The 133,582-nt window shown below is 38.1% G+C and overlaps 3 protein-coding genes across 7 annotated transcripts; 1 reads left to right on the top strand and 2 right to left on the bottom strand.

Annotated features, from left to right (window-relative positions):
* The first annotated feature begins 48,535 nt into the window (after window positions 1-48,535).
* On the top strand, window positions 48,536-64,673 carry LOC137029686 (5-hydroxytryptamine receptor 3C). Its single transcript, XM_067399335.1, has 13 exons — window positions 48,536-48,679; window positions 50,705-50,915; window positions 51,924-52,106; window positions 52,833-53,048; window positions 55,266-55,432; window positions 55,520-55,564; window positions 55,651-55,760; window positions 58,094-58,263; window positions 60,484-60,644; window positions 60,807-61,017; window positions 62,402-62,665; window positions 63,336-63,341; window positions 63,516-64,673. The coding sequence occupies exons 1-13, from the start codon at window positions 48,536-48,538 to the stop codon at window positions 63,740-63,742; spliced, it is 2,115 nt and encodes a 704-aa protein (XP_067255436.1). The 3' UTR covers window positions 63,743-64,673.
* On the bottom strand, window positions 60,892-95,536 carry rubcn (rubicon autophagy regulator). 4 transcript variants are annotated; one of them, XM_067395809.1, is made up of 22 exons: window positions 95,401-95,536; window positions 93,928-94,081; window positions 92,712-92,795; window positions 92,469-92,628; window positions 92,273-92,379; window positions 88,570-88,744; window positions 87,978-88,358; window positions 86,575-86,670; window positions 83,405-83,520; window positions 83,118-83,316; window positions 80,983-81,087; window positions 79,617-79,691; window positions 78,181-78,238; window positions 77,159-77,291; window positions 74,463-74,608; window positions 74,313-74,377; window positions 73,987-74,225; window positions 73,110-73,171; window positions 72,868-73,021; window positions 67,300-67,393; window positions 66,024-66,184; window positions 60,892-61,037 (listed from the first exon to the last, which is right to left on the bottom strand). In XM_067395809.1, exons 1-21 carry the CDS (start codon window positions 95,436-95,438, stop codon window positions 66,036-66,038), a joined length of 2,790 nt encoding a protein of 929 aa, XP_067251910.1. In that variant the 5' UTR covers window positions 95,439-95,536; the 3' UTR covers window positions 60,892-61,037; window positions 66,024-66,035. The 4 variants fall into 4 exon arrangements, with proteins under 4 accessions (XP_067251910.1, XP_067251909.1, XP_067251908.1 ...); XM_067395808.1 differs by lacking the exon at window positions 60,892-61,037 and adding an exon at window positions 64,825-65,764; XM_067395807.1 differs by lacking the exon at window positions 60,892-61,037 and having other exon boundaries at window positions 64,825-66,184.
* Window positions 95,537-98,108: 2,572 nt separating this feature from the next.
* Window positions 98,109-130,201, bottom strand: tsc22d2 (TSC22 domain family 2). 2 transcript variants are annotated; one of them, XM_067395805.1, is made up of 4 exons: window positions 127,982-130,201; window positions 119,305-119,367; window positions 100,445-100,496; window positions 98,109-99,827 (listed from the first exon to the last, which is right to left on the bottom strand). In XM_067395805.1, exons 1-4 carry the CDS (start codon window positions 129,595-129,597, stop codon window positions 99,555-99,557), a joined length of 2,004 nt encoding a protein of 667 aa, XP_067251906.1. In that variant the 5' UTR covers window positions 129,598-130,201; the 3' UTR covers window positions 98,109-99,554. The 2 variants fall into 2 exon arrangements, with proteins under 2 accessions (XP_067251906.1, XP_067251907.1); XM_067395806.1 differs by lacking the exon at window positions 119,305-119,367 and having other exon boundaries at window positions 98,110-99,827.
* Window positions 130,202-133,582: the final 3,381 nt, after the last annotated feature.

The raw sequence follows: 133,582 nt of genomic DNA, 5'->3' as shown, positions 1-133,582 counted from the left end.
ACCTATTATGTTTATCTTTACAACAACGGCAAAGTAGAAGATCGGCTGCCAGTCCATGTGGTCAGCTCCTGCAACCTAGACATCTACACCTTTCCATTTGACATTCAAAACTGCACCTACACATTTTCCTCATACACACACACAAGTAAGTAATAACTTTTTTAGGCTGTCAATTAACTTATCTAATTATGATTAATAACATGCTAACATTTGGTTCTGAATTAAGAAAAGAAAACCAAATATATGAAATTTGTGTGGATGACAGTCAACAGAATATTAAACTCTATAAAAAGTGCTCTTGGCATCTCGCTCACAAAAGAAATGATTTCTCAAAATGTTGCATCCACTGTAATTGATGCAAATTAATTTCTCTCTCTACAGGTAGAGATGTTCAGATATTATTTTCAGAACCAGCAGAGGCCACGTTTCAAAAATCTCTACAATACATGCAGACTAAAGGGGAGTGGCAACTGACTGACATAATCGGCAGAAAATCAGCCAACACATCATTCTTTAGTTTGAACGGATTGGACAGCTGGGATGAACTTGTTTACAATGTTTGTGTTACCTTCCATTCCTAAATATTGTAGTTGATAAGCATTGTTATAGCAAGAAAATGCTTTTTTTGTAGTAAGATTAAGTGATGGTAAGTTCATGGTTAGTTCAGAATTTTTTATTTGAATGAAGTATTTTCTTTGATTTTTGTTTTGTTTATTGTTCTATTGGTTTTCACATATTAGATTGTCCTAAAGCGCAGACCAACTCTATATGTGGTGAACCTCCTGATCCCCAGCTACTGCCTGATTACTGTAGATCTGTTCAGTTTCCTCCTGCCTCCTCAAAATATGGATCGTTCTGCCTTCAAAATGACTCTTATCCTGGGCTACACCGTCTTCCTTCTCCTCATGAATGATCTGCTTCCTGTTACAGGAGACACCATCCCTCTAATAAGTCTGTTATCACTGTATATAAACAGCAGGGTCCAAAAGTCTTGAGTCCACTTGTGATATGTTTCAGTATTGCATTTAATTCTAATAGAAACTTTTTTTTACAAATTATATTTTTATTATAATTTTACGCTTCTGTCACGTTGTTACAGATCCCTTGTTTCCCTGGATTCCATTTCCCAGTATCCTCCTGTTCTCCACACCTGCACTCACTTCCCTCGTCAGCTCCTCATCGTCACTCATCACCTGCACCTGGACTCTATTGTCAGCACTCCCCATATATTGCACTCACTCCCTTCACTCCTCGTCCGTTCTCTGTTTATGTTACCGTATGTTGGATGTACTCTGCCTTTGTGTTCATTAAAGTATTGTTTGATTGTGGAAATCCGTATCAGCCTCATCTCTACACCAGCATCCGTAACAGAAGAACGGACCTAAACTTGGGATTTCCACAGAGAAAAAAAAATGGAGACTTTCCCCAGCTCCCTGGATCCAGCTCCTCCATCGCCTCTCACCCTAACAGCCAGCGAACGCATTATCGGGCTCCTGCAGGTAGGACGTTCGCTGGAGAGGTATGTGGAGGAGTTCGTTGAGCTTGCTTACTTGTCTAACTGGCCCGACGCTCAGTTGATCTCCCTGTTTTTGGATGGATTGGATGACGACACTATCCGTTTTGATGAACCTGTTTTTTGTTTCTCCTTAAGCGATACTATCAATTTAATTTTGTGGTTGAATGGCTCCAAATTCTTGGTAGAAGAGGTTCAGGATCAGTGTTGTCGTCCGGTCCATCCAGAAACACGGTTGGCCGGGCCAGCTAGTCAACCTCCGGCTTCCTCCGCATACCCCTCCAGTAAACTCCCTGCCTGCCCCATGCTGGACCCATATTCTGCTACTGGGCCCAGTAAGCGGAGGAGGAGGAAGAAAGCGGCTCCAGTATCTCCAGAGCCCGCTCCAGTGTCTCCAGAACCAGCTCCAGTGTCTCCAGAGCCCGCTCCAGTATCTCCAGAGCCCGCTCTAGTATCTCCAGAGCCCGCTCCAGTATCTCCAGAGCCCGCTCCAGTATCTCCAGAGCCCGCTCCAGTATCTCCAGAGCCCGCTCCAGTATCTCCAGAGCCAGCTCCAGTATCTCCAGAGCCAGCTCCAGTATCTCCAGAGCCAGCTCCAGTATCTCCAGAGCCAGCTCCAGTCCCCACAGAGCCAGCTCCAGTGCCTGTGGGGATTTTAATTGTATTTGAGGGGATGAAATGGCCCTCAACCCCAGTCTCCTCTGAGCCAAGTTCTCCAGTCTCCTCCGAGCCAAGTTCTCCAGTCTCCTCCGAGCCAAGTTCTCCAGTCTCCTCCGAGCCAAGTTCTCCAGTCTCCTCCGAGCCAAGTTCTCCAGTCTCCTCCGAGCCAAGTTCTCCAGTCTCCTCCGAGCCAAGTTCTCCAGTCTCCTCCGAGCAAGCAGCGCCAGTCTCCGCCGAGCAAGCAGCGCCAGTCTCCGCCGAGCAAGCAGCGCCAGTCTCCGCCGAGCAAAGTTCTCCAGTCTCCGCCGCCGAGCAAAGTTCTCCAGTCTCCGCCGCCGAGCAAAGTTCTCCAGTCTCCGCCGCCGAGCAAAGTTCTCCAGTCTCCGCCGCCGAGCAAAGTTCTCCAGTCTCCGCCGCCGAGCAAAGTTCTCCAGTCTCCGCCGCCGAGCAAAGTTCTCCAGTCTCCGCCGCCGAGCAAAGTTCTCCAGTCTCCGCCGCCGAGCAAAGTTCTCCAGTCTCCGACGCCTACGAGCCCTCAGCTCCAGCCGCCGCCTACGAGCCCTCAGCTCCAGCCGCCGCCGCCGCTCCAGCCGCCGCCGCCGAGCCAGCCGCTCCAGCCGTCGCCGCCGAGCCAGCCGCCGCCGCCGAGCCAGCCGCTCCAGCCGCCGCCGCCGAGCCAGCCGCTCCAGCCGCTCCAGCCGCCGCCGCCGCCGAGCCAACTGCTCCTATGAACTGTGTTTTTGAAACCTCCAGCCCAAAGACTGTTTCCCCTCCCTGCCTCCCTCTCCCGCCTCCCTCCATATGTCTCAGCACTGAACCTTCACCTCAAGCCCCCTCGCCCAGATCTCCACCTCGGACCTCTGGGCGATTACCTTCACCCCGGCTCCAACCTCCCTCTGCTCCACCGTTGTCCAGCAGTCCACCAGTGTCACCAGTCTCCATCCTGCCCCCGTTCACACCTTGTTCCTTCGTCGGCCTGCCCTCACTTCTGGACTGCACTCCTCCGTCTTCCCTCCGTCACTCCGTCCCTCAGCTCCAGTTGGCCTCCTCACTCTCCCCAGTGTTCACTTTGTTGTATGTCGTCTGTCTTACACTGCGGCCTTCTGGAGCACCGGCTGCGCTTCGGTCGGCGGAACCGCTGGTTCCGCCATCTCCCGCCGGTCCTTCAGCGCCGCCTGGGCACTACGGCATGAAGCCTTCGGTCCCTGACCCGCCATGGCGGCCTGCTGCACCTGACCCGCCATGTCTGCCCGCTGCACCTGACCCGCCATGTCTTCCCGCTGCATGTCTGCCCGCTGCACCTGACCCGCCATGGCTGCCCGCTACACCTGACCCGCCATGGCTGCCTTCAGCCCCTGACCCGCCATGGCTGCCCACGGCTCCTGACCCGCCATGGTTTTTGGACCTGCCCTGGAGACCTCCACTCCAGTTTACTCCTCCCCCTGCTCCGGTTTGAGGTCTCCAGGGCGCCCGCCCCCCTCCCGGTTGTTACATCTACGGCGCGAGGACGCGCCTACCGGGAGGGGGAGGTACTGTTACAGATCCCTTGTTTCCCTGGACTCCATTTCCCAGTATCCTCCTGTTCTCCACACCTGCACTCACTTCCCTCGTCAGCTCCTCATCGTCACTCATCACCTGCACCTGGACTCTATTGTCAGCACTCCCCATATATTGCACTCACTCCCTTCACTCCTCGTCCGTTCTCTGTTTATGTTACCGTATGTTGGATGTACTCTGCCTTTGTGTTCATTAAAGTATTGTTTGATTGTGGAAATCCGTATCAGCCTCATCTCTACACCAGCATCCGTAACACACGTATGGTTGCAGCAGATTAAAATAAAAGGGATTTGAGTGCAGCAGTCTTTATTTAACAGAAACTTAAAGGAAAATGTCTCGGGTTATGTATGTAATCCTGGTTCCCTGAATAGGGAACGAGACACTGCGTCGGATTGCGTCTTGAAGCACCTGTTTAAACTGTCCAATAGCGTGATGGAACGTCATAGGCAGGTGACGTCAAAGACCAGGAAACTATAAAGCATACCCAGAACAAAGAACGTCTCGGGTTACGTCTGTAACCCTGGTTCCCTGAATAAGGGAACGAGACGCTGCGTAAGCGCTTTGGGAACGCCTCTGCGTGTTACGTCTTGAAGCACTCGTGAAATCGAACCAATAGTGTGACGGGACGTCAGAGCGTGTGACGTCACGGACCAGGAAACTATAAAGCACCCTTGAGAACAAAGAACGCCAGCTTCTGAAATAGGGATGAAGCAGACGCTCACAGGCGTGCTGGGAGTATAGCTAAGCTACGCAGCATCTCGTTCCCTTATTCAGGGAACCAGGGTTACAGACGTAACCCGAGACGTTCCGTTTCATGGGAACATCGACGCTGCGTAAGCGCTTTGGGAACGCTATCCCAACTAGGCCATAAGACCAAATGCATGTCTGTTATCTTTCAGGACGACAGTACTGAGGACCCTGGAGTGGAGCCCAAGTCAAGGTTATAGAACCTAATAAAGGTATGCTGAGACGACCACCCAGCAGCCTCACATATGTCATTGAGGGGGACCCCCAACATCAAAGCCTTTGAGGCAGCCATACCCCTGGTGGAATGTGCCCGGACAGCCAACGGAGAAGGCTGCCCAGAGGACTCATAGGCAAGCGAGATGGCCTCGATCACCCACTTACTCATTCTCTGCTTGGACGCCGGACCTCCTTTGTTAGGAGATTCGTAACATACAAATAATTGTTCAGATTTTCGCCACAGGGCAGCTCTGTGGACATAAGCGTCTAAAGCCCTCACTGGGCAGAGCAGATTTAGTTTTTCCTGATCCGCATTTGCAAAAGGTGGAGGACAAAAGGCCTGCAGCACAATCGGCCCCGGGACACTTGTAGGGACCTTGGGAATATACCCAGGTCTAGGATGCAGAAAAGCCTTGACCCTTCAGGCGCAAAGTCTAGACATGACGGAGCAACGGAAAGTGCTTGTAAATCTCCAATTCTTTTGAGAGATGTTATGGCCAGAAGAAATATGGTTTTCAAAGTGAGAAACTTCTCAGACACTTCTTCCAAAGGTTCAAAGGGAGCCGCAGCCAACCCTTCCAACACAATGGCTAGGTCCCAGGACGGAGTTTTTGTGCGTACCACAGGCCTCAGCCTCTGAGTACCACGGAGAAAACGTATGACTAAAGGGTTTCTACCCACAGAAACGCCTTCTATTTTAGCGTGATAAGCAGAAATCGCTGCAATATATACCTTCAATGTAGAAGGGGTTAAACCATCAGAGAATTTTTCTTGGAGAAATTGCAGTACATGACTGATGGAAGAGTGGAACGGATCCACCTGTAATCGGCTACACCAAGTAGCAAACAGCTTCCACTTATACGCATAAAGTTTTCTCGTGGATGGAGCTCTGGAGTGGAGAATGGTCTCTACAACCTCAGTTGAGAGACCGGATTCTATGAGGGGGTGGATGAGTCAAAGAATACCACAACAGGCAATGAGACGTCTCTTTCGAGGCAAACAAGTCGACTTCTGCGCGACCGAAATTCTTCCATATCAGCTCCACCACCTCGGGGTGGAGCCTCCATTCCCCGGGCCTCGGCCCCTGCCTCGACAGGATGTCTGCCCCCACATTTTGATGTCCCGGGATATGAGCTGCTCTCAGAGAGAGAAATTTTTCCTGGGACCATAGGAGGATCTGATGTGATAATTTGCACAGCTGGCGAGACCTCAGACCCCCCTGATGGTTGATATAGGAGACCACTGACATGTTGTCTGTACGAACTAACACATGATGGCCCCTTAGGTCTGGGAGGAAGTATTTGAGTGCTCGAAATACCGCCATCATCTCCAGCCGATTTATATGCCAGGAACGATGATGGTCCCCCCAAAGACCCTGAGCTGGGCGACCACTCATGATCGCTCCCCAGCCTGTGAGAGACGCATCCGTCGTTAGCATTTTGCGACGACAAGGAGCCCCCAGCACAGGACCTTGGGACAGAAACCAGGGTTTCTTCCACACTGCCAAGGCACGAAGGCACCGCCGCGTGACCTTGATTGTGCGAAAAGGATTTCCCCTCGGAGAAAACCCCTGGTTCTGAGCCACCACTGTAACGGTCTCATGTGCAGCCGACCAACAGGTATCACGTTGGAGGCGGCTGCCATCAGACCTAACAGTTTCTGAAACTGTTTTACAGTGAGTGACTGGCCTAATTTCACCCCTTTCACGGTTGAGAGAATAGAATTCACCCGGGCAGGAGACAGATGTGCCTGCATCGTCGTGGAATTCCAAACCACCCCTAGATAGCTGGTAGTTTGAGCTGGAAGAAGCACACTCTTCTTGGTATTGAGTCTCAACCCTAACCTTCTCATGTGTGACAGAACTACATCTCGATGTTGAGCTGCCTTTTGCTCTGATTGAGCCAGAATCAACCAATCGTCGATATAATTCAGCACGCGGATGCCCTGGAGTCTCAGCGGAGCCAAAGCCGCATCCACGCACTTTGTGAAGGTGCGGGGTGAAAGAGATAGGCCAAACGGAAGAACCTTGTATTGGTAAGCTTCGCCCCCGAAAGCGAACCTGAGGAACTTCCAATGTGAAGGATGGATTGACACATGAAAGTACGCGTCTTTCAGATCTATTGTCACGAACCAGTCCTCGGACCTGATCTGTGTAGTGATCTGTCTGAGTGTAAGCATCTTGAACTTGAGCTTTTGTACTGAGCGATTTAACATGCGTAAATCTAGAATAGGACGCAACCCTCCATCCTTCTTCGGAACTATGAAGTAGCGGCTGTAAAACCCTGACTGTTTGCCGGGAGGAGGAACCCTCTCTATAGCTCCTTTTTGCAAAAGTGTCATAACTTCTTGTTCCATGACCAGAGACTGCTGGGGGCCCACCACTGTAGGGAGGACCCCGTTGAACTGGGGCGGGCGAGACCCGAATTGTATTTTGTAACCCTTTTCTATCATCTGCAGTACCCAATGAGAAATATTGGGAAGACGTTTCCATTCTTCCAAAAATTCTACTAAGGGAACCAACCTCTCGAGGCTGGTCTCTGGTGTTTTTTGAGCACTTGGCTCGACGCTCTGGAGCGGCGCGCCGGCAGGAAGAAGTCGAATCAAGCGCTTACCGGCCTCCTCAGAGGGTCGGTGGGGACCGCTGCGCCCCGTAACGCACGAGACGGCGGGGTTGGCAGAACGGCCCCCTGAGGGCGCCGAAGAGGGGTTAGTATTATAGATTTTAATTTTACAAGACCCTCTCCGGAGGGGGCTGCCCTCAGAAGTCCTGAACCCCTGGCGTCAGGACTTCTTCGAAGCCTTCCTAGCGATAATGACAGTCCGCAGATCTGTCTTACCCCTGGAAGGCTTCGCTTGCGTTGCTCTCCCCGGTCCCCAAGATCTTTGCAGGGGAGCACGGGTGGCAACACTTTGTTTTTGTTGCACTCTATGCGCAGTCGAGGAGCTTGTAGACGGCCGAGGCTGCTCCCGCTCAGCAATCTCGGCAGAGCGGCGAGGGAGGAACTTTTGGAAGGCCGCCGACTGTCTTTTTGCCTCCTGGAACCTCTCGACGACAGATGTAACCGAGTCGCCGAAGAGGCCCAGGGGAGACACAGGTGCATCTAGAAGCACAGACTTATCTTTTTTTCGCTCTTTTATGTCTGACAGATTGAGCCATAAATGTCTCTCCGTGGCCACCAGGGCTGCCATAGAGCGGCCTATTGATTTCGCCGTCTCCTTGGTGGCCCGGAGAGATAAGTCGGTAGCCTTCCTGAGCTCTTGGATCGCATCAAAAGACGCCTCGCCACTCTCGTCTATCTCCCCCAGCAGGTCGGCTTGATATGCCTGGAGGATGGCCATAGTGTGGAGACATGCGGCCGCCTGACCTGCTGAGGCATAAGCCCTGCCCACCAGCGCTGATGTTGTACGCAGGGGTCTGGTGGGCAAAGTCGGGTATTTTAGGGACGATGCCGTCTCAGGCGAGAGATAGCTCGCGAGCGTCTCCTCGACCTGAGGCATCGCCCCATAACCGTGCTCTGTACCTCCTACTATATTACTATATAGAGTGGTTTGTGGATTGTAAACACGAAATTGTGCTGGCTTATGCCACGATCTCGACACCTCAGTGTGGAGATCGTGGAAAAACGGCAATCCCCGGGGCTGAGGCTGTGATCGGGCGGGGAGAAAGCGCTCATCCAGTTTGCTTTTTGTTTGCGCTTCTGATCTTTCTTCTGGCCATTCTATTTTTAACTTTGCCACCGCCCGAGTCACAACATCTAAAAGCTCCTCATGAGCTGGAGATGAGGATGGCGGGTCCTCATCTCCAGCCCCGACGCTCGCTACATCCACCTCCTCGGAGCTGGATAAGAGAAGCGCCGGTGCAGGTGCCTCTACCCTGGAGGAAGAAACCGCAGCGCGTGCTTCCACAGCCAGGGGAGAGACACTGGGTCTGGCGGGTGAAGGCTGAGATAGGGCAGGACCCGTCTCTAGCCCCTACGCCAGATCCATCTGTGAACCCCAGGACTGAAGCCGCCGCTGTGCCTCGGCAGCAGCGGGACCCGAGCCCTGGGGAACACTCGCCGTGGCGTCCTCTTTTTTATCAAAGAACGCGCGGCGTGATCGGAGTACACGGAGCGTTAGCTTTTCACAATGTACACAGACAGCTCCCTCGAGAGCTGCCTGTGCATGCTCCACTCCCAAACAAGCAACGCACATCTCGTGTGTATCCCCGCCCGAGATGAAGCGAGGGCAGGGATGAACACACTTAACAAACTGTTGCTTGCTTGAACTCGCCATTTGTGTCTTAATATATATATATGTATGTATATATGTGCTTTGGTGAACTAAAATTCTCTTGTCCTCGGACAAAGAGATATTTTGTTTGCTGTGTAAATATAAAGGGACAGACAACACCAAATAAGACACACGATAACACAGAGCGCTGCTGAAGACTTCAGAAGCTGGCGTTCTTTGTTCTCAAGGGTGCTTTATAGTTTCCTGGTCCGTGACGTCACCCGCTCTGATGTCCCGTCACACTATTGGTTCGATTTCACGAGTGCTTCAAGACGTAACACGCAGAGGCGTTCCCAAAGCGCTTACGCAGCGTCGATGTTCCCATGAAAGGGAACGCTAGCTTCTGATTGGATGAAGCAAAGCGCTCTCAGGCATGCTGGGAGTATGGCAGGGTGACACAGCATCTCGTTCCCTATTCAGGGAACCAGGGTTACATACGTAACCTGAGACGTTCCCTTTCATGGGAACTCCAACTGCGTCGGAACGCGGTGGGAATGCAATACCCACTACGCCATAGTCTTAAATGCCTGAGTGTATCAAGACAAGAGTACAGAAGACCCCGGAGTGGAGCCAAGATTTAGGTTATAAATCCTAATAAAGGTGTGAGGTGAAGACCACTCTGCTGCATTGCAAATATCCTGCAGGGAGACTTCAGAAACCAAAGCTTTAGAAGCAGCCATACACCTGATAGAATGAGCTCAGTGCAGGGAACGCCAAAGGAGAAGGCTGTCCGGAAGACTCATAAGCAAGTGAGATGGCCTCAACCACCCACTTGCTCATTCTCTGCTTAGATGCGGGACACCCTCTTCTTGGTGACCCGTAACAAACAAACAGTTGATCCGTTTTACACCACAGGGCAGCTCTGTGGACATAAGCATCTAAAGCCCGAACTGGGCAGAGCATGTGACAGGAGGTCTTGTCTGACTGGAATCTCCATATGGGGACCGTCTAGAAGGGACACAAGGGGCCCTATTTTAACGATCTGAAACGCAAGTGTCAAAGCGCGAAGCGCAAGTAACTTTGTGGGCGGGTCTCGGCGCTGTTGCTATTTTCCCGGCGGGATAAATGGCTCTTGCGCCCGGCGCAAATCTAAAATGGGTTGGTCTGAAGTAGCTTCATTATTCATAGGTGTGGTTTGGGCGTAACGTGAAATAAACCAATCAGAGCGTCATCCAACATTCCCTTTAAAAGCAGGTGCACAAGTTCCATTATGGATTGCTATTATTATGGCGTATTTACCAGGCGCACGCCAGGAGCGGTTCACAGCCGAGGAGACTGATGTTCTTGTAAGAGCAGTGAAAGACAGAGAAGTTGTGTTGTATGGGGATGGGAGAAACCCACCCAAAATAGCGTCGGTTAAACAGGCGTGGGAGGAAATAGCCACAATCAGCTGGCAGCTGTTAATATTTTTTTAGTGTAACAATTTATGATTTGCAAAAATAACTGTTGCATCTGTGTAGATTACATGAGCAAAGTGTATGCGCGTTGTGCACGCTATACATTATGGTCAAGCATGCGCACATAAAATAGCATAATGAACAACGCGCAACGCGCCACTGACTTTAGACTAGTTTTTTTCTGGTCAGTGGCGCAATTGTTTAATGGAACAGCAAAATAGCACCAGGGATTGTTTGCGCCGGAACACGCCTCCTTTTTTGCGCTGAACCGCCCAGGGAGCGCAAGTTCATTCACTAGTTTAGCGACGTGCTTCTGTGGAGGGAAAAGCGCGCTTTGCGCGGGAGCAAAATAGAACACGTCTGTACCATAGCATCCAGCCCCAGTGGAGCTGGATGAGTGAGGGAGAACCACAACTGACAATGAGTCGTCTACTGAGATGCAAGTAGGTCTACTTCTGCATGACCAAAGTTTTGCCAAAAGAGCTCCACCACCTCAGGGTGAAGTCTCCACTCCCTAGGCCTCGGCCCCTGCCTCGACAGGATGTCTGCTCCCTGATTCTAGGACCCAGGAATGTAAGCTGCCCTGAGAGAGAGCAACTTCCCCTGGGCCCACAGGAGGATCCGATGGGTCAGCTTGCATAAATGACGTGACCTCAGACCCCCCTGATGGTTGATATAAGAGACCACCGACTTGTTGTCCGTAAGGACCAACACGTGATGGCCCCTCAGGTCTGGGAGGAAGTGTTTGAGAGCTTGAAACACCGCCATCATTTCCAGTCAATTTATGTGCCAGGAAAGTAGATGGTCCTCCCACAGACCCCGGGCTGAGCGACCACTCATGATTGCTCCCCAACCCGTGAGGGAAGCATCCGTCGTTAGCATTATGTGACGACAAGGAGCTCGAAAAACACTGGCCATTGGGACAGGAACCAAGGCTTTTTCCACATGACTAAGGCACAAAGGCATCGCTGCGTGACCTTGATCATGCAAAAAGGATTTCCCCTCGGGGAGAACCCCTTGGTCCTGAGCCACCACTGCAAAGGTTAGGCCACTACAGTAGGCCAAAAGGTATCATCTTGGATGCTGCTGCCGTAAGACCTAACATTCTCTGAAGCTGTTTCACAGTGAGTGACTGGTCTAGTTTTATTGCATTCACAGCTGAGAGAACTGAAGCAATACGGGCAGGCGAAAGCTGAGCCTGCATGTTCTTCGATTCCCACACAACGCCTAGAAAAGTGGTCGTCTGAGATGGAACGAGCACACTCTTTTTGGCGTTGAGCCTGAATCCCAACCTTCTCATATGGGCGAGAACTACATCTCGATGTAGAACCGCCATGCTCTCTGATCGAGCTAGAATTAACCAATCATCGATATAATTTTGTATGCAAATGCCCTGGAGTCTCAGAGGAGCCAGTGCTGCATCCACACACTTCGTGAGGGTGTGGGGAGATAATCCTTGGCCGAATGGAAGAACCCGATATTGGTAAGCTTCACTCCTGAAAGCAAACCTCAGGAACTTCCTGTGTTATGGATGGATAGACACATGGAAGTAAGTGTCCTTCAGATCAATTGTCACAAACCAATCCTCGGACTGGATTTGCGAAACAATCTGTTTGAGTGTAAGCATCATGAATTTTAATTTCTGCACTGTGCGATTCAGAACATGCAGATCCAAGATGGGATGCAGCCCTCCATCCTTCTTTGGAACTATGAAGTAACGCTGTAAAACCCTGACTGCTTGTTGGGTGGGGACACCCGTTCTATAGCCCCTTTTCTCAAGAGAGTCAGAACTTATTGTTCCATATCCAGAGACCGCTCTGGGTTGACTACCGTAGATAGCACCCCGTTGAAGCTGGGCGCCCTCAGCCCGAACTGAATTCTGTAAACCACTTCTACCATACACAGCACCCATTGGGCAGACATTTCCATTCTGCCAGAAAATCTACTAAGGAAACCAGTCTCTCAAGACTGGCCTCTGGTGTTGTTTGTGTGATCAGACCAGTGCCCTGAAATGGCGAACCGGCAGGAAGCAACTGAACTGATCGCTCCATGATCCTCCTCGGAGGATCGCTGGAGGCGTCTGCGCTCTGAAGCACATGAGGTGGCAGGGTTGGCAGAGCGACCTCCTGAGGGCGCTGAAGAGAAACGGGCACCGTATGATGAGGTGAACTTCGTTTCTCCCCAGAGGGGACCACCCTCAGAAGCCCGACACCACTGGCATCAGGACTTCTTCGCCGAAGACTTCCTAGAGATGATGACAGCCCTCAGATCTGCCTTCTTCTCTGGAGCCTTCGGCTACGACCGCCACCCAGACCCCCAACCACCCAGCTTTTGTGGGGGAGCCAGAGTAGTGACGCTGATCTTTTGTTGTGCTCTGGGTGAGGAGCTGGTACTCGGCTAAGGTTGCTCCTGCCCAGCAGCCTCAGAGACTTGAGAGCGGCAGGGAAGAATTTTCTGAAATGCCGCCACTTGTTTCTTTGCCTCCTGAAACCTGTCGGTGACAGTGGTGACAGCATCACTGAACAGGCCAGAAGGCGAAAGAGGGGCATTAAGGAAGAAACTCTTATCTTTTTCCTTAATTCCTGACAAATTAAGCCATAAATTCCTCTCACCTGCCACCAGGGCTGCCATAGAATGGCCGACTGACTTGGCCATCTCCTTAGTGGCCATGAGAGACAGATATGTGGCTCGACGCAGTTCTCTGAGTGCATCAGTAGAAAATACCCCACCCTCATCAATCTCTTTTAGCAGGTCAGCTTGGTATGCTTGCATGATTTACATAGTGTGCAAGCATGCCACGGCTTGACCTGCCGCCAAGTATGCTTTGCCCACCAGCGCTGAAGTTGTCTTTAATGGCTTGGTGGGCAATGTCGGGGATTTTAGCGACGATGCAGCCTCAGGAGAGAGATAGCTCATGAGCTTCTCTACAGCCTTGGGCATCACTGCATAGCCATGGTGTTTCAGCCCCAAAATGTTACTACAGTTGGACATATGGGGGCTGAAAACATGATATGGTCGGGAAAAAATGGCAATCCCCAACGTGGAGGTTGTGATCTGGAAGGAAGAAACCTTTCATCTAAAAGGCTCTTTGATCTATCTTCTTGTTTCTTGGCTGGCCATCAGATGTTTAATTTGGTGACAATACGAGTCACAACCTCCATAAGCCCCTCATAAGCAGGTGTCTGAGGTGGCGAGTCCTCAGAATCGATACTCAGAATGTCTACCTTCTCGGAGCTAGACATCTGAAGTACTGGTGCCTCAACCCGGGGGGAAGAAACCGCAGAGCGTGCTTCCACCTGAGAAAAGGCATTGGACCTGGCAGGTGAGGGCAGAGAAAGGGCAGCACCTGTCTCAAACTCCTCCACCAGATCCATTTGCGAACCCCATGATCTGAGCCATCGCTCTGCCTCGGCAGCAGCGGGACCTGAACCATGAGGAATGCGAGCCAAAGCGCCCTACTCGAAGAGCTCCCGATGGAAGCGGAGAGTTCTAATGTTGAACTTATCGCAATGCTTCCAAGCAACCCCCTCGAGGGCTGCCTGGGCATGCTCCACTCCCAAACATACAACGCAAAGCTCGTGTGTATCCCCACACCTAATGTAGCGAGGGTAGGGAGAAGTACACGGTTTGAATTGTTTGCTCGCCATTTCAGTCATAATATATATATATATATATATATATATATATATATATATATATATATATATATATATATATATATATATTGCAACTTGACAGACAACAATAAATATGACAGAGACAGATACACAGAGAGCTTGCTGAAGACACAGAAGCTAGCTTTCTTTGCTCTGGGTATGCTTTATAGTTTCCTGGTCTGTGACGTCACCCGCCTATGACGTTCCGTCACACTATTGGACAGTTTACACATGTGCTTCACGACGCAATCACGTAGAGGCATTCCCAACGCGTTTTGACGCAGCGGGAGTTCCCATGAAAGGGAACAAAACACTCCCAAGATAACTTTCTTCCAGACACGAACAGGACAACCAACTAAAATGTGATGAGATCGGAAAAAGAATTGTTCTGCATGAACTGAATGCAGAGTTTAAACACCAAACCAATCTAATTAACGAAAATTAACAGGTGTAACTGATGAGCAAACAATGAACAAATCAAAGCAAAGAACTCCAAAACGACTAGAAACAAAGAAAACAGAACTAAACATAGACAAAACCCATAAACAGAAACCAACACTGATAACCATAACAGTGTTATGTAACGTTTCAGATTTTACTCCCCCTTTTTTTTTTTTTTTTTTTTTTTTTTTTTTGAAATCTTAAAACTTTACTTAAATTAAATTTTGAATCACAGACTTTTGGACCCCATTGCACTTTTTTTTATTAAATATATGAAAATAAAAAATGTACATCATATATATATATCATTGGTTTTCAAACTATTCGGGCACCTTTAATCAAATCAAAACATTCAAGTAACAGTTACCAGCCACCATGTTCCATCTAATTTTTTTTAATTATTATTATTATTTATTTACTTTTTAACCCTCATGTTGTGTTAAGATTGCCCTTTTTATTAGAGACCCTACAGACAGCAACAATGTAGGTTATGTGTAAAGATAATATCAATTTTAAAATTAACCTCTTATTTTCCTATTAAAATTTATTTAATTCTAAATTCTACCTTTAAAAAATTCAATATTTACCTTTAAAAAGGTAAATATTGAAGCTTTGGCTGATTTTACCATAAAGTAATCATGCACTTTGCATTTTCATGGTGGTCATTTGAAGCTTATCACGTATCACAAGATTAGTAAAAGTCATGAAGTATCCACCTGATGCTTTCCAGTCTATTAAAATAGTATTGAGGTCATCAAACTAAACATAAGGGAGGCTTAATATTTTAAAGTCCCCCTGTAGTCAATAATTTTATCCCTTAAAACTACTTTTTGATCACCAAAGTGACATATTTAACGCCCGCTGGTACGTTGATGTGATTGGTTACCAGCAATTTCAAAATCTTTAGATCACTGCAGTTCTAAACAGAAAATACTCAGCAATGGTGTTGACTTATGAATTTGCACAAGGTTTGTCTTAAAAGGATAGTTCACCCAAAAATGAAAATTTGATGTTTATCTGCTTACCCCCAGCGCATCCAAGATATAGGTGACTTTGTTTCTTCAGTAAAACACAAATGATGATTTTTAACTCCAACTGTTGCCGTCTGTCAGTCTTATTGTCATGATCACCGTCTGTTCCTGTCAGTTCCTGAACTACATCTCCCATCATCCTCTCTGCCACTCACCTGCACACAATTAACACTAATCACTAATCACCACACCCAGCTGCAGCTCATTACCAGGACTATAAAAGACTCTTACACACATCACCTCACTGCTAGGTCTTGTTTTCCCTGTGTGACATTTCCAAGCGTTGTTATTCTGTTTCCCTGTCTGTTCCGGTTCCTGTTGCTGATCCCTGTCTGGTTCTACAGTTCTGTGATTGTTAGCTGCCTGCCTTTTGACCTCTGCCTGTTCTCTGACTACGATTCTGCCTGTCTCTGATGTTCCTGTTCGCCCCGTTTGACCATGCCTGTACGACCACGCTCAACATTTAATAAAGCTTTGCATGTGGATCTTACTCTGAGTCCCGCCTTCATTACACTTATAATGCTAGTGAATGGGAACATAATAAGAGTCGGAAAAAACTTGCATAGACAAATCCAAATTAAACCCTGCGGCTTGTGACGACACTCATTAAGCGCGAGACATCACTGCGGTTGTCAGAGCGCGATCAAACCTCACTAACCGAGTGCTGAACGCAGTTGGACATAGTGGTGTATTAGAGGTAAAAAAAAAAATATATAAATACTGTTCGGTTTCTCGCACAAACCGATCGTTTCGTGTCTTAGGACATCAATGTGTCGTCACGAGCCGCAGGGTTTAATTTGGATTTGTCTATGTACGTTTTTTCAACTCTTATTGATTGTGTTCCCATTCACTCGCATTATAAGACTGACAGACGGCAACAGTTGGAGTTAAAAATCATCACTTGTGTTCTACTGAAGAAACAAAGTCACCTACATCTTGGATGCGCTGAGGGTAAGCAGATAAACATCAAATTTTAATTTTTGGGTGAACTATCCCTTTAAAGCATATTAAAAACACCAATACACATATAAACAACATTAAAAACTTGATTTTCACCACAGGGAGACTAAATAATTTCTAGTGTCATGTTGTGTACCTTTTGTACAACAGTTTAAGACCCACTGATATATATATACTTATAATAACTTTATTTGAAGGTTGGTTACTTATGTTATTGTCTATCTCTCTCCCCACAGATGTGTTTTTCTCTATGTGTTTAGCACTGATGGTGGCCAGTTTATTGGAGACGATTGTCGTTACTAATATTCTTTGTGGCTCGAGTGACTATCCTCCTCTACCACACTGGGTTAAAGTGTTGTTCCTGCATTACCTGGCACGAATGGTTTGTTTGGGCCAGAAAATCTTTGACCAGAATTCTGCCCCTCAAAGTGAGTCTCATTCCAGCTGAACAACCAGTCAAACATTTTCTGCAAAAAAAAAAAAAAAAAGGAGAAAATAATATTAACCCAGTTGGACAACTGACAGTATATATAATGTGTGCCTCTACAAGAAAAAAAAAAATCTATATATTAAAATAAAATACTCCATATTTCAAATACATTAAAGTCATAAGCTTAAAAAATTGTGCAGCATGTCTATTTTACAAAATACTGATGATGAATATTGTTTACTTACCTATAGATCACATAAATCAAACTATTTCTGCCAACAGAAAACACCAATGACATAATTTCCTGTTCACCTGAGAAAGAAAGAAATCTAATTAGATACCATGAAAAGGGCATTAAAACACCATTAAATTTTGATGAGCAAGAACTGAAGGAACTAAGGATGCTACATGAAGATGTACTCACCATTCGCCAGCATGTTGATAAGCATTTCTCTAGTGATCAGAACAAAAAGGAGTGGATACACCTGGGGGAGGTTATTGATCGATTTCTGTTCGCTTTGTATGTTGTTTTCCTCACAGTCAGCTTTTTCACCATACTAATATTCTGGTTGTACTGGTACAGTTTTGACAAAACAGCATAATGGCCCAGCCAAAACTATACATGTGTAAATGCAGATTAACTGGTTGATCTCTTAAAAGACTGCTCAACTGCATACTCCTCATACTATGTCTTTTGTCATACAGTAGCTTTTCATTTTGATTATGCACAGCATTCGATAGTTGAGCACGCAGGTGAATTATAACATTGTACGCTCTTACCATGGACCATGGTTTACCAAATAAGAAATTTAGCCCACATTAGGTGATGTTCTTTACAATCCAGCCTTTGTACTTAAAATTAATTTAGGCAACAGAAGTATGCTAAGGAAACAGAAGTATGCTACAAATATAGTTAGGAAAAGACAAGACATAAGAGAAAACTTGGTCAATGATGATTATTCTGGTCTTATGATAAATCGCATCTGCATATATGAATCACTATAGTCCTGAAGTAAGACTTAGAGCATATTACTCTAATTGTAAATTAGAAGAATCCTTTAATGTTTTTGTTCTGTTTTAAAAAAGTTCAATCTCATAATTATTTCATTTTGCATCAATAAAGCAATGCTGTGTAAACACAAAAAAAGCATATAGTGGTGGTTCTTTAAGTAGCAAGCTAGATCTGACTCTTTTTTTCTTTTATTTTCTCATTAAACTTCCATTGCAAGCATATGTAAAACCTTGTTTTTACAAACTGAGGAACAAGACAAAATTATTTTCTATACCACTAAACAGCATGCCGCAGAGAACTTGCATGAACTTTCTTAATGCACGGAAACGTACATGTTAGTGTCAATGCAACACTAAGCCAACTAGTTGAGCCTATCATATATAATGAAATGTATCTCTGAGATCCTGACACCTTGCACTTCTGGAGACTCCAGGTAGGTTTTAGTTCTGGAAAATGGTGGCGCTGGAGACTAAAGGGTTCCTGATGCCTATAAAAAAATATGATCAGAAAATCAATGTACCTAATAATTCTGCACACACTGTATTATTGTTCACTTTCTAAATAATAAAAGTATAGCACATCTACTAATTAGGGCTGGGACAATACATTGATTCTCGATTCTGGATACAATGATTCTGGTTCGATTCTGATATTTTCTATCTCTAAGCTTAGTTTTAACAGCAGATGGTGTTGCCTATGGGATCAGATTCCCGCCAATAGTATTGCGGTCACGGATCAAAAAATAATACCACATGTATAACACATGTAAAAATATATAGCACAAACTTAAAAAAAATAATGCAAAATGATCGGAATGGCAAAGAACATGGTCACGGATCAAAATATAATAAGCGTAAATCGAAAAATTAAAAGCACATTTAAAAAACATAACAAGCATGAATCAAAACTTTAAACACATTAAAAATGATATTGCACAAATCTTAAACTTGTGTTTATGCGTTCTTAAAAGTTGTTTTCCTTGCTTTTATTACTTTTTTCTTTCTGCTCTCTTTACATTTTCTGCTTATATTTTACTCTTTTGTGCGCTTGTGCAGTTTTTCTCTTTGCTCTTCTTTCTACGTTCTGCTCTTGCTTTTCCAAATGTTGCAGTTCGAGTTTCATGTAAATTAGGCTGGGCTTAAGCGCCACCATTGGTCCACTAGTTCTAGATTGACAGCTCCTCCTCTAGCCAATCAATCGAAGGGAGGGAGATGACATCACTTCAATGCGACTCATGGCTACTGATGCTCACACTCATACAGGAGAAGATAACAGTTTAATCTGAAACTTTACAAGGACTTTCAATCTGTAAAGTTATCTGAACTATGGACAAATAATTCCTCTTTTTGAGATACTCTTTTTATTGTGCAGTCTACTTATGATTGTTAATCTTTATGTTCATAATATATGGTATTTGGTGTTAAAATATTACTTGGCTCATGGTGCTAATATGCTAAGGCTACTGTAGCTAATATATTTCTTAATTGTTGTTAAACGATCATAGGTAAATTAATTCTAAGACTGAATGTATCATCTCTGCATTGACTACGATAGTGTTACAGAGAAGATAGTTACAGAAACCAGGTGGATTTGATATGCAGTGATTTATTCACACATTTATTGTGTTTAATTACATAACTACATAATTGCACAATACTATAAGATTAATGTTTTAAATAAAAACAAAATTACAGATACAGATATGTAGGTGGCGAAAAGTTCATTCAAACTTCTCGTTCAAATCAGGAATTCATTAATGAAACACTGCTGTGTTGCTCAGAGACTAGCGAAGCTGTTCTGCTGTGACTTTGTTTGATACTCCTTTCATTAAAATAGTGCAAAAACACATTCAAAATTAACTTATAGCTATATTGATTTATACAACAGCTCAATAAACATTTGCAATTGCTCTAATATTGGGGAAAACACTGATGTGAAGGCCATTGCTTAACTTTATAATTTTATAATCTCAGTGTTAAAATGTGATCAAATTCATAAACCAACACCCGTGTCAATGACATACTGTACATGGAAGACAAAATCTATAAATCTGTTTACAGGAAAACAATACATGACAAAATATGCACAGTTTACTATTACGAACAACATACAATGATCTAAACCAGTGGTTCCCAAACTTTTCAGAGTGGAGTACCCCCTGAGACACTTACCATCCTTCTGCGTACCCCCTCTCTTCCACTTAGATTGTAAATTTTCCATTAAGGGACAATATTTGCCCCCTAAATTGACTTTCTAGTGCAGTTTTTGATCTTTATGAATACCTTTACAACAATAATAATGTTTTAAATTAAAAAATGTTCAATTGAGAAATATGCAATGCTAAAAACGTGAAAAGTGATTATTTTAAACACTAAAACCGCCAGTAGATGGCGGTAAGTCACTGTCTTAATGCCTGAGTCATCGAGTCATTCATTCAAAGAAGCAAGTGGCTGTATTTATGAATGAATCATGACTTTCACGAACAATTCATTCAAAGTTGCAGATTCGTTCTCGAAGCACTGCTGTGTTGTAATCCTGCTGTTGTTTTCGTTGCAAAATAGAGCAAATACTGACAATACTGTGAAGAATAACACTTAATATTACCCCTTTGTTTGTTGAACTGTTGTGTGGATATTTGGATTTGCATTCTTGCTCATATAATATTATCAACATTAAAAACAAGAACTCACAAAAGGTAGGCTATGTTTTGTATTGATATTTAAGCCCGTTTTGTGCCAGGCTATTGTTCTTCGTGCTAGTAAGTGCTAAATCTGCAGGTACAGAATGGCAGTATGTTGCGCGTTTTGCTCAGGCTGCAGACTCCGCACGCAACCTATACTGTAGGCTATATGCACCCATATGTGCGCTGCATGTGGAAATGGACTCTGTCAGATTTGACCGCAAAAGATGTGGTATTTTGATTGGATGTCATATGGCATATTGTACCTGTTAGAAAATACATGATCAGTTTTAATGTTATTTTAATGTAGAGAAGAATTAAATGAATGGCAAAATTCTGCATTTTGTTCGCGTAACGTTACCCCCTCTGTCACCTCACGTACCCGTTTGGGAACTACTGATCTAAACAATTGCCATGGCATATCTTACTTTAAATGTAATTCACGAGCAAATATATTAGCCTAGTAAGGTAGGTTTCATATGTTATATTCTCTTGTGCAAAAGACAGGAATAAAAGAGACAAGAAGCAAGCATATTATTATTAATATTATTGTATGAATACTAAAAATATCTAACAGTAACATAACAGGTATAGACGAGCCAGGCACACATAAGAGTGATGTTGTGAGGCTGCTGCATGGTGGACGCTGCGTTTCACGGTGCCAAGTCCAGTGATAGGTGCATTAAAGATTAATATAACAATGATAGATCGTCAGACAGGCACAACTGTGACAGGTTGTCGTTAGGATGGTAAATTTAACAATAAAAGATTGTCCAGGTAGAAGTAGCCTATATACTGGTGACAGGTCGAGTTGCAGGTACATGTATGAAGGTACATATGTACATGTTATAATGTATATATATATACATTATAACAGTGTCCTGCAACAGAAAGAGTTCACCACAGCTCGGAAATTGCCAGCTGTGATGGTTATCTTCTCCTGTATGAGTGTGAGCATCAGTAGCCATGAGTCGCATTGAAGTGATGTCATCTCCCTCCCTTCGATTGATTGGCTAGAGGAGGAGCTGTCAATCTAGAACTAGTGGACCAATGGTGGCGCTTAAGCCCAGCCTAATTTACATGAAACTCGAACTGCAACATTTGGAAAAGCAAGAGCAGAACGTAGAAAGAAGAGCAAAGAGAAAAACTGCACAAGCGCACAAAAGAGCAAAATATAAGCAGAAAATGTAGAGAGCAGAAAGAAAAGAGTAATAAAAGCAAGGAAAACAACTTTTAAGAACGCATAAGCACAAGTTTAAGATTTGTGCAATATCATTTTTAATGTGTTTAAAGTTTTGATTCATGCTTGTTATTTTTTTAAATGTGCTTTTGATTTTTCGATTTACGCTTATTATATTTTGATCCGTGACCATGTTCTTTGCCATTCCGATCATTTTGCATTATTTTTTTAAGTTTGTGCTATATATTTTTACATGTGTTTTTAAATTTGTGATTCACGTTTATTATTTTTTGATCCGTGACTGCAAAACAATTGGCGGGAATCTGACCCCATAGTTGCCAGACGTATGATAATTATCGTATTTGTACGATAATTTTGACCTCTGTACGATGTACGATCAATAATGAAAAAAATCCTATAATGTACGATAATTTCAGTATTTTGTGACACTTAATGATGGTTGTTATAAATCGGCTCATTGATCTAGCTGTGTGGATCCTGATGTCATGATTGTAAGGAGAACGTGAACTTGCACGTCTTCCATCTCATCTCATGTTGTGTCTTCTCGGCCTATCATCGTAGAGAATGACTCTCTCTCTCTCTCTCTCTCTCTCTCTCTCTCTCTCACGAGCACAAGTTAACGTTCCCGCCGCGGCGCTTAGGTCAGATCAGAGCCGTTGATTAGGACTTAAACCACTGTTTCTAAATCTAACCCATGAGCTGTGAGTATCAAGTCACTGAACGATCTCTGATCTCCTGCGACCATATTTAACGGCTCTTGTTCAGATGTTTGTTTCCCACTTACGCGTACGCCTAATTATTTATGCATTGTGGTCATTTGCAGTTCATGTCAAAAAGTTGTTGGTCTTTAGATAAATAGCTGTTTTCTGTACGTTTGACTCGTCATGTCACCTTAATTTATACAGTGCTTTTTACAATGCAGATTGTGTCAAAGTATAGCTTTACAGAGATAGAGGGAACATAATTTTTGGCTGTACAGCGTGATTGTCCAGCTTAAATTAGTTCAGTATTGATTTTTTTTACATTGTGATAATCATTAGTTATTCATTTACCTATACTAAAAAGTCGTGTACGATAATTTTCTTCCAAAGTGGTACACGTATGTGTTATAGCAAAATGAATAAGTTAATCAGATTAACTTGATGTAGCTACATTAACATTACAATAAATTAATCAGTTCATCCTGTGAACACTCAGTATTGATTAATTAGTTCTAAGAAAATTGTATTTTTTATAAAAAAAATAATTCTTTCATAGCATTTTCAACGCTTAGAGCAGGGGTACTCAAGTTCAGAGGCCAAGAGGGCCGCATTTTAACCAAATGAGACGCGAAGGGCCACAAATTATAACTTGGATCGTAAGACTTTTATTTAGGCCTACTTAAGACAATATTTGTAGTTTTACTGTTTATTTACTAAAAGTGCAGTTTTTAAGGCCTGGCTGTTGTTCACTGGCTGATGAGAGTTTGTCCATAAGACGAAAACATTGCACTTTTTTATAGTCTTTTTATACTCCATTGCACCTTTTTAACACTTTTTATAGCACCTATTTATACTCAGAGAATAAATGTTTTATTATTTGTATTATTATTACTACCTACCTTTTAATTTGGTCAGAATCCAAAAATATATATTTTTTTTAATGTTCAATCTCAATTTTATGAATTATCTAACTATAACCAACGTTGTAAACATGATAAATCCGATATTCTCCGTGAGCTCAATGATGTGATGACAGATCTGTAATGGGAGCGCTGCTTGCTTTCTGTTTGTAACACATTGACATTAAGAATAAAAGGTGTGTTTTTCATGCTGCTCGGCAACTTACACACTGCAAAGTTTGAGGAATGTCAACTGCATTTCATCATGGAAAAATAAGGTTACTTTGTTTTTTACTTGCGCGCACAGTCTTGAGCCTTTAGTGGCGTTCACGAACACAAGTGCTCGACACATGCGCACTAGAGAGATTCATGCTTGTCTAGTCTTTTTCGCTCAAATAGTTACAATAAAATCTCTTTGTACTTGTTTAAAATTAGAGTTGCTGACATCTTTTAATCCCCTCAAACGAGCGCTCTTCAACACGGTAGGTGTTTGTTGTTACTCTTGTTCTGTCTTCTCAGTTTCTTTTCAGACTGAAACAACAGCCCGTTTCAGTGCTGACACCTTGTGGACAAACTAAATTAGTGCAAAAACTATTCAATGCGCGCGTTCAAAGTGCCTTCAGTTTATATTGTTCTTTGCGGTTAGAAAAACTGTGCTGCGCGCGTACACTATACGCGTTCTCTGGTGGTGATTACAGCGTCACGTGCACTGTACGCCTACCCTTGTGTACGTGTAAAACAACGAAGTAATATTCACGCTAATTTTGAACGCAAATTATAATAAAAATACATTTATATGTAGCATGATGCGGGCCACAAATGTAATGCTGACGGGCCGGATGTGGCCCGCGGGCCGCCTGTTGAGTACCCCTGGCTTAGAGTGTGTAACAAGATCGAGGTCATTTAAGTGACAGTTATTTGCAGGCAGGGAGTCAGAACCAACATTGTATTTGTGCACAAGTTTTAATAAAGTGCCCCTATTTTGCCTTTTTTTAGGTTCCTAATATTGTTTTGGGAGTCTCCTACAATAGCAAGGTCAAAAAACTACATGCATGCAAGGTCAAAAAACACTTTCATTTTCTCATAAAATGCATTTAATTTCACCTGTTTGTGAACAATTCGTTAGAAGCAGTTCAAAGAATCAGTCTCTCTAAACCCCTCCTTTACGTGAGCCTACACTGCTCTGATTGGTCAGACTGCCTTGATGTTCTTCTCTCCTCATGGTAAACTGAAAGCGTGTGAAGAAGAGGGCCCAGCGAGCTTGTTGAGGATTACGTCTTTTGGCATTATGGAGATACTCCAGGTTTTTATGATCGGTAATAACTGTAAAGGGTTGTTGAGCGCTCTCCAGCCAGTGCCTCCATTTCTCTAATGCCAGCTTGATGGCGAGTAACTCCCAGTTTCCAATGTCATAATACCGCTTCACTGGGGATAGCTTCTGGGAATAGTAAGCGCAAGGGTGCAGTAGAGTAGGCTCTCCGTGATATTGTGAGAGCACTGCTCCCACGCCAGTGGTGGAGGCATCCACCTCAACGATGAAGGGGAGCTCAGGATCGGAATGTGTGAGGATAGGAGCAGTGCAAAAGGCTTGTTTGAGTTTGTCGAATGAGGCTCGAGCTTCTGGAGTCCAGGACAGGGACTTGGGTTTCAACCGGAGCATGCAGGTAAGTGGAGTAGCAAGGATGCTGAAACTCTGGATGATTCGGTGATAGAAGTTTGTGAAGCCAAGAAATCATTGGAGCTCCTTTACCATCTGAGGTTGAGGCCAACTCTGGATGGCTTGGACCTTCCCCTGGTCCATCTGGATGCCATCGGCGCTCAGAATGTGTACCGAGGAACTGGACCACGGGGTGATGAAACTCACATTTCTCGAGCTTGAGGTACAGATGGTATTTCCTGAGCTGTTGTAGGACCTGCATCACGTGGTGGCAATGGTTCTGGGAGAAGATCAGGATGTTGGCCATTGAAAAGTAGCGAACTTACTAGTGGGGTCGTAAATTCCTCCTGCGCACAGATCACCAGGCCTTAACGGTGCTCCTTTTATCCAAAGGAACGGATCGCGCCGGAATCCGCATTGCGCGCTGGGCAGCGCAGTTACTGTGCTTCAATTGTGATGTTATTTACCTGCCTGGAGCTCAAAATAACACAACCAAGAAAGATGCAAACGCGTCTTAATGTTCTTCCTCCTCCCACCACTCGTCAGGATGCTCCTGCGCTTCTTCAGCGAGTGTCTTTGAAAAAAAAGAAAATGAAAGCATACACTGATTCTAGACATGTAGCTCACACTCCCGATGCCTGTGCGCATTCCAACTCATGTTCCGAAAGCACATCCTAGATTTGCCAACCCTCGCCAAATTGTGAAATCAATTGAAACTATAGAATGTCTCCTCTGATAGAAAGTCCAATCTGATAGTTCTCAGAAAATGAAGTGTAACTTAGTGAATACTAATGACACAAAAATGAGACTTATGTCTAAAGAAATGTTGAAATGTCAGGTTTTAAATCATGTAAGTCAAATCAAAAACAAATACTGTATTCTGTTTATGTAATCTGTATGAAAAAAGAGCCATGTCAGACGTCCATGATTCAGCTCATTATCCGCTAATGCAGCCACGCCCACAGAGCGAGCGCTATTCAGACGCAAATTCTGAGGCAATACATGTATACATCGTCGCAATCGTGCATTTATTATCTTCCTGGAATGTCACATGTTATGCCTGTTCTTCATTAGGAGGCATTTGTGGACTAAATGTGCACAGAGACTAACACTAACACAATAAACGAGTGTTTATGACTGTTTGAAATCTGTAATATTTTACTTAGTTTGTCTTTAAAGGCAGCTTACCTGACAGAGTTTCTTGCTGTCTTCACCACATCACACTTCAAAATGGCTCCAGTTTCACTCATTGGCTGGATAGAATATTTGCATATCACGCAGCTCACAAATACGTACAATTTTATGTTAGGTTTACTTAATTTTAACCAAGTTGTATCCATTGCGTATTTCTAAGGGAGGGGCTTTATAGAATCAGGAACTCAACAGAGCATTTTTAGGAGAAGAGAAACAGCAGCGTAGAATTGCTGACTCTCATCATCTCTGCATACTGGACGCGCTTAGAGAGAGAATGCACATTTCTTTCAGATCACATAATCAGAGAGTAGCCTATTTCTTTTTGTTTTGAATTATTTCATTTAAAAGTAGACATTTCAAGCTTTCTATGGATATGTTTCTCATGTTTGTGACTGTGAGGCAAGCAGCGGCTGAGTTTGTTCATTTAGCCCAGTTTGTTCAAGTCACACTCCAGTTCACGTGCAAGTGATCGCGCCCGCGCCTCCATGCCATTATTATATTTTCTGCTATATATGCTTCTTATTTATTAAATCCAGGCAATTGGTTATTGAAATATTGATTAAAATTAAGATACAATTTCTACAAAACAAAACTTAAAGGGATAGTTCACCCAAAAATGAAAATGATCCCACCTCAAGCCATCCTAGGTTAATATGACAATCTTCTTTCAGACCAACACAATCTGAGATATATTTAAAAGTATCCTTAGTCCTCCAAGGTTTATAATGGTTGTGAATGGTAACCCACATTCTGAAGACAGAAAAAATGCATCCATCCTTAAAAAAAGTAGTCCATACGGCTCCAGGGGGTTAATAAAGGCCTTTTGAAGCAAAGGGATGTGTGTTTGTAAGATAAATATCCATATATAAAACTTTATTAATTCAAATATATGAGCTTCCGGCAGACGACAGTACACATGTTGCGCACGTCAATTTGGGCAGAAGAGCAACCTTTGACCCAAACGCAATGATGAACATGGAGGCGAAGAAGAGAGAGCAAAACAAAACACTGGTCACAAATTAGAAGGGGGAGGAGGATTTTGATATAAGAAAAGCTTGAATTTGTTTGAACGGTGAGAGGCGTCTAACCTTATAATACTCCTACATCCTGCGTCATACATCGCGTCAGAGGATTACTCAATTAGAGCTAGTCAACTTGCGCATTCTGCGTGTGGTCGTCTACCGGAAGCTCATTATTCAAATTTATAAAGTTTTATATATGTATATTTTTCTTACAAAAACACATCCCTTCGCTTCAAAAGGCCTTTATTAAGCCCCTGGTGCCATATGGATTACTTTTTTATGGATGGATACATTTTTCTGTCTTCAGAATGTGGGTTATCTTACTCATGCTGTTCACTATTCATAATCAAATAGATACATAAGGCCTATTTAAACATAAATATGAAACTATGTTTTCTTTAATGGCTACCAGTAACTGTACAGTTCTCTGTACAGTACAGAGAAATTTCATGTTGTGAGCAAGAGCGGATCATGAGTTGGATCAAGAATTATTTATTTTTAGACTTATATTTAATATTGGGGGCATCCAAGTTATTTGACATATTGTCACGGGTATTTTGGTTTTGTGTTCACATTTATGATTTCATGTCTTTTATTTTGTGGTTGATTTATGATTCTTGTTTGTGTCATGCTTCCCTTGCTCCACATGTTCTCCCTTAGTCCATGGCCGTTTCTCAATATGCGTACTTGTCTGTACTTGTGTTCTTGTGGACTTGTGAAATGTCATCAGTCGCTGTCCAAGTACTGTTCCAATTCAAAGTTCGCATCTAGCCGAGTTCAGTTCAAATTCCCGGATGTGTTCTTGATCCGCCCCTTTTATCGAGGATGCATCGAGAGGTGATTTGTGCAGACTTGAGACAGCCAGGTATCCCAGAATGCATCTCGCACTAACCAGCAAGCGTCAATAGTAAAGGAGAAACCCCTGCATAATTTAAACATATTACTGTTTTTATGTCATGATATGTAGTTTTAAGAGTTTTTCAGGCGAGAATGTGCTGGTTTAAAGCTCAAATTTGTGGTTTCTTGATAAAGATTGCGCCTTTCTGACAATTTGATCTGACATTGTCGGAGTTGTGAGATCCAGGCGATCACCGGACTCTCAGCGCTCATGTACCCAGCCGAGAGCAGCCTTACCTCGGCTAATCCTTCTGACGTTTGCCGCTGGCTCCATTTTGGCTGAGGGCAACGTGACGTTTCATAACTTTATATGGTTATTTAACTTTTGTATCCTATTAAAGCACTGATTTTGTACGCTTGACTGAATTGTTTGCTTTATTTCTTATTGTATATTCTTACCTTTTATAATGGCTATTATTGATCATTAAAACTGACATAAAACAAATAGAGACATTGTTTTATGTTATAGCCTATTTCATTTTATTACAGTGAAGTTAATCAGAGTATGCACAAATAGTATTACATTTAATATTTTTGAAATATATATGAAAAGAGGCAGGGTTGTTTAATATTTCGTTTTGTTATAAATATATGCACACTGCAGATCACTCGTTGCCCGAGACTATTAGGCTAATATGTTTTTGTTTGTTTTTTAAATAAAACGAAAAGAGGCAGAGTGGTGTTTTATAACAAATTTCGTTTTATTCTTGGCTAAAATATACATAAAGAGAAGCCAGAGAGAGCTGAGTGACGTTATCAAGAACGCTGCCGTTCCATTTGCAGAATCACCGGACTTGTGGTCTCCGGTCCACGGGAGTTCGTTCTCCTGAGTCGAACTTGCTAAGTCCTAACTACCAAGGATGCGAGTCCGAAGTTTGTGAACTTGGTTTTGAGAAACGGCCCATGTGTCATGTTCTGATTGGTTGGTTATACTCATGTGGTTTTCAGTTCTGTTCTGTTATTGGTTCTCTTGTTCCTTGTGTCACTTCCCCATTGGTTGTCCTAGTCATGTGTTCCATCAGTTCTTGTATTTATAGCCATTGTCTTCCCCATGTTCCTTTGTCATGTATTGTTTAATGTAACCTGCTCTTGGTGAGTGTTAGTATCTGTCTTCTGTTCACGTCAAGTCAAGTCACGCCAAGCCAAGCCAAGCCAAGCCAAGCCAAGCCATGCCAAGTTACGTCTTTGTTTTTGTTCCTGTTTATGTTTGTCTTTTGGATTTTTGTCAATAACTGCACTTGGGTTCTAAACTACGCTCGCCTCCAGTGGACTTCCCTCCGTTACACATATTTGATTTTTTTCAAAAGTATGTTTTTTCAGAATTTAGTAGTAGGAAGTTACTGGTCATCCAATTTTTTTATATCAGCTATACATTCCGTTAATTTTGTAAATTGGTAAGTTTCGTCAGGGCGTGAAGAAATATAGAGCTGAGTATCATCAGCGTAACAATGAAAACTAACGCCATGCTTCCTAATGATATCTCCCAAGGGTAGCATGCACAGAGTGAAAAGCAAAGGTCCTAGTACTGAGCCTCGCAGTACTCCATATTGAACTTGTGATCAACATGACCTCTCTTTGTTTACTACTACGAACTGATAATGGTCAGATAAGTATGATTTGAACCATGACAATGTGATTCCATTAATGCCAACATAGCTTTTGAGTCTATTTAAAAGAATATTGTGATCAATAGTGTCAAATGCAGCACTAAGATGTCGTCACTAACCCGGAAAGAAGCTCACTGTAGTTTCTACTAGCTGTTTGTTGTAGTCCTTAAGGCCCCGATATACTTTAAACAAAATCGAAGAATGAACTGACGTGACGACATTTCGAACAAAATCAGGCCGAAACTAAGTTCGTTTGGAGTTTGTTTTGGAAGTTCGAAACAGCTTGCCAAAGCGAACTTTCTTAAAAAATTTGCTTCGGCTAGTAAACACCTTTCGTACTACCATTGGTCCATGACCATTATGTAAGGTAGGTGTGCACTGAGGCTCTGCCTTCTTTCACTTAGAAAATCTTTTCCAGTTCATTTCTCTTCTAGAGTCCGTAGAAGTCAGACGTCCGCGCGTAAAAACATGAACACTGGAAAGCTGCTTAATAGTAGAAAACAAAGTTGAACTTCTGATGAAATGAGACTGACACTGTTTTTCGTGTTTAATACAGTAAAGCTTCTTAATTTTAAGCAATCTATTTTAAAAAGAATTACAGAGCTTGTGCAAACAAACATATCCACGTTGCCATAATAAGATGCTTTTCTTATGCTTTTTTAAAAAATATCCTAAAAATATTTCTCAATTTTGTTGTGTTTCTTTTGTTACTGAGAGGAAAGTGTGAAACATTTTTAGATATCGTCAGATGTTCGATTACAGTATATCACTGCTCGCGTATTTCAAACTTTGTTTTACCCCTAAACAAAGAATGAAAAAGAACTTTGCTTGAAATATATTGGGGCCTTGAAACAGTTAATTCTTTAAAAAAGAAAACTCCCTTTGCATTGAACTTTGAGCCTTGTAACTTTGCAGATGATGTTTATGCTCTAAGAGCAACATTACACACTAACCAAAGTTAAAAAACTGAAATCATGAATAAACAGAGCATTATCTTTAGTTGGTGTGGGTGCTAATTTAGTAATTATTATAGTTATCACTATTAGTGTGAATGGGCTGTTAGTCTACATCTATATTAATCTAGATATATCTGCAAACAGTTTTCATTTTCAAATCACTCTCTATTCACCCTAGCATTTTCTAAAAGTTGTTCATCCACACTGAAATATCTGTAAACTCTTATATCATCTCACAGCATAATGCATAATAAAAGCTTGCTTAGATGATATTGAGACACCAGACATAATCCTCATGCAATTCTTCTGCCACGATCATTTTATTAGCAAAATATCTCACCACTCGATGTGTCCAGGTCGTACTCAAATGCCAGTCCACGTAAGTAAATTTTTGCATGAATGTAATTTGAAGATTGTACTATTTAATATTTGTTTTTAACACTATTATGAAAGTATATAACAGGCACAACATTGCAGGAACAACAATAGATATATACTATATGGGTACAATATGTGACACATGGTTAAACATGCCATCATTTTTGAATACCTCTTTTTTCACAGTCCACACTACAACATAAAAACATTTAAAATTCATCCATTTGGGATAGCGTATTCAAAAAGCTCTATTTTCAATGGACAAAAAACACTGCTGTCTCAGTGTGGACGAAAAGCCAAAACTGCGAAAAAGATAATGAAAAAGAAGAAGAAAGCAAAGAGATCAAAGACAATTTGGTTGTTTGATTTTAATCAAATATTCAGGTTTTACAAATGTCCATCATTTACATAGTCTAAGTGCTATAATCCAATTTTCCACTTTGGTTTGCTTGGTTTGTATGATCCATTAAACCCTTGTGGTCACTGCCTGAGTACAGGAGCTCATGTGAGGTTGTTGTTCCTCTTATGACTCAGTTTTGAGAATTGTTTGCTATTGTTTTTTTGTAAAATTTTATGCCACCTTCACATGCTATTGGAATGACAATAAATACAAGTTTCCTAGTTGAAAATTGGACACGAATGCCCTCTCAAATCGTATTTACTACCGGGATCCACAGGATTCATTTTGATATCCAAAGTTCTGAGTTGGACGGGCCATAAACTTTAAACATGGCAAAGAGCAGAATGATTGTTGCTCTGACTGCTATTCTTTATTATTAGTTTTTTTCCACAACAGCTACATTGCCTTGTCGTTAAAGTAGTGCATATTTACACATATGAATAATCATTTATGTCATGGTTACTGGTCAGTACTCACAAAGTCAAAAGAGATTCAACCGACTTTATTAACTATACAAAATTCTCAGGAGAGCACTGTAAAAAATGCAAACCAAACAATACATTAATGAGAACCGACAGATCTAAACAGGACCATGGGTATAAATACACAGAACGTAACAAGAGAAGCCAAATAGGGTACATTTACACGACAACAATGTAAAAAAAAAAAAAAAGACAAAAAAAAAGTATATTATTTTCTTTGTATAGATGACAACGCGGATCTGTGAAAACAACTAAAAATCCTGTATTATGTATTATTGTAAAGAAAGACTATGCTCCTGTGCACATATTTTACAGAACACTCACTGCTTCATCAAACTAACATCTACATAGCATGGTGAATGTTTTTATGGGTGTCAACGAATGGGACACTAAAATATTTTTCATTTTGGCTTTAATAAGGTTTCCTCAAGAAATAGTCAATAAACCTGGTGTCAATAATTCCTGTTCTTTCTGACAACAAAGCATTTGAATGCGACAAGCTCATAATCATGACTTCAGAAGTAGGAAGCAGGAAATTTCCAATAGCATGTGAATGCAGCATATCATCAACTGTGCTTGTTTTAGCAAGCTAAGCTAATACTAATTGTCCAACTTAAAAGTATGAAGGATAGTATTTTCTGGAGTTAAAAGTATAAAGTATTTTCTGGAGTTGTTCTTGAGTTGTTCATGGTTTATGCCACAGATTTATTTATCATTTTATTTTCAAGAGGCAAGATGGTAATGAAACCGACAACTGATGTTAGCAACATCACTGCATAAATGACACCTCAGACTTTACCCATTGATGTTAATTTTCTAAATAAATAACCCCTTTCGGAATTCATTTTAAAGATTTTTCATTATTAAATTCTGCCATCAAGATTATCTAGAAATTATGATCAAATAAATATTCTACTAAAAATAATCTACTAAAAAATAAAAACTGGAGAGAAAAATATATTTACATTCCATTTTCCATTTTTACACTCCACAAACACGTTTTGGTTTCCCAAAGAACCTTTCTGCAAACAAACCATTTTTTATGTGAAGAACATTTTAATAATCCAAATAACCTTTCTTATCTACTATAAAGAACATTTTGTGGAATGGAAAGTTTCCTTGGATGTTAACTGTTCTTCATGGATCCATCAATGTCAGTAAAGAACACCATTTTTAAGTGTGTACAGTAAACTGTAAGTAGTGGCTTGTTGGTACAGTTGTATTATTTTTGCTAAGTGGTTACAAAGGTTTTTCAAAGTCACATTTTTTAATAGTATATTTAAAATTTGCATCTGTATGCAAGTTCATATATGGGAGCTTGGGAGCATTTATTATGCTATTTCATAAACCTAAAATGTACAGCAATAATATGACTTAGAGGTTGCAATGATTTTGCAACGAATGTTATGAATCTTAATAAGGCTTAAATATCATACTTCCTCATGTTCCTATAGTGAAAAACAGTGTAGAAAGCATGGCTGATTTACTACAGAGTTTTTACTGCATTCTAGCATAACCTGCATAAATGCCCATCAAAACCCAAACTGGTGCAAATTCCAGCCAAGAACCACCCTTGCCAAGACCTTGTCGGCACAACCATCTCACCCATACAGAAAGACAAGAACCTTGATACAACACTAGACATCTGTCATTTTGTCACGGGTTGTGACGTGAGAGACAAAATGCACAAAGATGATAAAGGTAAACAGGCTTTAATAATCCACAGGGTAATACCAACGGTACATCCAACACAACTACACAGAGACAAGAGCCGACAAAGACAAACAAACCAAACTGAAATTAGAGGAGATAATGAGACACACACACCTGAACATAATGGTGAAATCAAATGAATAACCATAACTACTAACGAGCAGGAAAACAAACACAAACAGAGTCCATGCGGTGTGAGAACGCCCCCTACCAGAAGGCATGTCCTCGCGCTGTAACAGAAGAAATCAGGGAGGGACGGAGGGGGCTTTAGAGGTGGTCGAGGCAATGCCATAAGCAAGGAGCCAGGAGATGGTGAAGGGTATACATGCTGACAGAGGAAACTGGAGGAGCCAGGGTGGAGCATTGAGCAGAGGCATGATGGACATTGCCCAGGCCACAGCCAGAACTGTGCTCCCCATGGGGACGGCCAGAGGTGATGAAGCTGGACTAGGAGCCTACGGCGTAGCCAAACGACGTCAAATACCCAGGCGGCCGCAACTGAACTGCAGCAATGACATCCTGCGATGATGGTGTGGGTCTGGAGGTCAGAGCTGGAGCGACCAAGGGCAGTGGCGGAGCCTGAGGGCTGTAGGCTGAGTTGTGGGCTCCTCTTGCCCAGGAAGAGACAGTTCCCACTTCCCAGCTGGCGAGAGGTGGATCGGTGCCACTGAGAGGAGTGGATACAGTGGGACTGGTGGGAGATGGTGACGAGTGGGTGACAGGAATGGCTGAGGGCTGAGAATGAGACTGGAAAATAGTCCAATTGATAAAGGTTAAGTCCTCTATGGTGGTTAGGTGAGGTGATGGGAGAGGGAGGCTGGGTGGGACAGATAATGGGTGCTTCTCAATTCTTATTTGTGCATCCTCGTTTCCTTTCCTTGCTTCCTTTCCTCACGTCTTAGCTCCACCCCTCCAGGATGCGAGGGAAGGACGCAAGGAATAGACGAGAGGACGGAGGAATTGAATCAAGTGAAATGATAAATCCTCGCTCCCTTTAGCGTCACTTCAAAGCGTCACCAGCTACACTCGAGGGATATACCCACATGTTGTTAAAATTTGGTTATTTAAAAAAATATAATAAATATTTATAAAGCAAGATGCCTAGTTGAAATATATGAGATATAAAGTTTATTTCATTTGTAAAAGTAAAGAATATATTTAAATTATTGTGACCGATAAGAAGGGGGAGGAGAATTTATGCGTGCGTCAAGTTACTCGAGGAGAAAGACTTCCACAAAGGATGCACCTGTGTATCCTCGCTCATGACTCCTCAGGAAAGCCTCCTCACTCCTCGTTCCTCGCCTCCTCGCGGTGCAATTAGAGAATTGAGATGTCCTTCAAGATGGCTGAGCTCGATCGTTTTCCAGGTCATAGGATGAAGGACGGAGGAGCGAGGAAAAGCGAGGAGGGATATTGAGAAGAACCCGAAGAGTCTCTTAACTGAAGGTCTGAACTTGGTGCCAGAGTCTCATTCTCAGTGGAAGGAGGGTGGGCGGGGCTCTCCTTTCTCCTCCGATTCCTCAATAGCTCCCTCAGCGATGGATGCCGCAGCCGGCATGTGCACCTTGTCAGACTCATGCATATCAGCCTCAGTGGTAATGTTGGGCTCACACACCCACAATGGTGTGGGCTTGCGTCAGAAAAGGCCTTGACGTCTGCGGTGAACTCAAACAGCTTTATCCCGAACAATGGGTTCTGGCTGGGCACTGGGTTTGGAGTGGGGCTGGTGATGTCGTCAAAGGTGAAGGAAGATCCACAGGATGCCAGCACCCACTCCACAAAGGCAGCAAAGCTCCCTCGAGGAGCCTCCCCGGACAACTGCGCTCATGTAGCGGTGTTGAGTTCATTGCAAAGAAATGTAAAGAGGCAGTCATCTAGTAAGGTGGCATGATGAGCCAGATCCAAGAATTCCTCCAGGTGTTGCTCGAGGGAGCGTTCTCCCTGCTCAAGGCATAGCAGCTTTACAGTAGGGTAGTCCATAATAAACAAAAAGAATCTAAACAAAAGACTGGAGATGAAAGAGGGGAAAAAAACAAACAAACAATTTTTTTTTTAGTTGCACTTTTGGGTTGGGTCTTCTGTCTTGGGTTGTGAGGTAAGAGACAAAATGCACGAAGAATATGTAGTTAAGCAGGCTTTAATAATCCACAGGGAAATACTAATGGTATACATCCAATAACACTACACAGAGACAAGACCCGACAAAGACAAAAACCGAACTAAACTTAAATAGAGGACATAACAAGACACACACACCTGAACATAATGATGGAATCAAATGAATAACCATGACGACTAACAAGGAGCAGGAAACGGTGCAAAACACAAACAGTGTGTGACACATTTGGTCTTTTCATACCAGAAAAGCAGCTCAAATTGTGGTTCAGGCCCCAGTCTGCTCTCATCGTGACAAGCTGGCAAAACAATGTTTATTGGAAATTATGGTTCTTCGGATTTAAAAATAATAATAATAAATAAATAAATAAAGTTTTGATCAAACACATGAATATTGGGATATTTGATATTGTCAAATGGCTATAAAATATTGAGAGAATTTATAAAAATGGATGTGGAAAAAGGCATTGTCCCCCATTCTGGTTATTCTAATTTGTGTAAGCAAATAAGTCATATAAAAAGCAAGTATTTAGGTTATGTTCACTAGCCACTGTGCCATACAAACCTCCACACATGCAAACTGGTAAAGTAAAATCTGCTAAACATTTAGTTGCAGTCCAATTTATTGAGGACCTGATGGCTTTTAACCATCTTCCAAGAAAAGAGGTAAGACTAATAAATGTAATACAATTTCTGTGTTATAAGATTTCATTTTATTTAAATTTGTGTGTATTGCCAAGGGAAATTAATAATTTTTTTATTTTTTTTTTTTTAATTTTTTTTTTACTTTTTGGCTTGTCTTGACCCAGAGCATTTAATTTCCCCATATATCACTAAAAAGTGTTCAGGGAAATTCTAATTTTGTACAGTTTAATATATTGGTAATGTTAAAGAATCTTGGTAATGAGAGTTGAGAGCTTTTGTACAGAGCCCCTAAAGGGACATTGTGGTGAAAAAAAGTATGAGCTAGGAGGGAAAATATATTTTAAAACTTTTGCATTCTCTGGCAAAACATTTGTGCTTCCCTGAGAAACTTTGCATTTGCTAGTAAATCTTTTGAGTTGTTTGCAAGTGAGCGCAAAGTCTCTTGAGGGAAGGCAATATTTTTTCTGAGGAAACATAAAAGTTTTGCAAGCGAATGCAAAGTTTCTCAGGGGAAGGGAAATGTTTTGCAAGTGGACACAAAAGTTTTTAAATATATTTTTTCCTCCCAACTCATGTTTTTTTTTTTCCCATCACCATGCCCTTTAGAGGCTCCGTACATTTGTTTTAATTACTCAGTGACATATATTGTATTTTCATGTATTCATGTTTCATGCAACAGGCTACAATATGGTATACCACTCACACTTGGTTCCAGTGGATCACCAACTGCTTGATTATACAATGTAAGATACATTTCCATACAAATCAATTGTTTCCTTAATCCAATTAAATGACTGATTTTACAGCAAGAACATTTGTGGTGATTTGATAGTAGATTTATAAAAATAAAAAAATTGTAACACTTTATTTTGATGGTCAATTTTAGACTTTCTACGAACTATAAGTAACTTTGCAGCTACGTCAACTAGCAGTCATTGGAGTATTAGTAGACTGTCTGCTTAATATCTTGTAACTATAAGTTATTTTGCAACTACATGTCAACTTATTCTACTAATCGTAACACCTAAATCGTAAAACCTACTCTAACAGTCTACTACAGCCTACTAATACTCTAATGAGAGTTAGTTAGCATGTAGTTGCAACGTTACTTATAGTTAGCAGAATGTCTAAAGTGGAACATTGAAATAAAGTTTATCCAAAAAGATGCATTAATTAACAAACAAACCGCACTGTCCACTGCATAACCAGACCTTTAACGTCTATCTATAGTCTGATTAAATTATATAAAATTTCACATCCTGTATTCAAGTTTTGTTCTTTCAGCTCTATTGCTAGGATCTGTAGAGCCATTAAACTGTTCAGAACCAACAACAAAGTCGCTCCTTAATGCCATGAAAGTGGAAGTCATCAGCTACAGTGAGGCAAGGCCGGTTATAAGTCTGAAAACTTCCACCAACGTCAGTGTGGACTTGACTCTTTATGGCATTTTAGGAGTGGTAAGCTACCTTATGGAAGTCTGCAACTTTTACTTAAAATTTACAAAATTATGACATTATTATAGTACTAATACCACTAAATGTTTACAGAATCCATATAAATTCTCTTTCAGAATGAAAAATCACAGGTGTTGGAAACATATCTGTGGGTGAGGATGGTAAGAGTCAACAAAGACACTGTTTAGACCTGGTATTAACAGCCGGTTTGTGTGATCCAAACACATGTAACAATGCTTAATACATCCAGGCCTGTTCTAACTACTGTATTGCAAGAACACTATTTAAAGAGCAGAATTACTTCTCTTTTGTAGAGGTGGCAGATTGAAGGTTTAAGCTGGGATCCTGATGAGTGTGGAACAAAAAAGATTTCACTACCAAGAGAGAAGATATGGGTTCCAGACATTGTCATTAACGAATTGTAAGTTGCACTAGTAAAATGTAACAGCTTTGACTAGTGACTAGCAAAACAGCAAAAAGTTCATAATTGTACATTTGCAGTGGACATTAATAGGGTAATATATACCCAATATTTTGTATTTGAACTCTAAGTCAATATCTGCTGTGATTTTTGTTACCTTTTGCACTATATTACACCACTATAATTTTATATTATAAATAATTATTATATTACTATTATTTCAGTGCAAAAACCCTGCAAATTGTTTATGAAATTGTTGATCATGATTATGAATGCTGGTTTTCCACTGTGCCATTCATATTTAAGTAATTCTTTCTAGTGTATCATGCCTTCTTTATATGTAAATAAGACTTGTAATATAAAACTCAGTTGTCCCCAGAATGTGTCTGTGAAGTTTCAGGTCAAAATACCCCGCCCCCCCTAGATAATTTATTTGGGTGGGAGAAACACACTGTTTTTGTCTGTGTGTGTCTTTAAATGCAAATGAGCTGCTGCTCTCTGTCCCCTTTCCAGAAGAGCCTTTCCAGCTCTTGCTTCGAATACTACAGCAACAGCAGAACTGGAGAACCCCACACATTTAATAGAATTCCCAAAGATGGATCATTACTAACTGTACATGTTTAAACTTCATATCCTGGGTAGGGTTGCACCAGCCGTTCATGGTAACACTTTAGAATACTGATCCTTCGTTAATGAATAACTACACAAGAACAAATGAGTAATGCATTATTAACACTCTAGTAACTACTATTAACTAACAATAAACTCTGATGAATTAATTAATAAGTAATAGTGCTCAGTTGAAGGTGGTAGTTCACTATTAACTAATCAGTAACTACTGTTCTTTTTACACCTCCCAGAGAACTACTAAGAACTACTATATACATGTTCGTAATTAATGAGAATAATGCATAATGTATAATTAATTATAAAGTGAAGGTGATAGTAACCCATTAGTAATGACTGAAGTATTACCAAATCCTTCAGAAAGAATTAATTATTTATTTGGATCAGTATTCTAAAGTGAAAAACATGATAACTCTCTAGTAACTACTGAAGTCTTTGTAAAGTTTTGATGTTTTTGTAAACATCGAACGTTACTCATCTAGTTATTCATTAATGAAGGATCAGTATTCTAAAGTGTTACCCCGTTCATAAGTTCTTTCCTAAATTGGAATGTAAAGTCCACACTAGAGGCTTAGTAACTACTAGCTTTTTTGTAACTAAGTGTGTACTTTATTCGGTTACACCATTTGTTCAAAAGGCAGAAGTAACTAGAAATAGCTAGTAGGTCGTAAGCTTTCCGTAAAGTAATGCACAGTCGCATAATATGACGTTTACCCTCAATTATCTAAGCAGCCTTCAAATACTTGAGCAGAAGTTGTTGCTGTCAATTTCAGTTTTTCCTTCATTCTAACTTATTTTGCCTCAGGTAACAGTAAAAATACATTTCCATTAACTACGACAATCTTCAATGGATGTTATAAAAGTGTTTTTATATGTAAATAAGATTAAAAAACATTATTTGAAATTAAATTAATAAGGATTAATACATAAATACTGATGGAAATTAATTTGACAAGCACAACATGGACCAATGCACACAGCAGTGCGCTGTTTAGAAATATTTAGTAGTGTGTAAGTTGTAACTTAGTGCCCCTTTATGTCATAACTTGGCTAAGTTGTAAATTACGCACAGCTGGTGCAACTGGCCCAGGAACACGTAAGTGCCACACTTTATTTTGTGAATATTTGCAACCACCTTTGTGAATGTGCTTGTCAGCACACTGTACAGCTAATGTGGCTAAAGTTACCACTGTCTCTGACTGTATTCATAGAGACCAGAGCTATGTCATTAGTTCTTATGTGTTCTGGGTATGAAGTTTGATCATGAACAGTTGGTAGATCCATCTTTTGAGCATCAACTTTTTTTGCAAACCATGCGTTTTACTGACCCTCGTTTGCAAAGCATTCCTGTGGTGAAATGATTTACACAAACATATATACAAATTTAGCTATTTTCTTGGACACATTCTTGGACACTTTATAAATGAAATGAATCCACTGCTCAGATGCCTGTGCCCGGTTGCATAAAGCACCTTAAGTGTAATTTTCCCTTAAGATCGCCCTTATGTTTCCCTTAAACTTAAGGGTGTTGCAGAAAATAACCGTTAAGTGTTACTTAAGGGTTTCTTTAGGCGAAACGTCATAAACCCTTAAGAATTTCCCTTAAGTATATATTTTTCACTTAAGTAATGCGTAAGTGTTGCATAAAGCCCCTTAACCTTCATTTCCCTAAGTATATCGTAAGGTTCGTAAAACTTCACCTTAAGTGTTACACAGAGTGAGCAGGTTCAATCCAAGTCGTATAACGTGCCACGATCGGCCGCTTTATATGATAGACAAATTGTACTTTAGCGGTTTATTCACATAAACATTGATGAAATATAACATCTTATAACATATCTTATATGGTAAACGGAAGCGCAAACGTGCGTGCATCACACGCAAAAACAACCCTCATTGGTTCTTGCGCGCACATTTGAGCTTCCGACACAGCCGTAATCATATGGATGTCTTTCAATAAATGGACATAAATGATGAGAGAATATTAAAAATATCTTTATTTGTTGTCCAAAGATGAATGAAAGTCTTATGGGTTTGGAACGACATGAGGGCGTCAGGGTGAGTGAATGACGGCAGAAATCTCAATTTTGAGTAAACAATCAATTTGAGTTTCTCGTCTCTTTCATATTTGGTTTTCTTTTTTGTTTTCCTTATCCATATTATGTTGTTTTCTGTGAAAACTTACCACGATACGTATTAACAAATAACGTGTCCATGGCAACAGTAGAATTTTTTAACGGCAAAACCTGGGATGCTGTCGTTAAACACTTAACGGTTTCCCTTACCTAAGAGAACAGTTTAAGAGATTATATGCAACACCCTTAAGTCATTCCCTTAGTTAAGGGGAAATCACGCCTTAAGTGTCATACTTAAGGGAAAAACTTAAGGTGCTTTATGCAACCGGGCACTGGAGTTTATTGAGATGATTATGTTAATTATTACTGCCAACAACAGAACATTTGTTTACGTAGCTGAAATATTTTATCACTAGCTGCTCTAGCGAGTATATAAACATGGTGGACCATGTGCGGCTCACTTGGGGTGGGATCTATGTTAATAGAGCAGAGTCCCTCAGCAGTCATGGGTGGGGCCTAAGCATTTGTGACATCACAAAAGCTACAATCTGCAAACAGCTTGTTCTGAGACAATGCTTATGATTTATGGGGATTAAAAAAGAGGAGTGTGTGGATTTTTACCATTGTAGGGTGGTTGTGTACACACTAGGGCTGGACAATAAGACCTAAAATCAAAATCGTGATTAATTGAACATTTTACCTCAATTACAATTAATGAACTATTATTTTGTTTTGTTTTTTTTTTTGTTTTGTTTTTTTTTTGACCCTCATAGTTCAGGGACAAGGTTTGTACTGTAAATATGCTTGACTATTAAAAATGGGAAATTTTTTTAGTTTTCTTAGGTTTTTACAGATTTCTGCAAATTAGCACAGTACCAGTAAATTTATTTGAATTCATTAATGAGAACGAATGCATGTGTGAATTAGCCAAGTCATATCATCTCTCTATTAATTGTGAAGCTGTGGGTTGTAAGTAGTTACTTTAAAAAGTAGAAAAAAAGATGCTATAACATTTGAGTTTCATAGCTACAGTGATACATAACAGGACAGTGTTTCTGCACTCCTCTCTGTGTGCGCAATCTTCACGTGAAGCTACTGTCTGTATGAGTGTGAGGGTTAGAGTTGCATTAGTGCAAGTAGCTCAGTATAATAATACACATCCGGTGGTCTAAAATTGCTTGAATGTCCAAACTGGCAAGCTTTAAAACATAGATTTGACAAAGTTTAGTGAAGACGCAAGTGAAAGTGATCTCACATTGGGGCTCGCCACTCGTCTGTGTGTGTTAACTTGCCGTTTGAGTTAGCTTCCTTGTTGCTTCCATGCTGCTGATTGGATGGGGTGTGACTACACATGCGGTAGTATGTTTTTAAGTATTAACAGGATTAAAAAAATAAATAAATAACCGACATGGGAAAATTACTTCGTTTAAAGGGTCCGAATTTTGGTTTCGATTACTTTTCGATTAATTGTCCAGAAGATTATACAGAAGAGGATTAGGGCCAAGCAATAATAAAAAAATAAAACCATCTCGAGATTAAAGTTGTTAAATTTTGAGAAAAAACTTATTAAATTTTGAGAAAAACTCGTTAAATTTCGAGAAAAAAGTCGAAATAAAATGTTGAGAATAAACTCGTTAAATTACGAGGAAAAACTCGTTAAATTTAAAGAAAAAAGTCAAGATAAAATGTTGAGAATAAACTTGTTAAATTACGAGAAAAAAATAATTACTAAAAAACTAAAGACATTAAATTACGAAAAAAAAGTTGTTAAATTATGAGAACAATTAATGAATTTGTTCTCGTAATTTAACGACTTTTTTCTCATAATTTAATGACTTTATTCTCAACATTTTATCTTGACTTTTTTCTCGAAATTTAACATTTTTCTCATATTTTTAACAAATTTGTTCTCGTAATTTAACAACTTTTTTCTCGCAATTTAATGACTTTATTCTCAACATTTTATCTCGACTTTTTTCTCGAAATTTAACGAGTTTATTCTCAAGTTTTTTCTCATAATTTAATGAATTTATTCTCAACATTTTATCTCAACCTTTTTCTCAAAATTTAACAACTTTAATCTCGAGATGGTTTTATTTTTTTATTATTACTTGGCCCTAATCCTCTTCCGTACAAGTACACACACGGCCAACACACATTTATGTTCAAACACCATGTAAAAGTGAATTTTGCATAATATGTTTCCTTTAAGTCAAACTTAAAAATGCTTGTCAAACACAACATTTCATCAAAAAGAATTTTTGCAAGCTCAGGATTACCAACCTGATCTCATAAAAAAATGTAAATAATTTATGTGGTGGTGATTTCATATAAATTTGTATGATGTGATTTTTATGAAAATTTGCTTTTCTGTCTTTAACCTACTACCCACTGTCATTTTGCAGCATGGATGAAAACAGAGCACCAGAAACATATTACGTCTATGTGACCTCCACTGGTGAAGTGCTCGACGGACGGCCGTTTCACGTGATCAGCTCATGCAAACTTGACATCTACACCTTTCCATTTGATTTTCAAAACTGCTCATATACTTTCAACTCTTACAAACACTCTCGTGAGTGAGCAAAACTGAAAACTGTATATTCCTTGTTTGGCTACATGTGATTACATTTTACCTGTTGGTCTTTTTTCTACAGGTGATGATGTTCAATTATTCTTCTTTCAGCCAGTGGAGCAGATATTCAAGCAGTCTCTTGAAGCAATGACAACTAAAGGAGAGTGGGAGCTGATAGACATGCTGGCTGAAAAACCTTTACAGCTCTATCTGGATGGGGGATGGGATAACCTCATTATTCATGTTGGTGGAATTTCATTTTAAATTTAGGGGTAATTCACTAAGAAAGAATCACAACAGTGATCTAATGTCATGAATTGGCAACCTTTATTTTTGCAACCTTTATGTTTAAGAGTGCATATCTTATTTTCTGCAATAATCCAAAAGCCAAAGGAAAAATCCTATTGAGTGTTTTGTCAAATAAACCAGGGTGATGATAATCTCTGGGATGGTTACAAAAATATGTCATCACTGCAGCTCTCTACAGCTCCGCAGATAGCACTTGGTTTGATGGTTAGTAAACAAGCCAATGATGTCATGTATGATGTCATGCTTGATGTCAGTTTCATCATAAGTGTAACAACACACCAACACAGAGTAGGGAGAAGAATGCAGGAGTGGGAGTTTATTGAAACAAATGGAGGTCAAACAGGTGAGGAATATGTGAGGTAAGTATGCAGGTACGTTAATAGGTCTTTAAAGGGTTAGTTCCCCCCCAAAATGAAAATTCTGTCATTAATTACTCACCCTCATGTCGTTCCAAACCCTAGGGGTGAACTAACTTTAAGAAGTTCAGAAAACTTCTAACGTAACCTCGGTTCCCTTAGATACGGAATGGAGTACTGCGTTGTCTGCCGTTTAGGCAAGACGCAACAGGGAAACTCCTTTTTTTACAGATTCTGAAGCCTTTTTTAACCACACAGTGAAACTGCACAGCTATTGGTTCATGGAGTTTAAGTAAACGAACCAATGACGGCGTGGCAGAGCCGCACAAGCTAATGGCGAAATGGCAAAATGGGCTCGAGCAAAGGTGGACGGCGAGGCCCAGCCGGCCGCCTCACAAATTTCCGTGATGGACACGCCAGTGGACCATGCCGAAGAAGATGCCGTGCACCTCATGGAGTGTGCTCTAACACTTATGGGGCATTCTAGGCCCAAGGAGGAGTAAGCGAGTGCTATAGCATCGACTATCCATCTGGATAATCTGGGCTTCGTGACCGGAAGACCTTTCATATGGCCACCGAAGCAGACAAAGGTTGTTCCGACTTACGAAAAGAGGCAGAATGATTGATGTAAGTCCTCAGGGCCCTGACTGGACAGAGTAGGTTCAACTCCTGATCATCCTGGGAAGGAGGAAGTGCAGAGAGAATAACCATCTGTGCCCTAAAGGATGTGGATAGGACCTTCGGGACATATCCATGTCTTGGTTTCAGGACAACTTTAGAGTCATTAGGCCCGAACTCAAGACAGGAGGGGCTCACGGAGAGCGCCTGTAAATCTCCCACTCGCTTTACCGATGCTAAGGCCTGCAATAAGGCAGTTTTTAGCATTAGAGAACATAAGTCGACAGTCTGGAGTGGTTCAAAGGGAGGGCCTTTAAGGCCTCTGAGAACCAAAGATGTGGAAACCGTGCTTTTAGGAAACGAACAACAAGGTTGTTTCTCCCTATCGACTGCCCTGCTACGGGAACATAGGAGGCCGCTATAGCTGCAGCATAGACTTTAAGGGTAGAGGGAGTACGGCCTCTATCCATTAAGTCCTGAAGGAAAGACAATATCAAGGCAAGGCAAGGCAATTTTATTTGTATAGCACATTTCATACATAATGGTAATTCAAAGTGCTTTACATAAAGAAGAATAATAAAAATAGAACATAAGTGTAAGGCCACGCTAGCACAGGGAGCCCTCGCCTGAGTACTGACTGTGTGCCGCTCCCTCTGCTTCACCAGTCACTTCCTGTTTGGTGGACATTTAAGCATGGCATTTGCCATTGATACTTTGCGAAGTATTGCCAGCCTGCCTGCCTTACCAAGCGTTTTTCCCATTGCCATTGTTTGCCTTCTTGTGTATGATTATTGCCTGTCTACCCTGTTTTCTGCCTTTTGGATTGCCCACTGTCTTGTTGCCTGGATTGGACTGCCTTTCAGTGTATGTACCCCTGCCTGTTTCATGTTACTGATTTACTGTCTGCTGTTTTGGATTTGTTTGCTGTGGATTTCATTAAAACACTGCAGATTGATTCTAACGCCGCCTCAGCGTCCTTACAATAAGGAATAGAAATAGCAGTAAAAACAGATTTTGCTATCTGGATGGATGAGCTAGGAAGTCTTAGGGAGTTTTTTTGTTGTTGTTGTTGTTGTCCGTCAGAGTGGACCTAAACGGATCTATCCATCAGAGCAGATCTGAATGGATGTTCCTCACATGACAGGACTGCTACCTGTTAAGGCACTTCAAACTGATAAACAAAGTTTCAATCTCCCCTTTTGCCAAGACACCTCAAACTGCACCACACAGCCCTAATCCCCCTTCCGGATATATCTATGCAATGCAGTTCAAATTTCCCCTTTGGAAAGTGTACTGACTGTAATCCAGAGATATCTTAACCATGCACCACAGCTCAAATGTCCTCATGGTTTGTCCCCTTATCCAAATTTACCAAATTTTAACCTAATCACAAATGCTTTCTTCCTAATTCTCCCATGACATATCAGAGATATGTCACAAGTAAATGGATCTTCATCCCAGGCTGTACACCAGGCAGCAAAGACTGACCATTTTAGGGAGTAGAGATGTCTCGTTGAGATGGGTCTGGCTTGTGAGATAGTGTTCAGGACATCTTCAGGGATGTTTGAAGGCTCCTGTCTAGAAGCCATACATGGAGATTAACCAGCTCAGGTTTGGGGTGCCAAATTGTCCCTCCCGCTTGGTAGAGGATGTCTTGTCTCATTGTGATTGGCCATGGCTCCATGGGCGACAGCTGAGACAGGTCCGAGAACCATGGTTGGCTCCTCCATAGGGGAGCCACCAGGAGGACCCTGTGGGCACCTTCCCTGATTCGTCTAATAACCTGAGGAATCAGAGTGACTGGGGGAAAAGCGTACAGGAGGAGGCTGGGCCAGTCGTGGGCCAGCGCATCCTTGGTCTTCGAAAAGTAAATGAATGCGGAATGACCAGGGATCTCTCTGGCAAGACTACGGCCCTCATGCAGGTTGAGTCGAAAATAATCCCCAGGAACGAGTTACGCTGGCTGGGAGATAAAGAGCTCTTTGTAAATTTGACCCTGAGCCCCAAGCACTCCAAGCGGCTGAGGAGGAGGGATCTGTGTACCACTAGCTCTGCCAGGACGTGCCAGTTGTTGAGGTAGTTGAGAATGCGTATTGCAAATTTGAGAGAAGATCTGTTTCAAAGTGATAATTTTGAATGAGCGCTTTATTAGGGCCCGATTCAGACATCTGAGGTCAAGGATGGGTCTGAGACCGCCATCCTTTTTGGGAACGAGGAAGTATCAGCTGTAGAAGCCTGACTCACTCCTTTTGCCAGCATAGTGTTCACCTCTGAGCATAGGACGTGCACGTCCTTGCTTTCTACTGAGATTTGGATCACTCCGTTGAATAACGGGGCCCGCTGAGCGAACTGGAGTGCATAGGGGTTGGTGTCCCTGTCGCTTTGGAGAGGGGTGGCACCTAGCACAGGTCTCTGCTCAGGCCATGGTGCGGGCTGAGTAGCAGATGGTGCAGATTTAGGAGGCTGCTGTGTTGGCACAGGCTTTGGGCGGTTTGAAGTGGAGGAGCTGGAGCGCTTTGGTGTCACATGGCCTGTGACGACTTCTGTGCAGTTGTGAAGCGTTCAGCAAACCCATCAACTGCAGGGCCAAAGAGACCAGTGGGGAGAAACAGGCGAGTCGAGGAAGATGGCTTTGTCAGCGTCCTTGATTTCTGTCCTTGATTTCTCCTCTGAGGTGCAGCCACAAGTAACACTCCAGCACCACCAGGCACTCACCATCGAACGTCCAATAGCCTGGTCCGTGGTCTTAGTGGCACGCAGACCCAGGTCTGTGGTGCAGTGCAGCTCCTTGAAGGCAGGCAAGTCATGCCCAGGCTGGTCCAGGTCACACAGGAGTTTGGCCTGTTTAAACCTGCAATACTGCCATTGAGTGCAGGGCGGAAGCTGCTTGGCCGGCCGAGGTGCAAAGAGGCGAGACTCATACTTTCGCAATAAGAGCAGGTCGATTCAGTGAGTGCAGCTTCTGCGTAGGAATTCCCCAGACATTGCACGCTCTCACTGTGCCCGTCATCAGAGTGCAGAGGGGCTCTCTGCACATGCCACAATCGTGGTGCGACATTTAAAACAACACCGCAGGAAATTTGCTCAGGAATAAATGCTCTTTTAGCTTCCAACTGTGGCCGCAGAAGGAAGAATACTGTAAGCACGTGCTCGGTGCTGTGGGCGGCTCGGGTGCGAAGTGCTGACCAGGCTGCTTGAGAGCGGCGTGCAAGACAGAGCTGCTTGAGAGCGGCGAACTGATCCAGCTGCTGACGAGGCGGCACGCTGATCAGGGCTGTACGAGAGTGGTGAACTAGGCGGCGAGTTGGCAGAGCGGCGAGCTGAAAGTGAAAGTAAAGCTGCTCGAGAGGGACGGGCTGCTTGAGAGCGATGGGCTGCTTGAGAGCAGTGAACTGCTTGAGAGCGGCGAGCAGAGGAGAGGTAAGCTGATCTTGCTGCTGCAGGGCGGTGAGCTGGTCCGTGGCGAATTCCAGCTGCTTGCAGGAAAAAGGTGGCTTCAAGTCTCAGGATCAACAAAGAGATATGATCTGCGTCGCTGAAGGAGAATGAATCAGTTTGCCAAGGCAAGACGGCTGCCTATACAGCATGAGACCCCGCCCATTTTGGCGGGCTCGAGTGGGCTCACTCGCCATTGGCTCATTTACTTAAACTCCATGAACCAATGGCCATGCAGTTTCACTGCGTGATTAAAAAAGGCTTCAGAATCGGTGAAAACAGGAGTTTCCCCATTGCGTCTTGCCTAAACGGCAGACGACACAGTATGGAGTGTAGTATCAAAAGGGAACATAAACAGAGGAATACAAAGGTAAGTGTTACATGTCTTTTCAAATTAGGAACTTAAAATCCCAGTCATTTCGAGAAATCAGGTAAACAAAATATAATTTCAGACAGGACCACTTTGGCAAGTTACTTGAGTTTATTGAAACACAATTTGTCTTTGGCAGTATGGTTCCTTATGGGGGTTCTTGCTCCAAAATTAATTGAACATACAAGAGCTTTAACATTAACCCCCGGAACCATCAGCTTGGAAATACATAGACAATTAAGACACTTAGTAATGTCTTTAAAAGGGAACAATGGTAATCATGTAGATGTGGCAGTGGGACGTCTATACTGTAGCTTGGCTATGAGGATGAGTGTCTCTCAGCAGTGAGGTCCATGCCAGCCGGGACTTGAAAGCCTTATTGATCTGAAACTAAAGAAGACGACAGCCAGAGGGTGCACAGTAATATGCTCATGCTTATAATGGGGAGGGAGGGAGGGAAGGTTGCGAGCAGTTTAACTATATTTACTGAGCAGTAATGCCACGTATATACAGCTATGGAAAAAATTAAGAGACCACTTAACATTGATTTCTGAACTTGGAGTGGTCTCTTAATTTTTTCCATAGCTGTATGTCCTGTGTCTAATAGGAGAATGGTAGTGATTGGAGCGATTTGACAGCTGACTGCATCAGCTGGTCGCAGCACTATGCCTACGTGGCCTTACTGAACTAACGCTGTGCTCGATTAAAAGAAACAGGTCTTCCAAAATCCAAAAATGAAGGCACAAGTAAGTTATACGGATAGGTATCCAATAAACATTTCACATAATTACTTATTTCTTTAAAGGTGCCATCGAATGGTGTCCCCTGAATGTATCTGTGAAGTTTCAGCTCAAAATACCCCATAGATTTTTTTTTTTTTTTTTTTTAACTGCTTTTTTTGAGGCATAATTAGAAATACGCCGATTCATGCTGCGGCCCCTTTAAATTCTCGTGCTCTCCGCCCACGGAGCTCGGGCTTGCCTTGAACAGCATAAACAAAGCTCGCACAGCTAATATAACCCTCAAAATGGATCTTTACAAAGTGTTCGTCATGCATGTTGCATGCATATATTGGATTATGTGAGTATTGTATTTATTTGGATGTTTACATTTGATTCTGATGAGTTTGAGGCTATGCTCTGTGGCTAACGGCTAATGCTACACTGTTGGAGAGATTTATAAAGAATGAAGTTGTGTTTATGAATTATACAAACTGCAAGTGTTTAAAAATGAAAATAGTGACGCCTCTTGTCTCTGTGAATACAGTAAGAAACGATGGTAACGTTAATGACATTTAACAGTACATTAGCAACATGCTAATGAAACATTTAGAAAGACAGTTTACAAATATCACAAAACATATCATGATATCATGGATCATGTCAGTTATTATTGCTCCATCTGCCATTTTTCTCTGTTGTTCTTGCTTGCTTACCTAGTCTGATGATTCAGCTGTGCACATCCAGATGTTCTGCCCTTGTCTAATGCCTTGAACATGGGCTGGCATATGCAAATATTGGGGGCGTACATATTAATGATCCCGACTGTTATATAACAGACGGTGTTATCTTGAGATTCGCCTGTTCTTCGGAGGTCTTTTAAACAAATGAGATTTATACAAGAAGGAGGAAACAATGGTGTTTGAGACTCACTGTATGTCATTTCCATGTACTGAACTCTTGTTATTCAACTATGCCTAGATAAATGCAATTTTTAATTCTAGGGCACCTTTAACTCAGGAAAGATTGGACATCAACCAGGAATTGTGACCACTAGTTGGCATCACTCACAGTTGATTCGTTACTTTTAAGAACTAGTTGAAGAAGAGTATGGAAAATGCCAGAAAATAAAATAAATAAAATAAAAACAACAAAAAATGGATATGCAGTATAAGGAGGTTAGAAATACCATACACAATGTTGTGAAACTTCATAGTGAATTCACCCACAAGTATTATGTTTGCTACTGTGAAAAGACATTTGTTCTTGAGAAACACTAATATTCTCATTCACTGTTGTGGACTAGATTGTCTTGAGACGTCGAGCTACGCTGTATGTGGTGAACCTCCTGATTCCCAGCAGTTTCTTGCTTTCTTTGGATCTCTTCAGTTTCCTCCTGCCTCCTCAAAGTGTGGACCGTGCTTCCTTCAAAATGACACTCATCCTAGGTTACACTGTCTTCCTGCTGCTAATGAATGACCTGCTGCCTGTCACAGGAAACAACTTACCTCTTATAAGTAATTAAACCTTCTTATTCTCTACCTTTGCATATTTTCAGAATCAGAATCAGAAAGCTTGCACACACATGGAATTTTTCTTGGTACTGAAGCTTCCAGTGCACATAAACAATACAAAAAGAAACACAAATATAAAAGTATAAAGACACTAGATTTAGTCATAATAAACATTTACAGATTATGAACATATTTACAGTATTATGAATTATATAAATAAATATAAATATTAGCTGAGTTTGCAAAGACATTGCACTAAGCAGTGGGGGTATTGCACTTACAGGCATATGCCTTGAAAGTCATTTATCAGTTCAAGAGGGAAATGGCCTCTTTCATCTTCAACCTGCTGAAAAGGCCAGATGGTCACCAGCATACGTTGATGGTTTCCAGCATGGGATGCTGGTGCAACCTACCCTACACTGGAGCTGACCAGTGCAATCATGAAGATGGTTCTGGTTAATCAGCTTAAAACCAACAGTTAAATGCATGGCTTTTCAAAGTATACTTTTAATGTTTTTACGCTCAAAGGAAGTTGAAACGTGAATTACAACAACTTGCACTCTGTAGACAGAATGTTTCATCCCTGCAACCTTGCCCAGTGTCTATGCAATTTCTTACAATGAGTTATCAGCCAAATACACATCTTTTTAATATTTTAGGCCGGAGTTGTAAAAATACGGGTACTTTCTAACCTCTTTGCACATTGTGGACAAATTAGAGCAAAAAATACAGAGTACGTGTGGTTAGAAAAATAGGACACTAGTATTCATGTAAAAAGTGATGTACACTTTAGGCTTAAGTTTTTCTGGTTTAGGTTGTAGCGAAACTTGCGTGAACTGCCTTTCTCAAAAGCATCATAGACCATCAAAGGTACTAATGGTCTCTACAGTCTTCTACTGTTCTTATGCTTAAGAGGCTTTTGGGAAACACAGCCCAGGACTCTTTCAGAAGCATAGGTAATCCTTCTTCACCTCCAGCCTCATCTGATCTGATCTTTTTCTTTCAATCTAGATGTGTTTTTCTCTCTCTGCCTGGCCTTGATGGTAGCAAGTTTACTTGAGACTGTCCTCATAACCAATATCTTGTGTGGTTCCCGTGACTTTCCTCCTTTACCTAAGTGGCTCAGGATTCTGGTCCTGAAATATCTGGCTCAATTTGCTTGTATGAAGAAATCTTGTGAAGAAAACTGTGAAGGTAAGCAGATATCTTCATCTTCCAGGATGCTCTTACTCTAGAACAGGGGTTTTTAAAGTGTGGGGGGCACCAGAGCATGTCAGGGGAGGCATGCAGTGTGGTAAAAAAAAAAAAAAAAAAAAAAAGAATTAATTAGTGACTAGTAATTTCAAACAACACATTATAGAGGAAACAAAACTTTAAAAAACTAAAAGAAGTAGGTTTTTGGACAAGAGACATTACGTTTTGGCTCCACTGTTTTCCGATCAGATCATTTTAAACCGTAATCAGTCTAAGGATCTAGTAAGCGAATGCATTCAAACAGTCAGTCCAAAACAGCCCCAATGCAGAGAAAACCCAGCTGATTTTATCAGAGATGGTGGAGAGAATAGTGTATTTGGCTTCAAAGCATAATCTTTCTCCTGTTCTGTGATTGTTTTGAAGCAGTCCAAGCCGTTTCTCATTATGCTGTAAAATACAGACTGAACAGCGTTTCAACCAACAACAGCATGAGCATGTGATACACAAACTACATCTCTGTTGGGTAAAGCAAACCAGTGTCACGCTAATAAAGTTTTGATGGATGCCGATTATAATCGAGATAAAAATGATTACTGTGGCATACAGGACTCGTACATTAGGCACACCTGAGTTCATTATTATTGATGGGCAAATTGTGTACATTGTGTATTTATTGCTGCGAACTTGACAATGTTTTCCAACAGTGTTCTTGTTTCTTACATACAGCAAACAGATCTGAGAGCACTTTCTACAAAAACACCATGACTGATATCCCAAAGAAAGAACAAGTTAGTGCAAGTCCAGGAAGAGTCTGGGAACAATGTCTGGAGGAAATGAAGAAGATGAGTAAAGATTTATTGGCCATCCGCCACCAAGTTGAAGAGCACTTCAGTAATGACAACAGCACTGATGAATGGATTATGTTTGGTCAGGTCATTGACCGTGTGCTCTTTATACTGTATACTGTCTTTATTGTTGTGAGTTTAAGCACAATTATGGTTCTGTGGCTGCACTCGTACAGTCTAGACAAAAAGTCATAGAATATTATTGCCTTCTATGTGAACTGAAGATACCAAATGTCTGATGATGTCAATGGGGCCCAGATTTATTTCTAATTTAATCCAAGGGATCTTCAATAAAATACCCTTTATAAGTGCTTTAAGTGTCCTAATACTTATAACTGCATAGAATTATGGCACAATTTTCTGCTCTAGAATTTAAAAAAATACATATTTAAACTTAATTTTTAACCTGAATCTGACATTTTGTTTTATTCGTCTTATTAGTTTTGGTACAGCATGAATAGTCACTATCCAGCTAAGTTTGAGGAAAAACTTATAATAAAAATATCAGCAAACTTTTCTCCTGGTTTTGTGGTTGTTTGTCAAAGTGTTAATTGAGTTGAGTTGCCATGCTATATTAAATATATTATTTATGGTATATATTAATTATGGTAAATCATGAAAATGCAATATAAATGCAGCATGTTAATAAAAAAAAAAGTTACATGTTGTTTCATACAAACAAGGCAGATTCTGTGGATTTCAAGGTGGGATTCTGAAAATATAAAACTAGTCACAGCATATTAAAAAACACTACAAATATACACAATGACAAATATGTTCAGGTAAATTTTATAAAGAAAGAGTGTCAACATCTTGAAGAGACATATAGCTCAAGTGTGAATGTGGTGTTCTTTCCTCTAATTAAATGTGTGGCACATTTTCTTTTCTTTTTTGTCTAATGGAAAAACAAGGTAGATCCACTAATGAGTTCAAGATCCAAAGCAATTAAAACAAGATAGGTCAGTGGTTACCGAAGGTGTTAAATAACATGTAACCGCACATAATGGTGCCAGTCGTCACATTTCACCTATGGAAGTAAGCTGCGTGATTTAAACCTGAGCAGTTTTAAACAAAAGGATATCATATCTACACAGAGCATTATGGGACATCTTTGGCATTTTCTTTTGGCATGTTTCATTCTTCTTACAGGTAATGAATTGAAGTTATATGTGGATCAGAGACTTAATACTTTTGGTCAATTTTGTCAATCTTGTAAACCAGTAAAAACAATTATGAAATATCTGCAATGATTCATTGCCTTTTTAACCGAATCGTTTGTCTTAAAAATAAAATGACCAGGTTTATTTTAAAAGCAATTAGTTTTGATTGCTTCAAAAATATTTGTAAAATTTTGTTCTTATTTTGACTTTATCTGCAAAAGTAAGTACTTCTTGACATGATTTAAAGAAAGTGTTTTTTTTTTTTTTTGTTTCATATGTTATCAGTTGTCATCTAACATTATTGCAAATCAAATTCTAAACTAGATTTGATATTTTACTTTCTTACCTCAAAAAGGTTTTTGTACAGAAATTAATTACGACTTATATACAGTCTATATTCTGCTGTCATTTTGAATTTATACGTGTACTATGTATACGCATTCTCATGTGATCATGTTGAAACAACATACAGTACACTTAAAAATGTTGCCAAGTAAATTGCCTTAAAAGTGGCAGAATTCGTTCAATTTAAAAAATAAAAAAAGATTTTTCGAAGTTGTAAATAAAAGATTATTTGTGTATGTTTTACAAGAAAATACTATTTCAGTCTTTCTACTTTAATGTTAACAAATGAGACCTTATTTTAAAGTGTTACTGAAATTTTAATGTATTAACTAACATGATCTAATAATGAGCAATACATTTGTTACAGTATTTATTAATCTTTGTTAATGTTAGTTGATAAAAATACAGTCATTCATCATTTGTTCGTTTGTTCACACTGTTAACTAATGTTAACAAATACAACTTCTGATTTTAAAAATGTATTAGTAAATGTTGAAATTAACATTAAATAAGATTAATAAATACTGTAGAAGTATTTTCCATTTTTAGTTCATGTTAACTAATGTAGTTAACTAATGTTAACAAATGGAACCTTAATGAAAAGTGTTACCAAAATGTCACATTTAATTCAATTTGTTGTGAAAATTACTAGCAATTTCTGAGTGTAAATTGTTTATACACCAAAAAAATATATATATGTACAACTGTGTACAAAAATACTGAATATTACAGTATTTGCATCTGACTGCAAATGAAAATGGACATCAGATGAAGTCACTAAGTTAGTTTCCCTGATTTATTGTGTTAAGTGTTGCCGTGTCTGGTGAATATGCTTCAGTGTGAAGACGGACAGAGTGGACCTACGTATGAATCTCTACAGCAAGTCATTGACAAGAAGTCCTTCAGACCCTCTGTCAACCTCAGCACCCCCACCATCACCAACATCTCCTTCACTCTTTATGCTATCTTGGGAGTTGTGAGTCAATATGGGACTAGCTATATGTGTCTGGCTGTATAAATTATACTCACATCTGAACATTTTGATGCCTGTTCTGTTTTGCAGAATGAAAAAACACAAATTCTTACCACATTCCTCTGGCTCAGACTGGTAAGTTTGGTGCATAAACAGTAAAAAAATGCTTTAATAATCACCTGAATATGACAATCCTGTTCTTTAATCATGTTTGGGTATAGTACTGGTTCCATGAGTTCCTCATTTGGGATCCAGAACCCTGTGATGGCATTACGAAGATCTCTCTTCCTGTCAAAGATCTCTGGACTCCTGACATAATCGTTTACGAGTTGTAAGTGCCCTCTAGTGGGAAAGATCAGGACATCTTTTTTTTATTGCTCTGAAGAGAATTAATAAAGATGTTTCACAATGTTTTGCCCCAAAAATTCCAAAAATGAATTCTGATCACCTGCAGAATTCAGTGCAATTTCCTAATATTTGTTGTCATCCATGGCAAAATACCCAGCAAAGAGAAAACATTCTCAGAACTTTGGCCAACGTTCTGGCAAGATTCTCTCAAAGTTATGAACAAATGATCTTCTAGTAACATTAATAGAATGTTCATTTAAAGTTATCTGGTCTTTAATAATGTTCTCAAAAAAAAATAAATGGTCATTTAATGACTTTCTGAAAGATTTTTTAAATGTTATTACATGTTTTAATGTTTGCAAGATGATAAAATGGCCAAAAAAAAAAACAAAACAAAAAAAATGGTATACCTGGTATTTTAACCCATCTCTTTTGTCCACTTTCAACCACTTCCGTCCTGATTTCTTCAAGGGGAGGATCTATGGGTGGGTAAGTGTATGGGTTTTTCAGATTTTTCAATCTAATGGACACAATACGCTCTTGCAATTTACATATGAATGCACAATTGCGCTTCAGGCATCCTGAATTCGAGTCCCGGCTTGTGGACCTTTCCTGATCCCCGGAGAGTAGCCAGTCTTTTGTGGCTGTTCGAACATTTAGCGTCTACACCACGAAAGCAATCTGTGTGGATGCATTTTAGACTACCTCTGGAAGTGGTTGAAAGTGGACAAGCTCAAGACGTTTTAGACCCCATTTACACCTGTATTTAGCATCGTCCACTTGTGATCGGATCAACAAAAACGCATCTTAATAAACAGGGTCAGGTGTAAACAGGGCCAGTTATCGTTATTATAGTCATCTATCATTCTTGGTGTGAACGGGCCTTAGTTATAAATATAATGTTTTTATATTTTATCTAATTTTATAAGAGTAGCGACGTCAACACCACAGCTATAATGATAAATGGCACCGAGGAATTAAATTTTTTTTTTCCATCTAATAAATGATTCAACCAGAATCCATCCTACTTAAAGAACTTGATCATTTAAAACGCCAAGTGACAAAACTGCAGCGCGCACTTAAAATAAACAGAACATTATTGTCCGCTGGGTGCTAATATAGTTATTGTTATAGTTACTGTAACTTTCTAGATGTGAAAGGGTTTTAAAGGGTTAGTTCACCCAAAAATAAATATTCTGTCATTTATTACTTACCCTCATGCCGTTCCACACCCGTAAGACCTTTGTTAATCTTCGGAACACAAATTAAGATGTTTTAGTTGAAATCCGATGGCTCCGTGAGGCCTTCATAGGTAGCATTGAAATTTCCTCTCTCAAGATCCATTAATGTACTAAAACATATTTAAATCAGTTCATGTGAGTACAGTGGTTCAATATTAATATTATAAAGCGACGAGAATATTTTTGGTGCGCCAAAAAAAACAAATAACGACTAAAATAAAGTGATGGCCACATCAGCGTATCTAATATGCTGTTCGGAGCGTCAAAGTCACATGATTTCAGCCGTTGGCAGTTTGACAAGCGATCTGAATCATGATTCGACACACTGATTCTTTTGTGCTCCGATGCTTCCTGAAATGGGCCATCACTTTATAAATCGTTATTTTTAGCGCACCAAAAATATTCTCATCGCTTTATAATATTAATATTGAACCACTGTACTCACATGAACTGATTTAGATGTGTTTTTAGTACCTTTATGGATCTTGAGAGAGGAAATGTCATTGCTTCTCTATGCAGGCCTCACTGAGCCATCAGATTTCAACTAAAATATCTTAATTTGTGCTCCAAAGATTAACGAAGGTCTTACGGGTGTGGAACAGCATGAAGGTGAGTAATAAATGACAGAGTTTTCATTTTTGGGTGAACTAACCCTTTAACTGAAATAGACGCTACATTTATGTCTCATGTCACACTGAAAAAAATGGCTTACAAACAATTTTCAAACATGAAATTTTAAAGTAGAAAAACTGAAATAGTTTTTTCCTTTAAAACATATAATCTTCAAAACTTCTTGTTTGTTTCATACAAATGAAACTGGCACCATCTTGCATCTCAGTCAGCAAATAGCGACAATGACCTCAGAAGATTTATAGTATGAATATTAGCTATGTATTATTTTTGTAGTGATCATTTTGAATCAAGGCCGATTTTGTGAACTGTAAAAGACTATTTTTGTCTTAGCCGAAGATAGTAATAATATTGTCTACAAGTTAAAATAATAATAATAATAATAATAATAATTTGACCCTTAAATCAATATTTGTCCTCTCTCTCCCTCTCTTCTGGTGTTTAGTGTGGATGACGATGTATCTCAGGCCTGTCCTTATGTGTATGTGAACCACACGGGCCACATCCGCTATGACAGGATGTTGAGGCTGGTTAGCGCCTGTAACCTGCAGATCTTCAGTTTCCCTTTCGACATACAGAACTGCTCTTTCACCTTCGGCTCCTACATGCATACCAGTAACGTCTCAGCTTTCATTGCTTTCCACATTTCCTGCCATCTCAGCGTATATTTGACAGAGGCATTTGCATTCCTTTTGTGCGTTTCTGAGGTCTGTGAAGTTCCACTTAATCTGTTTTAGTTTCTGTGGACTTTCACATGTAGTAATATAAAGTCAACACATACTGTATGGCAATAATAGAATGTCAATTTTGAACAGTTTAAATGTAATGCCTCTAAAATGTCATGTGGTCTAACCATCAAGTAAAATGTAATTACATATTTTCTTTACATCACAATATTTTAATATTTTAACCCACCTTAATCCTTATTTTTTTAAAATACAATAAATTTAAATACAAAAGTATTTATTAAAAAAAAAAAAAAAACCTTGACAGTCATGAGGGTGTGCAAAGGCCCTTTCTATGATATCATATCCTGTTTGTTTTTACTGCATGTTTCAACCACATGACTGTGTGGGTTGCACCAGAAATAAAATAGCTTGAGTTTCCACCATGGAAGAAATAAATAAATAAAGTAAATAAGGTCTGATTTTATCTCTCAATTCGGTCTTTTTTCACAGAATGGCAAGTTTATATCTCACAATTCTCTCAGACTTTATAACAATTGCGAGTTTATATCACAACTCGGACTATATATCTCACAATTCAGACTATATAACTCACAAAGTTTATATCACAAGTTTATAAGTTTATATCACAATTCGGACTATAACACACTTGTGAGTTTATATCTCACAATTCTGACTATATAACTCACAATTGAGAGTTTATCTCTCACAACTGTACATTTATATCACAATTTGGACTATATAACTCAAAATTACGAGTTTATATCACAATTCTGACTATATTACTCATAATTGCAAGTTTATATCTCACAATTCTGACTATATAACTCACAATTGAGAGTTTATCTCTCACAACTGTACATTTATATCACAATTTGGACTATATAACTCAAAATTACGAGTTTATATCACAATTCTGACTATATTACTCATAATTGCAAGTTTATCTTTCACAATTCTGACATTATAACTCACAATTGCGAGTTTATACCACAAATCAGACTTTAAACTCATAATTGCGAGTTTATACCAATTCAGACTATATTACTCACAATTGCAAGTTTATCTCTCACAATTCTGACATTATAACCCACAATTGTGAGTTTATACCACAATTCAGACTGTATAACTCACAACTGTGAGTTTATATGACAATTCAGACTATATAGATCACAACTGTGAGTTCTGATCTCACGATTTGGACTTTATAACTCAAAATTGAGAGTTTATATCACAATTTGGACTTAACTCACAATTGTGAATTTATATCACAATTGTGTGTTTAAATCTCACAATTCAGACTTTATAACTCACAATTGCAAGTTTAAATGAAACAATTTATAACACAATTGCGAATTTATATCACAATTCAGACTATATAACTCACACGTGTGAGTTTATATCACAAATCAGAATATATAACTAACAATTCTGACTTTATAACTAACAATTACGAGTTTATCTCGCACAATTCAGACTATATAACTCACAATTGCAAGTTTATATGACAATTCAGACTATATAGCTCACAACTGCAAGTTTTTATCCCACAATTCTGACTGTATAACACAATTGTGAGTTTTATCTCACGATTCTAACTTTATAACTCACAATTGGGAGTTTATATCACAATTTGGACAATTCACAATTGCAAGTTTATCTCTCAGAATTGTGCATTTACATCTCACAATTCTGACGTTATAACACACAATTGACTATATAACTAACAATTATGAGTTTATATCACAATTTGGACTTTATAACTCACGCTTGTGAGTTTATATCCCACTGTTCTGACTGTATAACTCACAATTGTAAGTTTATATCACAAATCGGAATTATAGCTCACAATTGCGAGTTTATATGTCACGACTCAAGATACAAACTTAACTCACAATTGTGAGTTTATATCTCATGATTCAGACTTTATAACACAATTGTGAGTTTATATCTCACGATTCAGACTTTATATCACAATTTGGACTTAACTCATATTTGCAAGTTTATCTCTCACAATTGTGCATTTATATCTCACAATTCAAATTATATAACACAATTGCGAGTTTATATCACAATTTGGACTATATAACTTACAATTTCAAGTTTTTTTTATAAGTTATAACACCTGTAATACCTGTAACCCCTTCAGTAAAGGATGTCCGTGTCAGTCCTGCCCTGGACTTTAAGGAGATGACTGACAACTCAAAGCGATACCTGCAGGCCAGTGGAGAATGGGAGCTGGTGGTTATACTGGGCGACGCAGACATTTTGAAGTTCGGAATAGACGAATGGGACATCATCACTTTCTGGGTAAGAAGTGGACAAAAGGGGGTAAGGCTACCCCTTACTAAAATACCATACTAATCATACTAAGCATACTTATAAACATTTTATAATAAATAGAATGTGCATTGGTGTGGACACTAACATAGTTCTTGGTGTGAATGGGCCTTTACTGTTTCCATCCTGCAGGTGGTGATAAAGCGACGGCCGATACTGTATGTGGTGAACTTGATCATCCCCAGCTCCTTCCTCATGATCATTGACATCCTATCATTTTACTTGCCACCGCACAGCGTGGATCGATCATCCTTCAAAATGACCCTCATTCTGGGCTATACAGTGTTTCTTCTCATTATGAACGACTTGCTTCCCAGCACTGCTAATGGAACACCTTTAATAGGTCAATTAGCCAAAACACACCTGTGTGAGGCAAAGTGTGAACATCAAATGACGAACATTGGTTGATTACACCCAAGAGTAGACTGCTTTATTAACACTCTACTTAAAGGAACAGGTCATCTAAAAACAATTTTAACAGACTTAACATTTTTAACAGTCAATTTTCATTAGTATATTCAAATCTCAAGGAGTGTAATGGCAATCATATTTGCGGCATCACTGAATGTAGAAAATTCGTCAGACTTCACATCCATTTAAAGTAGCCTAAATCAGTAAATCCACTAGCATTAGCAATGTTAGCCATTAAACATCATATAAAATTGCATATGAATGTGTTGTGAACCAAAACAATAATGTTTGAAAACAATCCAAGTTACTTTTCATGGACTAATTATCTTTTAGTGGTCGATATTCTAAATATTTTTTTTTTCTCTTGCTTCAGCTGAAGAATCTTTAGCTTTTATCCATCCATTAAAGATTTTATGCTCCTCTTAAGCCCAAAATACACCAGTTTTGATGTGAACATATGCATACAACCGAAAGCATGAGTTGCATCCCAAATGACGCACTATACTTCAGTGTTTTTCTTTTTGGAATTTTCAGTGTGAACACACTACTTGCACTATTTATACTCAAAAACCAGTGTTGCCAAGTCCACAGTTTTACCACGTAATTGGGATACTTTTACACCATTGCCGCAGGTCATTTTTCATGTCCGCGGGTTGAAGGGACCCCACATAACGTGATATTTAGCCTCTGGAATGCGAAGTTACTAGGGGAACCCCACCAAAAACGTGGATTTTTCCCCGCGGAAAGCGTTTTTTATAGGGGGAACCCCCTGAAGTGCGATTGAGCTAGTATTGAGTAGCATTTGGGTGAGATTTGTTTTGGCAACCCTGTCAAAAACATCATAGAATAGTGCATAAGTACGCAAGTATGCACCTGTGGCCTTTCAAAGTAAACTGCTAGCATTTGATAGCACACAAACACAGGTGGTCGATACATGCACATTAGGAATTTTCATCTTTGTCCAGTGTCTGCGCAATTTTTCTTAAGTTAAAATGTCTTTGTACTAGGGATGTCAATAGATTAATTTGAGACAGCACTATACGCATAAGCTAGCATATGCATAAAACCAATGTATACTTTCAGCTTTATACTGAAGACCTCCAAGGCCATTAGTCAAACAAGAGTTGGAAAATGAAACATGCAGAGTGAAACGAGAGACATGAAAGTACCACCAGTATCTTGCCATGGACAATGGTGAATTATCCAGTTTAACAGTCATTATGCCAACTAATAAGTATCAAGAGTTTACTTACATGGTATGTGAATTTTTTAAAAACTCATTAAACAATGTCTAAAATTTGGTTTCACCTCCTTAGGTATCTATTTCTCGGTGTGTTTGGCACTCATGGTCATAAGTCTACTGGAGACAGTCCTCATTACCTGCGTTCTCCACCATAATTCAATGAAGTACAGGGAGGTGCCACACTGGGTACAGGTGCTTGTGATGCGCTTCATTGCTCGAATTATTTGCTACAGTTTCCCCGAAGACCCTTTAGCCAAACTAGAAGTGAAACAAGAAACTGACCCATGGGTTGTCCAGCCTTCAGAATCAACATCCAGTCAACAGACACCCACTAATGGTGAGATGCAAAATTTCACTAGCTATATTTCCATCCAAAGTTTCGAATTTAACTTGTGCACAAAATTGAAATATCCCATAAAACACTTGCCAATAAAGCACCATTTTCATCACAAAATCATCACTTCCTGGGAAATTGTCGCAAATTATCTTATCTGCAATCAGGGAAGCCACTGTGGCTCTTTTTTCCTACATCATAAATGACTTGCATCTCAGAGCATGCAAATTAATTCCAATAAACACTGTCATGTTTGCTTTCAGAGGCGGATGCTGGTGTTTGTGAATTTGTGAATCTTGTGAGACTTAGAGGTCATTATACCAAATCATTCTGATGACAGACGATAGGCTTGGTCGAGATGCATTGGCGCTGTACAGACCGACCGGCGTATGACATCAAAGTACCGCAAGAGCGATTCAAAAGCAAAACTCACTCGCTGTACTTTTGATGTCATACGCCAATCGGTCTGAGCAGCACCGATGCATCTCGAACAAGCCTTTTGGCTCAGGCATTTCAGAACAACCAAACCAACATTTGAGATGCTGTTCAATAAAATTGGTCCGCTGGTTAGTCGAGTTATCCAATCACATGATCTGTTTAGGCAAAGTCACATGACTTTATTTATTGCGCTTTGAGGGATTTATTTGGTAAATGTGTTTCCACTGTAGTTTAGGAGCATGTCTTCTTATTGGATTAAAAAATTATCCACCCCCATTTAGCACACAAGTTTCTGTGCATCTTAGCGTTTCCAAACAGATTTTTACGTGATATCCCAACATTTGCATAAAACTATACAACTAATGTATAGCAAGTATAAAAACTGATGCTAAATTTTTGCTTTTTTGGCCCCTAGTGTCTGGAACCATGACACTGGATGTGCCTGAACTCAGACAGATCAGTCAGGACCTTAGAGAGATGAACTCTTATTTGACCATTCTACGAAAGGAAGACCATCTACAGAACCAGTGGTGCCACGTGGGATACATCCTGGACTTCCTTCTCTTCCGCATTTACCTCCTGATAATCACAGGTTATGCACTTGTAATCATATGCATGTGGTGCATTTGGATGGACCAATAGAAAAATTACAGACTTGAGGAAAATGTTTATATATATTTTTTGTTGTTTTACCCTTATTCATTGGGGCAGAAATAGTGATCATGTAGAGACCAAAGGTTTTGACTATACAAAATAATGACACAAAAATAGTCTAAGACAGTCTAAACATCTTTAATTGTCAGTTATGTATTTATAACAATAAGAAATTATATATGTACACTTTCTCAAATAGTGCATCAAAGGCCCCTGAATAAGAAAGGCAATTCAGTAATTTTACAACAGTAAGCTCAAGTGGACACATCATCAGCAGGATCAAATGTAAAAGTTATAAACATAATATTACAGCTCATAAGCAACCTTACAAAAGCAAGTTTGTTCATTCATTCAATCTAATAAACTTAAGTTCAGTGCATTCAAGTTATTAAATGCTTGTGGCAAAGTACAAGGTTGTTATTGCTTCAGATATACTCAGAGCAGCAAACAAATGGCGTCTTGAATATATTTTCTTTTAGATACATTTACATACTCCATTATCTACTCAAACTAACTTAGGTCCAGTATGATGTAGTGAATTATAATATAACTTACCAATGTAATAAACTCTTTTATTCAAATAACACTTTGGTACAACTGTCTTTTTGAATGAGCAACTTCACTGGACAACCACTGTTTTAGATTTTGGACTGAATGTGAGATGTTGGAATGATCTTCCAGTTCAAACATTAATACAGTTCTTTTTCAAACAAACATCAAACTAGTGCAAATTAAAGAACCACCAAGACATGATTTGTCTATCTAAGAACAGGAAATCATACAAAGTGCCATTTTTGGTAGGTGCAAAATGTTAAAGCAAAAAGGCCTTTCATTTAAATGAAAGACCAGCATTGGGCCTCATTTGTGAAACATGAGCAGAAAAAAATTCAGTTGAAATTGTCTGTAAAAGCTTTCTCACAAGTTGACGCATTCAATTTTACAAGAGCACAAGAAACTTCAGAGTAAATCGTTCATAAAACCCAAGCGATTTTGGAAGAATGTGTTCTTAATTACACAGAAAAAGAAATTTATGTCTGGATTTTTCTAACAAGTAGAACAAATTTGTAGAAATTCTTTAAAAAAAAAAAAAAAATGCAAGAAAGACTATACATGCGAGCAGAAAATTTTTTGGGCTAAAATATTTGGCGAAACCCAAAAAAACTTTCACAGGAAAGGTTTTGTTTATGAGCAAAAAAAAAATAATAATAATTCCTGCCTAAATCCCTCACAAAATGGAGGAATGATTTTAGGTGCAGGGAAATCAAACTTTTGTGCAAAATTGTGAATAAAACCATTCTTAAGCAAATAGCTGCATTCAGTACAATTTGACCAAATTCACCCAAAAAAATGGTTTTACAAAAGAGCACAACAAACTTCTGTGTAAACCTTTTATATAAGCAAAAGAGTTCAGAAGGGATTATAACCAATGAGCAAAACAATGAAATTACGAAACCAAAAAAAAAAAAAAAAAATTTAAGCAAGTATAGTGTGTATAAATTCTCTGGGGAGGGGGGGGGACTTCCAGGCTAAAATATTCTTGAAACCAAAACAACTTATGCAAGAATGGTTTCTGGCTAAAATGTTTGCAAAACTAACATTTATGTAGAAATGGTTTTACGAACAAATCACCCAAATTGTTGTATTCAGTTCAATACATTCAGTCGATTCCAGATGTTTTTAAAAAACATTTCACTTGAATGAGGTCTATTGTTGTATTAAAATTAATTAATTTTGCTGTCATTTCACTCAAGGCCTATTGTCTTAAGAGCTATGATCTTCAACACATTAAGTTTGAGCCACTTCTAGAAACCTCTCAGAAAACAAAAGCTGTGCAAGACTTGCTAGAGTTCAGCTGCCCTTCTCCGCCTCTCATCGTTACAAATGAACAGCCATTAATGAGGCACACCCAGAATACATGAATAAATATAACCAACAAAACGTGGACACATAGAAAAACATCAAGACTGTTATTTCATACACCTTAAAGTTTATGACACAGGACTCGACACCCTGTTGATTAAAACGAATTAGATTTTTAAGGACGGAGGCAAGAAGCAAACAAAAACAGCAGATCATAAAAGCAGTACAAGTTTCTAGCTGACGGCAGCAATCCTTAAAAGCAGAAGCTTATTGTTTGCACATAAAACTCTTTGTAGCTTTAATGATTAATTATGCTGCACTCAGCAGGACTGGGATGGGAATCAAGTTAAGTTCTGCTGAATATCAGTCTCTACATTCATTGTTCTGTTGTGCTCTCATGAAATCTTACTCGTATTATGTGCTAGGTCCCACTCGCCTCGTCCTCCTCTCTGTCCTCCAGCTCCTCCATGTTCTTGCGAGCCATCCGCTCTCTCCTCTCGGCAAGTCTCAGACAGCGAGGACACTCTTTCCCGGCCTTAAAGCAGGTCTTATGATAGCACGCACGACAATCTGCAAAACAAACATGCTAACCATTACAACCAAACACAACAAAAAAACAAAACAAAAAATAAAAACAGACTGTGCATTTTGAAAATAAATTTTTAAATACTTGTACAGTGCTAGACAGAAAGTTGAACGGACAACCCAAAGACATAAAAAAAAAAATTTAACCTAGTTTCATAAATGCATAAATAAATAAAAGCATAAATAAATAATATATAAATCCATAAATAAATAGATACATAAATAATAACATAAATATACAAATAAATACATAAAAAATAATAAGTATAAATAAATGTATAAATACATGCATAAAAATGCATAAATAAATAAATAAATAAACAACGGCCCATTATTGGATTTCTAGCAGAAGCGGTCAGGTTTTTATTTTTTATCTGTTGGTATTTGATAGAATCCATGATACCATGTATCTGAACAAGATGTCCAGGACCTCCAGCAGAAAAATAGGCCCACAACATTAGAGATCCAGCAGTATATTTAACCGCGGGCATGGGGTGCTTTTTATCCATGTGTGCACCAAACCCATCTGGTTGGTTTGCTGCCAAAAGGCTCATTTTTAATTTCATCTGACCATAGAAGCCGGTCCAGTTTGAAGTTCCCGTCGTGTCTGACAACTGAATATGCTGGAGATTGTTTCTGGATGAGAGCAGAGGATTTTTCTTGAAACCCTCCCGAACAAACTGTGGGGATGTAGGTGCTGTTTGATCATTTTAGGCTTTCTGAGACTCAAGACTCTCAGAAAGTGTGTAGTTACATGTTTCTACATGTACTTACTATAGTAATAACAGTAAATTATGCATAATTAAAAGTAACTAACCGTAAACCAAACCCTAACTGTAACTCTATACTAAGTGCATAATACTGACCACCACTGTGTGTGTGTGTGTGTGTGTGTGTGTAATATATATATATATATATATAAAAAATTGTATAACTAAATGTATATAAATGCATAAATCAAAACATACACACATGCATAAATCAATGTATAAATAAATAAATAAATAATTGTATGTAAAATAAAATGAATACATGTGAAAATAAATAAATGCAAAAATAAATGAATGAATGAATGAATGAATGAATGAATAGAAGCTCACCATCACAACGGAGGCACTTGCTGAGCTCGTAGGGGAAGATAATGTCTTTCTCATTTCCACAGAACTCGCAAATGAAGCCCTTGGCCTGGCAGAGCTGTGGGAGAATGACAGGATGAGAATAACTCCTGAGGTGATTACAACATATTAGCAAAAGCATCAGTTGCAGCAGGTCAATTTACAGCACCATGTTAAATATTCAGACATGTGCACATAGGTAATTCTTTAGGCTTTAAGCTTTGGATATTATTTTTGTCGAAATGAAACACTGGTTAATATTGACCAAAAAAGACAACGCAGGGAGGCCAGCGGAGGAGAGCTGAGAAGCACCACCACCGTCATGCCTTTGCAGTTCATACGCTATTGTGTTTTCACATATGCCGCGTTTGCAGTGCGCAACTGATCCATGGCTATATATCACAAACACAACATTTACTTATTAAGTTGGCTTGAAAAAGCCAACTTACTGATCTGCTATATAAACTTATTAATGGTGCTTGCCAAAGGCAAAGCTCCATTCTTATTCTTCTGCATACTTATTATTCTTCTTCTTCTTCTTCTGGACACAATTTCTGCGCGCTACTCCTCCCGCAGTTTTTGTCATAGACCCATGAATGAGGTGTCAAATCGACCGGCTCATTGAGGAGAGGTGTGCTATGACTTTTATAAGCGATCGGGTGTACGATGTTCGTCCGGCGGGCGAAAAAGTAGCGAAAAAAATCCCATAGACTTTGCATTGGGACAAACTTTGACGAGTAATAGCTCCTAACGAGAATTTCATAGAAACATGTGGGTTACCACGTTTGAAGAGCCTGATAGGCTCTCTCAGACCATACCTCAAAATGGGGTGTAAGTTGTACCCCTGGGGCGCAAGAGCTGCCCAAAGTTGCCCCATAGACATACTATGGTGAAGCCGTGCCCATGAACCAGGAAGTACTGTGTTTTTCCTACTATGGGAAATTACATAGGGATTTTGTATTGAACATAACTCTGGATCACAATGTCATAGAGACAAGGGGGTGGGCTCATTTTACTCAGGCAACCAATCAGTCTATCAAGATAATTTTAAAGCTATCAAGCCACGCCCTAGCAACCATAGAGAGTACCTTAGTAACAAGCTCCATAGACTTCCATTGAAAAAGATCAAAGGAATATCTTTGGATAGGAGTGTCATACAAACATGAGGGTGGGCTCGTTTGACTCGAGGCAGCAAACCGCCAATCACAAATAACCTTAAAGCCATCATAGCCACGCCTTAGCAACCATTTTAGAGCACCCTAGCAACCCAAAGCATAGGCAGATATCTTCAAATCTGAATATCATAGAGGCATGGGGGTTGGTTTATATCATTCATACTGGCAAGCAGCCTTTGGTTTATCATTACTGGCAGCTGCCAAGCCACTCCCTAGCAACCAAACAGAGTACCCTAGCAACTGTTTTGCAAGATCTATATCTCTGCATCAGAACATCGTAAAGACATGGGTGTTGGTTTATATTGTCAAGCAGCCTTTGGAGTATCATCATTGGTAGCTGCCAAGCCACTCCCTAGCAACCAAACAGAGTACCCTAGCAACCGTTTAGCAATATCTATATCTCTGCATCAGAGCATCATAGAGACATGGCGGATGGCTCTTTTGACTAATGCTAGCAAACTGGACTTCCAACATGCTACACATGCTAGCAGTGAATAGCTACATGCTAATAGTGATTAGCTTAGGGTTTAAACATGACACAAACTAGTAAAAATGTGTTAGCATAATGCTGGTAACATGCTAATTGTGTTAGCATCATGTTAGTGGCATGCTAATCATGTTAGCATCATGCTAGCAAACATGCTAATCATGTTATCATCTTGTTAAAACCATGCTAATCATGTTAGCATGTTGCTATTATTATGCTAACAGGATTAGCATATTGTTTAAAACATGTTAGCAGCATGCTAAGGGTGTTAGCATCATGGTTGCAACATGCTAATCATGTTAGCATCTTGCTAAAAACATCCTAGCAGGACGGTAATTATGTTAGCATAGTTTTGCCACTGCAAGCACCATTCACATTTTCTTCAGGAAATGTACATTCTAGTTATTATTATTCTTCTGACCGAAAATTTGAACACTATCTCCTCCTAGACTGTTCAAGCTACAACCACCAAACTCAGCCCAGACCTTCAGACTGTTCTGACTCGGGTTGCTATATCTTTTCAGACTGATCCGACTTACGGTTTTCCTAAAAATGCTGATCAAACTTGGAAAAAATCCCATTGACTTTCATTGACGGAATGTTCAAATGAGCCAAGACTTTCGAATTCCAACTGTCAAAATTCAAATTTAAACTATGGAAGCCCATTAGACTCAAACTCAATTAGACTCAAGTGCCATTCTATGTACTATTTCTAATCCATTGAAACTCATTCAAACTCATAAACTCATTATCTATCTATCTATCAAACTAAATATCTATCTATCTATCTATCTATCTATCTATCTATCTATCTATCTATCTATCTATCTAACTCATTCAAACTCATCTATCTATCTATCTATCTAACTCATTCAAACTCATCTATCTATCTATCTATCTATCTATCTAACTCATTCAAACTCATTTATCTATCTATCTCATTCAAACTCATCTATCTATCTATCTATCTATCTATCTATCTATCTATCTATCTAACTCATTCAAACTCATCTATCTATCTATCTCATTCAAACTCATTTATCTATCTATCTATCTATCTCATTCAAACTCATCTATCTATCTATCTATCTATCTATCTATCTATCTATCTATCTATCTATCAAACTAAATCTATCAAACTAAATATCTATCTATCTATCTATCTATCTATCTAACTCATTCAAACTCATCTATCTATCTATCTATCTATCTATCTATCTATCTAACTCATTCAAACTCATCTATCTATCTATCTATCTATCTCATTCAATCTCATTTATCTATCTCATTCAAACTCATCTATCTATCTATCTATCTATCTATCTATCTATCTATCTATCTATCTATCTATCTATCTATCTATCTATCTATCTATCTATCTATCTCATTCAAACTCATCTATCTATCCATCTATCTATCTCATTCAAACTCATCTATCTATCCATCTATCTAACTCATTCAAACTCATCTATCTATCTATCTATCTATCTATCTATCTATCTATCTATCTATCTATCTATCTATCTATCTATCTATCTATCTAACTCATTCAAACTCATCTATCTATCTATATATCTCATTCAAACTCATCTATCTATCTATCTATCTCATTCAAACTCATTTATCTATCTATATATCTCATTCAAACTCATCTATCTATCTATCTATCTATCTATCTATCTAACTCATTCAAACTCATCTATCTATCTATCTAACTCATTCAAACTCATCTATCTATCTATCTCATTCAAACTCATCTATCTATCTATCTATCTATCTAACTCATTGAAACTCATCTATCTATCTATCTATCTATCTATCTATCTATCTATCTATCTATCTATCTAACTCATTCAAACTCATCTATCTATCTATCTATCTATCTATCTATCTATCTATCTATCTAACTCATTCAAACTCATCCATCTATCTATCTATCTGTCTGTCTATCTATCTATCTATCTATCTATCTATCATCACTGGTAGCTGCCAAGCCACTCCCTAGCAACCAAATGGAGTACCCTAGCAACCGTTTTGCAAAATCTATATCTCTGCATCAGAACATCGTACAGACATGGGGGTTGGTTTATATTGTCAAGCAGCCTTTGGAGTATCATCATTGGTAGCTGCAAAGCCACTCCCTAGCAACCAAGCAGAGTACCCTAGCAACTGTTTTGCAAAATCTATATCTCTGCATCAGAACATCGTACAGACATGGGGGTTGGTTTATATTGTCAAGCAGCCTTTGGAGTATCATCACTGGTAGCTGCCAAGCCACTCCCTAGCAACCAAACAGAGTACCCTGGCAACCGTTTTGCAAAATCTATATCTCTGCATCAGAACATCGTACAGACATGGGGGTTGGTTTATATTGTCAAGCAGCCTTTGGAGTATCATCATTGGTAGCTGCAAAGCCACTCCCTAGCAACCAAATAGAGTACCCTAGCAACCGTTTTGCAAATTCTATATCTCTGCATCAGAACATCATAAAGACATGGGGGTTGGTTTATATTGTCAAGCAGCCTTTGGAGTATCATCACTGGTAGCTGCCTAGCCACTCCCTAGCAACCAAACAGAGTACCCTAGCAACCGTTTTGCAAAATCTATATCTCTGCATCAGAACATCGTACAGACATGGGGGTTGGTTTATATTGTCAAGCAGCCTTTGGAGTATCATCATTGGTAGCTGCAAAGCCACTGCCTAGCAACCAAACAGAGTACCCTAGCAACCATTTTGCAAAATCTATAACTCTGCATCAGAACATCGTACAGACATGGGGGTTGGTTTATATTGTCAAGCAGCCTTTGGAGTATCATCACTGGTAGCTGCCAAGCCACTCCCTAGCAACCAAACAGAGTACCCTGGCAACCGTTTTGCAAAATCTATATCTCTGCATCAGAACATCGTACAGACATGGGGGTTGGTTTATATTGTCAAGCAGCCTTTGGAGTATCATCATTGGTAGCTGCAAAGCCACTCCCTAGCAACCAAATAGAGTACCCTAGCAACCGTTTTGCAAATTCTATATCTCTGCATCAGAACATCATAAAGACATGGGGGTTGGTTTATATTGTCAAGCAGCCTTTGGAGTATCATCACTGGTAGCTGCCTAGCCACTCCCTAGCAACCAAACAGAGTACCCTGGCAACCGTTTTGCAAAATCTATATCTCTGCATAAGAACATCGTAGAGATATGGCGGTTGGCTCTTTTGACTCATGCTAGCAATCTGGACTTCCAACATGCTACACATGCTAGCAGTGAATAGCTACATGCTAATAGTGATTAGCCTAATGTTAAATCTAACTACTAAACTAAAACAAACTTTTAAACTGAAAACTCTCAAACTTCACACTTTTAAAACTACTTCAAACTTTCTGGACCGGCTTTTTCAAGCCAACTTAAAGTTTGTCCTCAAACTTTTTTATGTAGTTGTTATTTCAAATCGAAAAGTTGTTACTGAACATGGCGTGTCAGCATTGCGATTCACGTTTAAACGCACTACATTTAAAAGTTTTATTCTTTTTTTTATTACTTTATATTTATATAGAGTAATATTTTAGATTTAAATATTATGTTGCTCACGCAAGTGGCAAAACATTTAAACATAAGCTTTATGTTAAAATCACAAACATTTTAAATTAAAACTTAAAATAGACAAAAACAGACGACTCTTTGTCTTTTCTTTCCTTTTAAATCTTTTTTTTTTTACAAGAAATCCCTGCAAGCAGAGTGTGTGAAACAACGTTTGTATACTTTAACCACCTCCGAGTATAATGGGGGTCACGAGTCACTGGCATCGTTATTTTGGGGTCGTGGGCTGAAAAGTTTGGGAACCCCTGGCCTAGAGAAATTAAAAGTTATATAACTCCAATAAGAAGTAACTTCTCACCATGCAGTCTGTGACATGGCTGGAGCCGAGGCGGAGCAGATCGCGTAGCTTTGGGGCAAGACTGCCGCTACGTACAGCAGTGAGGTCGTTGAGAGAGAAGAGGTGAAAGTCTTCAGTCAGATGTCCAGGAAGTGTGTCAAACTGATCCAGCATCCTGTCAACAGAGAGGAGACTTGTAATGCAATGTAATGTGTTCTTCATGGTGTTTTAAACAAAAAAAAAAATGCAGGAAAAACACTTACTCCTTAGCCAAACGACAAGTTTTTAAGAGATTCTTCATGTGGTTTAACTGTTCCCTCAATGCCTGTAATTGAACAATAAAATAAAATACATGTCAAATAAAATTTCCCTGCAAAACATTAAATATTACATTTATACAAAGTATTATACTTATATACATTTTGAAAAAGCTCTCTTCTTAGCTCACCAAGTGTGCATTTATTTGTTTGATAGTACATTAAGTTATTAATCTAAAAGAATTGTTTTCTATGCAAATATATTGTAAAATGTAACATATTCCTGTGATCAAAACTGAATTTCCGGCATCATTACTCCAGTCTTCAGTGTCACATCCTTCAGAAATCAAATTACATTTACACTACATTTACACTACATTTACAATCATTTAGCAGACGCTTTTATCCAAAGCGGCTTACAAATGAGGAGAACAATAGAAGCAATCAAAATCAACTGGTTTGCTGCTCAAGAAACATTTCTTATTATTATGAAGAGTGTGATACATTTTTATCAGGATTTTTTAAATACAAAGTTACAAAATAGATTAAATTTTATTACATATTTTTATATATTATATTATTTATATTTCATGTTATATATTTTATTGTATTACTATATTATATTTTTTAATAGCTTATATTCAATTACTTATTTATATTTATTTATTTATTTATTTATTTATTAATATTATTTATTTTTATTATTATTTTTACTACATTTTGAACAAAATACTTTCCAAATGACACAATTTATTAAATCAATGTATCCATTTTTAGTGTTGAGCAAAAATTTTACTTTAAAATGAAGACATGGTAACACTTGTGTTCTTATTACATGTAGTTACTATAGTAATAACTATAAATTATGCATAATTACACATACACGCACTGTCTCCAGGGCTTTGACCTTCTTGTAAAGGCCGCTGTTGATGTCATTTGGGTTGAACAGGGGGTCTCCTGAGATCTTGGCCAGCAAGTCCCGGGAAAAGTTGCTGACGTAGCTTTTACTGAAGTCCCACTTCCTAAGGATCTTTCCTGGTACTACGGCCTGTGTGTTTTCATGACAGCACTGGCAAAAGTACCTGCCCAGATACTCACAGTACCTCAGCCTCTTTATATAGTCTATTACAAAGAGAAAGTACAGTACTCAAATAAACCCACATGTTCAAGTAAAGTAAGTTGTTTTTATTGTGCATATGTGTTTTGTACCTGGATCGATGCGAATGCCACAGCCAGCACAGCGATAGTTCTGTTTCGCTACCACCACTTTCCTCCTAATAGGATCAGTGAAGAGATTTATAAGCTATAGAATCATGATATAAAGTGAATGAAACTGAATATTGATGGTGATGGTCTCACTTTGGAGGAGGGTGAATGTTGAAGATGATCTGTGGTCTAGGAGGAGCCCACTCCAAGTTTCCTCGGACACGGATGCGTAATTTGTAAATGTCTGCGTGTTCGCCATCATCCGGTGAAATGGGAAGAGAATCTGGCATTGGAAGAAGCTGTAAAACAGAAAGAAAAAAAACATGCTAAAACTGGCAGAAATGCAAACATTTTCAATTAAAAATTAAAATTTAAGGCAAGACTCTACAGGCAAACCTTGCCTAGATTTTCAGTTATTTTACTTGCATAACATGTAAGTCTAGGGCAAAGAAAACATCCAAAATACATATTAAAGTGTTTATTTCAATATACTTTATCTATATGCATCTGTACAATTACAATACATATATTTAAAAGGCAGTTTTCTCGTAATGAGCTTTTTCTCCTGAACTGAGCCAGAAATAAGGCGTCTGCTCTGGTGTTCATTTCATTAACGAAATCAATGACAAAAAATGTTCATCAAGAACCTTTCTTTTTCATGACCAGGATGAGACGATGAGACAACAATAGGGTCATTAAATGATAACTGACTATACCAACATGCAATATCATTGATGAAAAAAGACGAAAATAAAACGTAGTTAAAATGACTTCACTATTAGCTCTATTTGTTTTTGTCGAATAAAAAAGGAGATAAAATATTATAGACAGTTTTTAACAAGGCTCTATGAGCTTTCATGTTTGCTGTTACTAGATGTCAAGAGCTTAAATCCCCCAATCAGATCTTTTCTTTTAAGATGATACATTTTCTGCCTTGTGTTTTACTTAATCTTTGCAATTTGGCAACCCTGAGAATGAGCTCTCTCTACACTGCGGAAGTGGTGCTGAGGATTTGAAAACACCAACAAACATGTCGGCTGGTGTTTAGCGATCACTATTGAAAGATTCTGCTTAAATTAAAGTGTCATTCAGCCAGTCTATGTTCCTTCATGAGCCTCTTGTGCTGTTTGTGCGACTGCCATCAAACCTTTTCAGAGATGAACTGTAATAAATCCAAACATGAATCTCGACTAAATCGTTTGTGATTGTGGTTGCTGAATAAATGCACTCACGCATCCTCTGTGCGACAATACGAAGTCTTTTTTGCTGTTGTTTTATTAGAAAAACTTTCATGTCATTTGTAATTATTGGAATTACTATTAGGAATTTCACAGTTTTAATTTTTGAGAGATGTTTTTTGTTACCATTTTTCTTATGTAGAGAGCGTGTTCATTTATATGATAAATAGTCTTTAATAAATCAGGTAACTGGATGAGGTAAAATAAACCATGCATTTGTGCTTAAAGGTGAAAGTGCAATCATTCTAATGAAATGTAAAAATAGATTTCTCAAATGACAAGAATCATTGTGATTAAAATTTTGAGCATATGGTTATCTGTTTATCATGACAAAAAAAGTTTTCAAGTGACTAAAACTAGACTAAAACAAGGAAGTTGTTTTAGCACTATCATGGGAAATTTTTTAAAAGGACAAAGATATCGCTTTCCTCAGTGGACATTCAAACTTATTTTTTTTTTTTATAATGGATATAGATATTATGGAAATAAAATATTATATTAAATAATAAATATAATATTATGGACATTGACCTGAAGAATGAATGCTATATCAGATGCAGGTAATACACTATTTTAGTCAATCTCTCTCTCATAATACCATAGTACTCTACATAATACAATAAGCTTCAATGAAGCGACTCAAAGTTCCTTTGTTACTAGTTCTAAAGTGACTTTTAGAATTAGTAATGGAGGCTTGGTTACAACTGTTAAACTGTCAAATTGAGTTTTGAATCTGTGGTGGAAGGAAGTAGTTCTGCACAAAAAAAGGGTTTAAGGATATTCCATTGTTGTTCCTTATTCATTTGTGCTGTCAAACTGTTGTATAAATGCAATATCACACATGTAACCATGCAATATGGCTGTATATTATTATATATTAGAAAAAAGTCAGAATTGTGAGACTAAAAGTCACAATTACCTTTTTTATTTTTTGTTGGTGGAAACAAGCTTCCGTAATCTTGCCTTGATAGCATGATAAATTAATAAATAACCCATTATTTCCCAATATTATCAGCCATTATCCATCAACTCTTTACCCACTAGTGTTTTTTTTTAAAAAAGGTTTCCAGCTACCACCAGCATTTGTGATCATTTTCACAAAACTTTCATGACCCCCAGAACATTTTGTTGTATGAATATCTAAACATGCAAACAATCGAAAGAAAGAACAGAGCCTCTGCTTTAAAAAAATAAATAAAAATAAATAAATAAATTATTGTAGGTTAACGCATTCTTTTTTTTTTTAATCAACATGTGGATAAGTTTAATAAAAAAAAAAAAATGCAAAGAAAATATTTATTTGTTTAAAAAAAAAAAAAAAAGTACTACACAATGTATAAGCAATGCTTTTATCACTGGTTGCTGCTTCTTCTTCACCTGTGTTTTTCATAAGACGTTGTGTAATAGAGCTCCTTACCATATAACAGTGAAAACACGGAAAGCTGTAAAATGAAGTCAATGGCAGGGAAAGTGTAAAAAAAAAAGAAGCCCTTCTCAGTTGACAACTAGTCCAGAAAAACTTTACACAAGGAAGCTGATGCCAGAGTCGTAAATTGCATTCATGTATTTGCATAAAGTATGTTTCAGGCCTAAGGATGTAAATATAGGTACTTTTTGAGGAGCATCATGCTCTGGAACCAGCCAGTCGAGCTCCGAGGCGGCGGGCAGCTGCATGCCTTCAAACTGCCTGAGGAGACCCATAGCCACGGACTCTGCCGAATTGGACTGTAGCATGGATGGAGAGCTGTGCAGAGAGACATCACAGTAGCAGATCAGTAGATACCATTTGCAATTCAAAACTAATGGACTTCCTGAGAACAAAAAGGTCAGTCAGTAGCTATGTTTCCATCCAAAGTTGTGAATTTAACTTATGCGCAAAATTGGAATATTGCATAAAACATAAAACAGCGTTTCCATCCAGTGAGCTGAAGAGAACAAAATCATCATTTCCTGATAAATTGGCACTAAATATCAGAAATATATAAGAAAAATGGAAGTTGCTGCAGTAAAAGGAGCCACTGTATATAATAATTTTCGTATATAATAAATTACTCGGGCCTCAGAACGCGCAGATGAAACTCAATAAGCACGTTCATGTTAACTTGCTTTTAGGCTTGCTGCGATAGTCTGCAACAGAGGGAACATCCCCTCCCCTCATACCAGTATTACCGGTTTAGTCACGTCGATTAACCGGTGGGAAAATTTCCTCACCGTCACGACCCAACTTGCTTTCTGAGGTGGGTGCCTGCTGTTTGGGAATGCAGTCATGTAAGACAGTTATGGGATAATGCCGAACCACTTTGATGATTTCAAATGCTGTCATATGACTTTCTTGATGCGCATCGATGAATTTATTCGGTACATTTTTATTCTGAAAATTTACAGCATAGTTTTTGCGCATGTTTTCGTATTGGATAAAACATTTATCTGACTTAATCGAGTGCAGTTTGTGCACATTTTTAAAATTTATACACATCTTGGTGTTTCTATTCAAACCATTTTTAAAGCGATATCCCAAAATGTGCATAAAAACAGGTGGATGGAAACATAGCTAATGATGCCCTAACAAAAAGACAATAAAAATGGTGTCTCATCAAATCCAGAATCACAGAGAGATTTCAGGAAGTGCTTACATGGAGTCTGAACTGAGGAAGGATCTGCTACTGGAAGCACTGCGTTTGATGTCTGCATCTGAGAACAATGAGAAGAAACAGTTAATGCTTCCTCCAATAACTGATTTACAAGAAGAGCTGTGTACCAGTGATAGACTAATACACCAGTCAATATTTGGCTTTTTTAATATTATTTTTATATTATTAAGATGTGCATGCATGGCAAAAATATTTGTCCATAAAATATTTAGAGAAATTTGAATAAATATTGTGTACATTTTATCTCACAATAAATATCATTTTACAAGATTCTGAATAAGTCTCCAGACAAAAAACTATATAAATTCGGAATATATATTTATAATTTTTTATATATATACACAGTACTGAGCAAGTGTCTTAGGCCAGTTGATATTTTCACCCAAAAAAAATGGATTTAAGCCATTTATTTATATGTTTTGCTGTAGTGTCAGTAGGAAATATCAGTTCACATTTCCAAACATTCCTTTTTGCCATTAATTGTAATAATACAGTGACATTTTTGTATGCACAAGGAGTCTGACAACAGCCGGTGCTCCACACAGAAATCTGATCTCACCATCATCAAGTCCATCTGTGATTACATGAAGAAACATAAAAAACTGAGACAAACTAAATCCAGAAGAACTTCGGCAACGTCTCCAATACGTTTTAAGAAACCTTCCTGCAAAGCTACCAGAAAAATTATCCCCAAGTGTACCTGGACAAAATTTTAAATGCAAACAGTGGTCACACTGGCTGTTGTCAGACTCCTTGTGTATTCAAAAATCTCACTGTATTATACAATTAATGGCAAAATGAATGTTTGGAAATGTGAACTGATATTTCCTACTGATACACTACAACAAAAGATATAAATAACTGGCTTAAACCATTTTTGGGGGGTGAAAATACTGACGTGCCTAGATCAGTTTCATTTCCCAAATGCCCCATGTCCAAAAATTACATAACAAAATGGTATCAATCTCAGTAATACCATGAATGACCTCTTTGTCTTTATGGTTGTCTATGAATAAAAGTATTAAGATAAGAAAACTACAGATTTAATGATTAATATTAACAAAAAATGATTCACCCACATGATTACATTCATTCTCATCATCTTATCATTCTGCAGTTAGGAGTGCTAAAGGTTGCAGGTTTATTAGTTAGTGCCATAAATCAAAGGCAGCAAGCAGCGACATGGCAAACAAAAGGCTTACTGTATATGACATGCATACAGGATGAGGGGAGATGAACAAGCAAAGTGATGAACAAGCAAAGCCAAGGAAAAAGCAGGAACATCCACCAACTACTGCTGTGGAAATCTAAACCATCTGACTCCTCTGAGCCCACCGACATAGTCTATCATTTATCAAGCAGCAAAGCTGAGAGACTGAACACATGGCTTCCCTTTGGCCCCCATCTGTCTCTGGTACCTGAGAAGAGGGACGCGAGTGACAGGGACAGGCCACTCTGAGACACCGCCAGGAGGGACTGACCATCACTGCCATCTGAGAGACACAGACCAGAGACTGAGCCGCTCAACCAGATGGCTGCATTTTTGGAGTGGTACAATTTAACAAGACAACATCTAAACTGGCCACATTTACTTTTACTCATCAATGCAGAAACTACATATATTTGTAATATAAAAAAAATAAAATAATAATAATTAAATATAAAAAGAAGTCTCTTTTGCTCACCAAGGCTGTGTTTGTTTATTCAGAAATTCAGAAAAAACATTCATATTGTTAAATATTAATACAATTTAAAATAACAATTTTCTATTTGAATATACAGTATGTATACAAATGTAATCTACTCCTGTGATCAAAGCTGAATTTTGAGCATCATTAATCCAGTCTTCAGTGTCACATGATTCTTCAGAAATCATTATAATATGCTGATTTGATCCTCAAGAACCATTTCTGATTATTATCAATGTTGAAAACAGTTGTGCTGCTTAATATTTTTGTGGAAACCATGATATATTTTGTTTTGGGATATTTCAATAAATAGTAAGTTCAAAAGAACTGCATTTATTTGAAGATTTTTGTAACATTATATCATCGTCAACTTCAGACACTGACTCAGAAAATACTAGTTTATTAAATTTTCCTGACACATTCATAATCCTTACTTTTGCCGGTGCTTTGCGGCAAGCTTTATGCGAGCGCTTGAGAATATATTATGATTATATACTGTATATTAAACATTCATTATGGTTTAGTATTCTCCTCAGTATATATTCAAGTAATTAAATTAACACAAACGCGCGATAAGTTGACTAATGGCTTAAATGAACGAAATGTCCTTTGCAGTACCTTTTTACATCTATAAATGTGACATTTCTAAGTGCACCAGGATATTTAAAGGATAAAGATTTGATTTCATCCACCCAGAACTGAAGTCTGAACATCTCACCTCTTGAAACACCATCTGCACCTACATTTGAGGCTTTTTGTATTTGAACGCGAGTTAAAGTAAATGGTGTGAATTTTGATTCTGCGTTGACTTGCGCACTGGAGTTTAATGTATTAAGTGTAATAACACCTGCAATGACTATTCTGCTCTTTCCTGCTGAAACACAAACAAATCAAGAAGAACTTGATTCAGTTACAAATTAGGAATTAAAAATTAGCATAATCAGTGAGAAACTGGTAATGAGTTTGGGAGGAAAACATACTTCTCATCACATGACATTATGGGTAATGAAGGCAATCGTGAGGATGATTATATGATCACAAGCGGGAATGAAGGCATCACATTCAGAGATGCATTTGCTCCATTTAGAGTTCCTACCTCGGAGCTCAATGTCCTCCACTTCTCTATCCGAGCCAGAGTCAGAGGCGTGAAAGGAATCCTGGGAGCTCCTCCGTGAGCCCCCACTATCAACAGATGGAACCTCTGTGGGGAAAAAAAGCAGAATATATTTTTACACTGTGCTTAACCCTGGGTTGTTTTAAACCCCGTTTTAAACCCTGGGTAAAGGAACATTTCACACTTGTAATTTAGAAGCGATGTTAGCACCACTTTTTACCTGGGGTTATGAAACCCAATAATTTAAACAGCAGTTTCAGCATTTGTCAAATCGCGACAGAAAACAATTGGAGTGAAAAAGAGACGGTTTCATTCTTACCTTTATAGTGCAAGAAGCCCATTCTAGATAAACTTGATGGAACAATATGCAACATATAATACAAGGATGGGCAATGCTAGAGACTTTATGTAAATATATCACATTCATTGTTCATCTAATCAGTGAGACTGAGACCGCAAATATGCAAATAAAGACATTAAACCAGGGTTTAGGAGTGTACAGTGTGAAATGGCAAGGCAAAAAAAAAAAAAAAACACCTTCCGTATTCAATGTATGAAGAAAGTGTAAACTGGTATACCATACTGACATAGCGTAAGCTTTTTGAACTGCAAGAGTTTTACACTTTCTTTGTATGCTGAATATGGAAGGCGGTCTAGCAGAAGCTAGACATTTTACTTCATAACTTGTTAAATATATATATATATATATATATATATATATATATATATATATATATATATATATATATATATATATATATTTTTTTTTTTTTTTTTTTTTTTTTTACACAAATGCTTTGCCGTCTGTCAGTCAATGCGAGTGAATGGTAACACAATCTATAAGAGTCAAATAAACATGCACAGACAAATCTAAATTAAACCCTGCGGCTCATGACGACACATTGATGTCCTAAAACACGAAACAATCGGTTTGTGCGAGAAACTGAACAGTATTTATATCATTTTTTACCTCTAAAACACCACTATGTCCAACTGCGTTCAGCATTTGCTTAGTGAGGTATGATCACGCTCTGACAACGGAAGTGATGTCTATCACTCATTGAAGTATAAGCGCGAGACATCACTGCCGTTGACAGAGCGTGATCATACCTAACTAACCGAGTGCTGAACGCAGTTGGACATAGTGGTGTTTTACCGATCGTTTCGTGTCTTAGGACATCAATGTGTCGTCACGAGCCGCAGGGTTTAATTTGGATTTGTCTGTGCATGTTTATTTAACTCTTGTAGATTGTGTTCCCATTGACATGCATTATAAGACTGACAGACCACAACGGTTGGAGTTAAAAATCATCATTTGTGTTCTACTGAAGAAACAAAGTCACCAACGTCTTGGATGCGCTGGGGGTAAGCAGATAAACATCAAATTTTTATCAATTATCCCTTTAAATGGGTCTATACGAAGAATGAATTGGTGTTACATCATAGCAAATAAAATCAAGCGAAAATGAAATTTGTTTATTTCAGGAGTTTGAAACAGCTTGCCAAAGCAAACTTTCTGGGACAACTTCTCTCTGGCTGGTAAACACCTCTGAACTACAATTGGACTCTTGTAATGATGCAATAGGTAGGTGTGGCTCTGAGGCTCTGCCTTCTTTGATGTGGAAATTTTCTCCAGTTCATTTCTTCAGTTCGTCAAGGTCAGACAAAAGTAAAAACATGAACACACTGAAGAGCTGCTTTATAGCAGAAACTGAAGTTGTAATTCTAATTCAAAGAGACATTGACAGTTTTTTCATGTTTAATATTTTAAAGCTGCTGCTATAAAAAATCTGTTGTATAAAGTGCTGTATAAATAAAAATGACTCGAGTGGAGTGCTGAATTGCAGTGCAAACATATCCACAACTCTATGATCAGATGCTTTTTTAACTGCTGTTTTCTCACCGCTGTTAATTTTGTTTATTTTGTTTATTTGGAGAGAGTAAAGCACGCATTTACATATTAATCTAAATGTCACTCTCAGCAGCGCGGGCGGTGTTGGGATGTTTGCTAAAAATTCATCACTGCAAAGGCATTTCCAACTTAATTTTAACCCTGAGCAAAGAATGAAAGAGAACTTCGCCGTGAGTATATCGGGGCCTTGAACATCTCATCTTACGATTATTAGAGGAAACCGGTGGCTTCAGCCGCGTTCGCCGTATCTGCAGTCTGCGCAGGCGGATTTTCTGTTTGAGCTGCTGGATTTCTGAGTCACTGTCGCCATCTTCCTCAGCCTCATCTGCCCGCCTGCGCATGTTACACTTCATCAGCTCGATGGCTGCTATCAGGGACTCAGAGATGCTGAAGTGGGCGTTTTCCTGCAGTGAGGGGATATGAATGTGAGTTATGAAAAACACATAACATAAGAAAGAGAGATGCTGACCGCAGTGAGGAGTTTGTGCTTGCCTTTTCCAGATCAGCACAGCTGCCGAAGTCCTGCTCGGAGAGGTAGCTGATCAGACTCTGACCCTCAGACGGTCTGCGGAACAATCCATCCGGGACGCTGTTGTACTGGCTGCTGTCTGCAAGTACACATGAAGGCATGTTTAACAACCTGTAACTGTCAGGTTAAACTAGAAATACAGACCTACTGTGAATGAATTAAAAAAAAAATATTTTATACAAAATGCATATTTTTTATTTAAATAATTAAAACTCGAAAAATCGAAAATCAAAGCCATATGTCTAACCAAGTGGTGTTCCAAATTTGAAGTTGATATCATAAAAATTGAGCCCACTAAAAGGTTTTAAAGTACCATATCCATGATAGCACATATACCCAAATTTGAATGTTTAAGCTTTCAAATGATATCTAATTTATGATTACTAAAATATGAGATAGGGAAAAAAAAGGCAATAAGGAAGCATGTTAAAAACACATTCTTAGAAATGTACTCTTTGTATTCATGCTGGTTTCATATTGTTCTGAAAATCTTATAAAAATTCACCCCAAGTAATTGTAATACTTGTTCTAACTGTGCATCATTCAAATATTTTTCCCCGTTTTGTGGTAATTTAACATATTTTGTTTAACAATATCAACTGTAAATATATTCAGACAGTTTCATAGGGGTGTCGTTTTTTATATTGTCTGATTTTCTATTTTATGATTTACTAGTCATAATCTGTCTTTTGTCATTTTCTTTCTGGTCTCTTTAAAATACTGGTATTGCAATCTTATTAAACTTTACAAACAGCAGCCGCACTTCCTCTTCTGGAATTTTCTTTCATGAAACTAATTGTTATTACCGTTTTAATGGTGTGTTATGCAATACATGGTTTAACAGCAAGTTATTATGAAGTGATACATATGATCCTATATACAAGAAATATATAAAGGTGCTTTTTCAGTTTAATTAGTGGGATATATAATCATTTGTCTGATGTGAAACAAGCAGAAATCATCACACTCATAATTTTTCTACAGTATGAGGAATATGGAATATGTTCGTTTTTTTATTTGAAATGAAAAAAAAAACATGAATTTGCATGTATTTTGTTATCACTGCGTGATTTTAATTCACAATTTCTCAAATTCTCTTTACAATTAACCACAGGTCTACGATATGTATTAGTAATTGCAGTTGTACTATAGTTAAAATCAACCATTTTCAACTTCACTGTCTCTTGTGCCAACAGCAGCAGTGGGGTAGATCTGGAGATCAGATCTGATAAGAGCAGAAGGAACATAATGACCGTAAACTATGATTTATATAAAATCCTTTCCGTGACCTGGTAGTCTTGAGAAATCACAATCTCTGCTGATCTTTTAAAAAAGATAAAACTTTGCCATTTTTGGCTACATTTTAAGGCAGCACTCATTTAAAACAAGCAAGTATTTGTTTGTAAACATAACTTCATCTGTTTTTCGATTTCTGTCATTCTGTCAGAAGTTTCGAAATAGCGAGTGCGTGTGACTGTTAAAAAATGTATTTGTCATTGAATCCTTCATTCATGAGATTCGTTCAAAAACACTGATTCATCCATTAATAAAACAAGTGGAGTATTTATGAGTCATTGTATCATTCATTCAAACCATTTTTTTTTATATATAATTCATTCAATTTAATTAAACACTTCTAAGACTGCTGCAATTAACATTTTGTCAGAACTGCCAGTAAATTACATGTTATTTTGTTTAGTTGTGTGTTCAGAATTTTCAAAAAAGGTATTAAGGGCTGTCAACATTAACGCATTAATGCATGCGATTGATTTAAAAAAAAAATCCTTTAATAAATTTAATGAAATTTTTCATTTAAAATATTGAAGAATTTACGTCACACAGTTAGATGATCATGGCAGTCAGGAGTTTATCTGATTTTGCTTCTCTGTTTGTTAGCGCCACCTGCAGGCAACAGGAAAGTTTATGTTTTACACTGTGATTAACTCATAATAGAGATTTAACCAGAACCACATCATATATGGTCAGTCAAATCTTAAGGCCTTAGCGATGTTAAATTGTGAAGATCTAGAGTTTTCGTTGAAGGGTGTGTGCATGGCGGCCTGATAAAGTGTGATGTTTTGCCATGAAAGAGGAACTCAGGCATACAAATCCAAACTTCAAACAATCTACTTGACAATATTCAGTTAGTCATAGCGCCACCAGCTTTTCACTGTAATTCACTCCCAGAAATACATTTCCATATGCCACGTAGTACCAAACATACTAGAAACACGTTAAATCGTGCAACACTTGGCTAAGTGCTAATGTAAGCGAATAACGTCATGAAACAAGAAGTTGTTGTAACTCAGACATTCAAAGTCCAGTCTGCTCCAAACTTCACGTTTGATAATAGTCCTGGAATGAAGACATCTACATGGCAATATTCAGTTACAGTCAAAGCGCCACCTGTTGGCAGCAGGAAGTGGGGCACTTTGAAATGACTTTAGCATAATTCTCCTATATTCACTCGCTTACATGCATGTCGCCCACTGTTCGCTGTTTTCCTAAGGCCAACGGGTGGCGGTGAGCCCATGTGCGAGTGCCCTTTCATCACTGATTGCAGCTTTAATTTTAGAATGTCAGCATTCTGGTTGTACCACATTCTTTCTACATTATGATATCAGGACCGTTGTACCACATGACATTTTACAACTTGAACTAATCTTGCCCTCAGAAAAAAAAAGGTCATATATTATATTATATATACATATATGCGCAAGTTTAAAAATGTTGGTTGTACCGCATGACTTTTTGGTCACACAACATGACTGATCAGGTGGACAAAAGTTTTTAAATATTAATAAGCAGTAACACAGTTGTGTTAAAACAGTAACATAGTTGTTTGTTGTTGTTTTTTCAAAATAAAAATAAAAATATAATTTTAAATTTGATTCTTTCTTCAGTATATCAGGACAGGTGTACCAACCTGATATTTTCTACTTTTTGCTCCCAAAAATTGTCAAAATAATTTTTTTAATTTCCAAATGAAAACATGCTCATCACAGAACTGATTAATTCAGGTAACAAAGCATGAACTACATTTTATATTATATATATTATATAATGTATTTTTGAATAAATTAATAGATAGAGAACATCACGTCATTGACCCATGAATGATATGTTCACTCACTAGACTCCATATAAAGAGAACTGTGGGTGCTGCTGTCGCTGCTCTGGGGTGAGAAAGGGCCACAGCTCTTCGAACATGGTGTAGCCGCAACCGATTCTGGGAAATACAGAAAAACATCATACCAATTATGAACAAATATGTGATATAGGATAAGGAAGCAAACAAATGTTTCTTCCTGGTTGCAGGTTCTGATCCATGATGATAAACACCAGTGATAATGTAGATCTCTACAACAAATAGTGCTTGAATGTTTCCAATTAATAACAGAATGGTCAAAAAAAAAAAGAAAATGCAAAGACTTAAGAAAACAGAGACAATTAAGTATTCAAAACTTCCAAGGCACAACTGTGTAAAATTTCACTACACCGAAAGAACAAAAGGGAATGGCACAGGACAGGAATGTTGCATCACATCTTAAAAACAACAATGCTGAAGGCTGAAAAAAAGACAATCAAAATAAAAAGTGGCAAAAGTGAATCATGCAAGGGGGGCAGAAATGGAAGGGTGGACAAGATGCAGCACCACAGCACTGCGAACCTGCGACAGGGTCCTCGATAATAATGGTGATTTTCCTGTGACCCCCTCCTTTACATACGGAGAAGAAAAAGAGAGAGAGAATAGAGTTGAAGCATTTCACCCTCATCCACAGCAAGACGAAAGAGCACAAGGGCTACAACAGCTAGTAGCAAGGTTTGGAGATCCATTTTCAAACCTCACACAATTAGTGTGTTTATATTTACGTTTGTATTTGCATGCAGTGTTGGGGAAGCCATTTTGAAATTTAAATCAAGATAATCATTTAAAATGGATAATTTAAAGTGAATGAACAAGAAACAAGAAACACTGTTCACAACATATTTAACTTTCATAATGTCATTTCTGTGTGTAAAGTATCCTCTGCAAAGTAACTTGTGTGATGACACAATTTACTAATTATTCAATAATTCTTAAAAATTAATTATCTTAATGAACATTCCAAAATGCTACTTAGGAGAAGACACTTTAACATGATTAACTGTTGTCTTCCTCAAGCACAAAACAAAAATTTGAAAAACAATCAACTATGATGACTATATTGAAAACTATAACTATATCAGCGTCCAGACCAACTGATGATAACGCTTTGTTATTATAAGTGCATGCTATATCTTGTCTATCACTTTAAATGTTGAAGCTCTTTATAGTACAGGTGAATTCTGACTGGCCATCAATATTTTTCATCGCTGACCAGCTAGTATAGATGTCGCTATTCTCATAGAATTTGAATGATAGTTATTGCTATAGTTGCTATCCTTGGTGTGAACTATTAAATATTGTTTTGTTAGTAGTTTTGCTACTCATAGTTAGTTTTGGACAAGGCATGTGTTCGCGAGAACCCAATTAATTCAACTGTTTGTACGCACCATTTTTCTGTTTCTGCGTGATGCCCGTGTCGGACAGAGACCGGATGTGTCCCCTTGAGCTCCGCCCTGTAGTCCTCGGAGCCTCTGAGAAAGAGCAGCGGCGTGGTGGGGGCGGGGCCAAAGGAGTTTGGGCATCACCCTGAGTCCCCATGTGTTCACTGCTTTGAGAGGAGCTGGACGAGTCGCTGCGTTTGTGCTTCCCCAGATTACCAATAGCCAGATATTCAGGGCCGTCATCCAGATCCGCTTCCACACAATCCCGGATCTCAGGCGGAGCGGGCGAGGCAGGCTCAGTAAAGGAGATTTGGGGGATTCCTGTGTCCTGATTTCCTGTACTACACACCCATGGAGCACCCTGAGTACTGCTGGATGGAGCAACATCTTAAAGACAAACAAAGAGATTCACTGTGATTTTGAGAAACAGTCACATTTCTTCACTGCAAGCATTGCTAACAGCCCACCTTCCATCCCCAGTTTTCTAACCAAACAACATACTGTTTTCTAGGACATTTTATGTGTAAACAAGGCAAGCATTTAGTGTGGTAATGGAGCCACAGAGCGGCCTGTTGTTCTGGCTCTGAAATCTGCTGACCTGAGCTGCTCTTGGAGTGGGGGGTGTTGGGAATCTCTGTAAGGCAGCTCTGGGAGGTGGTGAGCCTCTGGGACTGAGAGCTGTCCGCTGGCCTCCAGCTACCTGCGGCCCCAGGCAGCATACACAAACTCTGACTTTTCAGCAAGCCCAACGGAGACTCTTTCAAATGTGAAAGCTTGAGAAACACAACAGACAGAAGATATAAAAAATATATATGAATGTAGAAATGCATGGCTATTTGAATGTCTGACAATGAAGAAAGATGGTGCTGTTATGGTATCTACAGTGCTCAGCGTAAATGAGGACACCCCCTTTGAAAAGTAACATTTTAAACAATATCTCAATGAACACAAAAACAATTTCCAAAATGTTGACAAGACTAAGTTTAATATAACATCTGTTTAACTTATAAACATAAAAGTAAGGTAATAATATAACTTAGAGAACAAAATTTTCAGTTTTACTCAAATTAGGGTGATGCAAAAATTAGTACACCCCACTGAAAGTCTCTGGAGCAAAGCTAAATTTTAGACTACAAATGTCTAATTTAACAAGAATTCAACAACAGGTGAGTCTAATTATTCATTACACAAGTGTCCAGTGGACAGTTGACTATAAAAGGGTGTTAAAACCCCTTCCCATTTCATGCTGTCAGCAATGGCACCACATGGAAGAGAAATGTAACAAGACCTGAGAAAGAAAATAATTTCTTTACACCAGAAAGGTGAAGGCTACAAGAAGATCAGCAAAGCTTTACTTATCAGTCAGAATACTGTAGCAAAAGTGGTACAAAAATTTTAAAAAGATGGAACTGCAACCATCTCACAGAGACGTCCAGGTCGTCCACGGAAGTTAACACCTCAACAGGAGCGTCTTCTGATGAGAAGGCTTGAAGAAAATCGGCATGCAAGTTCACTGCAGTTATCTAAAGAAGTAGAAAACCAAACTGGGGTGACTATTTCCCGTGACACAATACAGCGTACACTGCAGAGGAATGGCATGCATGGGTGCCATCCATGAAAGAAGCCTTTCCTAAAGCCCGCCAAGAGTTTGCCAGGGCCCATGCTGACAAAGATGAAGACTACTGGGACTCTGGAGTGATGAGACCAAGATAAATGTTTTTGAAACTGATGGCTTCAAGACAGTATGGCATCGCAAAGGTGAGGAACACAAAGTAAAATGCATGGTGCCTACAGTGAAACATGGTGGTGGCAGTGTCCTTATGTGGGGCTGCATGAGTGCTGCTGGTGTCGAGGAGCTGCTTTTCATTGATGGCATCATGAATTCACAGATGTACTGCTCTATACTGAAAGAGAAGATGCTACCATCACTCTGTGCCATTGGTCGTTGTGCACTTTTCCAACATGACAATGATCCTAACACACATCTAAGACCACTGTTGGATTACTGAAGAAGAACAGGGTGAAAGTGATTCAGTGGCTCCTGATCTGAACCCAAGTCCATCCGGCATCCAGTCTCTAAAAGAGGTCAATCTTGAAGAATGGAAAAAGATAGATATTGCAAAATGTTGCCAACTTGTTCATTCCATGCCTAGAAGACTTGGTGCTGTCATTATAAATCATGGAGGCCATACAAAATACTAGATGTAGTAGTTTTTGTTGTGGGGTGTACTTATTTTTGCATCACCCTAATTTGAGTAAAACTGAAAAATGTGTAATCTAATTTATATTATTTACCTTACTTTCATGTTATAAGTTAAACAGATGTTATATTAAACTTAGTCTTGTCAACATTTTGGAAATTGTTTTTTGTGTTCATTGAGATAATTGTTTAAAATATTACTTTTCAAAGGGGGTATACTCATTTATGCTGAGCACTGTACAAGCAGGGGCCAAAAGGGTAACCAGACAAACCAAGATCCCTTGAACAATTGGATGATATACATCTAGTAAGCTAGCTAGTTATAAACATGTCAACAGTTTAACTAACATAAATTGTAGTAATATGGTGTAGTTATGATATCAACCAGCAGGGGTTAAATGGGCTATGCTAACCAACCAAACCAAAACTCCTTTAAAAACTCGATGTTATTCAACTAACTAGCTAGCTAGCTATAACATGTTGAAAGTTTAACTAACTAAAATTGAAGTAAGATGGTGTATTTATGGTATGTACCAGCAGGGGCTAAAATGACCTCTTGATCAACTGCATACGTTATGCAGTTAGCTAGCTATAAACATGTTGACAGTTTAACTAACTTGAACTAACTGGCTCAGCATAATTCTCTTCATACTGTTGCGCTCACAATACAGTATTTTAGCTGAAAGACAAATCTGACTGTAGAAGAAGAAACATTGCACTCATACGGACATGGCGCCCCTTCTGGCAACACTGAGAATGCATTATACCAATAATAAGCTCAAAACCTCAAAAAAATCCTCAAAGTAGTTCTCAATAAACATAAAATGTGATAAACGGATGCTGGTATACAAAAAGCTTCCTGTCTGAAGTGTTTTCTTTTTCTCAAAATGACTTTTAATTTCTTTTTGGACACATTGATCTAACATCAACTGTTTCTGATAGGAAAGATGTTTACTGGATAAATCAATGAAAGCTATGTGAAAAGAGGAATTTGTGCCAGACATTCAAATCAATGAGATAAAAACAAGGCGTGCGAGATCATGGAACCTTTCCTATTAAGCAAACACAAACACTGACTACTATTATCCTACAAATACACATTTCATAATACAGCTTTCTGAAGGGAACTGTAATCTGGTATAAATACTTCTGAGGAACTCATATTATTAAATCTTTATCCGCTTATTATTAAAGCTTTCTATGGACTTTGACCTCCATAAATCTAAACTAATTCAGGTTACAGTTTATTTTAAGGTGACGTAGCTACATTGTACTTACATAAGTACAGAGTAATAATAATTAACTACATGTACTCACTATAGAGATACAGTTAGAGTTATGGTTTGGTTTAGGGTTAGTTTAACATTGCTTACTGTTATTACTATAGTAAGTACATTTAGTAACATGTAACTACACCACATTAAAATAAAGTGTTACCCAAATTCATTCCTACTAGTGGATGATATTCAAAAACATTGTTAGTTTGCTCAAGGAAAGTTATATTTTATGTTGCAGAATCTCATGTTTGTCAGTGCAAAAAATAAAAAAATAAAAAAGGTGTCCTGGACTCTCAATCGTTGCTGTATTATAGCGTACATACATTTAACATCTTACAATTACACTGTTTTTCCTTCTCTCAAGTCTCAAGTCAATTGTTTACAAGTTGAGTCAGTATTGATTTGTGACTTAAGGGTGACTTATTCTCAGACATGAGTTTCCATCCCTGGTAGGAAAATGTGTTCAATAAAGACAAGAAAATACATTAATCTTCTTTGTTGTTGATACTGATTTCACTTGATTGAAATAGTTTAACTTACTGCTTTATTTATTATTTTATTAATTAAATGAATGGAATTTTAAGTATGTGACATAAAACATGACATACATTTAAGTTTAGAAAAACTTTGCCAAACATAAAAAACGCACTGAAAAATCCATTTAAGGGGGCAAACATTGTCCCTTAATGGAAAAGGTGTGACTGCAGTCTAAGTGGAAGAGAGAAGGATGTTAATTCCCTCAGGGGGTGTGTCACTGTAAAAAGTTTAGGAACCACTGCTCTAGATGCACATGCCTTTGATTAAAAGAATGTAAAATGTCTGACCCTGACGGTGTCTATGAGAGCCAGCAGCCGAGGGTTATTCTGCTCCACAGCCTCCAGACACTGGAACATGGCAGACACGTGTGGTTCACTCAACAGGAAGGCCCCATCTACAGAAGGTGACAATCAGTGCTATCATCATAACCAAACCATGTGTGCACAAGTGATGGTGCCAAATGTTTGGTGGATGCTGAGATACCATTGTAATATTTCTGTGTGTTTGTCTTATGCTGCAGTAGTGGTTTGAGCTGAGCAGATAAGATGTGACCTTGGAGACTGTGTAAAAGCCAACGCTCGGCTTTATAACCCTCGCCGATGCACTGAACGCCACTGCTCAACACTGGCTCCAACTGACTGAACTGCACAGAAAAAGAGTCCATTCTCAGTGAAGATCCTTTAGGTGCACTAACAAGTGGGAAATATTCATTGGATTGACAAATACCTGTTCTACATGACGAGCTAGATGAGGACAGAGATACCGCACACACCACACGAAACGCCAATAGTCTTTCTGTTTATAGTAAATCTGCAAAACAAAATAACCAAGTTAGATCTTGTACCACAGTGTAATGATTCATGCGTTAAAAAATGTATTTGAGCACTTGTGTTCATGCAAATCAAAGCTGTTATTAACAAAACTATTATAAAGACAAACAAACAAAAAAACAATGCAATTTTAAAAAAGCAATGAAAACTAGTTATAAGAACTAAGTTACAAAGAAAATTATTTTTAGTTCATTTTAAATTTCAAGTTAAATGGCAGAGTTTTGATTGGCTGTAAACCAAAGGCAGAAGTTAAAAAAATAAATTAATTAAATTAAATTATATATATTACATATTATTGTATTGGTAATACTAACAAAAGAACAATAAAAAAATAAAAATAAAATTTTAAATTCAAGTCGTGATCAAACAGAAGTAGCAGCAGTTTCACTGGAAGATCTGGTCATGAGATTTTGATTAAAGTCACCATGAAATCAAAACCGACATTTTTGTGAAATACTGCAGTGTTTATTATAGATGATTTATCTGTGCACATCATTGTTTTTTGTTTAAATTCATATGCCTCATCATCTTTAATCAAAAAACTTCCCCTCCCTCTTGCAGCAACATCTCCTGTTCTCTGATGACGAGGGCGGAGCAACCCATCACTCACATGAGATCCACCAATAGCAAACTACAAGCATCCAATCAAAACAAAATCAAGCACCACCCAACATTTGTTCTTGTTTGAGAAGCCGTTTCACTTGGATATACATCACAATGGGTAAGAAAGGACTATCGCAACTTCCGTTTCATGCAGACTTAAAAAATATTATGGATGAATTATTCACAATAAGATCAATAATATGCATTTGGAAAACAGATACAGTGAATTCCCATTTCATGCTGACTTCAAATAAATAAAAACTAGTGAAATTACAATACAATTACTAATACAATATTCTTCACAGGTGCCATTTCTCTTCTCCTGACAAAAAAAAAGTAACAAAACTTAAAAACATATTCTTCCTCGCTTGATCAGCCACAGAGGCTATTTATGTCTAATAGCTCCTTATCAATGAGGCTGTTGTTTAGGACATATTCCTTGGGTTCCTGCAGTGGATCCCGGGTACTTTCATTGAACACAAAGACATTTTTATCTTGTTTTTCCACACCTGTTCGTGTCTGAGGCCATGGCCCAGGATGTTGTTCATGTCCTTATGCAGGCGCTGAAGACCCCCATAGCGGGACCAAACATTAGGGTTGTTGGTCGACAGCAGCCCTTCAACAGTCGTCTTAAGATTAGACAGAAGTTTCCAGTGTTCCCATCTGAAAGGACACATATGTAAATTGCTACAACATATTTATAACACATAGAGAGCCTCAAACTGCACTATTATTGCCACAAGAGTGTTTCTCCTCTTGTGAAAAAGAAGTGCACTTAAGATCTTACAAATATATTATTTATTTAACACTTTTAAGAAGTGAAAATTTGTTATATAAAATTAAAAGTTTTACTTTAAATTTTAAATCATATTTTAATGATGTTTTGTCATGTCAGAAGTACACTTATTTCATATGTTGACTACTAAGTACTTGATTGTGATTTTAACTGTAGTGTTATTCGACATTACATTTAGTTAATTAAAGTATATCTTAGTTTACCATACATGCTTGCCAGTGAGGGTAAAATCTTTCTGTGGCAAAGGCAGCTTATTTCAAAGTAAGAAATTAAATATAAAAATGTACTTAAATCCTTCTTACGTGGGTCAAAAAACACTCTTAAGTTCAACTAATTGCATTTAATAGAATTTAAACTAGAATACATTTTCATTTAATTGCAATGAACATGCGAGTGTCAGAAAATATTCAGTTCGCACTTAAGTACATTCTTTTAAAATACATTATTTCCATAGGTATTCTTTTTAAAAGTCTTCTGAAGTGTACGTCTTTATTTAAATGTTTCGTCAGGCCATTACACTGCGTTATGACAGAGCAAGAGTTTCTGTTTATGTCATTTTATGCTTGTGAGTTTGGAGGGCTGTCGGGGAAATAACTTACTTAAAATAAAATTTCGCGTTTACGTCTGCTATTTAACAGCTACATGTGAACGTGTCACAAGACTGTTGTCATTTGTTGTTTTTAAGTCGATCTGTAGGATGAAATCTGCTAGAACACAGTATGCTGTGGCGCACTATGACAAGGGTCTCTGCCTCTCATTAATATTAATTACGTCACAGTCGAACCCTTCCGGAAGCCCCTGGTCTCCTATTGGTTGATTCTGAAGAACTGACTGCCGCCACTTACTAATATCCACCGTTAAGCCAATCAGATGATAGCATTGATAAAAAACGTCCCGTGATGTAATTAATATTCATGAGGAAAGTCTTTACCATAGTAGGATTTACAATTCCACTAGCCGGCTAGCTAAATATCAAAGCTACAATCGATATCTTTCTCAGCAAACAAGATGGTTATTTCACATACATCAGTTAAATGTACTTAAATATATATACAAGAGTATGAGGTGCTAAAATTACGCACAATTAAGCAGGTGCTAAAATTAAGCACAATAATCAAAAAATCTAAAGCTGTGATTCTAGCTGTCAAACTCAGGACTGCTGTACATATTCATCCTTTTTATTTACCTGCGCTCTCCATCTTCCGCCTCCATGGATATTTCCATCTCCACCCCAGGTAACTGCTTGATTTGGAGTTTAGATCAGATTTAAACACAGAAAGTGTCTGGACAGGTAGTAGGTGTTTCCACTGGGCGTCCCGTACCATAACAAGATAGACGGATGTGAAGTCAGAGATAAGCGCTCTAACCGGATGAGCATTCTTGAAATAGCGGAAGTAGAACATCTTTTTAAAATAAAAGTGAAATGCAGGATTTTATTAATTAAAAGCATATGCACTATCTTGGCCATTCCTGCAGTACAACGCATAATATCTGTCTTCATAGTCTTCATATATTAGATAAAATATTAAAGATGGAAAATTGCCAACCACAACCAACAACACTGGAACAAAATAGCAACGTAAAAATGGTAACATATATATTAATTGTTTTTTTTCAAGTTAAAAATATTCTTTAACATCTTTAACATTCATTTATATCAACAAAACTCATTTTAATGGGTTAAATTAGGTAGAAGTAGCTCTTTAAGGCGACAATTGCAGGTACAGTTGTTATTTTTATATTATTATTTTTTTTTTATTTCATAATTTGATTTTAACTCATTTATTATAATTCACAACATAATGCTGCCAACACCATGTGTGTGTGTGTGTGTGTGTGTGTGTGTGTGTGTGTGTGTGTGTGTGTGTGTGTGTGTGTGTGTGTGTGTGTGTGTGTGTGTGTGTGTTTACATATATTGCCACTTTGAATTATGAGGTTCTATCTGCATTCTGAGCAGTTTTGAGATATTGAGCTTCAAAGTTTTTGGATTCCCTACTCCAGATAGAACCTTTTTATTTGCAAAAAAAAAAAAAAAAAAAAAAAAAAAAAATTCCCAAAATGTATACAACTTAAATAAACATCACATAATGTAAACACGTTGTCATAGAATAAGAATATGTGAATAACTCAATTTTGACAAAAATGTCAGATAAAAACTTATAATTCCAAGGTGATGATATATATATATATATATATATATATATATATATATATATATATATATATATATATATATATATATATATATATATATATATATATATATACACACACACACACACACATACATTATAAACACAATAAACACAAACATTTATGTTAGATGCGATTATTCGATTTGACAGCCCTACTATAAGCTAATACAATATTCTTCTATGTGGAAGCCATATTTTATCTCCTGTAATAACTTTTAAAATGTATTATTTCTAAAAATTTGTTTTAATTTAGTTAAAAATAGTAATGTAATAGTAATGGTTTTCATTTTTTCAACTTGTAACTCTATTGTTAATTTTTCAAAGTTCTCGTTCTCAACAGTTGCTCAAACAAGTTGATACTTGCCTCATATTTTTAAACTTTCCATTTATTGACAGCTTGAGCGAAAAAGACCAAATCTGCAATTGTATTCGGCATTATGTGATCTTACACGTCTTGGCCACACGGTGGCGCTGTTCAACAATATTTTCTAAATAGTGGTAAACGTGTTATGTCAGTGACTTCCGAGGCCCGTTTTAGAAAGGAGGGTGTATGCAGTAGTGCGTAAGGTCCGTAGAACTGACCGGGTACGAGTCCGCCTTTTGCCAAACTCACTCTTTTTCCATCACAGATCACATCAGAAAGGCATATATTTTCAATAAAAATAAAGGAAATGTTCTAAAAGTGGAAGTAAAGAGTCTAAGGAGTGTTTAATAATAAGTCTAAGTTAAGTCTCCTTGAGAGTTGACTTCTTGAACCTCCTTATCAAAATGGGCCCCAGTACACGGAGAACTAGAGGAGATATTTCATGAGCTCTCTGCATGCGTGTCATGTCAAGCCGTTACAGACAGACATTTAAAATTAAGACATTTTAAGGCCCATTGAATTGACAGTTAGAGCCAAGGGCATGATATTTCCATTTCTCTTTGAAGGTAAATTTTATGGTAGTATTGTGCAAGCTGTGGCAACCGTGAACAACATTAAAATCTCATCTAATCTAATATAAGTAAGGAACTAGATAAAAAAGTTTGAAGACGAACTTTAAGTTTGCTTGAAAAAGCCGGTCCAGAAAGTTTGAAACAGTTTTGAACGTTTGAAAGCTTATCAGTTTGAAATGGTTTGTTTAGTAGTTTTGGATAGATGACAGTTTGAAGGTCTAGTCTGAGTTTGGTGGTTGTAGCTTTAACAGTCTAGGAGTAGCAGCATTTAGAAATTTAGAATAATAATAATCAGCATAAGTAGTTGTTCAGTAAGTTTGCTTTTTCAAGCCAGCTTAATAATTGACGGCGGGCCGTTAAATTATTAGAAAATAATGCCCACCGAGGTGGTTAAGTGGCCGCATTTTTATTTTTAAAAACGCGGTCATCATGCTGTGCGTGACACAGCAAAACATGCGAGATACCTCTTCTACTTGATCTGTACTTTTCGTGTTAATTGATAATTTTAAACAATACACGTCTATGCCATGTCTGCATGTAAATATCTATGTTGTGTGTGTGTGGGAGAGAGAAACGCATCTTTAAAAAGTTAGCAATTCATGTCAGTTAATATGCTCATTATTACAACCAAAGTCTAACATCATGCAGGACAAACATTCTTATGATTAAATCCTTTTTGGTTGGCTTGTAAATGTTTGTTCTGTGTCTGTGTGTGTGCTGCACAAGAATAGTAGAAAACATTTAAAATGGTCTAGTTCTCAATGGAACAGTAATTTATTTCTGACAGAAAACTAAACGTTTCAAAACAGCACATTACAAGGGTATTTTTAAGATATTATCAAAGGCTCAGTGATCAAGTACAATACATTTTGCTTGTATACTACATTTCCTTCAACAAAAAAGAAAAGAAAAAGACAAACAAGCAAACCTAAAAAGTTCAGACCGATGTACATTAATTGTACAATATTTCTGTTTGGCTCAAACTGAGCAAAAAAATAAAATAAACCAGGTCACTATATCCATAGTGCATGAGGCACAAACAGGACATGCCTTATACGTAAATGACATTAAATGACTTCTGTGAACTGCAAACACTTTTGCGGCTTTTATTTTTTATGATGACAATTTTATCATTCTTTGAAAGAATAGTAATCAGTGTAAACTACACCTGGGAATATAATTCGTAATTTATTTTGTACATTTTCTGCAATGTAATAAACATTTATCTGTATATCAAGTTTTACAACACCATGCAAATGAAAACAGATGGCTCATTTTTTGTTTGCGCATTACAGGGACTTTTCCTCCAAGAGACCAAACATCGTTCACAGACTGCTTAAGTTATTATATTGAATAAAAGACAAAACATGAGGTAAGAAAATGGTCTGATAGATCGTGCAGAACATGCTTATCAGCAACAAAGGATTGTTTGATGTGACAAAGTAAAAATAAAAACGCGAGCGAGCGAGCAAGAAAATGTGCGATACAAAACAAATGTACACAGTTTTTCTTCTTTGGTTACAAAATATGTTGTATAATCAAATTCACAGCTTCTTCCCCCCATCCCAGATTTTAAAATAAAGAACGTGTCAGAATTGACAACCAAAAAAATGTAAGTACTTAGGGAAAGTATAGCAAGTATACTTAATAAAATTCAAAAGAAAAATACTTGATAACTGGTGCTCACCTGTACAACTGGCTATACTTATAATACTTTACAATCTATACACATGTACATTCAACCCCAAACCAACTCAACTATACAGGACTGTGCATCAGCGACGTTGTTGAATCACCTTTAGTGTTGGAACTGTGCCATGGGGACATTATTGCCTAAAACTTATTTTACATTTCAGAAACCCAAAGAAAGTTTCTATATATAATAGACCTCTGTTACATTGTTCATTTACATTATGAAAATAGCAGCCCTCTAATAAATATATGCAAACAGTAAAACTAAACAGACAAAAAGGATTTAATCATGTATGTCGGCTCTGGAAAACACCAATATCCCAGTTTTCCAAGGTAGTTACCCTCCAACGAAGTTTGCTTCTCCCAAAAATGATTGTCTAATACCGGGAAAGCCAAGCAGCACGGATAATCAAAGCATGGCTCTCCGCAAGTGGCAAACAAGACTGGAAACGAAAATCTCCTTTGCAGATTTGTTTTGTTTTTATGCAAGTCTACAGAATCCCACGTCGAAAGGTCTTCACGCTGTGGACACGTTGGGTTGTGGGGGCAAGGCCACGAGTTCGCTCCCTTCCTGTAGGATTGAGTTCGCTGGCATCTGTTGGGGAGAAGTGCTTCCGGGGATGTTGATCTGAGAGGTGAGCTGAGTCAACTGCTCAGTGTTGGCCAGGGATTTTAATACTGCGTTTTCCCTCTCCAGAACAGAGTTCCTCTCATAGAGCTCCTTGATCTGCTCTTTCAAGACCTCCACTTCCTCGCGCACAGCGTACATTAAATGGCTTTTCACAAGATCCTGAAGACAAGAGCAGGACCATGATTAGTTACACGTTTCAAATGCAAGCTCTTAGAAATGTACTCATGCTAGTTTCATGTGGATTTGAAAAACTTATATGCCATTATCATGAATCTAAAAATATCATGTGGCATAACCATAAAATTCAACAGGTTTTTAAAATGAATCGATTACAAATGTCGTGAATAATTCATTCGTAAATATCACTACATTTTGAGGAGTCGCACCACATGACGTTAGAACCTGAACTAACCTTGCCTTATCATAAAAAGGTCAAACTATCTGAGATTTATTGAACTTCACAATATAGTCATGAGGGTCTGCGGGGGTCATAGATTATCATTTCCTACGTTTTTCAGTATGTTGGTTGCACCACGACTGATTTTGCTAACTTTTTTTTTTGTAAATATATATATATATTTTTAAATAAGCATTTTTGTTTAAGTATTTTTTATAAAATAGTAATAAAAGATTACTCCAAATTGCTTTAAGGCTTTCTTTTCAATAATGTTCTATTTATAATGAAATCAAGTAATTATCAAGTAATCAATATCACCTGATATTTCTTTCCTTTATGCCCCAATCCCCTATTTTAAAGAAAGAATTAAAATACTCACCATAGCTTGCTCTATTTTATTATCAATGGCCACGACACTGGCGCCAGAGGCACTGCAGGAAAAAAGAAAGAAAGAAAGGAGTTTACATTGGGAAGCTCATATTCAAGTTCTGTCAGGCACGTTACATCGTATCAGTTGAATCACACTTCTTACGAAGTGCCAACTGTTCGTGTGCAATACCTCAGAATTGTAAATTTAGATAACATTTCCTTGTTGTGCTTATCAGCACATATCCTATAAAATCATACATTCCATGCTACAAGATAAACATCAGATATGATCAGATATGCACACATACTCCACTTTCATTACCTGTCAATATTATATTCTATTACCCATCCGGAGATATATTCAGAATTTGAGCATAAATAATCACGTTAGGAAGGTATGATACAATTGCATGGTAAAAGAATGGTTAAAAAAAGAAGAAAAAAAAGGTGATGTATACATGTAATACATGTAAATTACATACAAGTAAAATATCTGTTGATGCTGGATTAACCATTATTAACAAAACCAAAGACTGACAGAATTTAAAAAAAAAAAGTTGCAGCATTGTTCAATATTGTTGCCGTTCGCACGTGTTCTTGCTTACAATCTGCGCAATAATAATAATAATAATAATTATCAATGAAGACGCGCTTCAGATCGATACCATGTCATAAGCATTGCGTTTTTAAGACAAGTTTAAAACTCATCTCGAGACCGTCGAGTTCCGTTTTATTCCATCCAGCTCGTTTTAAAAGCAGTATCGCTGCGTGAAAGACTTGGATGTCTAACGCACGTTCAAATTCATCAAGGCTTTAATATAAACTAATAATAATGCATAAGTGTTTTAGCATAAGCGTACAACCAGCACTTTTTTCATACAAGGTTTATGTTCATATTCATGAACTTATGTGTTCGCGCTGGAGACGCTGTGTACGTGACATCCATGTTCTGGGATCATTCCGCAATAAACCTCACATTTACAAATCTTTTACTATAATAATAATAATAATAATAATGATATCACATGTTCTTTTACATAGATACACATTAAAACTAAGCGTCTTTTCGGAAAAGCCACACAAAGCACAAGCACATCAGGCGCCAAAGCAATAGCTCAGAGTCAACCTATAGAAAATACAAAGCACTGCGCGATTTAATTAAATCATAACATTTACCTGCATCGTGCTCTGTATGATATTAGTCTCGCAGAATATGTAGGAGATGATCCAGGGGAGTACGGTAGACAATAACTCGTTTTGCAGCGCATGTTGGTAATCAGTTAGTCTCAGATACAGAAGTGTGTTGGTAGTGAAGGCGCTCTTCAGGATTTAAGGAATCTGTGCTCTAGAAGGGAGGCGTGGCGGCCGAGAGACGGAAACTGAGAAGCAGACACACATCAGCAAACTCTACACGCGTCTGTATTTTTAGAGCGGTGTCGCGCATGCGCAACACTCCGTCTTCTCCGCCTTCCCTGCCTAATTCTTCACTGAGTTATTACTCAAGATTTATATCGCACAAAAACCATACAGATGAGTTGTAAATGCATTTCAAGTAAACATGTTAACATCTTACAGTAGAAAGTCAAACGTGAAGATTAAAAAAACAAGATAAAGTAGTTTTGAGCTTTTATTTTTACTATATAAGCTTAGATATGTTTATAAAGGAAAATTAGATCTGTAATTACTATTTATACAGATGGTTAACATGCACAAACCTTAAATCTATTTCCATTTTGATACAAAAATGCAATGACATTTTACATATAAAATGCCATTAATCAATGGAATGCTTTTCATTAAAAATTTGTTGTGTAGTGTATTCAAGGATAAGGCCCACGAGAAGTCACCAGTCTCCAATTTAATTTTGGCCACTCAGTGGTCCTAAAAACAAGCTAAAGACTTTTCTGGGACATGTGTGCTTTCTAGGTCTTATCCTGGCATCAACTCAGACAGTAACAACGTCCTTACCAGGGCCAGGGAACAGAACCGCAGGCACGTCAAACAAACGCGTACATGCAAAACGGCACATGCCACCAGAGAATGTAGGCGTTTCCCAAAGTGCATCAAGTGTCTTTAAGTTTCTGTGCAACTAAAGCCAACACATTCCTTCAGGCAGTGACTCTGAAATGAAAACATGCTGTCAAAATGAACAGATATATCTTAGTCTTTAAGAATCTTCCATTAAATGGCTGATGGTGATTACAACCATTCATGTGTAAATCTCAATGCAAATTTCATCAATGTATTAGCATTAAAAACTCTTATCATTGATTCAGCTAATGTCAGTATATGGAGCCTCTTAAATTAGAACAAGTCAAAAAGGTGGGAAAGCTGCAATTGACCCCAAATGGATGACGTCGTCTCGTGTCCACTGCGTCTATGATGTAAATTGTTGACCCCCTTGCTTGTTGTCAGGAAGACTGGCACGTGCACAGATAGATACCATAACGCTCTACAGAGCAGGCGAGCAGCATTCACATCTCCTGGACATGCCTTCGTTGTTGACAACCAGGTAACCATTGTGTTTGCTCTAAACCAGTGGTTCCCAAACCTGTTCTGAAGGACCCCCAGCACTGCACATTCTGTATGTTGCCCTTAACTGACACACCTACTTCAGGTCTTGCAGTCTCTACTAATGAGCTGATGAGTTGAATCAGCAGGTGTGTTAGATGAGAGAGACATCCAAAATGTGCAGTGCTGGGGGTCCTCCAGGACAGATTTGGGAACCACAGCTCTAAACTATTTCTCATTGCTGTAAAATTAAACCACTATTACATCTCAATACAGTCAGATAAACTCAGGCAACAGCCCTTCGTTAAGCTTAACAACAAGCCACCAAAATTAATAAAAGTGCCCACAAAATTCAAGATATGAAATCGTCCTCGTACAAGTTCTTGTATTTTGTGTTTGTAAAATAACTAAGCAATGTCACCAGCAAGAATGCTATATTCTCAAATATCAGGACTATTGCAAAATGTGATAATCATTTCATAAAACAGTTCAATAAACAAATTCATTTTTAGACAATTGTCCATTTTGACTGTTTTTGCTCTATTTTGTCAACCAAAATAGTTTAAAACAAAGCAGAGAAGTTGAGTCTCCCAGCAGCAGGCAGCGGTGTTTCATTCTTAAATGATTCATCATTTTTGAACGAATTGTGCGAGTCAATGATTCAATGACCCATAAAGTCAGTGTACAGTTGCTTCTTTCATGAATGGATCAGCCAGTTTGAACTAAATCGATTGAATGAACGATTCTATGATTCACTTATTACGACTCGCCGCCACCTACTGTCGGTTTTAGTTTAACGTATAATTTTTTTTTTTTTTTTTTTTTCAACATTTCATATTTATATATTCAAAACGTTATATTTAGAACAATAATCTTATTACATTATTTAAGCAACTGTAATTGCAGTGTAAATGGATTTTGATAAATGGTAAGATGGATTTTGTTGACACTGATTTCATTTAATTGGTATAACAGCCCTATAGTGTATATTGTTAATAGTAATTACACTATTTATCAACAATATGTAACTTCACATTTTATAAATTATTATAAGAGGGGTACCTTTTTTTACTTGAGCACCAGCCCCTCAAAATTTCTGCACAGCCCTGGCTGCATATGAATGGTGCATGTTAATCTATATATACACACCAACTGACTATATAAACCTTTCTGAATTTGGAGTTGTTTACCCAAGTACAATCTTTAGGAAAGACTGTCCAGATTGTCCACAATTCTGGGGACACCTTTTTCCACAATATCCAGAATTCTACTTGCTAGGAAACTAATCAAATAAATTATATTTTATATATATATATATATTATATACATATATTATATATATATATATATTATATATATATATATATCTTAGCAAAATTAACTGACTTTGCTCTAGTTGTTGCCAGAAAATGCAATGGAAGTCTAAAGGCCTTTGCACACTGAAATTTTCGTATACTTTTTTTCGTATTCGTGATCCTAAAAATTTGTCATGCAGAGACCTTGCACACTGAGTCCGATGCATATTAATGAATCCATTGTGGAAAAAATTTGCAAAACAATACAAAATGGAGTCTTCAATCAGTGAGCAAGATTTAGTTGTCCTCTAAATATTGGGTCCATCCAATCCCGAGATTGCATAGAGAGAAAGGAGATCCACCTCATCAAGGAGCTGCATGATTATCCCCAGCATTTCAAAGTTTAGTGTCAGTGCTTCAGTTTGATGCTTTGCTACTGGCACAATCTGTCTTTATATTCTGTCTCTTTGTATTCCGCACTTTGTTTGTCATACAGTACTGCTGCTTTGTGCAGCAGATGACGTGGATCAGCATGTCACATGGCATTCGGGATTTTAGCATTCGCTTGTTTTTTTTTAACGGACGAAAGTTTCGAAGGCAGTGTGTAAACGTGATTGACATAACGTGAGGTTTTTATTTTTTAACGTGCGAAAATTTCGGACGTGAATTTCGGACTCAGTGTGCAAAGGCCTTAAGTTCTAATCTTTCAATAAAGTGGTTATCAAGATTTAAAAAAAAAACAAGTAAGCAGTTTAAAATATGATATGGATTCACCACCTCTGGCACTAGATTGACAGACATAAGTTTCAATTAAATGTTAAATTAAGAAACTTTTTTGTGCATCAGTTTTTTTGTGAAATTTATGCACTTTTTATGAAATCAAAATGCTGAATTCATGAGAGTTCATTATTGGAGGGGTTAGTATGGATGAGCATAGAATAGCTGTAAGTGACGGTGTCATGTAGTTCTTGCAAAATATGTTGACATGACATCATCTTGACATCGTCATTCTGAGCAACCTGTTTTACACAGTATAGTTTATGTGTGTGACGTCAAGTATATCTACATATTGCATTGTGACTAACAAAATAAAACTTGAATTCTAGCTGTAACTTTCCCCTTACAGTATAACACAGACCTTGCATGTCTACACGGGAAATTCAGTTCTGGAGAAAATACCAGGGAATTAGTAATATAAACAAACATGGATATATGTGGAGAGGAATACGTACAAACAATTCTTTAGAACTCACAGGGAATTCATACTTTAAAAAATATATATTTTATCTGAAGTCCAAACTTGATTTTTGAAATTGTTTCCTCATGATGAAGTTGGTTGGTGTTTCAATGTATGCAGTATGTTAAAGTTCAAAATCAAGTGTTTAATGTTGTTTATACAGTGCTCAGGGTAAATGAGTACACCCCCTTTGAAAAAGTAACATTTTAAACAATATCTCAATGAACAAAAATGTTTCCAAAATGTTGACATGACTAAGTTTAATATAACATCCGTTTAACTTATAACATGTAAGGTTAATAACATAAACTGAAAATTTTGTTATCCAAGTTAACACAAATTAGGGTGATGCAAAAATCAGTACACCCCACTGAAAAGTCTCTGGAGCAAAGCTAAATTTTAGACTACAAATGTCTAATTGAACAAGAATTCAACCACAGGTGAGTCTAATTATTCATTACACAGGTGTCCAGCACAGTTGACTATAAAAGAGTGTTAAAACCCCTTCCCATTTCATGCTGTCAGCAATGGCACCACATGGAAGAGAAATGTCACAAGATAATTTCTTTACACCAGAAAGGTGAAGGCTACAAGGAGATCAGCAAATCTTTACTTATCAGTCAGAATTCTGTAGCAAAAGTGGTACAAAAATTTTAAAAAGATGGAACTGCAACCATCTCACAGAGACGTCCAGGTCGTACACGTAAGTTAACACCTCGACAGGATAGGTCTTCTGATGAGAAGGGTTGAAGAAAATCGGCATGCAAGTTCACTGCAGTTATCTAAAGAAGTAGAAAGCCAAACTAGGGTGACTATTTCCCGTGACACAATACGGCGTACACTGCAGAGGAATGGCATGCATGGGTGCCATCCATGAAAGAAGCCTCTCCTAAAGTCCGCCAAGAGTTTGCCAGGGCCCATGCTGACAAAGATGAAGACTACTGGGACTCTGGAGTGATGAGACCAAGATAAATGTTTTAGGGCTTCAAAACTGTATGGCGTCGCAAAGGTGAGGAATACCAAGAAAAATGCATGGTGCCTACAGTGAAACATGGTGGTGGCAGTGTCCTTGTGTGAGGCTGCATGAGTGCTGCTGGTGTCAGGGAGCTGCATTTCATTGATGGCATCATGAATTCACAGATGTACTGCTCTATACTGAAAGAAGATGCTACCATCACTCTGTGCCCTTGGTCGTTGTGCACTTTTCCCACATGACAATGATCTTAAACACACATCTAAGGCCACTGTTGGATTTCTGAAGAAGAACAGGGTGAAAGTGATTCCGTGGCTCCTGATCTGAACCCAATCGAACACCTATGGGGAATTCTGAAGAGACAAGTTGAGCCTCACTCTCCATCCAGCATCCATTCTCTAAAAGAGGTAATTCTTGAAGAATGGAAAAAGATAGATGTTGCAAAATGTTGCCAACTTGTTCAGTCCATGCCTAAAGTCTTGGTGGTGTCATTAAAAATCATACAAAGGCCATACAAAGTACTAGATGTAGTAGTTTTTTTGTGGGTGTACGCATTTTTGCATCACCCTAATTTGAGTAAAACTGAAAAATGTGTAATCTAATTTATATTATTAACCTTACTTTCATGTTATAAGTAAAACAGATGTTATATCAAACTTAGTCTTGTTAACATTTTGGAAATTGTTTTTGTGTTGAAATATTGTTTAAAATGTTATTTTTCAAAAGGGGTGTACTCATTTATGCTGAGCACTGTATGTCTATGGGGTGTTTTTAATATGATTTAAGACAAACCATGTGCAAATTCACAAGTCAACACCATTGGCAAGTATTTTCTCTTTAAAACTGCAGTGATATAAAGACACTTTCAAAAACATGGTTTGAAATCACTGGTGATTCTGACGTCACAAACTACCTTGTAACCAATTCTGTCAACGTGCCCGAGGGCTTTAGCATATCATTAACTGACCACTCGCAGGGGAGTCTCAAGCAAAGGTTATCCTTGTATATTTTTCTGTTGATATGAAAAATCGGGTAGATTTAGCAATATAGTGGGTGTATGATGTATATTACGATGTTATGATGAACTATGTGCCTTTCTTCACAGACGTTCTGAGTTGTTCAAAGCGTTTTTAAGGATACTCATTTTTAGAAGACAGCTGTCTGACTCGCGAATGGGAACATGGTTTGTGTAACAGTTTGGTGCACAAAAAGTATTATTGTCGCTTTGTAATATTAAGGTTAAACCACTGTAGTCACATGAACGGTTTCATTTTTGGGTGAACTAACTCTTTAAGGCGGGGGGTCACATATGCAGGGTTTTTGGCCCAAAAAAAACAACAACATACACACACATATATATATATATATATATCAAATGTATATTGACACTAAGGCTGGGCATTGCTTGCAATTTGATTATTTGGGGCCTAATTTCCTCAAAGAAAAAAAAAAATCTCAACTAATGCTGTAAACAGGAGCAACAGTTGGTACATCATTATATTATTAAAAGGTTCAAATTAAGCTAAATAATTTGTAAGCTAAATATAAAAACATTATTTTAAAATGATTTTCGTTCCTTGATTCAACTTCTCACGTCAACTGTGCAGATATCAACAGCGCAACAATGTTGCCGGGTTGAGGTCACAAATAGGTTTGAATTCATATGATGTGTCAATTGCGCAAGTAGAATGAATTTCATACAAGATCTGGCAACTGGACAACCTTGGAATAATATATTTGATTATTCTTCTTAGAACAAGATTTGGGCCATACAAATTATGGGAAGATGAAAGGTATGTTGACAGGTATGTGGTCGGTACATGTGCTCTCTGCGTGAACTGAAGCGGTAACGCGATCTGTCACTCCACAGAGTGCTAAGAAAGATAAAGGATATAGTATATAATATAGTATATAATATTATATTATATTATATTATATTAATATATATATATATATATATATATATATATATATATATATATATATATATATATATATATATATATATATATATATATATATATATATATATATATATATATATATATATAGTTTGTGTGTCCTGGCGCTGGCCCTGGAAAGATTGCGACAGCTCGAGAGACGTCCATATGGTCTCACTACAGTGTATGGTAAAGTAGTCAGTCACTCCTTGTGTTTGATGAATAACAGGTAAGCCGAGGGATAGTAAAAAAATTACATAAATCTCTAAAATTATTACGCAATAGGCTAATATGTGTGTGAAGTGAAGGAGTGTAAACTGCAGCGCAAATTAAATAGCCGTGCTGTTTGTCTTTCTCAGAAATCAAAGCTTTGTAAAAATTATTCTAATACATAAATAAAATACTGCATCATAAACATTTTATACTATTTGATATGTATTTAAATATTTTAAACCTTACATATAGATAGACGATATGAAAAACAAATGGGTGAAAATTATGAAATGAGGAGCGCGTTCGTAAATCAAATAGCCGCGTTTCTCTTGCGTCTCTCAGAAATCAGCTTTGTCAAAAGTAGGCTGCTATCAACTAAAATACTACATCATCATACACACTTTCTACTATTCAGTCTACTTACATGCCTAAAACATTGTACTATATGATAAATTAATGAGTGCAAATGAATGAAATGAAGCGCGATAGCAAGACAAATGTAGGACTTTATTTTTTTCCGCAGCCAAATGCTGCACGCTGGAGATCCGGCACCGTGCTGGAAAACTAAGCTCTGGGTTTATGCTCGCCGCGTCTGCACGAGCGTGAAGGTGAGGGCAGCAAAATGACGCCATCGCGGTGTGGGCGATCGTGCGCGTTTGAGTGCATGAGACCCCATTTCGTGTGGCAGTATTTTTACAGTAGTTTTTTTTTTGTAACTTTGCACTTCTGAAGATGCACGACTTCTAGCCAATTCTGGCCGAGCAGGTACGTCTATACAGGCACCCACTTTGGGCTTGTAGCAAGATAAATAGCAGAACAGCAGAAATAAGCAAATAGCATAAATATTTTTTTTAATGAAAATATAGGTCCATGTTTAATAAATTAAATTAAAAATTAAATTAAAATGTTTAATGAAAATTTAGTTTTATACATATCCATATATTTTGTTGTAATGCCACAAGTAATAATCTCAGGGTTTACTGGATTTTACACAATTCTTTGGTTCTTTTGTAGTGTGGTTTGGTGAAGTGTAATAAAAACGAACATTGTCACGTGTGCCTTACTTCTCACCGCTGCTTCTTGATGGTTTGCATAGTAATTACTCTGAGTGTGCATGTGTACAAATTGTGAAAGAATTGAATAAACTCAGTTACCTAGCTTTCCTGGTAGTCTAAAGTAAATTAAGCTTTCTAAGAAAATTAAGTTTTCTAAGAGTGATTGAAATGATGGAGATGACGACTGAGCAGGTATTGACGAACAATCTACTACCCAATGACATGTTTTAAAAGCTATGGTTATTTTTATTTATTGCCGATTTAATTTATTGGTTATATTTATTTTATGTTTTTTACAAATGTCTTAAAATGCACATATGTCGATCAGAGAAATAAAAATTTTGTCTGGGGAGCACGCCCCGAACCCTCTTAACTTTCACGAATTTGGGACTATTGTACACCCCTTTGGATGTACTTCATACAAAAGTTTTAGGGGTCATTCACACAGAACATTTTTGCATTGATGTGACATTTAAAAAAAATTAGGCAAAAACAAAGTTTGTTCAACAGTAGTTCTTTGATCCACTTCAAATGTTGACTACTGTATATACGCATGTTTACATAGAAATACAATGGAAGAACAGTGCAGTCGAATGCAAAAATACATTCTGTGTGAATGCGATTTGAAACGCATACAGTAGCTCAGAGGGTATCTTCCCTCAGATGCCCTGTAAGGCATGTAAAGTTCATGTAATTCCTTCAGCTCCAAATGAAAGTCATGAGTGATTCATCCTCAACACCCATTTGCTGTAAACAAGTCCAGAGTCTTGAGAGACGCTGCTAATTAATTTGTTGAGCTGTTGCATAATGTTTTTGGGCTGCACACAGCTGGCCTGGAATCAATTACCTCCTACCGCTGGTGGGGGTCATGTGGATTCATGTGGATCACCCTGTGTTACCACCTCCATCCACATGGACTCCAACAGGCACCTCCTGCAGTTTGGCATAGTGCATATTGTAGCTTAGTTAAATCTTATTTAAATCTGCAAGCATTCATTGTTTTATAGTGACAAAGAGGATAGATATGCTGATGAATCTCTACACCATGAAAACACTTTATTGAATTTAACATTGAATAATTTTGCTTGTCAAACTGTCCAACAACCCATGCACTTAGTCAGCTGTCAACACTGCAAATGGAAAAAAAGTGTCCAGTGTAAAAGGGATACCTAATTCCAAGCACATGGTGTCCAGAGGAGGGGTTAAGTATTTATTTATTTTATTTATTTATTTATTTATTTTTTACAGTGAATCCAACGTCTAAGAACACACTGATTTGATTGAAGCTAGTCGTCTACATTAAAAGGAATCTGAAACTGACAATTTCCACATTGAAAATTGAAAAATCTTAAAAATCTAAGTAAAATGCTTTTTTAAAAATAAAAATCTTTAACAAATTGGATTAGAACTGATTTGCAGTGAAGTATAAATAGCTTGTTGCTGTCAAGGTCTCTCTAAAGAATTTATCTCAGTTCAGAAAATGGCTATTTGCATTTGCAGGATATTTTTTACTTTGACTACATAACACCGTTCAAAGTTCTGTCATTAACCAAATCTGGCTATTTTTAGATGTAAATACACAATTTTACATGTTGGATTAGCAGCTTCTTCATCTACTACGGACAAGCTATAGAAACTAGTTCACCATCTTTGCTCTGTTGCTTGCTTTCTCCATTCTAAATTTTAAAACAAAAGACAAAGGATGCAAGGCTGAATTTGTAAAATACTTAAAATCAACACTTTTAATCACCCAAAATTACACAATCCATTATTTGAACTCTGATGTTTAAGTCATTTTCAAGCAGTCAACAGTGTCCATCAATGAGCCAGTCAATGCAGTTTCCTAGAATATTCGTGAAAGAAGGTCAACCCAATTAAATTATTCATTAAAGGTGCCCTAGAATTAAAAATTGAATTTTCCTTGGCATAGTTAAATAACAAGAGTTCAGTACATGGAAATTACATTACATGTTACGTAACAGTCGGGGTGTACGCCCCCAATATTTGCATATGCCAGCTCATGTTCAAAGGCATTACACAAGGGCAGCCAGTATTAACCCTCAGGGGTCTGAGGCTGATTTGGGGCCTGGAGTTTTACATATTTTGACATGCCCTGACATTTGTGCTTTTTTCAGTACAAACTAGGCTACAATAATATGTAAGGAACATGTATGTACATGTTTGTATTTTTGAAGGAATAACGTTTATGCGTGGTTATTGGAAAAAAAAAACTTAAGTCACTGAAATAAAGCCAAAAAATATATATTAAATCTGTGTTCACAAGATTTCTGGGTATTGGAGGTTGTAGACTAGAGTTTTTGCTTCAAAATTATTATCATTCCTACTCCTTCATATAAAACAATAGAGAGATTTAAATTTTCTAAAACATCTTTGTTCAAGAAACACAGTATGCGTGGAGGCATGAATAATCATGAATAATGGGTGATTCTCACCTGAGAAGACAAAGTAATCGCATAAAAGAGCTCTAATGAGCTGCATAAATAATGAGGCCTTTCAGTCAGATAGGCTGTGCAAAAACCCTCTGTTGATCATGTCTCAAGCTCATCATAATGTAAATCAAACATTCAGAAAAAACAGCAATACTGTGAAATATAGTAATATTTCACAGTATAATTATATTAACTATAATTAAAATATAATGCATTTCTATGATACAAAATGTCTGAACAGTTATGTTACCTCTATGGCATTTCATATAGGCTTTTAGCTTAAAAAGCATGCACATTTGGAGAAATATTGATGGATTCTCATGTTTATGCCAATTTTCTATACAGAGGAGTATTTATTCATTATTTATTTTTGTCACTGTGAACGCTGGATACTGTGTTTACAATTCATACTTGCAGCAGGAGGGCGCTCTGTGCACTTTTAGTCCACAAATGCCAATGCTAAAGAAGAATAGGCAATCCAGGAAATAACTGAACTAACAGAGGCCAGAGATCGCTAACTATGGCTATTCAAAACACTTTTCAAGACAAAAAATACACGATTGAGACGATGTATGCACGTATTGACTGAATTTGCCTCTGAATAGCGTTGGCTCCGTGGGCGTGGCCGCATTAGCAGATAATGAGCTGAATTAATGACTTCTGACATGGCTCTCTTTTCATACAGATTACATAAACACAGAAGGTTTGTTTTCGATTTGACTTACACGATTTAAAACCTGACATTTCAACGTTTCTTTAGACACAAGTCAAATTTTTTTGTGATTAGTATTCACTAAGTTACAGTTCATTTTCTGAGAACTATCAGATTGGACTTCGTTCAGAGGGAGATGACAGATCATGCACCATGTTAGTTTTCTTTATTTTACAAAAAGCACAACATTTTGTTTTTACTCTGAGTGTACACAAATAAAAGAAGATATTCCACAGATTAAAATGGTGTATAGCTCTTAAATTGTATGTGCAACATTGACAGAGTATTTTGAGTCCCTTTCACACTGGTTAGGAAAAAAATGCAGTGATCATGTGCACAGCTGAATCATCAGACTAGGTAAGCAAGCAAGGACAATAGCGAAAAATGGCAGATGGAGCAATAATAACTGACATGATCCATGATATCATGATATTTATTGATATTTGTAAATTGTCTTTCTAAATGTTTTGTTAGCTTGTTGCTAATGTACTGTTAAATGTGGTTAAAGTTACCATCGTTTCTTACTCTATTCATGGACACAAGAGTCAACGCTATTATAATTTTTAAACATTTGCAGTCTGTATAATTCATAAACAACTTCATTCTTTATAAATCTCTCCAACAGTGTAGCATTAGCCGTTAGCCACAGAGCATAGCCTCAAACTCATTCAGAATCAAATGTAAACATCCAAATAAACACTGTACTTTGTACTGTACCGATTAGACATGCTGCATGACGAACACTTTGTAAAGATCCATTTTGAGGGTTATATTAGCTGTGTGAACTTTGTTTATGCTGTTCAAGGCAAGCCAAGCTCCATGGGCAGGGAGCGTGAGCATTGAAAGGGGCCGCAGCATGAATCGGTGCATAGTTAATGATGCCCCAAAATAGGCAGTTAAAAAAAAAATAAAAAAATAAAAATCTATGGGGTATTTTGAGCTGAAACCTCACAGACACATTCAGGGGCACCTTAGACTTATATTATATCTTGTAAAAAAAAAAAAAATGTTCGATGGCACCTTTCATTAAGTCCAACTGATAATCTGAATTATCAAGGACACCTTTAGAAAAAGCAAAATGGAGTGTAAACATGCAGGTTCACCCAAAAAAGAAAATCCATCAGACATTCTGACAGTCTTCTGTGGAACCAAGAGGGAGATATTTGGCAAACTGTCCAAACTGCTCTTTTAACTACTAAAAAATAAAAAAATAAAAAATAAGTAGACCAGTGGTTCTCAACCCGCGCTTCGCAAACCGTATGCGGCCCGTCACGGATGCAAATGCGGCCCATGATATGCCGATCACATTTAAAAAAAATAAATTCCAGTTTTATGTTTTATTTTTTTTTGTTTTGTTTGTTTTGAAATTAAATTCAAATGGATTAAATGAAAATAAGTTTGAACTGTGATTTTTTTTTGTCATATAAAATAATTTTGGTGATCATTTAGGCCTATTATTTTCAGACATGCGCAGACCTACTATACAGTTAACGAACACTTACGAGCGCACGCTTTGGCAGAATTCCAATAGTAGCCATTATTTTTTGTAAATTTAAGGATCAAATAAAACGAAATGAGAAACATACCAATGAACACATTGCAAACAAGAAGAGTTGTAGCATCAGCAGCGAAGGTAAGAAGAATGGAAGAATCAGTTTGCTGTCAATGAGCGAGATGGGCAGACTTTGTATGTTTTGTATATGCGAAGTACTTTACTACAGGGCAAACAATGTCAAAAGAAATGTGAATTCGATGTGTTTGTTTGATGTATTTTAATTTGATAAAATAACCACATCGCCGCACTCATGACTGCTGGCGGATGCTGCACGAGGGATTGCGACGTGACAGAATGCTTGATATTGTCAAAGATTGTAATTACAATGCGCTCAATGCTGAGAGTTGAGTAACATTTGCTTATTAAAGGTGTTTGGGGCCTATATAACATTCTGTCATAATTTGGTGACTGTTACAATGCTGTTGAAGAGAATTTACATCCAGAGTTAAATAGTTAAAGTGCTTGTATACATTTTGTGTATGTTCATTGAGCATTATTATCTGATTACTGTAATGCTAATGTCAGTAAGTTAGTTTGTATTTGGTGGAATACTTTTTCTCATTTTCTGTGACATGCTGTATATCAGGGGATTGTGTAATGTGAGTTTATTGAACAAGGGAAAAAGGCTGAGAACCACTGAAGTAGACTGTAACCGGTCAAGCTCAATAAGGGTTAAAAACACCATAATAAGTTGAGAGGGGAAGATTTTCAGTTTATAACTGACTGGTTTTCTTTCATTGCATGGAGAAGAGCAGTTTGAACATTCTGCTGAAAATATTTTTGTCTGCCAATCAAAGATTAGATTAATTTTGGGGTGAACAATTCCTTTAATATAGGCTAGCTATTCTACATAAATTTACAAATATATTGTAATTTTGGAGCAGCTATGACACATGACAAGATATAATTGATGGAGTTTAGTCTCTCTATCAATAATATATTATAATAATTCTAGAAAAAAAAAGCATTTGCACTTGATACAGACAAATGAGAAAAAGGCCATGCAAATATTCTCAAACAAAGGAGTTTCATGGAAAACTGCCTCTAACTACATGCCCTGGAGTGTTTGGATGGAGATAAAACAGCAGGATAAATAGTCAAATAAGCACAAGATTTGCTTATCTACACTGATATCTGTCCCATAAATACTGTAAGAGAGACATCAGAATACGAACAAGCATTTAACATTTAGAAATAAAGAAAAAAAAGACTTACAATTTACAATAAACTAACAATTATTCTCATGCTTTTCCTAAAAGTGCTGCAATCACCAACCAAGCAGTTAAATTGTTTTACATACAAAATGTTAACTTGTTTTATCTATTTAAAATTATCAAATGATCAAAATCTGCAGACATTCAGGTGAGTAACAGCACAAGAAAACACTCATTTAGACCTGGTTACAAAAGCATATGGGTCTCAAAAAAAAAAAAAAAAAAAAAAAAAGGCCTCAGATTTTCTTTCAGGGCAATGGTTGGACAGGTGTCAAAAGCTGAACATTGTGCTTCTGTGGGGACAGGAGCGAACATGTAGCAAATATTAGAAATCTGCTCTTGATATGAATACCATCCTTCCCACCAGAAGTATGAGTCACAATAATGTTAAACTTTCTGGCTCACTGTCAGTACAACCCTCCCTTTGTTCAGGAACTACCGACTTTTCAATCATAATCAAATGTCAATTTTTGCCTCTGAGGTAAACTAGTACTCGGTGTACTTTTATAAAACACATAAAACACCTCTAATAGGGAAATAGTTCTACAAATGACACATCAGACATTTATCAAGAATTCTTAGAGCCAATTACAAATTTGTTTTCAGCCATGTTAAACTCTCACATGCAGAGCGAAAACAACTATGGCAGAAGACGGACATGAAGCTGGAGGAGTTTAGCACTAAACAAGGAGCTACCTCTACAATCTGGAAATGGTACACAGATATATTTTCACTCGCTAAACATTCTGAGTGCTTGAGAGTTTCACGATCTGTAAAGCACACTATTTCAGTTCATCTCAATGAATGCACAGTGTATTTGAAGCACAGTAAACACTAGTTTGAGGCGCCCGACTTCACAGGCTTAAGCCTTGTCCCAGACTAAAATGCACATTTGAGCTGTCTTAACTAAAAGCAACTTGCACTGACATATCTTAAAATATGTAATTTGCATTTGTTTTGTTTCAAGATGCAACCAGTAATGTTGTTTTACTAAGGCACGTTTAAAAGCTACTTAAATGTCCTAATTGAACTAGTCTAAGCCCTGTCTGAGCAAAGACATTCTCTCTCAAGATCCATAAAGGTACTAAAAACATATTTAAATCGGTTCATGTGAGTACAGTGGCTGAATATTAATATTATAAAGCGACGATAATATTTTTGGATCTTGAGAGAGGAAATGACATTGCTCCCTACGAAGGCCTCACGGAGCCATCGGATTTCAACTAAAATATCTTAATTTGTGTTCCGAAGAAGAACGAAGGTCTTACGGGTTGGAAGGCATGAGGGCATGTAATAAATGACAGAATTTTCATTTCTGAGTGAACTAACTAATTTGGTGCAGAAAACAACGTTTTTGAAAGCATTTCAACCCCAGCAATTATAAGCGATACCCCCGGATGTTGTTTGGGCAAGTTATTTAAAATCCAATAGGTCATAGATTTATAGACTATATTTGTCATTCAAAAAGGGAAACCTAAACTAGAACTGCAGATATACAAACCGTAATCAAAGCTGTGCTCGTTTACCATTTTGAATATTAGTCAAGCCACATTCACATCCCAAACAGCTTATGTTATTATGAAAATATTCACGCATTGGAGTGCTCCGGTAAGATGATGTAAAATTTGAACAGCCTTCTGTTTGTACCATCTTGACTTCTTTTGCTTTTATTCTCATGCACTGACTCATGCAGTTCGCTAAACTGAACAGCCAATCAGTGATCTCTCTCAACATCGGCCCAATGCCAATTCAACATGCTGAATTGGGCAAATTCCATGTGACCAGAGGTGTAAAGTAACTAATTACAAATACTTTCGTTACAGTACTTGAGTACATTTTTACATTTTTTCTACTTGAGTATAGTTAAATTGTGGTACTTTTCCTTTTCCTTTAGTTGAATAATTTATACGAAGATTTGAACAAAAATACAAAGTATTTTGACAAATGTGCCAACGGAGCAAAAGGGCGAGCTGGATTTGACAGGCACTTTTCAAACTACTGCAGTGGAACATATAAGATTTCCTGGAAAGTTTATTACTTCTATGAATCTCACTTGTGGACTTTCTGCATAAGGGCGCCCTCTGGCTTCCAGTATGTATGAAACAAAAATTACATATTTCTAACATCAAAAAATTGAAAAATAATACTAAAGTACTTTGTAACGTAGTAACTTGAGTATTTTTTTCAGCAAGCAAACTACTTACAGAGCTCAACGCTAAGGATTTTTTCTGCTGGGCCAGTGGTTCAAATTTTTACTTGCCCTGCCGAAATTTTCCGGACCCCACAACAAAAAATTAATGAAAGTAAAAGACAAGAAAATGGGCCTATAAATTAAGCATAGTTATTGTTTTCATTGTTTTTGATACATTTAACCTCAATAAATAAGGTTATGACACCAAAAGTTACTAGATTAAATATTTTAAATATTGTTAGACAAATAAACAGTAAATAGTAAAATGGTAACAAATAATACAATTACGAGTAATAGCACAAATAAATACAACAGAACAAACATATAAATTAAATAAATGGTGCTTTTCAAGTTTTTCCATGTAGGTTTAAACAGAAGATTTTCAGGTACAGAAATTGTAATCTAATGTATAACTATAGAATAGATAACTTTATTAAAGTTAATCAAGAGCAATTACAGATGCATAAAAATGTTTTTAATGTTCAAAATATAAAACGTTAAATACTGTTATTTGAAATTTAAAAAAAATGAAGACACTTTAAATGTGAAATTAAAGCCGCCAGGTGGTGGCAGCGAATCACTGTTAATGAGCGAATCATTGAGATGCAACTGATTCATTCAAGCGGCTGATTCATTCAGAAAGTGTTGCTCAAAGACGCAAAACAATTCTATGGACTTTGGAACTATTTTCGTTGGCGAAATACATTTTAGACACCAAACGTCTGTTTCACTGTAAGTCACTTGATATTAAGTTCTTGTTCATTAAATTGTACGCTAAATAAAATAAATATCACATTTGTACACATGCTAATATTAGGAAAAAACGGCGCTCTTTGGGTAATATTGATTAACTTTATTAAATTATATATGAAATATATACAGGGGCATTTTTGCCCCTTATCTTGAATTTTGGGGCCATTTTAATAGACTAAATCACACAGTGAAAGCGTACACTTTAATATGCGCACACACTAACGTTACTCTGACCTACTAGATTATGTAGACTATGTTTTTGTAAAGTGAGGGACATACTCGATAACTTCAGATCATTAAATCAACAATTACGATATTACAGACGATATATAACGCAACCCTACAGCACTGGCCCAATCGGGCAAGTGATCGGTGCGTCTACTGTCCCGAACGTCGTTCACACTGGCCCCGGGCCATCGGGCAGTCCTTATTGTCGAGCCCTGTACTTATGTACTCTTAGTTGTCTCATATTTTTCAGTACTTCTACTTGTACTCAAGTAAATTATTTCTTAAAGTAGCAATACTTTTACTTAAGTACAGTTTTTTAGTACTCTTTCCACCACTGCTGCTGACATGAGCCTGACTAGAGCCGGTGTGTGGAACACATCGCAAAAACTAGCCCAACAGACGTTCACCAGCAGCTGACCGTCGGCTTGGTGTGTCACGGCCCTTAGACACTTGACCTGAAACCACTTCCAGACATGCCATGCTCACTCCATGCACACTCACAGTTGCCAAGAATGCAATGTAATACACACACAGTGATCATACCCATCACTGATGGCCTTTGACCTGCCGTTTGGAAAGGCTTGATAGAAAGCTGTGGAGGGGTTCCTTACACATACAGAAAAGAGAAAGAGAAATATGAATGAGCTAAAATATAATGTCAAAGGTTTAGAGGGATTTGCTTTGACTGTAGAAAATCTAAAAAAAAAAAAAAAAAGTGCTTTGAGGCCTTAGGGGCTTTTGAAACAAAGTTGAAGTGTGTCAAACAGCACTGGCGTCAGAGCCCCCAGAAAAAAGCCCTGAAGGATTTAGAGTTCAGAATGAATATGCCAAACAGAAAAAGTCAGAACAGCCTTTGAGTTAAAGACATATATCCCCTAAACAAATGATCACATTGATTTGCAGCCAAGTTTATACAGCCTAACTAAAAGGAGATTAATTCGATTTTCTGTGGTCAATCATGCAACACACTGAATGTTACAAAGTGACCATTATCCTGTGACCAGCAATGACTTGACTCATTTATTTTAAATCAGGCTTCACTGGTGTTGAGTTTCTGTACTAAAAAAATCTGTATGGCATAATTATAAAATCTAAAGAATCAAAAAAAAAAAAAAAAAAACCCCTGCTTAAATGTGGTCTTGGACCAAACTTTTGATAGAAACTGTAATTTGTTTTAGGAAACAAAAAAGGCTCAGAAAAGTTTAGTTTGCTTTGCATGGATAACTAAACTGGATTACGAAATAAGGGTGAACAATATAATACCTCAATTAATTAATTACCTTTTAATAAAAACACCTTGCAAATCATTGCTAGGCTAAGACTGCAAACTGCAAAGAATCTGCAAACTTCTGAGTAAGTACCTGTGGATTGAATTCATTACGAAATTTTATAAAATGTTTTAAATGGAGCTGAGAATGCTACATTCTTATATATGCATGAATGCAATTTTGGCAATTTAGGCAAAATGAATACATGTAATAATAAATAATAAACAAACATGAAAACAGAGGGAGGAGGGGGTCACTTTGAGAATGATAAGCGAGCAAATTGTGTTATCAATAACCAATATCAATGATATCACACCACACATTTATGCTTGTAAACTGGGCACAACATTTTTAAAGAAAAGCAAAAAAATAAAAAAATAAAAAAGGGACTCCAGGGATTTGCGCTCGAACTCTGAATACAAAAATCTGTAATGTTTCCATGTGGGCTTGTTCATGCTGAAAAGAATTGCATAAATTTAACCAAAACAGAAGCAAATATGGTGAAAACGTGGAAACTATCAACTTTGTGGAAATATTCTTTCATGTTTCCGCCAAAAGATGACGACTCATGCTATGGAATTGCCCTAGGGAGGTGAAGCTGGCAGAGGATTACAGAGAAACAGGTTTTTGTACACAGAGGTGTAATAACTCTATAGCACTAAAAACAATGAATCTATAGAAACGGTTGTGGGGGTGGGGGGAACGGTTCCCTGGTAGAAATATAGTTCCGGGGAATAAAAGAAAATAAAAAATCAATTCAATCTGCAGCAACAGTGTAAAAGTAGCCCAATTCCTTGGGAAAAATGTGGACTTGGCAACACTGTCTATAACATTGGGCCATATAAATATGACCTCTCTAAAAAGTGGTCCAGTGAAACAATTTATCTTATGGGCAAACATTTCATTTTCTTTTCAGAACAAGTTTAAATACATGTATAAAATTTAAAGACTTTAATGTTCATCCCTTGCATTTAGTGAAAAAGTTACTAGTGAAAAACTTTCAAACAATTATGTAGTGTAATTCACAATGCAATTCCATAAGCAAGTACAAAAGAAAACTATTGTGTGATAAAATATTATGAATGTGATCAATGATAATGCACAACCTAAATTTGCTTGAAACAAATAGAGGTACAAAGGTACAAACAGGGGAAGTATTGTTACTGATGAATTGAAATTAATTTTATCAGTAACATCACTTCCTCATACCAAAAAAAAAAAAAAATTCTAAAATCACAGAGTAACGTCTAACATGGCAATCTGCTGGTTTGTTTAAATATACAAGTTTTTTTTTTTTTACTTTATCCATCATAATTTGGTTAAATTACCAATGTCAATTTCTAGTATTGTACATGTCATAAGAAACTAAATATATTCCACTTTATAGGAACTTCCAAGTCACAAATACTAAGAAACACAAATTACTTAAATCAACAGAATCAAATATTGTCCCTAAACGCTTTCCCAAATAGTCAAACATATTTGCCTGAACAAAGAATTTCATATAGAGCATTAGAGCTGAAATGTTGTGAATTCCCAGCATGCATTTCAGCATGAATAAATTATGCAGTTACTGTTATAGGATTATTGTTTTGCTGTTAAATAATCATGATTACAGTATTGACCAAAATATTTTGTGATGATTCTTGCCATAATCAAGCAGCCTATTAGGGTTACCAAAAAGATAAATCAATTTAGTGTTGCTAATTGTAAATATGCTGAACAAGCAATCTGTAGAAGAGGTCTTCAAGGGTCCAAAAACCAGAGGTCCGACCAGAGTAATTTAAAATATTTTTTTCCAAATTAACCCGAAAAGACCCAAGTTCTTTTAAACTATTTCGAACATGTAACAATTCTATGACAGCGTTATCTCTAAGTACTCTCGGAATCTGCATTTCTGCATGCAATGGACTCTACACACGGTTGCTTCCGCATTAGACAACGAGCGCCATCAGCATGGATTAAAATAAACTTTAATTATCTATTGGTCAGGTAAATAACATTACGCCAAAAGTTATTGGACGTAATGAGGTTATAGTGATGAGTGATTCACATTTCAGCACTTCAGCACGTACATCAAGTGCATTTTTAAGAAACGCACATAGAAAAGAAACAATCATTTGTAACACATTCGCACACAGAAATCCATCCTATAGCTATAAGATCCATCAGGAAAAACTTTGCCTCTTCATTATGCTGTGTTCATGCAGGGCATTTCTTTTTTGAGTGCAGAAGCCTTTCATCGGAGATGAGGTAAATGGCGTTGCAGACAATACTGGCAAATCCAAATCCACTGGTCACAACTGAAAGCCTAACTCATAAATAATTTGTATCCATCAGGCAGGTACGGTGGCCCAGTAGTGCACAACACAACGAAATTAAAAAAAAAGCAAACATAAGTTCACAACACAACGAAATCGAGCCACAACACAACGGAATAAAGCCACAACACAACGGAATCAAGCTACAACACAACGAAATCAAGCCACAACACAACGAAAATGCTTCTGACCACTAGGGGGCTCTCAGAGCTCGGTAAAGTTAGTTTTCCTTGCCAATGTTCTATAAAGTCGGCAGTAATATCAATACCACAATTAGTTTTAACAGTATGTAACCACTGTATATCGACATTAAATATTAATTCAAAATCACCTACGTGCAAAATAGCTACATATTTATACCTGTGAATGATTTGACGCGCTACCACAGAGCGCACGCTACCATGGCGCATGGTGAAGGTAACGTCTGCCAATTCCACCAAGTGGTTAAAACGTATAATTTGTATTCATTAAAATTACTTATAACATAAAAACAGACATTCAAATTCCAAAGCTTCTCAGTCTTACCAACAGGAAGTAACAAGCTTTGGAATTTGAACATGTCTGTTTTTAAATGTTAAACAAAGTCATTGTAATCAATACAAATTATCCTTTTTAACTACTTGGTGGAATTGGTGGATGTTCCCTTCATCATGCGCCATATCGCGTCAAATCATTCACAAGTCTAAATATGAAGCTATTTTGTGCACGTAGTTGATTTTTAATTAATATTTCATGTCGATATACAATGTTTACATACTTAAAACTAACCATGGTATTGATATCTTTGTAAGACTGTCGACTTTATAGAACAGTGGCAAGGAATACTAATATTACCAAGCTCTAAGAGCCCCCAAGTGGTCGGGAGCATTTCCGTTGTGTTGTGGCTTGTTTCCATTGTGTTGTGAACTTATGTTTGCTTTTTTAATTTCGTTGTGTTGTGCACTACTGGGCCACCGTAGGCAGGCAATAATATAAAGTAATTCTAAGTAAGTAAATAAATAGATGAAAATAATGGAGCAGTGGCCAAACAAGTTAGCAGGACACTGGAATTTTTCCTGACTGACTGCGGGGCTGCACTGTTCACACTTCAATGTCGTTTATGTTCAGGTCCAACCGGGTTCGAAAAAAAAAATGCCATCGGGTCGGACTCGGTCTGGTTTTTCTTTTAAAAAAATTAATTTAAAAATATTTATTTACATCGGAGAGTTTATCAATATGCCAAAGTCATGCCCCCCAGTAGTAAACCATTGAAATTTCGGAACACTTATGACATAACCAAGCCTCATTTACTGAAATCACATGACTGGCAGTTTGATACACGTTCTGAACCACTGATTCAAAACAAAAGATACATAAAGCTTCGAAGTTTCATGAAGCAGTGTTTTGAAATCGCCCATTAATAGATATTGTTGAATAAAGTCGTTATTTTCTATCTTTGGCACAAAAAGTATTCTCTTTCACTTCATAACATTAAGATTGAACCACTTTAGGCACATGAACCGTTTTAAATACGTCTTTAGTAGCTTTCTGGGCATCTGAAAGTGTTAATTATCTTGTTGGCAATGCAGGTCTCACTGAGCCATTGGATTTTATCAAAAATATCTTAATTTCTGTTCCGAAGATGAACAAAAGTCTTACAGATGTGAAATGACATGAGGGTCGAGTAATTAATGACAGAATTTTCATTTTTGGGTGAGCTAACACTTTTATGGCAGTCTTCCGCACATAATGGAAAAATGCTTAAATACTGGGAAAAACATCGGTAAAAAGATATATCTCTAAATGTTAAGCTATTCTGAAACCTGTAACACATTGTCTGCAAATCCCGAGGCATTCATGATTGCTTCAAAGGTGATGCCATTTCAATAAGTCAATAACTGATTCATCTCTTCATATCTGTTAAAAGGTCACTTCCTCTTTCTTATGGTGTTTATAGGGGAACTGAAAGTGATGAGTGAAAGTCAAAATTATCAAGCGCCATTTCCAGGGTACTCAGTGGAGGAGGATATGCTACAAAACTGTGACATCTTGCATCATCCTCAGTTAATACAATAATCTTCAATATCCTTAACTAGTGAAATGCTGGTGTGATTATCTCAGTCTAAAAGGTAAGAGAAAAGATTGTTTGGGACAAATTCCCCTTTTAATAGCAAAACAAAAGCATTCTCCATAGTATCAAGCCAAAGTAAAACTGAGCTGTCACAATGTCTAGTTTCCAGTCAACTTGGTGAACATCACTGGCCATTTATGAGTGTGTGTGCATTTAAGCCAACAAAAGTAGAAAAGCATATGAACTGCAATCAGTGAAAGTAAAAAGCCATTTTAAAAAACTTGCACTGCCTCAATCTTTATTTTTTTATTTTTTTTTAAACCTTGACACCATTTGGCGCCCATGTTGCAATATTTCCGAGTATTCTCAAAATAACACACAGATCCTGCAGTTCTTTCTGCATCTCAGTTCCCTAATCTGTGCTGCACCAAAGTTAAAGTCTATGCAATCCAAAATAAAAGCCAATAGTACAGTAATATAGTAGCAGTAGTACTAATTTTGTTTTAATAAAATCAGCATAAAGTACCTACAAAAATATTAAAATGAGAACTGTACTTAAGAAATCTACTCTATAATTTAAATAAATTGGTTTAAATCAGCTTAATTATCATTAAAATAATATATTGACGAAAATGTCGACCTCTGAACACTTTTCAAAAGCGTGTCAAAAATGGTGACAGCATGTACACAGCACAGAATGTACAGATTTCTCTTGGAGTCCTACCAACTGCTGACAGTAAACAAGATCCATTTGCAGCATAACATCATGCAGATGTTACACATGTTTGAAGGCCTTATCAGTGCTTGTGCATAGACTGTATAGCAGCTTCTGCAAATCACAAGATAGGAAACACACGCTAACATCACCTAACCAGTCTAAAAAAAACAGCTCAACTTCTGATGGCAAGTGTATGAGCAGGAAACAGCAACATCAGAACAAATCTTTAGGAATTGGACAATGCATTGGGTAAATTTGATGTGAATTTTTTTTCCCCCCACAAACACAAAACAAGGTCACTTAAGCCAGATACTAATAGGGCTGGGTGATATAGCCAAAAATGATATCACAATATTTTTTCCATATCATACAATATCAATATTTATCACGATATTCATTTAGCTACCATTAATGAGCAAAAAAAAAATGCTTTCCACATATTTGTTAGACCCTGAGAATGAATGCAAACATGTAAAATTGTTTGGTCACAATTAAACTCCATAGGGTCGCTACCCTTTAATTTAGGGCCCCATGAAATCCATTTTATTTTTCCCTAAATTCTTTGTTTTTTATGTGTGTGTGTGTTGATTCTGTGTTTATGATGCAATATATATATATATATATATATATATATATATATATATATTGATGTAATACAAACTGTATATAAACTAACAATTGAATCAAATGAAAATTAAATATGAATAGCAATTAATTTACAACAAAACATTTTTTATATTTGGTCAAACAAGATGCTGCACAACAGAACTGTATAAATTTAAGACGGATGAAAAATATTTTTGTTGTATGACATCCCTTCAAATGATATTATTAGTCTATTACTTTGAGAAGTACATTTTAGTATAGGCTACAATATTTCTGTCATAATTACTTGAAGTTAAACAGAACTTTTATTTTGATGGTTTATCGTGAAGATCTTTCATTTTTAGTTTCAGTGTGTATTTGACGGTAGTTTTTCTCAAATTAAATGGTAAAAAGCTTGAAGTGACTCTCAAAACAACTCTGGAGATGAAGATTATGCGTTCACGTCCTCATATTGAGATGGCAGATGCTGAAAACACTGTGAGCGTCACATGCGAGTTTGTGTATCAAACATAACCGCAGCGTTCACGCGCAAAAATCACTTATTAGCAACATGCACTGACTGGCTGCTGTCACATTTATTTCTGCTGTGTGAAAGTCCATATCAAGTAAAAATGTCCTGAGCTTATCACTGTAAATTTTGTGATATGAAATGATATTGTTTATCGCCCAGCCCTAGATACTAATATGCCAAACCTTCCAAATGTTTTACCAATGAAATGGTGATTGTAACCACTTTACACTTGCCTTTTTTTAAGCAACTTGGAGCATGTGCATAAAGCTTGCACGCTGTATACAAACTTTAGTAAAGCTTAGAAATAAAGCCTTACTTTAGTAAAACTAATAGGCTCAGTAGCTTCTGCAGCACAAACACAAGCATGTAGTCCACTATTGTTGTTGTTGTTGTTGCTGTTACGTGACATGGCGGTGTCTGACTAGGGTCGAGAAGTGAGGGGATGACATCATCGTTTCACAAAATAAACTGATTGGCTGTACACACAAAAACACAAGGGTCTTTTCATATTTATCCACTCTGGGTCCCGGTTTCAAAAAATAGCGGTTTCATGCTCTGAAAAAGCCGGATCCGTGAGGACGAAACTTTTTGCGTATACAGCTAAACTCGTCTCTGTGTGGACAGGCCCTTAGTCTTATCCTCACATGTAAAATAGTCTTGGTATTTAGGTCAAAACAACTTGTAGAACATGATTTGTAAAAAATAAAATATAAAAAAAAAAAAGTTTCAAATACATATGAGAAAAGGAGTTCATTACATTTTTGAAAAATTCAGAGGGCACAATTTTCCTATCAAAGTATTCTGCACTGAAACAGAGCTTCAAGGCTGATTTATGAGCTGGGGCCTCATGTATAAAACTTTCCGTAGACTTCATCCTAAAAGTGTATGTACGCATAAAAGCCAGATTTTGCGTATGTACAAATGTTTTCATAAAAACATTTAATGATTTATAAAACAATGCATACACCAGAACCTGCGCAAAATTCCCTTTATAAAACGCATTCAGCGGAAGATTGTGCGTACGTGCATCTCCATCCCGTCTCCTCTCTGAAATAACCATATATAGAGCTTACAATGCCTAGTTTTACTATGCATTGCATCATCTGCATATAATTTCCATGCATATTCCTATCCATGTTTAACAGTACAAGACATCATGAAAATGACTATAAATGCAGTCAAATTACTTTGCTAAAAATCATTCACTATCCTCACTGTCATGTTTTAGAAAAAATCAAAACTGTATAAAATACTGAACTAAGTTTATTTTATATAAATCCCGATACGTGCGTGGAAAATTGAGTATGCACATTTCAGTGCCTTTTTTTGTGCTCACGCAACGTTTATACATGAGGCCCCTAGTGATTTTAAATCGGGTCAGGTGCGTAAAATTAAGGAGACATCCAAAATGTGCAATTCTTTGGGGTTTTCTGGGACTAGGTCGGTGGAAAAAAAAAACACCCACAATAAAAGAAAAGCCCACATTGCAACATGTGAGTCAATACATACATTTTGACTTGAACTCGACCTTTTTGACTCGTACGTACATTTTGACTCAAACTCAAGAAAATTAGGACACGTTTTCAAGGTAACATGCTTTTAAAGTTATTCTAAAGAATATACTCAATAATGTAATACCTACAAGAGCTGCAATAAAATGTGGCTTACTACAATATTTTAATTTTTTATTTTGTAACTATTTTCAATAAAACATCAAGGTGAGCACATGAAGAATAAAAGGTTTACCTGTCCTCATCCCCATCAATGGGAATAGCTATTCCAAACAGGCTGTTGACAGCAGGTGTGGGAAGCTGCAAGCCCTCAGGATTCAGGGGTTTGATGGCATCTTTTCCTATTAGAACAGAACTCTGGAGCAGCATATCAGACTTCCTCTGGTTTTCATCGGCCTGGGCAATGCCAGTGGGAAGCTGGCTAAAGATATTGGGGGTAGTCTGTGCACCCAGTCCTACTACTGAACCGCTGTGGACTACCTGAGGCTGGTTCTGTTGGGGCGGTACAACAGGGACCGGAGTCTGTTTTGGCATGCTCTGGGGGGTATTAGAGGCACTGGACATAACAGGCACATTTTGCACACCAGGGACCACAGCATGGGGGCTGACAGACACAGTTACTGCTGGCTGAATGAGCGGCACTGGTGCCTGTGAAGCAACAGCTGTGGCTGACACAGTCCCTAGAGCAGCGTTGATGTTGGACTGCTGTAAAAGCCCCTGAACATGCTCTGGCTGGCTGATGGGGAGCCCTCTGCCATCCACAGGCTGAGGAACTAATCCAAGCACATGAGTGCTTCCTGCTGCTGGAGTCATGACAGGTGACGGGCCCTGATTCAGTTGGGTCACAAGCGGAAGAGAAGTCATTGAGACAGTCTGGGCTGATGAACCAGGAGGTTGATGTTGTAATCTATAGTCAGCCTGATTAGATGGAACAACAGTCTGAAGTATCTGGCCAGGTTTCTGTGCCTGTTTACCTGGGTAAAATGGCTGTGGCTGAGCTGTAGAAGGCATGCTGGGAGATTTGACATGTTGAGCATGGGCATCACCGAAAAGGTTCTGGGCTACAAGCCCTAATCCCTGCTGCAAAATGCCAAAAGTTTGCTTCTGAAGGTCCACAGGAGGGTTTGATGGTGCAGATACATAACCGCTATCAGTATGTGGTTCTGCTCCAAGTGTCGAAAGCGAAATATGTACAGCCACCGATCCTGCGAGTCCTAGTCCATCCCTGTCCGCGCTGTGGTCCGTGGTGCCAGCGTGTTTAATATTATCCGCAGTCCGACCAGACGAGGAAACATCCGTATCTCGTTCATAAAACTCAGTGCAAGTCCACCTACCTCTTTTAAAGGGTTCACCTGTACCATGATCTAATTTGATGACCCTGAATCGGGAACTGCAACTACTTACTGTGGCAGAACTGCTAACTGATGATGCCTGTGATGTGCTGGATGGGGTGTTAGATGCAACTAAAGGTGAAGTCTGGGAAGATACGGAGGCAGGACTCATTTGGCCAGCTGCCCCACTGACTGCACGAACATTTGGGTTTATATGAACAGCACTTGTATTACGAGAACCAGGTACCGTCGTTATGGGACCATCTTGGGCGCTCGCGCCAGCTGTTTCAGCTTCGTTATGTAGGGGTTCGTCCGACAAACTGACGTCACACGCCTCCGGCTCGAAATCCCCACCTTTGGACATGTCATATATCTCAGAGGAAGACATGTCCTCAGTTCTTGACTCGTCCGGGTCGTCCAAACTCTCGGTGTCATCCGTGATGCTGTTTGCCGCCACCTGCGCCTGCGTTACGCTGGTGATCTGGAAGCAGCTCTTCTTTTTCGACGGCATTTTAGACATTTTGATCGCTTTAAGTATGTCGCTCTGATTTCGACACGTCAGATTGAAGCGTACACGTTCAATTTAAACGTAGTAACACGATTTATATGAAAATATATCATATAATGTTCAGTTAGCTTCAAGCTAACTCAAGCTTCCCTCCGAGCTCCGTCAGTGCGCGAAACTTACGTCCTCATCGCGGCATTTTTAGTACTTTTAATCCTTTCAGTTGAAACTCATAAAGCTCCAAACACAATGACAGCTTTATTCCAACTGTGTTTAATCTTTCCAAACCCGTATCAGTATTATCCGTGGCCTAAATGAAGGCCATGTCCGGTTGTGAGAGTTTCCCTCAGGCCGCTCTCGCGAATGAAACTCTCCAGTCGCTGGACTCACTCGACTCTGAGGCGCCTTCAGTTTTCAACACTCTCCAGTCTTCAAAAGCACATGTCCTCCATGAAACATACTGGGTATACATCTCGACACATGATAGCACACGTTTACTATCCGTTTCTGGCGGTAAAACAGTCTGTTAAGAGTAGAATGATGGTTTGTCAGTCTGTCTGCTGTCAGTACAAATCACGAGCTAACGGCTCCTCTTCCTCTGCTGTACACAAGATGGCTACGTACCACACGCGCTGAACTATGGGTGGATTGCGCATAGGCGTACTTAAGTCAGTCGGGAATACCGATCACTACGCATGATTCTTGTTTTCTTATCAAAATCAGACGGCATAAATACATTTTCACATATCCCAAAAAACTTTTTTTTTTTTTTTACACCTTTTCTTCTTGGATTCTGATACTATTATTTTAATAATTAATTTATTTAATTACTTGTTCTTCTGTAAACGGTGATTAAAAAATCCACACAATGGAATTGTGCACTGCAAACAGTCCTGTATTATATTCTATTATACAGCATTACACGTTATAAATATTATTTAAAAAAAACAAAACAATATTTTGTTTTAGTTTTTCCACCAAGGTTATTTATTTACATATCTTACATTTCTAAAAAGGGTCATTTATTTTTGTTGATTGCAGCTGGATAAATTCTGAGTCATACACAAGGGGATTTTTTAGGTGGTTTTATGTAAATTTGGAAAACCAGACAGGACACTACCAAATAGGTTTTCTGTTAGTTATGGTGGAAACATAAAAAAAAAATTTAAAAAATAAAACCTTTACTAGACATTTTAATAGATGTTGCATAAGGACATAATTTGCACAAATTTTTATCATCATTTATAAATAATAATAATAATCATTTTAATTATTATTGTGTAATAGATTTATTTGTTAATTTTTGCCCAATCATTATTCAAGTGTTTCTTATAGCAAAATCATGTTATGAAATACAATTTCTTCTTTGTTTATAGCCTTTCGGAAAAAGTTCACGCAGGGGGCGAGAAGGAATGCAGCTAGTGTAGACAGAAACATCCTTGCTGGAGTTTGTTTATTAGTTTAGGTCATTATTTTAGGCATGAATCTATCCCAATAATTAGGGGAGGCTGAGTTTGTTTTGCTTTTGAGTTTGACCATCCTCTCCACTGCCCAATCCAAACAGCAGTGAAAAGTGTGCTACATACTGAAAGAAACACTTGGCAAACTTTTTATATGAGAAGACACAGATGTACCTTTCTAAAAACTCATTTCTACTTGAATAAATAGTTGATTTAGTAATAGTAAATTCTGAATGAGAATTATGTTTATAAAAGTTCAAAATATCAACAAAAGTTGCTTCGGAATTTAGAGTGTCACTCAGCAGTTACACAACACATGACTGTTTATTGTATTTGCCTCCGTCCCGTGGTGAATAGGACACGCTTGTTATTTTAGCTGGCTGTCCAAGTTCTAAAATCAGTTTGCATTTTGCCACACGAGGGCTTTGACTCAATCGTCTGAAGACAGGTGCTATTTGTCACGTCCAGACATAGAGACATTCTTTGTTTTCACTGTGGTTTCGTCCAGTGCATCTTTTCCGAGATATAAAAAAGGGTTTGAGGGAATTTCTCTAAATTTAAAATATAAACGGGAAGTTGTTTTATTTTTTTTTTCAAGAGTTTGTGAGAACAGTCAGGTTCATTCTGGCTCGGAGTAGTTCAACTAGCCAAAGTTATATTTGGGTGACTTGGCATGTCAGGATTTTTGACTTGTGTCAGGGATTTAAACTTTTGAATTAAAGATTGTCCTGTGTTTTGTAAAGGGAATGTGGACATCCTGTTTTTTTTTTTTCTGAAACCTGACGTGGTTTTTGAGAAAGATTCCAAGTCAGATTTCATGTCTTCCAAGCCCATGTCTCAAATCCCTTTTGATGATACTTTTGCTGCAGGTTAGTTTTACAAATCTACAAAAATAGTAAGATTTCTAGGGTTTTCCTTGTTCATTTCCTGTAAAGTCACAACTTGATTCCAGGTCTCGAGTTTCGTAGATTGACATAAAAAAAAATATCAGCAGTAAACATAAAATTACAATAATTTTTTTAAGTAGGACAGGACAGGAACAGTTCATATACATTATTTTTTATTCAATGACAAGTCAGTCTTTTACAATCATAAAATAGCCTACTCAGAAACATTTAGCAAACGTTTTGGGATGTGACAGGAGCAGCAAGAACAGCCAATTGGAATCTGTAGAAAGAAAACTGGTATCAGTTCATTAAAGGGTTAGTTTACCCAAAAAATGAAAATAATGTCATTTATTACTCACCCTCATGTCGTTATACACCCGTAAGACCTTCGTTCATCACTGATTCGATTTGTAAAGCTCTGAAGCAGTGTTTTGAAATCAGCCCATCACTACATTGTTGAAAATTCATTGTTTTGTTTTTTGGCGCACAAAAAGTATTCTCGTCACTTTATAATATTAATGTAGAACCAACGAACTCCCATGAACTGTTTTAAATATGTTTTTAGTACCTTTATGGATCTTGAGAGAGGAAGTACCATTGCTGTGAACAGAGATGGGCAGTATTTTAATTAAATGTATTTAAAATATGTATTTTATTAGTTTTGAGTATTTTGTAATTTGTAATTAAATACTTAGAGAGAAATTATTTTGTATTTAAAATAATAAAAATACATACAAATATGTTATTTTATTTTCGCATACAATAACTTTCATCACCAGGCTTAAAGGTAGGGTAGGTCATTTTTGGAGAGGCTAGCAATAGCGAGCTAGCTTTGAAAGCATAAGATCCCACCCTCCCTCCAGAGCGTCTCCAAAGCAAACAAAACACATGAACGTGTACAGCAGGGAGCAAACTGTCACAAGAGACGGCGTTAAATTGCCTCATGTCTCAAAGCACATAACATTACAATAATATTGAACATAAACAACTTAAAGAGCTCTGACCTCCACATGACTCCTGCAGATTCATTTCACCGTTGTGTTGATATGCATAAATTCGAGTCCTGTACCGCTATGAGTATAACGTCATGGGTTGCCATCTGTTATTTACGGTAGTTATGGCATGAGCACAGCATAAGCTCATTACTTTGGTTCAAAAGGAACTGTAACAGTGCATTCACATGGGGAGATGGCGTCAGTGCTTGATGGAGGGTATGTCTGAAGCTTGGTGCTGATGCAACCGCCATAGTGACAACAGCCAATCACATTACTTTCCGGTGTTGCATGAATGCAATTGGCTAGCGCCAGTGCTAGGGTATTTGCATAAGGCGATCTGATTGGCTGACACTTGCATTGGCACTTGAAATGTTGAGAATTTTTGGCTTGTTTGAGATGCATCTGCGCTGCGCAGACCGATCAGCATATGACATCAAAGTACCGTGAGAGCGATTGGAGAGCAGATTACTCTTTACGCTTTTGAATCGCTCTCGCTGTACTTTGATGTCATATGCTGATCGGTCTGTGCAGCGCCGTTGGATCTCAAACAAGCCTTTTAACTTCTGCCATGAGCAACATGAGTGAAGCAACCCACAATTCAGTTCTGCAATGCATGATGTCACCCATTCAAAGTAAATGAGAAGTTTTAACGCCCAGT

Source organism: Chanodichthys erythropterus, chromosome 10, assembly GCF_024489055.1.
Source record: "Chanodichthys erythropterus isolate Z2021 chromosome 10, ASM2448905v1, whole genome shotgun sequence".
NCBI classification, from domain to species: domain Eukaryota; kingdom Metazoa; phylum Chordata; class Actinopteri; order Cypriniformes; family Xenocyprididae; genus Chanodichthys; species Chanodichthys erythropterus.
Note: the sequence above shows the minus strand (reverse complement) of the source record. Positions and strands in the feature narration are given on the sequence as shown.

Excerpts from the sequence above, each read along its gene's own strand:
- LOC137029686 (XM_067399335.1), top strand. The coding sequence starts at position 48,536 with ATGGCCATGCAGTTTCACTGCGTGATTAAAAAAGGCTTCAGAATCGGT. Across the intron at positions 50,916-51,923 it reads AAACAACTTACCTCTTATAA|ATGTGTTTTTCTCTCTCTGC; the intron begins GTAATTAAACCT and ends CTTTCAATCTAG. Across the intron at positions 52,107-52,832 it reads TTGTGAAGAAAACTGTGAAG|CAAACAGATCTGAGAGCACT; the intron begins GTAAGCAGATAT and ends TCTTACATACAG.
- rubcn (XM_067395809.1), bottom strand. The coding sequence starts at position 95,438 with ATGGAAATATCCATGGAGGCGGAAGATGGAGAGCGCAG. Across the intron at positions 86,671-87,977 it reads CACGCAGAAACAGAAAAATG|AATCGGTTGCGGCTACACCA; the intron begins GTGCGTACAAAC and ends TGTATTTCCCAG. Across the intron at positions 67,394-72,867 it reads GCCATGTCACAGACTGCATG|CTCTGCCAGGCCAAGGGCTT; the intron begins GTGAGAAGTTAC and ends ATTCTCCCACAG.
- tsc22d2 (XM_067395805.1), bottom strand. The coding sequence starts at position 129,597 with ATGTCTAAAATGCCGTCGAAAAAGAAGAGCTGCTTCCAGATCACCAGC. Across the intron at positions 100,497-119,304 it reads TCAAAGGCCATCAGTGATGG|TGCCTCTGGCGCCAGTGTCG; the intron begins GTATGATCACTG and ends TTTTTCCTGCAG. Across the intron at positions 99,828-100,444 it reads ATAAAATAGAGCAAGCTATG|GATCTTGTGAAAAGCCATTT; the intron begins GTGAGTATTTTA and ends TCTTGTCTTCAG.